Below are 130081 nucleotides of genomic sequence, written 5' to 3'. Positions count from 1 at the left end.
TCACTTGAAAATGTTGTGTAAAATAAGCCCAAACACATAAATGAAACTGGTTCAGGTAACTAATAAAGGATATCAAATATGTGGTCTTGGGGCCAAAAGCGTCCCCGAAAAACTTCCCTAACATTATCTAAATCTGTTCATTTAAGCTGCTGTTTCCACTTTCCCTAACAATAACCAACTTTTTTAATCACTAAACTTATTTCAGTTGAATTCATCAATTATTAATGAGTTATTTTGTGGGCACAGCAGGCTCCTCTCAGTCTGTTAATATCCATTCTAGCTTGAGTCAAAGAATGTAATTTGATTTTAAAGGAGTTTTAAAGATTAATTGAAATTCATAAAACTATACAAATATGCAGATTTGACAGATTTTCTGCCTTCTTTAGAAAAAGTAAAGAAAAAATCGTTATTAGAAATGACAGAAATGATTCCTCTGCATTTGACTTATCTATTTGGGGGGTGGCTGCTGGGAGCCAATGAGCCACAGTGGTAACTTATCGACATTGGGAATCAAACCTGTGTGTGTCCAAACGTGATAACCTTTAGTCCACTGTTGTGTTAAAAAGTCATATTATGCAAAAATCACTTCCTAAAGGTTTTCCAACAGTAATAATCGTCCCCATACCTGGACTGACGCCCCCGAAGTGAAGACAGAGAGGACACTCTCTCTCCCTGGCTTGTTTCAGGTTTTAAAAAGTGTGTTGCTCCAACCAGCCAATCAGAAATCAAACCCTACATAGTGTCATAGGGGGGGGTTTAGCCAATCCCAATCAAGGTAGGCCCTCCCTTTGACTGCTCCCACAATTAGGCAGCTCTGCTCTGGAACATGGCACCACAAGAGGAAGTACTTCCTCCTCTTCCCAATATGGGCATGTGTGGGCGGAGCCAGCCCAGCTCACACAGACACAGCAGATTCTGAATGCAGCTGCTATGATCCAATATTCAAATGGAGGAAAATCAAGGAAAAGCACAAAACTTTGAATACAAAGTTTTTGGACGTACGAGACCATGAGGAAGAGTTGAAAAGCTTGAGAATATGACTCCTTTTAGTCATGTGTGTGGCAAACTTAGAATGTTATGCACCCTTTAAAACTGCAGTACTATCGGAAAGCTAGATACATGATTTTGCTTATAGAAGTGGCTATGTTACATTCTTCAGTCATTGTCAATAATACGTTATACTTTGTGAATACAAGCATCTTTACTGCCTGAATATCCCATAGCTCCATTTTTTGTAGTGTTCCAGATCCTGGAATTTTTCAAGCATGAAAGCTTAATTTATACTCAATACACAAAGTATACACAAAGTATACGCAAAGAGTTTCTATAGCCATGAAGCACCTCTGCAGAGGCTTGGCGTTGCTCAACAACAGAACTTCCAGGGGTGAAGGGATGCCGTAGTAGCTACGCGTACTGAAGAGCCAGTAGTTAGTATATATTAGCTTTAAAAGTACAAAACATTGAGCAATATAATTTTTGATCTTTGGAGGGCGATAGTGAGTCAAGCATCTTTTTGCGCAATTTTCAGTATTTTGGCAGTTTGCTGTTTGTAAAAATCAAATATCCCAAAGACCCCTGTGGTTTCTTCCTGTTTTCTTAGACTTGTACCAGACTAGAAGTTGTAACAACCTACGACACCATCAAGTGGTACAAACTGGTATTACAGGTCGCACACGACTAGTTTAGCTGTGTAACTTTGGCGGACTTCTCTACACCACAAGGTAACCATTTAGGTTTAGATAAAGAGCTGGGTAATTATATTAAATAACAGTTCCGGTGATTTAAGTCCGAGAAGAATAAAAATAATTAGCAGACAAATAAAAATACTCTTGAATAGTGCCTGTTTATATTAGAGTTACAGTATGTCTTCATTTGTGTGGGAGTTCTATGTTACCATGAGTTTTTGACACATTTTGAAGAGTTCTATCTCTTCTTCAAGTCAGATTATCTGATGAAGTCTTTTTTTCTTCTCTTTCTCGGTGCACTGCCCATTGCAGTGCAGCTGGATGTTCAGTAGGTGGGAGAATGAGCGCGCAGCATCCCCCTTTTATCTCTTCCCACACCGCCGTAATTATACTGTCAGCCTTGAACGTCAGGCGAACGCAGAGGGCGACACAATAAGAACAGTGGCAGAAGGGCGTTGAGGCCTTCTCTTGGCGCCAAGCCTGTAATTTTGCATCTTAAATGATCATGTAAGCAGAGCCAAGTTGCTTCAGCAGCGGGGACCGCCGATATGACGAGGCCCCGCAATAAGCAGGTGCTCGGAGGAACAATGGCGAGCATTAGATCCCCGACAATGATTGAGTCTGTCGGCCGCGGGTTGAAAAATGGATCCGCCGCTCGCTAATACCAGTCTCATCCATCGCAGCGGGGAAGTGTGCGACAGGCTGCCTCTAAATACAATAAATGAGGCTGACGTGGGAGAAGATGGAGCTAAAATTTGAAACAAGCTGCTGTCTGAGAGTGATTATGATCTGTAGATATTCCTGCAGGCAACACACGCCACATCATTGTCTTATCTGGGCTGTCTGAAGATATTTAGGGCTGAAAAACTAGAACCAACACTGGAGCCGGGAAGAGAATGTGATCAAAGTTTGACTCCAGTGAATGGGGACGATATGAAGGATCTGTCTGACATGCACATAAAGCACCTTCATCTTCTCTTCAGTGGCGGTTTGAAGGTTACAAATCCTTCTGGAATCCTTCTGCCTTTCATAGCAAGTGAAACCAATTAGATGTGAAAGCTTTAATCTCATTACACAGTCAACTTGTTTGTTTTGAAAAACCCCAAGTATCAGCGAAACGGATGCCAACACTCACCACAAACAAACACTACAATAAGGGACAAAACCATGAAAAATAGAGACACAATTGATCAGAGAGATTTTACTAAATAACCAAAAACAAAGAAACTGTGACAGATACATTAAAATCAGCCTCAGGAAACGCCATCGTCAACTGTTGCAGCGTGAGCAAAGCAATGAGACATAAAACAATTACAAATAGACTCCAAACAACCAATAGAAGAGATGCAAAATTGCCAAAAATACAACGGTGCGATGATTTAGGACATTTTTAATGGGGATACACATCCACTCAGAAAACAGATTTACTTGGTTACTTAATACATTCATGTCCACTATTTACACAAAATTGAGTTATGTTGCAATCAACTGAAAATAACCAGATTGTCTTCGTGTTGTATGTGGTGCTGTATAAATAAAGTTGAATGGAATTGAAGAGACTCAGTTAAGGGGGAAGACTTGGCGCCACTTTGTCTTCCTCTTCCAGTGCAAAGTAATGCAGGAGCCGATGGCGTGACTCCGAGGTCACAGCCTACAAATACAACGTGGCCAACTGAGCACTGCAACGCCCAGAGTAAGCGTCTGTAAAGTCAGTCCGGAGGAGCCATTTTACCAGAAAGTAAAAGTGTTGATGGAGTACAGAACGTGACGTTTGGCCGAGTGGCGGAGGAACGGCGGGAGTGTTCATTCCCAGGTGATTTTATTGACCACAATCCCCAGAGGTTACAAAAAGAAGTATTGCATGATGAAAAAACAAACACACATTTGGTACGTTCCATTCAATTCAGCATAAAATGATTGGATGATCCCTTCTTCCTGGTTGGTGGCCACACCTGGAACCTGAACACAGGGAGCATCAAACATCTTGAAAACAAATGAACAATAACAGCATATACAAAGTAAGTATCTTCTGATCTCTGGGCCAACTATTCCTATGGCTGTAAAAAAATAATGACAATATGTTTATTTACCACGTATTAACAGAAACATGACTGACTCGAAGGCTAAAGCCTGTATTCTCTTACTATCACTGTAATCAGAGCCGGAGGACAACGGGAGGACCTGTGACAAGTGGCCACTCGTGTTGGAGTAAAGTTGATTAGGTTGAATGATCTGTAGCGTCACAAAACCTACAACAAATCATATTTAGAAAATATATCGATAGCTGCACAAAAGTCCTGCTGGAGGTTGTAGCGAATTGAGAAACACTTGTACTTCTTGATATATATTAATGTATATTAATGTATGCAAACAAGACCATTTAGAGAAGTTATTTATTTTTGTTTAGTTTTTTATCGTTGTTTACTACAGATTTAAAATCATCCCACTGTGCCGACTCACTGTGCTAACAAGAGAAAAAGATGCACTGAGACAAGATAGGAGAGATAAAACAACTAGTCTCAACTCAGACATCAAAAATAAAGCTTATTATCCCAAAACACAATGAAAAAAACAATGTGTTACGTATCGTTTCTGTGTCTTGATCCCTTGTTATAGATAGATAGATAGATAGATAGATAGATAGATAGATAGATAGATAGATAGATAGATAGATAGATAGATAGATAGATAGATAGATAGATAGATAGATAGATAGAAACACAAATTCTAGACACTGTGCCCCAATACACTCACACAAACCGACATATACACTTATAGTCTGTGTTATAAAGGAAATCTGTGGTTAAAATGGAGAGAGAAAGAGACAACTGTGAAATATTTGGCTGCTGTTGGTGAGATGATGCGATGATGATGAGGTCACAGATCTCCTCTGGCCATTCTAAACACGCAAACGAGGTCTCTGGTGCCATCTAGTGGCTCGTGGGGTGCACCAGCACACACACAGACAAAAATAAATAAATAGAAAATCCTTCCACTCACCCCCACGTTGTCACTTGAGTTTGCACTAAAATGTCACCGAAACAAAGTTTTGTCAACAAGCGCTCACCGTGAGCGTGCTCATTTGGACGCCTCTAAGCCGGGGATCATCAGAGATCACCGTGCAGCCTGGTGACCCTAATCTGACTAATGACATTAAGGCTGCTGAAACCTGCTGCAGATACACTTTTGTTGTTGTTGTTGTTGTTGCCTTCGGTAGATCGCTTGGCTCCACCGCAGTCGTCCCCTCCGGTCTTTTAAAGATATGATTCAACAAAAATCCAAGCCAGAGATGTTTGCAAAGCCCGTGAGTACACTCTGTGACCTCAGCGTTGGTACTAGTGCAACGAGCAGTTGTCGATGAGTGGAGATGTTTTCAGCCTTTCTGAGTTTCTGCTAGTTAGACGTGACAGTAAAGTAAATGCATCTTGCTGTTGGATGCTTAACATGAGAACAGCAACAAACTGAGGATTCTCTGCTGCATCTGACACGGAGTGAATGATCTGTCTCTCAATTTAGGCATTTAAAATTGAGAATTAGTTAAAATGCTGCACGATCTTTTAATCAAAAAGTGACTTTCTCCTCCAGAAGGCATTAAAAAAAAGAGTTAAACAAGTCTGTCTTAAAAAACACAGTTATATTATGGATAGATATGTAATAAATTGCCAAATTGGCCAAAATGAGACCATATTGCACAACCTAAATTAAAAAAATAAGTCTCTCCAAAAGCAAAACCTTTCACCAGACGTCTTCCAAAAGTGTTAACGCACCTTTTTTTTTTCTTATCTTCGGCCCCATTTGCCCAACGTTTCAAGTGAAACCATAATTTATTTATTTTTTCAGACAATTTTAGTGTCAAAAATGCTGAAAACGATGTAGTTAGCATGCCAGGCCACTAGTGGCTGCTGTTGGGTTTCTCCCAGTAAAAAGCACCTAGAAATGACTGCATTGTATTTGGTGCTATTGAATTGTTTGTATTTGTAAAGAAAAACCCACACAAACGTTAGAATGTCTGCCTGCATAACGATGAAACTGGATTACGATTATGGTGAGAATCATTTGATTAATAATTTATTAATGGTTATTCCGAACATGCAAAAAAGAAAAGAAGGCTCCGAGCACCGTTATCATGTAAGAGTGATGTTGTGTAAATGGTTACACACTTATTTGTGCTATAACAACAATTATAACTGAAAGTGACCATTTAAGGTTCCCTGCCTTAAAGATCAGAAGGGAAAAACGAGCTGAAACCACAATAATCCATCAATAATTGGTATAAGTCAATTTATCTTTTGGTCAAATCTGTGCCAAATTCCTAATGACACAAACCAACACTTTTTGTACGATTTTAGCTCATAACTTAAAGACACGCCAGTACTCTAACTTACTGTTGTAATACTATTGTAACTGCTGCCTTCGCTCTTTTTCTGCCCGCTGATGAAATCACTAATTTCTGTGAAATAATTCATCCGACTTTGCTGTCAAATTTCCCATTTACTGGCTCATTAGAGTCACTGGAGGCTCTTTGCAGTGGCTCTAACCTTATCTGCCACCAAGCTGACTTTCATTAAGAGTTAATTATCCGACTCCATCCTTGATTATTCTTCAGCCATTAAAATGTTGAAAAGGCCGTCGATCTGTGTCCCACAGAGCCAGATGCCGCTTGCAGCCACGCATGTTTGTTTCAATTTATTTATTTTTTTTCTCTACGATCAGCTCACAGGTACAGAATGAAAGAGAGAACTTACCTTGGCGAAGTTTAGATCTTTATCGAAGTGATAAATCAGTAATAATGAACGTGTGAATGAAGAACAGATTTCACTTTAGATTTGATCACTTCTAACTGTTCCAAGTGAAAACTGAACACTTTTCAAAATGGCTCTCAAGGTGGAGCTTTTTGGAAAATGCTATGAATTCGTCTCCGTGGAAACGGGAGACAATGCAACTTTTCTGAAACGCTGCTATGGTGCACGTGCACCATGGCTGTCGTAAAAACGAGTTCTGCACATGCTCAGTCGATGGACAATAACAACAGTGGTTGTCTCAGTGTCATGACGCCATGTTCTCCTGGCACATTTTATTTTGACAGTCCAACAATCCAACTTGGTGGTTTTATTTTGAAAGTCACTGTAATAACAATCCAACTTGAATGAATGTCTGTGTTCTCCCATTGTTAATCTTCTCTGCATGCGTGTGTGTGTGGTTTTGATTGCAAAAACAACCAACAGCATTTTCAGGGTTTCTGTCGTTTCCGAGTTAAAGGACATGATTTTCAAAACGTTGTTTTCAAAGCGCAAAGCGAAACCCCTCAATTTCCAGGAGGAGACATGAAGCCTCAGTTGATCTTTGACATAAACAGAGAATTCAGAACTGGAATCAACCGGTGACCAGGGAATATTATTGTCGTTCTGATCTCGTGCCGGAGATCAGAACTTCAGACCCTAACTATACGTAGACCTGAGACACGTTTGTAGATCCTGCCCATGATCCTGATCTTGTTTTTTGGCTTCACTGAAATATTTTGGTAAATCAGACACCATGACGGGATGTGAATTATTGTTCTGGAATTGAGCTGCATTGCAACTCATTAAAAAAAACAACCTTATAAGTACTAGTCTGCAGTTAAACAGTACTGGAATATATCTTTAAAAAAGTCTGATGTAAATAAGCCAATGCTCTGTTAGTGTGGAATACGGTGCAGCTGCACGTATGAATCATTAACTGGGCCATTGTGTGGAACCTCTGCAGCTCTTTTCCAGAAGCGAGCCGGTCCTCAAACGTGTCTTTTTAATGAGCTGATGGAAGCTTGTAAGAAAACAAAGCACCTAGAAGGGATTTTCCACTCCCACAGTTGGCCTTATTAGTGCTTTGCAAGTGAAGCATGAATAAATATTTAGTGTTCTTTATTAGAGACTATGATGAGGGTGGAGCCTTTATAGATTATGCCTTGTTTGGAAAGAATTATTAATAAATGTCTGTAGGGACACTGACTTTTGTTTGACCAGTGAGGATGTGTAGAAAAAGTGGTCAAATTCCAGGGCTGATCCAAGTGACCTGTGTCTGTTGTGTGCAGGGCGCTCTGCTGCAAGGAGAAGTGTTGACCATCCAAGTTAAAAATACCACGTTGCGTCTGAACGGTCAAAACCTCAAGCTGGCAGCTAAAAATGGCTGCAATTCAAAAACACCTGGCCTCCATCTGTCAGCCACACGCGGAAGATCGGAGGCGTCGGGTCGGCTCACGGCCTCCTCGCCGACCCAGGAGGGCACGGCGCGGCTGGACTCGTCGGAACTGGAGTCGGCGAGGCCCGAAGATCGGCCCGCCAGGCGGCCGCTGAAGCTCGCCCCGCTGGACCTGCCGGACAAAGTGTGGGAGGCCCAGAGGGAGAAACTCAAGTTCGTCCAGGAGGAGGCCAAACCTTCGACCAGCAAGCCGGACACCAGGCAGGCGAAACCACGGCTGGCGAAGGCGGCGGTGTCCCCCGAGCCACTCCGGCCGCAGCTGGACAGCAGGTCCCGCAGGCCTCAGCTGACTCGCTGCCACCACCTGGAGCAGACTGCGGACAAAACCCTGGAGGAGGTGGTGTGTCGGGGGACCTCGGCCCCTCTCTGCAGCAAGCCCGCCCCCCCTACACTCACCGCCAGAGCCAAAGCTCCGCGCGTCAGAGAGGCGGTGCACCAGAACGCCGGCATCCTCCAGCAGGAGGCCGGGAGGGGGAGGCGGCTGAGGCTGACGAGGGTGCAGCGCCTCGAAGAGGATCAGTGCAACTCAAACGCGTCAACAAGGGGATTATCTGCAGACGGAGGCAAGCTGGCCCAGGGTGGCCGGAGCACAGGGAGGGCCCAGAAGGGCCAGTCGCAAGCTGGGAAGATCAAAGAACCGGCCGTACCTGGGGATGCCAGGAAGAGCCGTCCGGACGACGGCAGTCAGCAGCCTGCAGGACTCACTCTGACCCGGCAGGCGGGTGGGAGTGGAAGTGGCGAGCGCGGAGTCGCTGGCACCAAGCCAAATGCTTGTAACCTCAGATTAAAGAGGAGAAAAGCCTTGATCACTAAGCACAACAATGCAGCCCCTCTGGAGCGTCTCCAGATGTGATTAAAATTCAACATCACATCAAACCCATGAGCTTATGAGGAATCATTGGAAAACGTAGATTACAACAAAAGTTGTGTAAGAAGTCACGGTGGTTTTAAAAGTTGTGCCATTAAAAAAAAAACGATGCTCGAAAATGAGTTATTGCAAACTTCAATGTAGGAAATCTCCAAAGGCAGCCTGGCTCTTCTAATGACACCCCCAGCAAATGAAGCCGATCTTCAAAATGTTGGAAATCATCAAGTTCTTTAATGACGGTTCACAACTTTGCCAGTTTAAAACTAAAAACTGCGGCTCGTCTCGTTTGCAGAAGCTTCTTCTCAGAGTCGGACCGCTGGGTTAGAGGAAGCAGCCCTGGAACCCAAAGCACCGAGACGACTGTAGTCAGTCCAACACCGTGAAACAACACCAATCAATCTGACAGCCCAAAGTGTGTTTGGTGTCTGAGACGAGCGACTCAAACTCTGTTTGAGGTTTTTTTTCTATTTTTTTATTACATTTTTTGAATTAATAATTAATTCCAGACAGGTATATATATATATATATATATATATATATATATATATATATATATATATATATATATATATATATATATATATATATATATATATATAAATATATACAAAATAAAAATTTCATACAAATTTTTTTAAGAATAATGCATTTATAAGAACAAGTAAAGGACTTAAATATATTTTATATATTTTCTATACATTTTTGATGGAAATACATATACACAAAATTAATAACTATGCATCCAATATACACACACCTATACAAACTACATATTCATATACACACACATACCGGTATATCTAGTCTTAACATGTTTGAAAAGGAGATGGAAGAAGTAAAAGCTATTTTATGCTGCCCCTTTTAGTTCCATCTGTTTTATGGAAGTATATAATAATGTGTACTCTGTATATATGCAACGTAAGAGATTTGTAACCCTCATGGCATGTTCTCTCCATTGCACCGCATTACGATGTGTATAAATAATGCAGCTGTCGCACTGAAAAGCATATTTTTGATGTTCTTGCGAGAAGTATTTTGAACGGTTTCTGCTTTTCTAATTAAATGATGGCAGATGTTTGCGGGTCTGAGATGCGTCGTCCCGTCGGTAAGCAGTCTGGATATTATCCAGTCAGGTAACATTAGTGGAAATAATCCGGGCTCTTATCAAAACTTGTCACTTGACTGTCTGCGCTCATTATTCCATGTCTGCTTCAATTCACGAGTGGTTTGTTTGTTCTAAACAAAATAAAGCACGGCCCCGACTTCTTTACGCCTCCTCAAAAAGTGGGTCATTTTACTGCATTAAAAAAAGTACTGTCTGAGTACTGAATACCGACTGAATGTTTATTATTCTGGGTTCAAGTGTCAGTGTAGATTTTACATGTTCTGTCTGTGCATTTGTTTGTTTTCCTCCAGGTGCTGGAATACACTCCCAGAGCAAAAATAACATACGCTGATGTCGGTATAGAATGTGAGTGTGTTGGACTGACGACCTTTCCCATAGGTCGCTCGGCTCCAGCGCCCTGCAAGCCAAACTTAGATAAACGACGTGGAAGGTGGGTGGATAGGTGGATTTATGGAACGACGGCTCATCAGAGTCACGGTTCCCGTTTGGTGTTTTTGTGTTGTTTTGAGGCCACGTTTCCACCTACTGTACCTGGGTATTTACAAAACTGTGATATTTCTCTGCGTTTCTTTCATTTAAACACACAAACGCAGATACAAGTCACCACAAACGGTGATTTCGGAAAGTTCCAGCCACAGTGGAGATTCAGAAAAACTCCGGCTGCATCTAAAAAGGGGGGGAAGACGGAGGTTTACGTCACAATATGTGAAGGAAGCATCACCGTGTTCACAGTTCGACCGCTGTGGTGAAAATGGACACAGTGAAAGCTGCTTGTTTTTTTATGTTTTTGACGTTATATTCTTAACGCCACATTTTGGTCCAAACATACGAACCGTGCATCATTATTGCTGAACAGGAGATAACCCTCGCGATTCGTGACTTTGCGTTTTATTCCAGGAATCTGATTGGCTATCGTGGCTTCACAGCGGAGAAGGTTAGTGACGTCTGCCGTGGTGAAATAACCAAAAAATTCAGAAAATGGACTACAAAAGGCGCCGTCCTAGCACTTTCCCCTGTGGCTCTAGCCGTTGATATAATCTCAAATCTCACCCGTTTTGAAGGGAAATCAGAGGAAAAGAGGCTCCAGGCTACGAGGAACTAAAGTGAAGCGGCTGCCAGGTGAATAACTAAAGCAAACTGAGAAAAATGACTGTTTGTTTTACAACGTCCACTAACATTCATAGTTGGAACATGAGTTTTAGGTTGTTTAAAGTTGTTCCAGGCAGATTATTGCTTCGGTAACTTACATGATCTGCTCCCGTTTCAGTCATCATGAGTTTCCCTGAACGCTCGGATGAGCATGTTCCTTTTCAATGTTGTCGCCGCAAGGAATTGTGGGACGACATGGTGTGGTTTCATTTGGTAAAGGAAGCATCAGTGTTTCCTCGGCTAAAGGAGGTTCTAAAGGAAACATTGAGCCTCCTTTCCTTAGCTTAGTGAGAATTCCAACGCTCCTTATCATGACCGCCACTTAAACACTTCCGGGAGTTAAGGAAAAGTGGACAGGAAAGGAGACAGGAGGGACTATTAGGACGCACTCTCTGACTCTGTCTTTCCTCTCAGGCTCCTTGACTTCCCCTCCCCGTGTCTGATTGCTGTTTCCTGCCCTGATATGTTTCGCCTGTGTAGTCTGAGTGTGTGATTGTCTTCAGCTGGTGGATCTGCTATATGCTGAGTCCCTGTGATTTCTCTGTTCCTTTTGTTCCAGGCTTTTCTCTGTGTTTCAATTTTTGGGACTTTTTGGATTTTTGCCTGGACGGCGGTGTTTTATTTGCGTCGTGCTCCATCTCCCTGTTTCCCCGCGCTTCTAGTAAAACAAGCTCCTGGAAGTTAAACGGCTCTTTCTGACTCAATGAGTCCTTCCCCCGTCAGTGATCTCTGACACCTGGTGCAACATGTGGCGTTGGACTAGCAGACAAAAGAACATAGTTCAGACTTAATCAGAAGCACGATTAGATGAGTACTAAATCTTTAACAATTGGTCTTTTTGGGCACCTAGAGTCACTGAACCTCCCCCCAAAAAAATTAAAAATGCAGAAAACTGATAATATCTCTCTTGAAGTCTTGATACTGGCAAACTACATTTCTCTTTGCTCCACCACCAAGGAGGTGGATGTCTGTTGTCTGTTGACATTGAGGCTTTTTGTCAAATCATATATAAAAACCTCCTGTAGAAACAAAAGTCACTAAATACATTGGGAGCAGAAGGTCTTAGGCCTGATACGTCAACTAGAAGTGGGCAAATCCTGACGATAACAAAATGGAATAACACCAATACCCAAAAGGCAATTTATAGTACTCCCCCACTTTGCTATGATACGACTTTCTTCACCTCGCGTTGGGCTTTGTCACTAATCCACCACCAGCCTATTTTCAACGTATTTTGGAAGAAAAGTGGCTTCTCTCTGACGTGGGAGGCTGAAAGCTGGCTGTCAGTCAGATGACAGATGGCTTTCTCCAACGCTTCACGACGCTCGCAGCCTCACGCTCGCAGCCTCACGCTCGCCCAACAAGCCGGTCACCTCTTTAGCCCCCTCGCTCCAGGCGACAGACGCTTCCTCCGACTGACACCATCACTCATAACGCTCGCATCTGCCCCGACTCGTCAGCCCACTTCCCATCCACTCCACAGCCAGGAGCCTATACATAACCAGCCCCCCGCCCCCCGTTCACTTTTCCTCGGCTACAAAGGCGCTCTAAATAGGATTGAAGGGCTAACTTGTTTGTTGTCCGTGACATTCAAATGTTGAATCGTTTTTTTCTTCTGCCTGCTTCGGCAGCTGAGCGCGGGATTCCGGCTTCGTTTTCGAGTGTTCACGGTGACAGCTGTGGGAGCACTTTGTAAAGAAAAACGTTCTGCCAACAGGAGACTTGAGAGGAGAAGCAGGACGTCTGACAGCCGTCAGAGACGAGAGCCGCTGTGATTCTCAGCGGGGCTTCGTCCTCCCGCCGGGGAGCACGGCCGCACATGATAAGGACATCACTGTACAGACAAATGTGAAACACAGCTCTTCCCCTGAAAGTCGATATCAAGTCAGAACACATGGAGAACAGCAGACTCCCAGGCCGCAGTCCTATCAGCAAGAATGAACTGGTAGAAATAACAATCAAGGCCAAAGGCAAAAGATCGGAATGGGACAGAAAATCCAATGTCAATATGAAATCTTTACCTTTTCATTTGTGCTTGAAATCAAAAATTGTAAATCCTTGAGATTATTTATAAAACATTAAAGGGATTTCATTGGTTTGAGAGAAATTTAAATACTGGATGAAATTAAGAATATTCTAAAAAAATGAGGTACAAGAAGTTATAAACAATAAAGTTTATGATATTGGCATCATAAAACGGGAGTTTACAACATGTTGGAAAAAAGTGATAAATCCCTGTATTATAAAAGCTAAAACTTTAAACAGAAAGAACAAGCTGCCTTGCATGAATCTGAATGCTCTCAGGCTTCCAGCTCGAACCATTTGTTGACTAAATATTCAAGCGGTGTGAAACACATTTTAGTTCAGGGGGTCACATGCAGCCAAGTTTCATCTTGACTGGTCAAATAGTGGAATAATAACCTTTAAATTTTAAACTTTAATGTTTTTCTTTTGTTGTGTATTGAAGGAAAAAACAGTCATTAATGTGTTCTTTAAAGTCGTCGGCTGATGGACCAGACTGGATCACAATTTAAAATATTTCAATCTTACCAGTTATTTTGAGGCGCGCCGTGAAACCAGTCTGGTCCGAGGGTCCACACGTGGTCTCCAAAACCAATCACGTCGGGGGTCACCAAATTGAAGGAAAAAACAGACATTAATGTGTTCTTTTAAATTGATGAGGAAACAAGAGTGGAATCAATCACACAGTTTTATTGATAATTACCTTCAGGCAGAATACGTGGAATAAAACGAGATCTCGGGCTCAAGCACCAGACCGTCCGGGAGGATCAGACTTCGATGATGCTGAGCGCCGAATGCCCGAAAACATTGGTTTATAAGCATTTCTTTCACCCCTCCCTGCACATATGGTGTGGATGCCACATGTTGTTTTTACCGAAACTGAACACATATCTCTTGTTCTGTCCCGAGAAGTTTTTGATATCACAATCGTACATTCTTCAGATGGTCAGGATGTCGGCTTTGACATTTGTCTCAACCTGGAGTGCAAGGCTTCACACCTTCCCGGCTTTAGGCTAGCGACTCTTGGTTCACTCCCTTCTCCAGCATGGCGTTATCTGCCTGGGAACCAAGGTCAGTGGTCTGCTATTCCAAAAACTCAACAGTTCAATTGTTCTGCCTCACACACCGGATCATCCTCCCATATATGGTCATGTTATTAACAGTTCCGAGCAGAAGTGAGACAAGCTGATTATACTGGTATGCAAACTAGTGCGTTGATAACTCATAACACCTGTTTCTTCCTTAAGTATACACAATATACGTGAGAAAAATGTCGATATTTTCAAGAAACCAAACGCTTACCACAGATAACGACTTCAATCTTAACGAAAGGCCAATTAAAAAAAAAATAAACTTCTGTTGTAAAATAGAGTGAAAATCTTCTCCTATAGCTCTATGCACTGAGTATGTTTTTTATAACATTTTCAAAAAGTTCTGTTTTCAGTGGCTCCGAGCACAGCTGTGGAAACTGACACCAAAGACACAACAAAAGTTTTCTGTTTTCACTTTTTATTATATAAACGGAGCCTAATCCTTAATTTATTACGGTCAGATTGTTTGTTCATATGTTTTAACAAACCAGATCCAGAACTGAAGAGTTGTCAAATATCAGTGAATTAAGCTTCATTGACCCAAAACTGAATTTTTTTTTTTTTTACAATGAAGTCAAAGATTTTAGTTTATAATGTGTTAAATTAGGTTGGTGTATCAAAGGGATAGTAATCCGTTAAGTACTCAAGAAAAAACATCTACATACAGAAACGTTTGACAATATAAACACTACCACAATACTTTCACCTCAGGGTTGTCAGATTTAGCTTTTAGTATCCTTAAATGTGCGGTTTAGGTCCGACACAAGAAAAACAGACGAACCCAGCTAATATATAGATCAGACTTTTCTTCACCGTAAGAGTTTTTACACGAAGCTGTGAAATTCTGTCCTGTGATCATTTCCCTAACGTAAATACAGCCTTTCTCCAGAAGTGTGCTGCTGCTTGAGGCCAACCCGACCCCGCCATCAGCCACACCCCCCACCCCCCACCCCACCACCATCAGCCCCACCGCCATCGGCCCCACAGGGTGGCTCCGCTGTGGCTCTGACAGCGGACAGTCCAGGCGGTCGCCAAGAAGCCAACTCCTTTTCTTCAACACTTCAGAAGGGCGCAGCCTGAGAGAAGAAAGCGAGAGAGAGAAAGAGAGAGAGAGAGAGAGAGAGAGAGAGAGAGAGAGAGAGAGAGAGAGAGAAAAAGAGGGACAAAAATATCCAGAAAGTTGGGCCTATAATTGGCTGCATGCTTTTTATATGTGCGAGCACAACCCTGTCGAGAAGAGAAGCCACCTCGTCCCCCCTGTGAAACCCAACACTCCCCCCCCCTCTACTTTTTTTGTTTTTTCTTCCTCCGAGTTCCCTCCCTCTCTTCATCACACAAGGTTGCTGAATCTCACCTCAGTTCACTTTGTAACACCACTGTACACTGGATTGTCATCTGCCCCTCCCGGATTGCTTCATAAACCTGCTTCTCGCCGGCCCGCAGGAGCGACTTTATTTTGGAAGGGGGGGTGGAGGATTATTGACGCCTGATAACGATGTCTCCACGGTGCTGATTGGAGGTGTGAGGGCTGGAGGCTGAGGACGAGACACCTCTGGAGAAACTGAGTGAGTGAGTGAGTGAGTGACAGGCCAGGTAAGGCAGAAGAAAAGACAATCGACAAACAACCGCTTGTTCCTTGAAACGTCTGAGATACTTAGAAAGTCTTGCAGAAACTTGTTCGGTTTTAAATTGTATGCCATTTTCCTCCTCCTTCACCCACTTGTTTATTCTTCCTCTCTTTTTCTCATCTTCTTGGGTTGCACTTGGAGAGAACAAAAAAAAAAAAGAACAGTCTGTTTTTCTCATTTTGGAGAATGATAAACGCGGAGCTTCTGTTTTCGACATCCCGGTCCCGGGTCTACCATTGGGACAGGAAGTGGAAACGGGGCCCCGGTGATACAGAGGTGCAGTCTGTAAGGAATCTGGCCTCGGGTTCGCGTGTTGACAGAGGCAAGCCAGCTTGCGTTTAGCTTTTCCTTTCGGATACTGTGTCTGCTCGTAAAAACCGCGGATTAGCCGCGGCGCAGGAGCTGGAAGCAGCCGCGCAGCACATTTAAATGCAATCAGTGATGAAAGGGAGACTAATTGGAATATGTTCGACTTGTGCAAAGTTGGGTAAAGAGGATTACGAGCATGAATTCAAATCTTGTTCGGCTGCTTTCATCGGGTGGCTGAGATGTTTCTTTTTTTGGTTGTTTTTTTTTCTTGCGCTAAAGTACTTGCTGGGTTGCATTTCTAGGATTTTAAAAGCGCACTAATTGGGGCAATTAGAGCGATTCAGAGAGCGTGCCTATTCTGCTTATTAATAGCTACAGTGAGACTAAGTCGTAGAAAACAGCCCAGTGGAGAATCAGATAGGGAAATTAGTGTCTGGAGGCGAAAGCACTTTGCTATTACCCTCAGTAAATAATGCATTCTCTATTCCACAGAGTACACAAGGGGAACCACAGTGAGAAGGCAGTTGGTTTCAAGAATTTTCCCCACTTTGTAACCTTATGAAATAGTTTCATGTTTAAACGTCTTTATTTTTGTGCTAATTGCATGAATTAATCCCGATAGTTCTCAACATAAGACTTTAAAAGCCCCCTGAAAATTGTAATTTGACGTTTTGAGCATCAATTATTACCTTTTTAGGCTTTAATCTTAAGGGTGGGACAAGAAGAGTGGGGGGGGGAATCAGTCATTAAAAACATACTTAGCTTAGCTTAGCATAATGAGCTTGACTGTTGGGATGCAGCAATACCCACATACCAATATTTATCCCCTTAAGCTCTCTTATTAGCAAATTATCTGTTGTTGGTTTATAAGGAGAAGTGTGTAACAGTGAGAATTTTGGGATTTAAAGCTTTGACTGTAGCTTGTGGATACAGACAGCCGAGGCTGGCATCACGTGCGACGATCAGCTGAGGTTTTGAACCTTTAACGCGGGCGTGGAAGCTGGATATCAACTAATGAAATCTTTTCTCTTCAAAGCATGGCAAACAGAAACAACAGGATTTAAAATAATTTAATGTTAAAATCAAATCCAAATTTTTTTTACAATATCTGTCAATACAAATGCCAAGCAGATTTGGAGAGTGAAGCATTTGTAGGATGGCTTTCTTACCAGGGAAATAGTTTTTTATCTCGCCTGTCTTAGACTGTAAATGCTTATTCACTCATATTCATGTAAACAGGTAAAACCATGCCTTGATTTCTTATAGAGTCCTCACACCTGCTAAAACAAGACTTTGTCACACTTAGAGAAGATCGCCGAATGGCGACACACATATTAGATCAGAACGTCAGATTCTCACTCACTACCCGGTGTTGTTGAAATTAAACGTCACTGTTTTCTTTATGTGCCTTTTCATATGGAGTCAAGCACAATGTCTGAACCAAGCACATAAGGGCTAACAAAACATATCTAGTATTTAAATACTTAAATATAGGGAAATAGTGTTGTAGTCAAGACCACGAAACCCGAGATTGGGTCAAGACCAAGACCAGAGCATCAGAAGACCAAGATGATCCAAATGTGGTTCCATACCGCTCTCAAGTACTACAACACTACAAATCAAACCAAATGAATGTCTTGTAGCATCCTTACATTGCCCGAATGGTTCAAACTTGGAGAAAAATATGCTTCAAAGAAAGTTTGTTATGGTCAGAGAATATCCGACAACGAAAGCCAATTAATAATTCTTATTTTAACCATCATCCCCAAACTTCTCTGCTTCAGTTACTCGTTCAGCACGTTGAGCACATACACTCCCAGTATTTAAGTAGATGTGATTTTATTCCATCTTATTCCAATGAAACATGTTAGCGATGCGCTGCACACAGTAAACATGTTTTATAGATTCCCAAGCAAGAACATGTTTCATATGATTTCCATGTAGTGATAAATTTGGCCTATGGTTAGATCGAGCTACTAAATCTACTTTTCAGTCAGTAGTGAACGGGGGACTCATTCTGAACAATAAAGTAAATGTCTTTCATAAACCTGAAATATTAGACACATAATTTGACTGTCAGTAAAGATCTCTTCAGGTCAGGACATATAATTGCTTCCCAAGTTTTGCACGACTCAAACTTTCCTGCATGGATGGATGGATGGATGGATGGATGGATGGATGGAAGGATGGATGGATGGATGGATGGATGGATGGAAGGATGGATGGATGGATGGATGGATGGATGGATGGATGGATGGATGGATGGATGGATGGATTTCCACCATGATTCACTCAAATGAAGAGAATCACCACTAGAATCATTTGGGAGACAAACTATGTTGATGTTTTCTTTGCCTTTTCAGACTGGACAGCTTGATGGTGGTAACAAGATAAACAAAACAGACCCGGGCCGAGATGGAGTTACGACTGGGCTTCAGGGTCTCCCTGGTCTTGCTAATCCTGGCCTTGACTCTTTCCAGTGAGACAGTGGAAGCGCAGAGGGCAGGTAGGAGCCATCAAATCCAACACATTAACACAATATCAGTTTGAAAGCTTGTGCGTGACTAAATCGTCCCTTCATCCTTCATCTTGCAGGGTGTAAGAATGTCCACTATGACCTGGCGTTTATTCTGGATACCTCGTCCAGCGTTGGGAAGGAGAATTTCGAGAAGATTAGGCAATGGGTGGCCAACCTGGTCGAGTCTTTTGACGTGGCGCCCGACAAGACGAGAGTGGCGGTGGTTCGGTACAGCGACAGACCCACCACGGAGTTCAACCTGGGGCGACACATGACCCTGGAGGATGTCAAGAGAGCGGCTGGTAACATACGCTACCTGGGCGGAAACACGATGACCGGGGACGCCATCAGCTACACAACCGACAACATCTTCACGGAGCGAAACGGAGCGCGGCCCACAGCCAGAGGGATTCAGAGAGTGGCCATCCTCCTCACAGATGGCCGAAGCCAGGATTACGTTCTGGAGCCCTCGAAGGCGGCTGCCAAGGCCGGCATCAGGATGTTCGCCGTGGGCATTGGCGAGGCCCTGAAGGTGGAGCTGGAGGAGATCGGCGCCGAGCCGAAGAACGCCCACGTCTTCCACGTGACGGACTTCAACGCCATCGACAAGATCAGGGGCAGGCTGAGGAGGCGGCTGTGTGAGAGTAAGTCACTCGTTGAGGCTCGCGGCCAAAACGTCGCTCGCACTACCTTTTGAAGTCCATTTAAAGAGGCTGCCTCACCCTCAACGTGCACTTAATCAAATTAGACTCTTATTTTAACCTCGAACCGCCGTGCGGAGGAAAGACCCTGACCACCAAACCCCACCCCGACCACAAGGAGCTGCACATGCTGCACAAGCTGCGCTCTGCGATCATGGCTCAGTTTGATTGAATATGAAGTGTGTGAAGGGGGCTGTTTGAAAAAAAAAGAAGAAATTTGGCTTGTAAATGACAAGTTTCCTATAACCAAGGCATATCTGTGGTGGAGCTGCTTTTGTGACTCCTCTGGTGCAGAGGCGTTTAGCGCTGGAAAGCCTGTCTTAGTCTAACCTCAGTGATTTCTTTCCACTGGTGAGCTTTGAAGAACTCCTTCAACACGAGCAAATGGCCTCAGAACGTAGAGTGACGGTCAAATAAATTAGCTGAAAACGACTTGAAAGTAACACAAAAGCTCCAACAGCTTCCATGCCGTCCGGCCGCTGAGCGCGGAGAAAAGGGGGGAGTATCTCTGCGCGTGTTTACGTGGAGAAGGCGGATGCTTTGCACGCCAACGCATGAAATTCCTGCCTAAAATTAGCCGGACAGGAAAGAAAAGGATGCCACGAGTCTTCACCACCAACATTAAATACAGAAATGGGGATGATATGATTACACGGTGCGATCAAAGATGAGCAAGCGCTCGACTCTACTTCAACCTGGCTTGTAAGTTATCAAGTCTCGCAGGGTAAAACCAGACATTCCCGTCGAAACGAAGAGTGTGCGCAGTCTCTAAAATGCCTTTACAGCTCACTGAGGGCACATCCACTCGCTGTCACACGCCTCTTGCGCTTTAAAAGAAGCGCGTGGAATCATGTTAAGGTTCCTTGAACTGCGACCTTGCTCCTTGACTCCGCAGACCTTCAATCTGCCAGCCAGCAATGCAATGCCGGCTGCGCCCCGAGGAACAAAGCTGTGCAGCCAGTGTGTAGACTTGAACTGACCGAAAGGCTAAATTTACCCTGAAAGAAAAGAAAAGAAAAATACTTCTTGTGTTTGCTTTTTCTAATCCACAAAATCTCCACGGGTGAAGCTTCCAAGTCAGCAGAACCGGCTCCCCGAGCAACGCAAGGAGTTATTTTCACCCAGGAAATTATAGCTGTGATATTTCAAGTGGGTCCGCTTCATGTTTTCACCTTTTAATCTGTAGGTTTAAAAATGGACGCTATGTGTGGTCTCACCTTGTGGCATCGCGCACTTGACCCGACGTGACCCTGGAGACCAATAACCGACACCTGGGGCAGGTTTTAAAAAATGCAGCAGTCATAATGGCGGAGGACAGGGAACGCGGGGATTAAACATTTACCGAGGTGTGCGACGCTGAAACTGCTGCCGATGCTTTGAAACCTGACGTTCATTTCCAAAGGTTTTTACGCCGCTTCCAATTTAGATCGCAGCCGGTTCCTTAAATTATAGCTTCAGGGCCACAAGTGCAGGGAGGAGCGCAGCTATTGAGCATGCTAACGCCACCTTTAAAAAAAAAAAAAAAAAGAACCATGACGCACTTCCTCTCATTCACACAAAGGCAATAACTGCTGGACACACTGGCTTCATAAGGAAAATAAACCCTAATATCTCTCTTTTATTTCATCAATATCGGCTATACCTACATTGTTATTGCTACTTTCTAAAGAAAAAACTTTAAAATGAGATCAGAACAAAACAGCTTATAAAGCTTATATAGTTTTGCTATTTATACAAAAACTGTATCTTGTGTTTAATTTATAAAGAATTTATACAGTCAATTAAAAATACTTATATCTTTTGGTTTTATGTACATTTCATTTTACTACTTTTTAGTGAATTCAAATGGTTTGATTTTGAAACTTCTTTCTAGCATTTTTAGCCATTTTAAGCACTTTAATGTCCATTATTCTCGTGCACAAACTTCAGACCTGCAGGTTGAATCCAGGCCCCCCCAAGTTATTTTATGAATCCACTTGTTCTCAAATAAAAGTTCATCTTGCAGCATCCAAGACAAAAATCGAATTCTCCAACAATGAAAAAGAAGACAGCAGAGCATGTTTCTTTGTTCACTTTTCTCACCTTCGATCCTCACGAGGCTCTAAAATTTCAAGAGATCTAAAATATTTGTTTTACTAACAATGAGATGTTCTTTCACATAATTCAACGTAGACAAGTAACGAGGCAAGCTGTGGAAAAACATATTCACCTCTTTGTTACTCTATCGTGATGAACTTTAATGCTTCATTTCCACAACATTTCAAGTGAAAACGCATCATTTTTGCATTTTCATTTCAGAAAAGTACAACAAGTAACGCAACACATTTTTGAAAATGATGGCCAATGACGCCATTGTTTTGTTATTTTAGTCATGTGACCTGTTAATCAGTATTACTAATTTGAACTGTTCAGTTAATGTCAGTAATTGTTGCACGTTTCGGAATAATTGTAGAATATCAGCCATTTTAGTGTTTTTAACTTTTTATGCGGTAATTTTTCAATATTTCGGCTTCTTTTCTAGTCATTTTAACTATTCTCACACTTTCTTTCTTCTCTGCTATATCAGTCTTACTTTGGCAAGTCAATCTTGGCTTTTTAAAAAAAAAAAAACTTCTTTATGCCTTTATATCCATGTGTTAGAAGACATTTTGAAAAAGTGATAAAAATTCATAAAAGCTTCAGGGAGCCACTGCAGAGAGTCTGAAGGTTTAACACTGATTAATATGGTCAAGAACATGGAGTCCAGCTAAGTTTAGATCCAAAGCAGAGAGAAATCAGACAGGATGTCTGTGTCTTGAATAAAAAGAAAGTATTGAAACGCCCACAAGTTAAATCAACCTCTTAGATCTTCTCATTAAGCGCGTCGGCTCGTGTCCACTGAACTCGTCCTCACAATCAACACCACGGAGGTTCAAAGCCTCCCCGACATGATGATTTTTATATCTTTTTTTTTTTCATGGTGGTGATTTAAGAAAATTGCAGGGTTTGATAATTGTCGTTTGGCACATACTTGATCTATGAGGGACGTTGGACTGTCTCACTGGGATATTTTAAGCCACGGATGATATTTAGGACTGGCAGTTGGGCTGCGGACAAATTGCTGGGCTAATATTAGACTTAATGAGTAGTTCCTCCAACAGATTGATTTAAACTGATGACAGGATCCTGATATGCTCCACTGCTTTCAATCATATTTCCCTCCTCAGTTGTAAAATGAAAGCAAGTGAACAGATCACACAGATTTGAAAAGTGGGAACTTATTTAGGGAAATACACCAACCCGCTTAATTGGATCAATTTAAACTGAAAGTAACTGTAATCTCATGAAGGTATCTTACTGAAAAGAAAAACAGCTGAAAACCAGACTATTGTTCTTTATTGTGCTTACAGCGCGATTGAGTTACATGTACGATACGGGAGTTTACCGTTATTTGCATTGTTAACTGAATGCTTGTTTTAGAATACAAACATTTTCCCAGAAACTTATGCTGATGATATTTACATTTCTGAAAAAGAAAACATTTGGCCCCGTTTACACAACGTTTCAAGTGAAATTGTTGTTTTTGCCTGTGTGTTTCAGAAAAGTTTCACATTCAGACAACTTTGTAAAAACAATGTCAGTTTACATTGAAACTGCAGAAACACTGAAAACAGTCTATGTCAGGCCATGAGTAAGTGCTGTTGTTTGTTTTTATAATGAAAACACACACAAACGAGCGCAGAGAATAATACGTCATAAATACTCTCGAAGCATTCGTATGGACAGATGAACAAAGTTGGAGGCCATTGTTGTTACCGTACAGCTACTGAGCATGTGCAGAACAACTTACTATGGCCGTGGAAAAGTTGCGTTCCCCTTGTTTCCACGGAGTCGGAGCTTTTTTCCAAAGAATTCCACCTAGAAGACACCAAAAAACACAACAAAAGTCTTGGGTTGTCACTCAAAAACATTGTCAGGTAAACAGCGCCATAAACTTTATTCAAAGATGCCTTATGATTAATCTAATCAAAGTTTGCCTCCAGTGTACGGATGGAAAATTCTGTTATATAACAAAAGTGAATCTCTATAACCAAACGAAAGGATTCATATATATTTTTTTTTTCTTAGAAGTTACTCAACATGCCTTTTTTAATGCCTGAAATCATCTGTCTTCAATAAGCAAAGGTTCAATCACTTGGATGCCTTTTCTTTATGGGCTATATTTTCAAGTGTAACCTAAAACCATAAAAAAAATGTTGTTCTGAACACTTCCATGTATATATATATATATGTGTGTGTGTGTGTGTGTGTGTGTGTGTGTGTGTGTGTGTGTGTGTGTGTGTGTGTAATAAAAAAAAAAAAATCAGATTCACAAACCTTCTTGTAATGAGTTAAACATATCTTCCCTTCAATCAGTAGTAGTACTGCACAAAAGGCAGCCTATTGCATGACATCAAAAAGTACCTAGTATTTTGTGCAAAACACAAGTTCATTTTAACAACAATATAGTATAAAATATACAAGTTAAAGTTAAAAAAGATATTAAAATGAAGACTGGTCTGGCCACCAAAAGAAATCCAGAATGTTGATTCTTTTATTGTTTCCTTAAGAATTGACCATAAACCTTCAAAATACTTTCCTTCACTGCGATAGATACAGTATGTTTGAAGGGACCGCCTCATCAGAACCCCGTCATTACTTTCTGTACGAACAGTGTAAATAAACATGTGACGGTTTAGTTAATTTAAGGCCTTAAAAACCAAATGAGGTGTTTCTTCGACGAGGGCTGGTTCAACTGAAGGGTTCCCTCAAATACCTACAAACATGTGTTCTGCTTTAGAGGCGTTCCAGGATCCGGCAGACGGGTCCTTCACAGCCTCCCCAACATTCACGACACTAAATAATCCGAACAATTTGTTTGACTTACGCAACATTGGCGTACGTATGTTCCTCACGCCAGCCAGCGTTCAAACAAACACACCCCGTGGATCATGATCCACCGGAGGAAAACACCTTGAAACAGGAGGATTGGTTTTCTAAGATTAATTACAAATAACCCTTCACGTGTGTAATTTCATAAATGAAATTAATGTGGACGTCACAATTTCTCCCAAATGCATAAAATGTCAAAATGTTTTTCTTTTAACCCAAATGACAGCTTTACGTTGCGTCTGTCATAACTACTATGACCACTAGAGGGCTCCAGTCATCTTACTATGTGTGTCTGGTGACTGTTACAGGGTCCTTTCTTTCCAACATATTTTTTTAAACTCGGCCAAAAACAAGCTAAAAACATTGACATTGAATATCAATGATCAAACCCTGAGAATAAAGCGATCGGTCCGTATGTGTTCAAATGATCATTATGCATACGACTAATTCGCTGGTGTGCTTGTCATATGATTTACTGATGATGGAGTTTAATGGGAAAAGCACTGCTGATACAGTTCATCCTTTGGGAAACATTTGATTTCTTGCTGCAGTTCTCGCCAATCCAATCATTCATTGTTAAAACATTTCCCTAAAAACTCACTGTGACGCTGGAGGAAGAGTTCGGGAATCACCCAAATGACCTTAATCACCACAATCTCTCCACAGAAAACATTGAAATCATCAACATCTGCAGTAGTTATTTAAATATTTCCACCTGGAAATAGACCAACAGACCAATGAAACAACATCTCAGGCAAAGCGTAAGTCTTTCATTCGGCCATTAAATCCACAGACGTCACAATCAAGAAGAGTTCCATGTATTTTTTACTACTAGTAGAATCATAAATAAAACTCACAACCCACAAGACTACTATCAAAACGTGACTCACATTAGGTCAACAGTTACATCTATTAAATCAAGCGGTGTCACTCGCTGCATTCTTCAGCTCTGAAGTGGGCACCTTGATCCAAATAGAAAAATACTGCGCCTGCCAATAAAAACCCAAACCTGAAGGTGTTGCCTTTCTCACTGTCATCGCCCTCACTGAAATATGCGCCTGTGGGAATATGACACTGCTGCGGGGTCTCGGGTGGTGCCCGGCCTTCCTACATGCTGCTGGGGGAACCTCAACCATCGTCACCCATTCACACACACTGGGGCTTCCCTCCTGAACGAGGTTGCCAGACCCTGCGAGAGAAACAAGCGTTAAGGCTTCTGAAAACTAGAGGGTATAGAAACGAACAATGAACCAGCCTGACTTCAAAAGGGAGTTGCTGAGCGTCGTAAGTTGTTAAAACTTTTATCTTTAAATAATATTTTCAAATCAAATTCAAGCCTCATTATTACATTTTTGCTTCCACGTCTACAATGTCTTTGAAAACAATGTCTGTTTACATGGAAACGGCAAAAACACTGAAAACAGTGTAGTTAGCATGTTGGGCCACAAGTTGGCGCTGTTGGGTGTTTCAGCAATGAAACCACAAACACATGAGCAACTACACTCTCAACTATAAAACCAAAAGGTCCCAGGAGATTATAGACTGGGAGGCATGACATCTACCGACATCTACCGACATCTACCAACATCTACTCATATCTATTGACATCGACTGACATCCACTTACATCTACCGACATCTATTGACATATACTGACATCTATTGACATCTAGTGACATCTACCGACATCTATTGACATCTCCCGACATCTATTGACAACTACTGACATGTACCGACATCTATTGACATCTACCGACATCTATTGGCATCTACAGACATCTATTGACATATACTGACATCTACCGACATCTATCGACATCTACTGACATCTACCGACATCTATTGGCATCTATAGACATCTATTGACATATACTGACATCTACCGACATCTACCGACATCTACTGACATCAACCGACATTTAGTGACATCTACAGACATCTATAGACATCTACCGACATCTACTGACATCAACCGACATCTACCGACATCTACTGACATCAACCGACATCTACCGACATCTACTGACATCCACCGACACCTATTGACATCTACCGACATCTATTGGCATCTACAGACATCTATTGACATATACTGACATCTACCGACATCTATCGACATCTACTGACATCTACCGACATCTATTGGCATCTATAGACATCTATTGACATATACTGACATCTACCGACATCTACTGACATCAACCGACATTTAGTGACATCTACTGACATCTATAGACATCTACCGACATCTACTGACATCAACCGACATCTACCGACATCTACTGACATCAACCGACATTTAGTGACATCTACAGACATCTATTGACATCTACCGACATCTATTGACAACTACTCTGACATGTACCGACATCTATTGACATATACTGACATCTACCGACATCTATTGACATATACTGACATCCACCGACACCTATTGACATCTACCGACATCTACTGACATCTACCGACATCTACTGACATCTATTGACATCTGTGTGAAGAAGACCTATTAACTGCGCCCGTAGTGCTCATGAGTATAGCAGTGTCCCAGGACAGTTGTGAATCCTCTGTCTACATGGAGCGTTTTCAAAAAGAGCCTGATTGTCTCAAAACGCCATGCAACGTTTTTGTTTTCTCCTAAGAACGTCGTCGTGTAAACGGAGCCTTAGACTCTTGTAAGAAGCACTTTAAATCCACATCAAACCTCTGTTAGCTGCACCCAACTTCCTTTATCCGGGACTTTAAACTAAAATTTCTCCCTTTGAATTCCAAAGCAGAAAGTAACTGAAGCATTTCCATTCAGGCACGTGTTGGAACCATTACAGAGACGGCACAATATCCCGATTAGAGTTAAAAATGATCAAAATGGTATGAAAATACATTTTTTCTATATTTTGCCCAGTTTGATCCTGACATTTCTCATTGAAAGGTGAGGGAAAAGAGAAGTCCGATCCAAACTCATCTCCTCATCCAAGTCTGTCTCAGCCAATTCCAGACAATAAAGTAAATTGATTGTTGTGGGAAAAACAATTCCAGAAAGGAAAACTAATTTGAAACAAACAAAAAAAAAAAACCCAAACCACATAAAACAGCTGTTAAGCCACTAATACTTCAGATTTCAGTCCACAAAATGTGGTTTGATGATCTCAGTGACAATGACAAGGTTTCCCTGAGGATGTTTGAACTTTTCTCTGCTGACTTAGCACAATCGCATATTCCATTTCCCGTGTGTCTCACTGAACTACTGTCCTTTCTCCTCAGACGTCCTGTGTCCAAACATGAAGGTCCAGCCTGACCGCTTTCAGCCCAACAGCACCAGTTATGGTCTGGAAGAGGTTCCAGGTATGTGCAAACCTGCTGCCTTGCCAACGGCGTCACGCAGCGCCGGCTATATCCGGAAACCACAAAGCTTTTAATACACTTAAGCAGACAAAATCATATGTTTTACATGCTTTGCGTTGGGCGCTTTCCCTCAAAGTTGTTCTCTCTTTCAGACGGTTTTCAGACAGGAAGTTGCCACTTTTCATGTTGACAGTCGATGAAAATGGAAAATTGCATATTGGAAGTCCAGTTATGACAGTGGTGTTCAGCGCAGCGGTATTCTCCTGCACACGTGCAACACGGCTGTAATGAATAGTTCTTCTTCACCTGCTCGGTAGATGAACAACGACAGCAAAGGAAACTCCAAGAAGCGTGGCATATGTGCGTCCTGTGTTTCGTTGTTGGTCTGCTGCGACACTGGATGCTGCTCAAGCTGCGCTTGGTTTTCGTGTTTGTGCAAAAGCTTTCGGCTTGTTTGCACCTGCGATCACAACGGCTCGAGCCTGAGGCTTGATGCTTCTCGTTAGACTGCCACCTACAGGTTTGGCATGCTCATAGTAGCTCTCAACCATATTTGAATTCATTTTGGACACGATCTGGTGTGAACAACGTTACTTTTGAAGCAACGTTTAAACGACCTGTCAACTCCTAGAACATAATTCTGAAAATGTCAGCCGATTGTTTTGTTTGAGTCTGAAGCACATTACGAATCACTTGATGGTTTTATTTCATGCATTCCAAGCTGCTGTGTTAAAAGCTTCTTACCTCTTTTTTTTTTCTTCTTCTTAACTCAGAAGTCTTGAATAGCGTTTATCCAGAAAGGTCGGATGTTGTTATAAGAGTGTCTTTTGGGGGATCTGAGTTCCTGTCTGTGTCTCCCACCCACATCCATCACTCTGAGAGAAAAAACAGATGCATTGGCACGGCTGTTCGGACTCCTGCTATGTTCAAGTTCAAGCAGAAAGAGATGTCGGCGCGATGAATCTGTGTGTTTTAGCCCCGTGGAGGGACATGTTGACTCTTTTCATGCTCGGCTGGCACGGAGAAAGCTGATATTTAGAGGAAAGCACAATGCTATGATTTTGTCCGTCACTACACAGGTGGATTGATAGGAAAAATAGATTCAAGTTGTCTCTGGGTTATAAATAACTACATTTGTTCACTGATAAATTGATCGAAATGCATCGGAAAAGTTAAAAAAAATTTACATTTGAAGTGTTTTTCCTGAAGCCAGAACGATCAAAGCTTCTTGCTTTCGCCTGTTTTACCTTAGAATAGAATAGAATAGAATGCCTTTTATTGTCACTTGTACTAGGTACAGTGACTTTATGTTCCGTGTCACCAGGGTGCCGGAGGACGGTGCGGCAGAAGGAACAGGTTTTCCGATCTATGACAGCTCGCACGCGTAGACAAACAAACACATCTCCCCTGTGGGCCATTTGGAGTTTCCACTTCATCCAACTTAAGCGTTTTGGACCGGAGGAAACCAAAGCAGCTGGAGGGAAAAACTACAGGCCAAAACATATGGAGTCTATAGAGAAAGACCCCGAAGAAGAAGTCGGTGGAAAACCTTCAAGCTCCGTAAAGTCACGGCCTCGTGAGAAATGAAGAAAGCCAGATTGGGAACAATCTTAAATGTCTGTGTGAGGTTCAACTTGTGATGGAGTCGGTTCGGTGTAATGCAATCGTGACAACTTCAAATGAACAAATGACATTTTTTGATAAATATGAGTGGGAGTTCAGTCAGTTACAGTTCCAACATGTCAAATGATCATTTCAAAAGATGTTTATCGATCAGAGATACGGTCGGTCATTTAAAAGGCCTTAGTTCAATTAAAGGAGATTATAGCTCTGCAATCAGTTTTGACCTCTGGTGGCCATAATCATAATAACAAAAACAAACGTAGCGACGCAGGATAGGGCGTGTCGAAAAGAGAAAGTCCATTTTAGTGTCTGTTCAAAAAATGTAAATTATTTTCTTGAATATTTTTATAAATTTTTTAAATATCTATAGAAGGGGTGAGCAACATGTGACTCTTCACCCCCTCTCTAGTAGCTCAAAATCATACGTCTTGTCTTTATTATATTTGCACACCATCTTTCAAAACAACTGATGTATCCTAATAAAAGAAAGTTAGAATAGCTAAAATGACCAGAATTGCTAAAAATGACTATAAAAGAAAAAGAGCCAAAATGGCTTAATTTACAAACAGCAGAAATAAGAGTCAAATACACTAAAACAACAGCAACTGCTAAAATCACTAAACTGGCTAACAAGCTAAAATTGCTAGAAACTGCAAGATTAAATAAAAATACATAAAATCACCAAAAACTGCTCAAGAAGTTAAAACGGAAGTGGCGAAACTGGATAAAATAGCTGAAAACTCTTAAAGAATGTAAAACCATTAAAATGGCTAAAGATGCTTAAGTGGCTAAACTACTTAAAATGGCTAACATAGAAAAAAATCTAGAAACTGTTTAAATAACTAAAAAAGCCAAAACAAATAAAGTTGCTGAAAGACGGGTGAACATAGCTAAAAAACGGTTCAAGTTAAAACTGCTAAAATGGCTAAAATGCATAAAATCGCAATAAAGGGTGAAATAATAAAAAAAAAAAAAAAAAGGCTAAAATACATAAAAATGCCACAAAACAACTGTCAAAGAAATGAAAACAGTCAAAATGGCTAAAAGAGTCACAATAATTAAAACCGATAAAACGGCAAAAAGACATAAACTCCCCTCCATAAAAACAAACAAACAAAAAACAAACAATGGCTATAAAAGGCAGTACAGAAGGAACAGATGCTTTAAAAAAAAAAGCTAAAACAGCTTAAAATGACATCTCTAAAATTAATAGATGTGAATCAAGATAGATTTCTTGTATATAAAAACAGTTTTATCCTTGATTTTAAGGTTGAACAAGTTTGTGGCTCCACATGAATTTCATTTGGTGGAACTAGTAAAAAACTTCCTGAACGTTGCAGACCCCTATCCTGGACAATAAGAGTCTGATAATGAAGAGGAACATTTCTATTCATCCTACGATTAAAAGTTGCTTTTTTTTTTGGAGTTGAAGTAACTTTTCAGTGTAATTTCAGCTCTGAGTTGAAGACTAGTCCTTCATGACCCGAGACGACGGCGTCACTCCGCATTATCACACCCCGGTCGCTGAGCAAGTGCTAATTATGTGGTTTTCCTCCCTGCTGCAGCAGACATCAGAACATACTGTCGATAAATCAGAGAGTCTGTCAGGCTCTCGCGAATCCTCTTTGTTTGTTATTCTTTGTTCGGCCCAAAACTCCAAAAGAGTCTCTGGGGTAAATGAAACAAGGATCGACCATAAATACAGTGCAGGCTGATTTACATCTCTTGTACATTTAGCTCCCAAAAGCCACAAATGAAACAGGCGCCCTCACCGAGCTACTCTAATCTCTTCAAACAGATTACCAATTTAGTGGATTTCAGTTTTTTCGCGGACCACCAGCAGAGCGCCAAGACGCCAGAGCCAAGGTCCGGTCGGTAAAGCGAGGGGAAACTGTCGTTGATTCCCTGGAGCTTCAGTGTCGCACGTCAGACGGTGGTGAAGGGGAAAAGACGTGTCCAAACCCCGCCGTGGGTCCCACTTAGACGGGGTTAGAATGTTATCAAACGGCGGTTTTGAGGTTTGAAGCTTCATGACAGGACAAATACGACTTGGGGGTTTCCAAGCCGCCGGTTAACTTTAGCGCGTACGTTTGTCAAGCTCGCTCCGGGGGAGAGAGTAAGACAAACGGTGTTTATCGTGGGACTGCGACAGATCCTGCTCAGAATCACACTCTCTTCTGAGGAGACGTCAAGGCCGTTCGGAACCGATTACGATTTGACAGGCAAGAGATCTGCGGTTTGTCTCAGACTCCCACTTATGAGCCGTCTTGTCGGACCCCTGGGGGGTGGGGGTGGTAGGGGAGTGGTAGGGGGGGGGGGGTTAACAAAACCTGCTCGCCGTTATCTGCAGTGCAAACGCTGCCATCGGCCTCAATCAAACGAACGCTGCCTCCTTCTCAGTCGCTGAACTCATCTGGCTCTCGCCACTAAACGTAGGCCCTTCGCTCATTTCTTTTTTTTTTTCGGTCGTCCAAAATAGTTTTATTTTTTTTTCTACTTCTTCTTCTTCTTCTTCTTCTCTGGGGTTGATTATACGCTCTCCACTGCCAGTGCAAATTACAGCCCTGCAGTCGGATGGGCCCCAGCAGTGGCCACAGAGGAGTTTGCTCAGCGACACGAGCCTGGCGACTGAAGGGAAGGAAGGCCAGTAAATCTGCGACGGCGTCCTCCAAACAGGCGAGGACAGAGTTCACCATTCCTTTTTTTTTTTTTTTTTTGTCATTCAATACAAAGAAAAAGGAAAAAAAAAAAAACCCTGGATGGCGGTACAGAGTGTAAAGCTGACCGTCTTCATCCATAAACATCAGTATCATACGTTTTAGGCATTCTAGCCTAACTGAATGTCGCAGGTTCAATCCCCTCTCTGTCCACGTGTCAAGGTGTCCTCGAGCAAGACACTGAACCCCGAACTGCTTCCCGATGGAGGGATTAGGCACCGTGCAGGGGCAGACGGCTCCACTGGTGTGTGAGTGTGTGTGAATGGGTGAATGTGACTAACGATGTAAAGCTCTTACGCCTTGGAAAAGCTTTTTATAAGTGAAATCCATTTACCCTTTTACTCATTTTAAATCTTGTTTCAAGTCTTAACTTTGGGTAATTTTAATAAGCTTTTGCTTTTTTGCTGTAAAAACGTGCATTCAAAATATAAGCGTAGGAACTAATGTTTGTTGTACTTTTGAGTCTGATTGTCACCGTTTGTTCCTTCAGCTTTCGGAGTTACGTGTAATTCTTTTTGCTTCTTTGACGTTGGTCTGAATCATTCGTCGCGGTTGTTTCGTGTATTTCCATATGGATTTTCTTTATTGTTTTGAGTATCTTTGAAGTTTTTCCCCTCTTTTCTCCGGCTGGGTACTTCTTTAAATCTTTAGCTTTTCACTTTGAGGAACTTCGGACTTCACAGTGTCTCTGTTCTGAGTTTCATTGGTGTTGGAAGACGAATTACCATTTGTTTTTTCCCTTCTTTCTTTGAAGCTTTTGTTTGGTACTTTTGCATTTGTTTGTGGTTTTTCCAACATCAACACCAGATCTAAGATGGATTACGTTGCTTTAGTATTGTCTTGTCGCTACTTGGTGGATCTTTTTTTAAAGTGTTTTAAGTCATTTGTGGCTTTTGGGAGAAGACTCTGTGGCCCCCTGCTGGTCACATTCTGCTCGAATGAAGCTTAAGAACTTCACTGTAAAACACCAGTTCCTCACATTGATTGTGATTGTGAACAAAATCATTAAAAGAAACCTTATTTGGCCCAAAACAAATGAACCCTTCTACATCTGGATTCTGTAAAGAAACAGCACCGTGTCTTGATCGGCAGAGAAATCATCAAAAAAAACAAAAAAAAAAAAACACATGGCCAACAAAAAGTGTGTTTCCCCTCAAAGCTTTTCGTGAACTCACCAACCGGCTCATACCAACCCTTGATGGTGCCGAGTGCAGAAAATAACCTGCTGTGGCTAACAGTCCATCTGAGACACTTAACCGACAGACGGAGTATCAGCGGCGGATGTCTGACGGGCCGATCCTCTCCGTTTTGCATTCTGTTATGACGGCTTTCTGTTTTTAATGTTATTTTTTGCTCTGCAGCTAATGGCGGGGGGGTGGGGTGGGGGGGGTGGGGGTGGGGGGGGGGGGGGGGGGGGGGGGGGGGTGTTCGGCCTTCTTGCCACCTGTTTCCCAGGCTGCTTTTAAAAACATCCACTCAGCTTTGGCCGGACTCTCACGTTACCACCTTAATGCCCCCGCTTTCCCCTCTGAACGATCACTGCACCCCGTGTTAATATCCCCTCCCGGAAACGTTACATTGCTGAGATGTTTTTCCCGTCTGTCGCCGCGCCGTCGGCCTCCAGGAGAGCTCCGTCCAGTCCAAGGCTACAGAACCCTCAGTTCTTTTGCTGCGTTTATAGTGCTTGCACACCCAGCTGGCATCGCCATAGCGACAGCACTTGTTTGTTGTACAAGGGAGTGTCCCGTCTAAACCGCCTAAATATGGTCTGTGGTCATACCACTTCAAGTCGCATGCTGCAGGGCAACCTACACACACACACGTGCACACATGCTCATGCTCGCACCAGTAAGTCCCCCCCCCCCCCCCCCCCCCCCCCCCCCACCCCCCCCCCCCCCCCCCCCTCTACTCTGGAAGCAAATCTAACAAATATTTAACGGCCCAACAAATGGCTTTATTGTCCAGTTGTTCAGTCACATGACGATTCTTTTTTTTTTTTTTAATCTTTCCCTGCAAAAGCCGCAAACGCAGTTGCAGCTGGGTGTGGCGGGACTGACCCAGTTAAATGTCAGCATACACGGGCCCCGTAACTGGATGACTGAGCTGAGTTTCTTTGTCTGTGAGCGCATGTGTTTCAGGTCCCTTATTGCAAACAGGGACGAGAAAACGTCGGGCGGCCGTGAGTGAAATATAAGAGGTTCAAGACAAGAGGTGTATAAACAATGTGATGGAGGAAGAGACGTAGCAGCTCCGCCAAATCATTGAAAATAGTACGACAGGCCAAGGCTGACATGTTCCGCGTCTATGTTGTGAAAATTCATCATAAAAAATGAGGCACCAACAACCAAACTGGTGTCTGTTAACATAGAACGGCCTCCATGGTACCAGAGAAACTTGTTCTGCAACGTCTCTCCACAAACATTTTCTTTTCAACAATACCTTCAAGAAGATAAGATTGTTTTGGAATCTTTAATGGCGACGGGCTCCTTGGACGCCACAGGTGGACGGCAGTCAACCATTAAGACATCCACACCCGGCGACGGAGAGACGGGGACAATGAAAGCTCAGCCATGCCTGGCACATAACAATATGTGGTTTTTTTTTGTTTTTTTTAATAATAATCCCGCTGAATGATTTCCCTGCGTTGCCCCAGGGTTCGACCTGATGGACTACTTCAATGTGCGAGACATTCTGGGGACCAGAGATGATGACGGTCAAAGTGCGTACGTTCGTCTTGGCACCATGCCCATTGTGCAGCAGACAGAGTAAGTGACGATGCAATTTCTTACAAATACTTTATTACACTTTATCATACTAGAAAAAGGAACCTTGACGATCCTGATGAGCAACAGTGATTTCCAACTTGGGCGTCTTATAAAAAAACAAATCCCACAGAAAAAAGCTTATTAAAACCAAGAGAAGACTGCCCATTAGTTTTATTTTGAAGGATCCTGTGTATGTTCTAGATATTGGCTGAACTATATTGTTTAAATCATTGATGGGAAATTGGGTCTAGAGCCTTTGTTAGGCCATATTTAACGTTTTCAAGTGAAAATCAACAGCTTTCGTTGCTTTTTGGGCAACCGTTTCCACGGCAACTGTGCTTAGAACCACTGAAGACGCAACTTTTTGGAAACGCTGCTAATACACATAAGCACCACGGCCATAGCAAACAGTACTTCTGTACAAGCCGATGGACAATAACAACAACTCCTACAAATTGTGTTGCTTGATACACTTGGGTGGTACAGTTGGGCGGAGTTATTCTGTTAATGCATTTTGGGCAACCGTCAATGTTGCCATCACCAAAGTAGACCAGGACAAAGTTGGATTCCGCAGGTTTTTATTGGCGTGTTCCAGTCGTCACATTCCTCCTTTTTGCTTGACTCCATATGTTTCATAAAGTCAGCTGCTGAATAAAAGCTACCCACCGCAATAATCCCATGAGCTCATTACATTGTTGTGGACGTTATGGAAGTGCAATGAGTTCACTGAAAAGAAAATAGATCTGCCTCGTTAAAGCCGACCGTCTCAAAAGTCTGGGTCACCGTCCCCGGATGCTCTGGTGACGATTCGAGGTGGGAGGTACCAAAACAAAAGAGGAAAATATGACAAATGGACAAGAGAGTGATTATAGTTCATGAAATGTTGAATGAAAAAGGAGGTAGTATAGTATGGTATGGCATGGTGTTGTAAATACGTATATCCTTATTTCAAAAACTATTTTCAAAAGAAAATGACGTTTATAATCAAATTAAAAGACAATATGCTTGTACCAACAATAATGTTGAGCATTGAGAAGAAGGAGAAACTGTGAGTAAATACTATATTAATTTTAGTAATACTCAGCACAACAATACTCATAACAACAAAAATAATAATGATTTTAATAATAACTCATAAATCGTAATAACAGTGTATTCGTATCTGTTCAAAAATAAATAGGGAGAAAGGAACTTTCTTTTCTAGCCCGACGCATATTCAAGGATCAGTTAACTAAAAGCACATTTACACGACAACGTTTCAAGTGAAAATCCATCGATTTTGTGCTTTATTCTCCGCTGCTGTCGATGACATTAAAGCCTGCATGGCTTTTATCTTTTTAAATTTCAAAGGGAGGTAAAGTGAAGTGATGGTGTTCTGGCCCAGCGGCTCCTGGTCCAACCTATGGCAGCTTCTTTCCACCTTTCTTACTAAACTTTTCTACAAGACAACCATCTGCTGAGATTAGTAGGCGATGATCCACATCAGAAGTGGCTCTATTCTTTTGCAGCTCTATTGCATGCCGACATCGCCATTCTGATCAAATTCAAAGAAACAAGGGGAGAAAGTCTTTGTTTGTGGTGTTTTTGTGGATTGTCTCCTGGCGGTGTTGTTCTGCTAAGGGTGAAAGAAACGGTGGGTATAAACAGAGCGGTTGGTAAGTGAAGCCTGCGTTTAATTCAGGGTTTCTACATTAATATTTAAACTGTTGTGCAGCCACTGCAACTGTGTTTATCACATCCTGGACACAGAATAAAAGTCAGTATTACCAATGTGGTTTTTTTTTCCACAGGGATGTTTTTCCTCAAGGCCTGCCTGATGAATATGCCTTTGTGACGACGTTCAAGTTCAGAAAAACCTCAAGACGTGAGGATTGGTACCTCTGGCAGGTCTTCGACAAATATGGAATCCCACAGGTGGGTCGGTCCAGTGGAAATACTAAGAATTAGATGGTTTTAAGGTCAAAATGAACTCTGCCAACGTGCTCTTTAATTTCTTCCAATGGAAGTAGTGTGACAAACAGGCAACAAAGACATTTGATTGAAGCAATTTCAAAATGAACCTTCACAATTTTCCTTTAACATTAATATTTCTGGTAATGTGATTATTTCTGTCCTGCTTTTAACCCAATCAGGTGTCCATCCGTCTGGACGGAGAGAACAAAGCAGTGGAGTACAACGCTGTCGGACTCACCAAAGACGCCGTCAGAGCTGTGTTCAAGAACGCCGAGGTCGACAACTTGTTCGACCGCAACTGGCATAAGATCGCTCTCAGCGTGGAGGCCAAGTCGGTGTCTCTGTACCTGGACTGTAAACACATCCAGACCCTGCCGATCGAGGACAGGGAGGACATCAACATCCAGGGGAAGACGGTCATCGGGAAGAGGCTCTACGACAGCGTCCCTATTGATGTGAGCGTTTTAAACCCGACCGCAGACACGGGGCGTTTTCTCGAATTTGCTTTATTATACTCACATTGCATCCGTACTTTTTTGCAGTTCGACCTCCAGAGGATGATGATTTACTGCGACTCCAAGCATGCCGAGCTTGAAACCTGCTGCGATCTCCCAACGGGACCTGTGAGTATTGTTCATCCTTCAAACACGGAGGCCACATCTTTCTAAAGACTGTGAAACTCTGTATTGTCAATGCTGCTGTGTTGTGCGGTGAGAATAATGGTTATTGACAAGTAAAACATCCGAATAGTTTAGACAACCAAAGGTGGAAGGGAAGGAAAATAGAGGCACGGAGGTTTTTGTGCGTTACGCATACGGATAAATATCGGTCCATTGAGGTTCATTTGATGGAAGGTGACAGAAACAGACCAATGGAGCGGAACCATCGAGATCAGAAATGGATGACAAATACTGAATGACCTCAAAGTGATAAGCCTTTACCTCTACCATTCTAAATAACTGGGGACCAACACTGAATAAACTCCCAAATAAGCAATTTTAATGAGATAGAGATTAAAATAGTGGAAGAGGAATAACAACTTCAGCACGTGTACACTCAAAAAAAATCAAGTATGCAGTTCGTCAGTCTACATATCAGAAATATGTTTGATTAACATGAGCATATTGAGTTTCTTGTTGTTAAATGGTTCATTCTAATACACGTTGGTCAGATCATATGAATGAATGGGATTCAATGTACCTAATAGGAATAGATGGAAATGTGTGACATGATTGAATTACATTAACTCAACAAATAATTTTTGTGTTTGTGGAAAAGACTGAAAAAGATATCTTTTCCAGTGTTACCTGATTAACTGAAGCCAAATAAAAGAAACTTAACATAAGACTATATCTCTCTCTCTCGGACATTTAGACCTCGTTTACACGTAATTTTCCAGTGAAAATGGCAAATCGTGTTTTGGGTGTCGATTTCATATTTGTGAAAACAGCTCCCAGGCTGGATGTTTTCCAGAATGCTCCAACTTCATCGTTATCAAAATGGGGGAAAGGCGACTTTTCCGAAACGCTGCTCCTGTGTATGTGCACCACGGTCATAGTAAACAGTTCATTCAGGGTAACGACGTCACTGCGTCATGTTGCATACCGGATGATGGGGAATTGAAAACATTTTGGCCTTGGTTTGACATCAGTCGGATAAAAAGTGACCACATTATGATGAAACTACATTTTTAACCTTTTTGTGAGCTGCACCTTTGACCCAGATCTCAAATTATAATGAAACCATCTTTAGATAAAAACAAATCATCCCAGAAATTTCATGCAATTCGGTTGAGTAGTTTATGCAAAAAGTTGGTCATGTACATACATGCGTACATACAAACCAATAAATAAATACATTTCGCTGGCGAAGGTAATAACAAAAATGGCGGCCTCCAGGGTATCATGACTCCCGGTCCGTATTGTCCTGCGACTTGGTAGTTTTTATTGAGATTCGCCGTTATAATAATCCAAGTTGGTCATCTGTCCATATGAATATCCGTGTGTTCAACATTGTGTTTATAGCGTATTGTTCATTTATAGAGTATTGTTCTCTACACGCATGTCTGTGTGGTTTCATTTCAAAAACAACCAACAGCACCAACCTGTGGCCTGGCCTGGTAACTACATTACGCGCAGTGTTTCTGCCATTTCCATGTAAACGGACCGACGTTTCCAAAACGTTCACACGTGAACGGACATTGTTTTCAAAACAAAAGATCCTGAACGTAGGCTGTCCACTTCTCCGCATTGTGTTCCAGTGTCCCAAGAAGGTGGTGACGGAGGCGCCCCCCGTGGCGATCCCCACCCCGACTCCCACCAGCGTGGAGCAGAAGAGAGGCCCTCAGGCCAACTGCTCGTGTCCCGCGGGAACAAAGGTGAAGCCCGGCCGCCGCTCTCGCTGTGCCTTATCCCCTCCCATTACTCCCACGGATGAGTGGCGATCGATGCTTTTCTTGAACACTTCTCAATAGGTGGATGTTTTCTTTTTCTTTTTTTCCCCTGGCAGGGGGACATCGGCGCGCCCGGTGTCGCCGGTGCTCTGGGCAAAAAGGTTGTCTTACGTTTCCTTTCAGTTCAGCTTTGTGTGTGTGACAAAAGACTCCCAGCTTCATTGTGTCGCTTTTTATTTTGTCTATTTGAACATGTGTACTTCCACAGGGTGAGACTGGTCCTAAAGGTGCAAATGGACAGCCGGGCATCAGAGGAGAGAAAGGAGAGACTGTATGGAAACGTCCAACATTCACACCTTCGTCCACACATAGAAATATAATAAGCTCACATATACTGTGTTCAAGTGACTTGACATCAGACGCAAAGCGTTTCTCTTTGAAATAATCCATCAAACAAAGACGTTGTTTGACACTGCATGCCTTCCAGCTGCTCTTGCGTCTCATCCCGCCTCGATAATAATTGATCCTTATCGATTGATTATTTGCAGGGCAAACTAGCCTCTGTCAAAGGAGACAGAGGTGAGAAGGTAAGTAAACCTGCTCCTCCTCCTCCTCCTCCTCCTCCTCCTCCTCCGCTCTGCACGTGCGATCTGCTGGAACTTCATTCTCTGTGCATGTTGGGAAAACCTTCTAATCTGCTGCGTGGGGTCTATAATCCAAAATCCCGGAAAAGTTAAGGCCTTAAAACTAAACGAAAATGCTTCATACGCATACTCGAGACATATATAAATCATATTGTTGTATAGAATGTTTGGAATAGATTAATTGCCACTTTGACATCAGCACATTAAATCAAACTTTAATGTGCCGCTTCCCTGTTTATTTCTGTTTCTTGCTTCCTGCTTGAGGCTCAGTCTTCGGCCTGCTTTGCCACAGAACGCTGCCTAAACCTGATGACCTAAGTCAACTTAAAGCGGCAGTTAAAAATGGCCACGTTGGTCATCGAGTACATATGGAGAAAGTGAAATCATCCCTCTCTGATTGCCCCTAATTGCATCCTGAACAGAACAGAACTGCAACCATCTGCCCCGTTACTGTTTTTGTTGTAGATGAAGTTTTTTTTTTTTTTTTGTCTGGTTCTTCCTCCTAATCTCTGCAGTGAAGGACATGACGTCGGTTAATGAGATATGAGGCTAAAATAATCTCCTGGGACTTGTAAAGTGGTTTCTTGAGAAGAGGGGAAGGCTTGCTGTGGTTTTTTAACCGTGTAATTTTGCCAGCCGTTACTGTTTGCTTGGACCAGCTTGCAAATCCTGTGGGATTCAATGAGCAGAAGAGGAAGACTTCAAGTGTATGAAGCAACAACACAACAGGAAGTCCTTCAGATTCAAGATTCAACAACCTTCTGTTCCCGTCAGAAGTCATCAGGAGGAGAAGCGCCTGAAATGGGAACAATCACAAGCTGCCACATTCAGACACTTTTCGTATCCATCAATTGATTTGGGGAATCAGAGCATCGGGGAAGCAGACATGGCTGCAGAGGACGGATCCTCAATGTAGGAACTTGTTAGAAACTTTTACATGAGTACAATACCAGTACCACGAGCTGCAGACGTGATTTCTATCTTCATATAGATAAAGCATAGCTCTACAATCTGAGGTCTTACCTCAACAGCCATATTGCTGTGGCGTTGCTGTGGTGTTGCTACCAACGCCGTCGACAACAACTCGTACCGTAGTTTATGTCACACGCTTGTGTTCTGTGTGTAACTCGCACGTCTCCTTGTGACTCCAATAATACGTCTCTAACAATTGGTCTTCCACCTTCATTCGTCATCACTGTGTACTTAACATGTCTTCCCCCTGACGCTACCAGGATGTCGCTCTGACAGCACGCCATCGTCGCCGGTACCGGCACCCCTCTGCATGCCCGGAGCGTCACCAAACCTTCCAACTAAAACACGACTTTTCTGTTTCCAGGGTGATAGGGGCAGCATAGGATTGCCAGGTGCTCCTGGACAGAGAGGAGAGAAGGTGTGATCCCAGAGAAGTGGAGTTCTCTCTCGCCCTCCCTTCGTCTTCTAATGATATTAATCGTACGTTTCTGATCATCCGACAGGGTCTTGGCGGGGTGCCGGGTATCGACGGCCTGCAGGGTGACAAGGGAGACCAAGTAAGAAGCAATGCAACTTCAAAACATCGACTCGGTGATGTGGAAAAATGTGCAAATGTGGATGTTCTCCTCCTCATTAGGGTGAAGCAGGACTGCCTGGTGATCCAGGGCTGCCCGGTCCAGCTGGACTCAAGGTACGCTGAGGCCGCCGTCCAGCGTTTAATCCATTCATGAGCCAGTGCACAGACTCTTGAATCCATGTCAAAGGGATTTTTAGATATATTGCAGGCAGCAAATACAGAGAACGGAAATAATAAGAGTCTTTAGTCTTTCTGGTTTTGGCGCTGCGCTCAGAGACGCGTTGGTTCTGTTAAGAGGGGCGTCTCTACATTTATTTTCTGGACAATTACCTCTCAGCCTGATATTGATTTCCTGGGGGAAGCAGGGGAAGTTTGGTCGGGTCTCCCGTTGGATGAAGCAGCAGCAGGCGAAAGAGCCAGGAAGTGGAGGGTGGGGGTGTGGGTGGAGGTGGTCAATGCTGCTGCTGCTGCTGCTGCTGGCTCGCGTTGCGCTAACAGACTCTGACAAGCCGCCGGAGCCCCGACCGGAGAGAATGATTGCCCCCTTTTGATGCAACGTGGGAAGTGTTTGGAATAACAAGCCCACCGACAAGCTTGGAGCTGCGTAAATACAGTGAGAACGGCAAAGCACCGAGACGAACACTCGTAAACACAAGATTTCTAAATGTTTGTTTCCTATAATCAACTTATTATTAACGTGAAACATAAATGAAATGAACTCAAACATTCAAATATCAGCCCAATAGCTTGTTTGCTTTTCTTCGGTTTGAGCAGCTTTGCTCATGCAACAGCGAATCTTTGAACCAAAACCTTTTATTAATACGCAAAACACAAAACAAATACGCATTTTCCCTTGAAACGTTGTCTTAATGTATAAGTTTGCTATAGAGAAAGAGTTAGAGAGATCCACCAAACTTTTTTTTTCTTCATTTACAACCTCTTTAGTTTAGTTTTATTGCACAGGGACATATATATATATATATATATATATATTTCAGTTCGTTTTTTCTTTACCATCAGTAAATGATGTTCAATGACTATTCAGTGGACTTGTGGTGTCAGCATTAGAGTATTGCTCTTGGTAATCTGTCATGTTCAATTTGGAAGAAGAGTGAGATAAGTATACTTTCAAGCCTCTTTAGAGTAGTTTGTTATCATAATATTACTTTACCAATATTTTTCACTGTAATCAAATCATAGTGATTTCTTCTTTGAAGCACTTATCAATATTAAACTTTTTTGGTGAAGCATTTCCTGGATTTGCGCAACTCCCTTGTGGTTCTGTAGCCATCAGCATCCAGCATAACATTAAGACCACCTGCCTGCTGTTATGTAGGTCCACTTTGCTACCGGAGCCGTCCTGAGCCCCCGACCTTTGGCCTCTCAGTCTTCTGACAGTGTCTGTTTATCTCTGGCACCAAATAGCAGATCACATGGATCATTTAGCTTTGGCCGGACATTGGTTTTCCCTCAGCGACCTTTTTGATAGATTCTGACCACTGCAGACAGGACACACCCATCGACAGCTGCAGTTCTGGAGACGCTCTGCCCCAGTTATTGAGCTGCCGCGGTTTGGTTTTTGTCAAACTTGCGTAAATCGTTGGGATTGATCATGTTTCCCGCTTTCAAAGCAGCAGTGACCTGACAAAATGAGAGACAATCAATGCTATTCACTTCACATTGGCCATAATGTAAATATTCACCATCTCCTCTTAGAAAAAGAAATTCACTTGCAGTCACAGACCCCGTTTATACGACAACGTTTCAAGTGAAAATGCCTTGTTTTTGCGATTTTGTTTCAGAAAATAGTAGGAAATAACCATTCACAGCAAACTGTGGCCTGGGATTGGTCCTGTTTTAACTAACCCACATCATTTCCTAAAATTATAATGGCACATTACCCACATATTAAACTTCTACATGACTCTACTCTGACGTCTGACTCTGAGCTTTGCAACAAAACAAGGCTAATTAATGACAATCGCTTCTGCTCGGGAACAAAAATTGGCTGAACCAAAGAAACAAAGACAGAAAAATGATTGTGCTTCATATGGATTTCACTATGTGGCCTTCAGTGTAAAAGCCCCTGGTTTAAAACCTCTGTCGCATCTGTAGTTGATTATCTAAACACATGAATATTATTAGTGCAGGGCGTAGATAGATAGATATATAGATAGATAGATAGATAGATAGATAGATAGATAGATAGATAGATAGATAGATAGATAGATAGATAGATAGATAGATAGATAGATAGATGGATGGATGGATGGTTGAATGGATGGATGGATAGATAGATAGATAGATAGATAGATAGATAGATAGATAGATAGATAGATAGATAGATAGATAGATAGATAGATAGATAGATAGATAGATAGATAGATAGATAGATAGATAGATAGATAGATAGATAGATAGATAGACAGATGGATGTATTTTGCATCAGAAGGTTTTTCATTAAAATTGGCTGTATGTTGAGATTGCAGTCATTTTCAGTAGTGATTGTTTCGTTTTCATAAAAAATATCGACCTTTTCATCGGGTTGTTATCGTACTATTTTACCGGTCTGGCCCTAAAAGTGATCTCTATGTGGCCTGTGAACCAAAACGCCTGCTTTACCCTGAAAAATTAATAGCAAAGTGTCGAGGCTCAAAAAAAAAAAAAAGAAAGTAAGATCAGAGGTCAAAGTTCTCCCAACCCTGTGGGGGGTCTCGCCACCAACAGCTGTCATTTATTATGTGGGGGAGGTTCAGGTTTCTTTCTTGCAGTGATTCAAGCCTGACTCAGCAGCCTCCAGTTGACCCACGGTATACCGCCGAGTCAGCAACCCCCGGCTCTCTACCGAGAATCTAATGAAATCTGTTGTTGTGTGTCACGAAGGGAATTCAAGGAGACGCGGGAAGTCCCGGTGCACCTGGACTAAAAGGTGTCACTGTAAGTATCAACCATCAATACGATCTCATACACACTCATTGTGTAGGTTAGTTTGGTTAACTATTTAATGACGATGTTGTGTTTCACCCGATAGGGTGATGGTGGGGTGAAAGGCGAAAAAGGAACATCAGGAAACGGGGTAAGTCTTTCACTTTCCACATAAACTAACCTGAAGCACGTCCGCTACGTACAAGTACTAATATTCAGCTGGAGCTGATAGTCGCCGCTGATTGACAGGTGGGAGGAACCCCTTCACTTTAACGGAGCATGTTTCCCCAGCATTGTCCTGGGATTTGACCCCAACAGAGCTTATGCCGCAAACTCTTGTTTATGGGGTTAACTCCATACAGAGAAAGAGAGGGACCCTTTCTTCTGAGAACTGAGGGGCGTTATTGCGCAAACAGATGTTGGCTTTTCCTCGATTCACTCCTCTCGCTTCCTGTCTGGAACTCGTGTGGGGGCGTCCGAGGCTACAATGCATCTCACTCAGGTCTTCTGCTGATGTCTGAAGCGAAAAACGTTATTACCTCTTTCATCAGTCTGGTGACGTCGGGCAGCAGAAGGAGGTTATTTCCAGCGGTTGTCCACTCGGGTTTCATGAAGTATCTTGATGATGACTTTGAACTTGGGGGGGGGGGACAAAAAAAAAACAAAAGAGAGACAAGAACCAACGGCTACAAGCACTTTTACAGTCCGCAGAGAAGCCGAGTCAGAGGACTTTAACAGGTGTTGTGTATGACTTTAAACATGGAGGCAGGACATGGATGAGTTGCGCAGATGGTCTGAGGATGTGGGGCAGGTTGTAGGAGCACCAGAGCTCCGTTCAGACATCCCGATGCCAGGTTCAAGAGCGGTCCCTCAGCCACTCACTCATCCTGAAGTCATTTCCTGAACTGGAAAAGTACTTTCCTCAGCAACGTGATAACCGGAGTGGACGGCTGAGAGGAGCAATTCCGATTACAACCAACCCTAAAGATTTGGTGACGGCGATGAGTTAAAGAACCAGTGTTTGACGTTAAGCGATGGGAGGGTTGTTTTATAACTTTGGAACATTCATGTTTCTCCACATTAGCAAATCCGATCTCAACATTAACAAAGGCGACTACACGTAGGGACGGATGACAGGAATGGATTAAAAGTCTCAGGAGAGTTTGGACTGCGAGTCACGACACTCCGGAGGCCGCCATGTTGTTGTTGTTGTTGTCCATTTCCTTGTGCATGTGCAGAAGAACTGTTTACTACAGTCGTGGGGCACATGCACAACGCTTCTGCCGTTTCCTAAAGTTCCACCTTGGGAGACGTTTTCAGTGGCTCCCAGCAATGTTGTGTTTAAACGGACGCTCAAAACGCGAAGTTTTCTGTCTTCACTTGAAAATACTTTTTTTAAGTAACGCGTGTCTTTAAATTTTGAGAGAAGCTGAGAGAAGACAGCGAGGTCTAAAATGAGACATTCTTATTCACCGCACACTTTAAGAAGAAACTGGTCAAAGGATGTGAACGCTCCAGACCTACGATCCAGTGTGGCGTTGAAGTCGGTTTCACACTCACGGCGACGCTTTAGCTTAAAGACAGAGAATAAAAGGTACAAGTACCTAAGACATAAAGTACAGGGATTATTTTTAACTCTTCAGTCATTACTGTTTGAGTTACTTTTTTAGTTGTAAAAAAATAATAACTGTTGGTTTAGTGCATTTTAAAAAGTGAAAAAAGACATAAATATATTTATATATTTTTTTCATATAAAGTAATATGAAATTAAAACAAATAATATCATGGAGAAAAGATTCTCACTTTTCATGTGTAAAACTTACATTTTACTCGTGAAGATTGAACTATGAAGTTTATTTCAAAATGTGAAAAGATTCTATCTAATTGGTTTTTGTTCCTGTCGTGAAGGAGCGTCAAACTCATCTTCACAGACATAAAGTTCCCCTTTTAAAGTTCTGGCTGAAACTGTAAAGTCAAATAACAATAATATAGTTTCGGAATTACCTCTGCAATGATTGTCTTTATTTGTTCGAATGCAAGAAAATGTCAACTCTCTTGATTACGACTCACATTTCAACTTTGAAAGACACATTAAATCAACATTTAACACACAATTAATTGGATTCTGTCTTGTGAATTGTTGTAGAATTTGATCTTTTTCCCCTTTTGCTGAATTTCATAAGCCTCTCTGTGTTCCGTGACATAAATCCGTATTACCTAACACGGCTTCAAAACACAGATGTGCCGTTTTAGCCTCTCTGAAGCTTGTATTTACGTTTCATCGAACATTGAACAACCCCTCTCTGGATCAGTGTTTGTCTTCCGGGACATGTCGAGATTTTCTCGTCGTTCCATTTCATCTCAGTCATCTTGTTAGGAAACCACCAAAAAGGGAAACATGGCGATTTAATTTCAGGCCTTTCTGGTCACAAAATCAACATGTATTTCAGTGGATGCAGATTATTGTCACTTCACAGAGTGTGCAAGCGTAACATTTCATTTCAAGACGATTACATGCATTTTCAAGCTTCTGCGAGACTCTAAAACTGACATGGCCGGCCGAGAGCTTGACACGCGATCCCAGTGTGCATCTGAAAGGGAAATCAGAAGTGCGGGTTGATAAAAGAAGTCATAAAGTGCATTTCACTGATTAAATGACGTTTTCAAGTGGAAATGGAAAAGTCCTGTTGCGTCTTGCGGTACCGTTTACACAACAACTGTACTGCATTTTTATGAATTTTTCTAAAACACCGACACCGTCTCCCTGGAAACGGGGGGGAAAACACAACTTTTGAAAAGGCTGCGACTGCACATGTAGTAAATAATTCATCTGCACATGGGCGAGTAGATGAATAATAACAGCAGAGTGTCATGACTCCCAGTAAATATTCTCCCGGGACTCTGCAGTTTTCATTGTGGAAGAAATCGTTTGTTCAGTTTTGACATTAGAGGACCAACAACTGATCCACAGCCTTTGCTTTAAACATTGTTCTGTTTTCTTCGTTAACTGAAACACGTGTTGAGGGATTTTGATCAAATTTGGCAGATTGACAGATAATGTACAACGTAGGAAGGTGGTTCGACTCTAAGAGAGCTCGGGATTATATTCTGGGTGCTATCTCGCTCTTCAAGTATCTTTTCTTCTCAGGCGAATTGTTTTTGAGCTCTCGTGACACAAGCTGCTGTTTCCATGTGTTTCAGGGTGAACCAGGTCTGGATGGATTTCCTGGAAAACCTGGCGTTCCTGGGAAAGATGTAAGTCTTGATTTCTTCAATCTGTTTTTATCATTTGTTCTGAACCTGTATTTCTATTTATTGTCTTTTTTTTTTTTTTTCTTTCAGGGTCTTAGAGGACTCATTGGAGCACCCGGGCCGGGTGGAATCAAAGGTGGCAAGGTAAGATCGCTGATCTCTGTTGATCTGTCAACAGAACTGCATGAGCGCACAGTAGAAGACACTAGAGCGAGACACTGCAGCGAGACACCAGAGCGAAGCACTGGAGTGAGGCACCAAAGCAAGGCAGGGAGACACTAGAGCGAGACACTAGAGCGAGACACTAGAGCGAGGCACCAGAGCAAGGCACTAGAGTGAGACACCAGAGCAAGACACTAGAGCGAGACACTAGAGCGAGACAATAGAGTGAAGCACCGGAGCGGGACATTAGAGCGAGACACTAGAGCAAGACACGAGAGCGAGACACTAGAGCGAGGCACCAGAGCGAGGCACTAGAGTGAGACACCGGCGCGAGACACTAGAGCGAGGCACTGCAGCGAGACACTAGAGCGAGGCACTGCAGCGAGACACTAGAGCGAGGCACTGCAGCGAGACACTAGAGCGAGGCACTAGAGTGAGACACCGGAGCGAGACACTAGAGTGAGACACCGGGGCGAGACACCGGAGCGAGACACTAGAGCGAGACACTAGAGCGAGACACTAGAGCAAGGCACTAGAGCGAGACAATAGAGTGAAGCACCGGAGCGGGACACTAGAGCGAGACACTAGAGCAAGACACTACAGCGAGGCACTAGAGCGAGACACTAGAGCGAGGCACCAGAGCGAGGCACTAGAGTGAGACACCGGCGCGAGACACTAGAGCGAGGCACTGCAGCGAGACACTAGAGCGAGGGACTAGAGTGAGACACTAGAGCGAGGGACTAGAGTGAGACCCCGGAGCGAGACACTAGAGCGAGACACTAGAGCGAGACACTAGAGCAAGGCACTAGAGCGAGACAATAGAGTGAAGCACCGGAGCGGGACACTAGAGCAAGGCACTAGGGCGAGGCACTAGAGCGAGGCACTAGAGCGATGCACAGGAACGGGACACTAGAGCAAAACACTAGACCAGGACACTAGAGCGAGGCGCTAGAGCGACCGAGACACTAGAGCGAGGCACTAGAGCGAGGCAGGGAGACACTAGAGCGAGGTACTGGAGCGAGGTACTGGCGCGAGGCCATCGCCTTGAGCATGAAAGAACGCAGCGATCCAATCATGTCAGAAAGGTATCATCAGTCCCCGTCTGCTCGCTCCAGACATTCCTCAGTCTCCGCCGCTCCGTCGAAGCCCGCCCACTCATTTCTCTGAGAAAATAATGCGCGCAGATCATTCTTCCGCCTGTAATTACCCACTTTGATGAGTCTCCCTGCGGCGCACGCCCAGGCCACGCCCCTCAGAACTGTCATGGCGCCCAGTCCACATCTTTCACTTTCCTTCAACCCACAATGAGCGCACACATTTTAACATGAATTATGGTCGAATCATTACCACAGTGCTCGAGGGGAAGGAGGGAGGGAGGGAGGGAGTGAGGGGGGGAGGGAGGTGGGGGGTTCATTTTGAAAGTCGTCTAATGACTGGGTGTTTTACCTTTGTTGTGTGAACTGTGTCGCAGGGCGAGCGAGGCCTTCCCGGACTACCTGGGGATGTGGTGAGTACCAGAAATACACCAGGAGACTGGAAGCATTATAGTTGAAGGAATTACAGGCTTGTGTCCTGAAGAGACTGGAGCTAACACGATGAGCAGCCTTTAAAGAAGTGATTGCTGTTCATTTCCCGTGTTTTAAACAGGATTGTTGTGATTATAGAAGCAGGTAACAATTTTATTCATGGTTCTAATTCCAGGTGCAAAAAGACGGTTTGAGGGGTGAGAAGGTGAGTAAATGTCCTCGAACTATCGTATCAGTAGGTTTATATCATACATTTGAATATTTGTGAAATCCCGACAGTAACGTTGCATTGTTTTTAGAAGGTTATGGCAGATTATTTATGTTGTGAAACTAAAAATGTACACGTTTTGCTTGTGTGTGAAAATATAACACAAAAAAAAAAACAAATACTTCACTGAATCACTGAAAACACAACTTTTTGAAAATGACTCCATCTCCGTGTAAATGGGGGAAAGTTTTATAGTTGAGTCATCCATACGAATATCTGCATATTTCATTGCAAAGACAAACAATAGCCCCCACTAGTGGCAATACATGCTATGTACATAGATCTCAGTGTTTCTGCAGTTTCCATGTAAATGGACGTCGTTTTCAAAAAGAACACCCTTCCATAGTTCATTTAAATGGAGGTTGAAAACTCAGAACTATAGATTGAACTGAAGATTCAGTTGTAATGTTTTGTGTTTGTTCCAATGCAATTCCATTAATGTCCACTATTCGCACTTAAACTTTTAAAAAGCCCTCTTAAAGGTTTGTTTTGACATTTTCTTTTTTTTATTATTCTGGAGAATTGCTCTGGTTGGCCTGAATTGTTCCATAAAAACAAAGTGTCCTTGCCTCTGCATTGCAGACCAAATAAAACAGGTATTAATTATATATTAATGTGTTTGACCTGTTTCAGGGACAAGGTGGACCTCAAGGGCCTCCAGGACCCGAAGGCCCCCCCGGGTCTCCTGTGAGTAATCTACATTTAACACTCCCTTCCACCATGTTTCCTCTTTCTTCCTGTTCGGCGTTTGTTTGTTTTCTTAACAACATCTAAATACCAAACATTTCCATGAAATGCCTAAAAGAAGCCCATTAACGAACTACTTTCTCTTCAGGGTCCTCCGGGTGTTCAAGGCCTACCTGGTGAGCCTGGAGAGTTTGGCCAGAGGGTAAGAACTTTGTTTTGATGGGAGACTGTCAGGATGAGGCTGATGTGAAAATACCATGCAATACTGAAAGACAGCAAGCCGCTGAAATCCACTATTCTTACCTTGCTGCATTGTTCAGAAAACAATCTCAGTGTTTAAATGTCTTTTTTTGGAAATTATTTATGACTGACTGTATTTAGTACATCGTGTTTCCCTCAGGCAAAGTATTGTTTGAAAAAGTTGAATTATAGGTCATTTGGATGGGCCTTCAATAAACCCAACCAAATCCTAAATACCTTTAAGTACTCTACGCATTGGGCTCCTGTACCTTTGAGTGGGGGTTAACAAGAGTCTAGAGCAGGGGAGGCCAACCGCGGCTCTTGGATCCATTAACTGAAATCAATGCCTAAATAGTTCTCGTATGAAAGTCAGAGTTCGGATTTTCTTCAGTTGTACTCAAACGCATCACTCAGGGTACTGCGCCATTACTGTAACTTCCTTCTCACTCTTCTTGTCACAGTTTAACACAAAACCTGCCTGAACGGAGTGATAACGATGGGAGCAATAAAGGAACGATAACAGAGGATTAATTAACAGACATGCTGAACTATTAGGTATAACTACACTTAAATGTAGAAATAAAGTCCCGGGAAGTAACGTCCATAATCCTCTGCGGCGTCCCCCTCCTACAGCGTTAACACATTCCACAGCGTTAACACCCTCCACCATGTTAACACACTCCGCAGTAATAGCACACTCCTCAGTGTTAACACACTCCACAGCGTTAACACCCTCCACCATGTTAACACACTCCACAGTGTTAAAACACACTCCACAGCGTTAACACACTCCACAACGTTAACACACTCCACAGCGTTAACACACTCCACAGCGTTATCACACTCCACAGTGTTGGAACACTCCACAGCTCTAACACACTCCACAGCGTTAACACACTCCTCACCGTTAACACATTCCACAGCATTAACACCCTCCACAGTGTTAAAACACACTCCACAGTGTTAAAACAGTTAACACACTCCACAGCGTTAACACACTTCTCAGCGTTAACACACTCCACAGCATTAACACACTTCTCAGCGTTAACACACTCCACAGTGTTAACACACTCCACAGCGTTAACACACTCTACACTGTTAACACACTCCACAGCGTTAACACACTTCTCAGCGTTAACACATTCCACAGCATTAACACACTCCACAGTGTTCAAACAGTTAACACACTCCACAGCGTTGGAACCCTCCACGGCGTTAACCTCCTCCACAGCATTAACACACTTCACAGCGTTAACACTCTCCACCATGTTAACACACTCCACAGCGTTAAAACACACAAGCCCCGCCTCTTTCCCATCGGTGTGAGGGAGGCAGTATGCTACCAGCTCATTTAGTCTTTGCAGCAGGAGAAACAACATTGTTCTCAATAAGCAGCCGCCAGAGTGACCAGAGTGCAGGGACCATCGGCAAACTACTCACCGCTGCAATAGCGAGGACAAATACCACAAAAAATACCTGATAACATGACTGGTATTCACTGTGTCACCAGAATAAGGAAGTTTGTTTGAAAGTCCACATGATGTGGAAAAAAAACACAAGAACAACAGTGAACGGCACAAAGTACTTCCTGGTCCTTCAGTGATACGTAATGGCGCGAGGCGTTAGTTTATACAAAACAAGTAAAATACACTAAAATATTGACTGGGAATCATGTCAAAGTATAGGGACATATAAAACTCCTAAGTCTGCATCAACCAAATGTAAACTGCAGTTAGATTTGCGCCGATGGAAGACCTCTTTACCACCTTGAACTCCTCGGCCGAGACGAGTAATCCCACTTCGCTGACGCGAGGAAGGCCGCGGCGGACGGCGTCAACAGAAGCCAAAAAGGAAAACTGTCAAACTTAATGTCACCCTTAATCCTGAACACGTCCACTGGGAGTGACAAGATGAATCTGAATAATATATAAACCCCAGGAAGTTTCCCACTGTGAGGCCCGGTCGATGGAGACTTTGAATTTTTTTGCTCTATTTTGATTTCACTCCATTTTAACCCGTCCGCTGTCTTGCAGGGAAAGAAAGGTGAAAGTGGACTTCCAGGCGTCGACGGGCTCCCCGGACCGCCGGTAAGAACAACGTCTCGCCTTTAAGTACCATGAAGAGCATCAGTGGGGGGGTTTCTGTTCTTGCACTTCAAACTAAAATGAAAGTTTTATATGAGAATATATTCCCGGGGAAAGAATACATCTGTAGAAAATAGTTATCTGAAGTCCTATTTACACAACAATGTATTGGAGTTGTCATTTTAACGGGGCCTTATTATGATAAAGAAACAAATCAAAGTGTTGCCGTCTGAGGAAAGCGTCTACCATCACAACATCAGCCTCACGTCGTCCGTTTTATTAAGAGAAACACCTCCCGGTGTCTAGTGCGCTCCGGAACACACACCCAGTATTCTTTATTCTTAAAGGTGTGCGCACGCAGTGTCACGTTTGTGTTTATAGACGCAACAGATGTGGTGGATCAGGTCCGATACTCTCCAACTGTCTTATATCGTATCTTCTAAAGCTCCCAGGAAAAAGGTTATCGTGGTTTTAACTGCCTCCACCGACGTAAAATATCCTTCTCAAGGCTGGAAAATAAATTTCTGATCAATAGTAAAAGATATGAGGTGAAGATGTTAGATAAAAGCTTAGGAATTAGAGAATGAGGAGGATTCTGGCCCCATTGTTGGATCAATTAAGAAAAAATGGGGAATATACTCGATATGATTAGTTTAGTTTTTGTTATAGTTTTTTTTTTTTTTTTTTTTCAGTTTTCCCATGTAAAGTGTGATACATTATTTTATGTAGTTAAGAGGTAAAGGGGTCCCACTGAACCCCCAAGCCTCCACACGTTCCCGTCAGCCATTATCCATAATCTTTTCCTGTGTGTTGCCGCCCCCTGGTGGACAGAAGGTTCATATTGTTCTACATAATCAGAGCGTTTTGTGGCACTAAAATGATCTGTAAGGTCAAATTCATTTAAATCAACATAAAGTGCAGTGAAGCTCATATTGGAAATGTGCAATTATATAGCTAATATATTTAATTATCCATCACAACAAGCTCATATGTTCTCATTAACATAGTAGAGCTGACGCTTAAAATAACCTTTAGTTTAATTAACCTTTTAACCGTCTGTGTTAAATGTGAACTACAAAACACGCAGTTTGCAGCTGAATTGACTTCGTTGCTCCCTCTGTAGTCTCGCGCACAGATCCAGTCCTGTGTAGTGGTCGAGGTTAAAATTAACGCTACGGTGGCTCCCTCTAGTGGTTGAACACTAGTACTGTAAAGTTAAGTGGACGGATAATGATGGGAAGCAGTCAAATTTCAAATTTAAAGGGTTATAGCTTTAAAAATGTCCAATTTGTTTATTCTTTTCAGGGTCCTCAGGGTCCGTCCGGGCCTGCAGGAGTACAGGGACACCCCGGGCCTCCTGTAAGTCGTCAAGACACTCAAATCTTTAACTATTATTCTTCTTAAACTTCTTCTTTTGACTGTTTTTATTTATTTCTTTTAATCGTCTCTGCCTCCATCAAGGGTCTCCCCGGTGAAATTGGATTTTCAGGCAAACCCGGAGAGTCGGGGAAGCCTGTGAGTCGACCTTCGGGAAGAATTAAATCATGTTTCGGTCTGTTCTCGTCACTAAATGTCCGTTTTGTCTTGAAGGGTCTTCCAGGTAAAGACGGTCTCGATGGACTCTCTGGGAACGACGGCGCCACGGTCAGTGTGACCGGCAGACTCCGTCAAAGACACTTTGGAGATGAGACAGTCTTCAGAATAATGTTTAACACCTTTAAGGATAAAAATCATGTTAATGAACGAGGAAAATCTGCAGCTAATCTCCAGTTTGCATAATTTTATTTATTTTTTTTTTTTGGCAGATTTGACCAGATTTCTGTCTTATAGTTTTAAAGATGTGGGTCACTTTTGGAAATATTATCAACTATTTAATAATGTATGATGAATAATTCAAGATTTTGTGTTTTCTGTTCTGCCTTTACTTGATTTTATGGTTAAATTTAAAAGTTCCTGTCATTCAAGGTCTATAACCTCATTTACATATATATATATATATTTATTTATTATTTTTAAACGCTTTTGAAATTTAGTAACTTAAATTTCACGATTTTTCATTTCATTAGAATTGAGTTTATTCTCAGAAATCTGAATTTGAACTGATTTAAAAAAAAATTTATTTCTAATTTACAATTTCTAAAATAATTTTGACTCTTTTTTGATTTTTTTCTTACAATTTTCTTCAGACTCTTTTTCCTACAAATTAATATTTGTCTTTTTTTTTTTTTTTTTACAATTTTCAATTTCCACCCTTTTCCTCCAAGTCTTGTTGTTTCGTTCTTCTTTTTAAACCTTCAGTTTATATTCAGAAATCAGAATTGTTACTCAGGAATGTGACTTTTCACCAGACTCTTCTTAGAATTTTGATTTGTTTCACCACGAGACTGTAAAGATGTAAAAAAAAAGTACCTTAATGAAAACATCCATTATACCCGCCTGTACCTTGAGTACCGATTGAAAACGATCATCTTGTCAGACGTCTGGGTTTTTCCATTCATGGTGTCGATTGAAACGTTGTCCTGCCTGATGCGTTGGACGGTGGTTTGGTGTCTTGTGACGTCTTCGTCCTTCTTCTCTGAAGGGTCCTCGGGGAGAACGTGGATCAGACGGTTTCCCCGGGAAGCCTGGACCCAAGGTACGGCCGCTTTCCTCAAACACACCCAACCGACGACGCAATACAGTCCACAGCATGGAGCTCGTGTGTGTGTGTGTGTGTGTGTGTGTGTGTGTGTGTGTGTGTGTGTGTGTGTGTGTGTGTGTGTGTGTGTGTTGTTGTTGAGTCTTTGTGGTTTTTTCCTCCCCCAGGGTGACGACGGCCCTCCGGGACCACGAGGACCTCCTGGAGAGAGAGTGAGTCCAGCGCTTTCTTGACTTTTCATCTCCTTCAGCAGGACGTTCAGGACGCTTCGGTCCAGAGATCAGATCTGGCAGAACAAACTGTATATATATATATATATATATATATATATATATATATATATATGTATATATACAAACAGAGAGGCTGAGCGGGTAATGTGAGACTGAAGCGGAACAGTGAGCTGATATGGAAGCAACAAATAAAGAGACAAATTAAAAAATACTAGTTGATTCAGAATTTAATCTCAAATGTCTCACTTTTTTCAGAGGTGTGATTTTTTTTTTTTTTGTTGTTGGTAGAATTTTGACACAAATTTCTTAAATTTTCAAAGACTTTCTAAGAATTTTGACTTTTCTAAAACAATTCTGTGTTTAATAATTCATTCTTTCTGACTTTGATGTTTTTTCTTAAAATGCTTTACTTTATTTATGGAATTTATCATTGTTTGAAGAAATCTTACTTTTTTTCTTAGAATTCAGCCTTTAAAAAAATATATATATATAGAATTCGGACTTTTTTTTTATTTTTTTTTTAATAAAATAGAATTCTGACTTTTAATTTTTTTTTTAAATAAAATAGAATTCTGACTTAAAAAAAAAATAGAATTCTGACTTTTTTCTTTTATTTCTGACTTTTTTCTTCTACTTTTGGCTTTTTCAGAAAATTTACAAAAAAAACCCCAAAATATTTTGGCTTTTGAAAAAAAAAAAATTATAATTTTGAGTTTTTGTAAAAATATTCTAAGTAGATTTTCTTGGGCTGTTTTGTATGAATTGTTATTTTGTCGACAGAAAAGGTTGTAAATATGTAAATGAATGAATGAACGAATGATAAAAAAAAAAAAAAAAAGAAAACCTGGACTGGATGTCTGCTTTCAGGGGGAGTCGGGTTCTGGAGGACAGCCCGGTGCAGACGGAGCCAGAGGAGACCGAGGAGTCCCGGTCAGTGGTCAGATCATTAAACTGCTGTTGACGCCACTTTCAGGCTCATTTAGGACGCCTCAGTCGCCCTCCTCGTTATTGACAGACGTCATGTGTCTGTCCTTCAGGGGGAGAGGGGGACGGCGGGCCCGCTGGGGTCGAAAGGTGAAAAGGGCGACAAGGTAAGTAACGGGGAGACTCGGGGAGAAGAGAGACGTCTCTCTGCAGACTGAACAAAGTGTCTCCTGCCACAGGGGGACGTCGGAGCCAGAGGACTGCCTGGAGCTCCGGGGAATGTAAGGAAGACCGATTGACCTCCATCAGCTACAGCCGTCTGCTCCTCCTCTTTTTCTCTTGATTCTCTTGGTTCATTCCACCTGTCGGTTGTTAAGTTTCCCTGGATTGGGACGCGTGGACACTTCCTGAGATTCTTTTGTCCTCCTCACAGGTTGCGAATGTCATCCCCGAGCCTGGAGAACCTGTGAGTTTACCTGGAAAGTTCATTGGAACTCTTTCAGTTTGTTCGATTTGCTTAAATTGTCCCATTTGTGCTTGACTTCAGGGGACGCCTGGAGCGAAGGGAGAGAAAGGAGACCAAGGAAAACCCGGAGAATTGGTGACTTTCGTATTATTTACTGCTTTTTTTTTTTTTTTAAGGCGTCCTATCATCCATTTTTCAACTCTTCCACATGATTTCATTGGTCCAGAAACCTTGTATCCAAAGCTTCTAGCTTTTCCTTGATTTTCCTCCATTTGAATATTGGATCATAGGAGCTACATTCACAATCTGCTGTGTCTGTGTGAGCTGGACTGGCTCCGCCCACACATGCCCATCTTGGGAAGAGGAGGAAGTACTTCCTCTCGTGGTGCCACGTGCCAGAGCTGAGCTGCCTGATTGTGGGAGGAGTCAAAGGGAGGGCCTACCTTGATTGTGATTGGCTAAATCCCCCGATGACACTATATAGGGTTTGATTTCTGATTGGCTGGTTGGAGCAACACACTTTTTAAAACCTGAAACAAGCCAGGGAGAGAGAGGACAGACTGTCTTCTCTTCTGGACGTTATTCCAGGTCTGGGGACGATTATTACTGTTGGAAAACTTTTAGGAAGTAAATTCTGCAGAACATGACCTCTTTTTAAACGAAACTCAAACCTGCAATACAGCCAGAAAGCCACTAGATGGCGGGAGAGATCTGAAAGTCCAGCAGGTACGAAGCACAGAGCTTCGGGTCTTCTGGGGCAGATTTCTGCTGCAGGTGACTGAAGTGGCTCCATGAAGCTTTCATCCAATTTGATGGGAATATACTTTTTATTTTTTCAGGAATCTTATCTCCTGAACAAAAAAGGGTCTGAAAATAGAAAAATTGCTTAAATTGTCCAAAATTGCTGAAAATGACTTGAAATGACTGAAAGAGTAAAAATTGCTGAAATAGCGAGAAATAATGGGGAAAAAAAAGCTCCAATCACTGCCCCAAGAAAGTGAAACGCCTCTTTCTGGATTTCACCCACTGCAAGTTTGTATGTTTTGTATATTTCAGCGTTTATCTCCATTGGACATAGAAATCACAAATGTTATCAAATATGCTCAGTTGAACCACATTTGAACGTTAAATGCAATTTATCTTTAGTTATTGTTGAATCTGTTTTAAAGTGAAAAAAAAAAGCTCATTTTGATTCAGTTTGATTGAGATATTCTGGTTATTATGACGCTGACTGACCTGATTAGAGGTGAACTTCTAGTACCATTAAATCTACTTATCAGCTCAGGAGTTTTTTTTTACCTGTGTGTGTTTTCTGCAGGGTGCCAGAGGTTTGCCCGGTGAGCAGGGTTTCAGAGGTCAAACCGGGCTCCCAGTAAGTACTCAGAGTGTTTCTGCTATAATTGTGTTCTTATTGACGTTATATTTCTATTTTCTTTTCGCTCAAAACGTCACACAATCTTTGATTTTATGACTCTCAAACCAATTTCCTCAGTACATACATGTCTGTGTAGAGTAGTACCAATGTAAGTGCGGTATATTGTATATATGTTGCTTATATATCATTTATGTCATAGTTTGTTGTGTTTTCTGTATTTTCTGTTTTAATTTCATCATGTGTTGAACTATTAACAGCCATTTATAAGGAAATAAGTAGAATTGATGGAAACACTTCATTATGTTTGAGATTTGCTTTAATTGCAAAGATAATTTTAATATCATTTAAAAGTATTAGTCTCAGCCTGACAATTTATTTCATGCTTCTGTAAATAATAGTATTTTTTCTATAATTGCTAAAGTGAGAAATTCTGAATGAAATGAGGCATAAAGAAGAATAATAATCATATTTTATCTGTCAGTTTTTAATCTATATTTTATGCAACCATTATTTTTTTTTAAATAATCAACATAAGAGACACACAATCACTCCGATTTCTTCATTATTACTCTTTTTTTACTGAAATAAATACGGTTTCTATTCAGATCTGCTCATTTCGTGTCGCTGTTGGTTTATTTTAACCTTAAACTGTGAATTTCTTACGATTGCAATTGATTTCTCCCCCATTGTTTTAGATCTAATTGCAATTTCTATCCTCACGATTTCTAGGATTTAATGAGGATAATCAATAAGAATGGTTTTCTTGTTATTTCAGGCTTAAATACTATTTATTTTAATACCTTCTATACTTCCTGCAAAATAATGTACTTTTTTCCCCCAATCTTCTCAGTTTTCTTTGTCATGACTCAATTCTTCTGTTGTCACTACTACTATTATTTCATTATTCTGCTGAATGAGTCTTATAATATTCTGATAATACTCTATTTTTAGGTTAGTTATTATACGTTCATTTGCAGCACGTTTGATTGGGTGTTTTAATTCCAGGGTCCGAAGGGCGACACCGGCCCCACCGGAGAGACGGGGCGTGTCGGAGACCCCGTAAGCGTCTTGTTTTTCACTTCCCGACAGTAAACACTGAGATTTCTATGCGTTTTAAGTCGGACACGGTCTGATGTCTCCCACAGGGCCCCCCCGGCCTGGCCGGCCCCCCAGGGGCCCGCGGACTCCCCGGCAACGTGGTGCGTCTCTGCTTCTTTAATGAGCTTCAGATCATTGATCTTCATGTGTGATTGATGCGTGTGACGCTGGTCTGCAGGGAATCCCCGGGATCATCGGGCCTCCTGGTCCGGCCGGACTCCGAGGAGAGAAGGTCAGTCTCGTTCTTCTTTTAAAAAAACGTTAAAAATAAAATAGAATTCCTACTGAAACCGCCGCCCTGAATGTCGTCCGCTATTGTTTTTTTTATGTCAGTGGTGCAGCAGCAGCCACATGTAGGAGTTTCACACACACACATGCACACACACACACACACACACACACACACACACGTATTAGTCACAATGTGGAGTTTACAGACACCGAACGGGCAGAAAAAGTGGATTTTTCTTGTCGTCTTTTTTTTTTTTTTTAAATCTGGTCTGTACTTTCAGGGTGAAACGGGGAAATCGGGACCACCGGGACCTCAAGGCCCAGCTGGAGACCCCGGTGCAATGGGCCAACCCGGACCAGCTGGGAAGGGGAAAGACGGACAGAACGTGAGACTTCATTCAGAACCGTGCAAATATTTGCTGCAAAGTACGTTTCCGTTGATCTCGTAAGAACAATCGTGGACGGTCACGGACAACGTCTTCATAACGTTTCCCCCTGAATTTGCACCAGCGGTCACACCATCGCCCTCTAAAGGCCCGTTTCAGCGATAAAAAAAACTAGAATGTAATGACTTCCTAACATAGCGACGTGTTCATCTCCAGTTATTCGTGTCAAAATATGCAGTTCTGTTGTTATAACATGAGGTTGTTTTGAAATGTGGGGTTAAGAAACACGTCGCAAATTACAGGAAATAAAGAGAAACGTGTGACTGTGTTGGTAGGTGATAGTTGATAGATTGACTTGTTTCGCACAGCTTTATCTTGTGTTTTGTGGCGAAAAAAGTAGAAAAAAACTCATTTTTATGGCTCGGAAACAGTCACAGAAGGGTGTGTGTGTGCGTGTGTGTGTGTGTGTGTGTGTGTGTGTGCGTGCGTGCGTGCGTGTGTGTGTGTGTGTGTAGGTACTTATACGAGGAAGTAACCCCCGAGTTACACGACAGCGTTCCCAGTGAAAATCCATGGTTTTTGCATTTCTCGCTTCAGAAAAGTTTTCCGTTTCCACTGCGACATTTAGGAGACGAAGTCAGTTTTACGATCGTCAAACCTAAACAAGCGGGCTTCTCGCTACTACATGTTGATTGATGATGTCAGAAGGATATAGGACGTATTTTCCTATTTGAATGGGATCGTTCATACATGTAATGGAAATCTCCTTTTCTCAGCTGGAGCGTTAAACGTTGAAGACGCATTAAAATAACCGTCCATCTGATCGGTTCACTTCGCTTGTTACTTGGCAGCCAATTAGATTAGATGAGTTCATCTGAAGAAACTCAAACTTTGAGCAGACAAACGGTGCGACGACTGTGCGTTTGTGATTCCTTTGCGAAAACAACCAGCCACCGGTGACTAAACATGAAAACCACAATTATTTTCAGCATTTCTGACGTTTACTCGTGAACGTTTATCTTTTGTGAAAACGCTGTAAACGCAAAGCTTCTCAGAAACATTTTCACGTGAACAACCTGCAGACGCAAAAAACATAAATCTGTGTTTTTGGGGTATTTTCTGACGGCCCCACTTGAGAAATTACAGAGATCTTGTATCAGCAGTTGCATTTAACAGATAGAAGTATGTTTTCCTCATCATCATCACCATCATCAGGAAGTCATTTGTCAGCTCCACACACGTTCTGCTTGTAAACGTCCCCTCGCCTGTTGAGCCGCAGCCGAGCGCCGGCAGCCGTACAGGAACGTGGAGGAAATGAGCCTGACTCCACACTTTTTTCCTCCAGCGTTGCTGCTGCCGCTCGACGCGTCTCTCTTCATCATTTTTCACCACCGACAGACATGTGGCCGACCTGCTGACGAGGCAGGCGCAAACAGGAAACACGTTTTTTTTTTTTTTTTTTTTAAAAGACATACGTATACTGCGTTGAAGGGGCACCACAGGTTCTGGCTCCCAGAGGGGTTTGAGTTACGCTGCGTCTCTTTTACAGGCCCAGGTGAAGCCCTGAGGCCTCGCGGTGCAGCTCTATGCAACGTTCCCCACAGAACCCAGCAGGTCTACGGCGGGTGAACTTTGCTTTGGCCTGAAAATAGTATAGAGAGATGCATTAAAAATGGCGCCCTGCCACAAATCTATGGTAGATTGCTCTATAGGGGATTTGAATATTCGAATTCCTCTTATTGAAGCATAAAACTGTCGCACACAAGCAGGTCTTTGGTGCGTCGACTTTGTTTGGGGTTCCGTATTGCATCTTGAAGCCGTAGATAAAAAGCTCGTTTGATTTATTTCATGTATTAGTTTATTTGGACGGGACAGTGCATATTAATGAGCAGGCCATCTCTTCACCAGGTTACTGTAAATATGCCGCATCCGTTGACCCGTGTAAAAACCATACAAGGTCACAAACACGTAGAAACAATAAAAACATATTCAAACAGAATGGTAAAACAAAGACAAAGATGATAAAATAATTCTTTCTAAAAACATACTATAAAGTGCAAATATTACTCTTATACTCTTTATACTTTTTGTTGTAGTTTATTTTTTTGGGGGGGGTAAATTATAAAGCGCATGATTGTCCTGATAATCAAAAGTTTGGTCGATCAGCCATATCTTGTACTGTTGTTTTTTTTTTAAACCGACAAAGGTGGAGCTTTCAGGGAAAACTGGAGATCCAGTATATCAGTTTGTCCAACAGTTAAGGCGTTCTGGGTAAAAGAGGATTTTCTAGAATTGAATAGCACAATCACCCTTGGTTGTTGACCTGGGATTAGTAAGACTATTTCTTTTTCATTTTTGTTAGATTTTAAATCCCCCGGGGGCGCTGGGGCCATCCCACGCAAGCTGGTGAATAATAGCAGTTCCACAGCTCTTGGCTTTATTCGGACCTATTAAAGGACGTCAGAATTTCTCCCAAAAGAAATTTTTTTTGCAAGATAGGGACTTGAATTTCAGAGAGAAAGCACTTGTAGAGAGAAGTGCTCCCGGGGCTCCTGTACATTGCACCAGTTCACAATGTTTTTGTAAAGCAACAATTTCGTCAAATCAATCCAACGCTGTAGGTGGAGGTTTCGAGGGCGACGCGAGTCAGAGGAAAGACTGTGGATCAGTGAGGTGAAGGAGGGCGGCTGTGTTCTCGGGGGTCACGAATTGAAGAACCTGCAGATGATTGGAGCTCTGAACCAGCTGAAGAGCGTTTACCTCGGCTGTGTGTTGATTTGAGTAGAGCGTCTCTCCAGGGGTCCGGCCTTGGCTGAATACACTCAGTGGTGCAGCCAGGAGGGGGTAATTCTGTTTCCTAGAGTCCATTGCCCTGCAGGTCTGAGTGATCTGTTGGTGAGAGGAAAGGTTCCACTCTAACGAACACTACCAGGTCTAGGTTGTGTTCTCTAGGTTCCTTTTTAGAGTCGAGAAGTATTTCTCTGATGAAGTTCAAAGCGCGACACTGGTACCCAAATGGCAGGTGTATGATGGGAGGAATTTGCTTGCAGTGACCACTGGGGGGCCTAAAGCCCTTGTTTGGTCTGTTTCTCAAATTCATTTCACACGTAGAAGAAAACCATAATAAGACACCTCGTGGAATCTAGAGCAGAACTGTTAAACTACCCAGTGACCACCACTGGCAGATCAGATCGACCTTTCTTTCTTTCTTTCTTTCTTTCTTTCTTTCTTTCTTTCTCTTCTTTTTTTTTTGAGTGGTGGGAATGGTACGGACTACCTGGAACCAGCAGATGGCGGTAGTGCAACTTTCACGGATGCCAACTGCCGTTGACCCAAAGTAAAGAAGCAAAAGGGGAAACAGTCATCAGGGACGGAAAAAAAAGCTGCTGATAAAGGAGAGAGGGAAACAGTCATCAGGGACGATAAGGGCGGTGGGAAACACTGTGGATAGATAGAACCAGCAGATGGTGGTAATGCAGCTTTATGAATGCAAACTGCTGTAAACTTAAGAGAAGAAGAACAAGCTTCACTGTCGTACTGACACATCAGATCTACAAGTTCTTTCTTTGTGGTAATCTGGGTGGCTGATTGTTTTGGCCACCGTGAAGCTACAGGAAACAGTTGCTCAGGTGTGAACTGGTAGGTAGCTGAAGGGTGGACTCCACCTGTGATGATCCGGTTCAGAAGGATGAATGGAGAAGAGACATTGGATTCGGTGCTGGAGGGTTTATTCAGACGAACAGTCGGAGATCTCACAGCACAATCAGACAGACACATCAAGGACACCGACACAGACTGACTCACAGACGGACTGAAAGCAAAGCTAACCCACTGAAGGACCCTTCTGCTTCTTGAGACACCTCCCCCACCCCAATGCCCTCGGCCCCGGCTCCTCAAAGTCAGACATGAACGTTTGTCTTACTTTCTACAAAGACACACAGACGCACCAGTCGGACAGGGAGCCGTCCTTAGAGAGACAACACAACCCGACAACACAAAGATTTTCCACTACACCTGGGACCTTAAGTGATTTGGAACGCCCCCCTCTCCAGAAAACCTAGAAGTTTTCAAGGAGAACCAGGTTTACCGACACTTGACCGGCAGTGAAACTTGCTTTGCCAAGGCACAACCGAAATGTTTAGACATACGAGGCAACAGCGCTAAACTCTTCAATATCTCAAACCACGTTTAAATAATTTATTTAATCAGTTGTGACCGATGGTGTTGTGTGTGATTACAGGGAGAACCAGGACCACAAGGAATCCAAGGACCCTCAGGCCCAAAGGTGAGACGTTGCAGTGGTTTTCTCCACGTCATGCACAGGTGTTCTTTTGTTGAATTTCTTTTTCTTTTTTCCTTCACACAGATGATTAAAACAATTCATTTTGGTTGAAAGCAGCAATAAAAAAAAAAAAAAAGCAATTTTCTGTGCCCACTGCTCTGTGACTGCCGCTCTCATGACCGGTCGTGAGGAGGTGGGGGGGGGGTTTCTGGATTTATGGTGTCAAGTCACTCACCCCCATCACCAATCCGTTTTCTCTTCTGAGTACCAAAATGTCAACTTTAGATGGGATTTCTTTTCTTTTTAGCGTCGTCATAGAATAAAAGTGTTATTTCTGGGATCAGCGGTCGTCGCTTAATGACTCTTAGACGAGCATTGCACCTCGACTGGTATTCTTTGACGGGCAGGATGGTGGAGTAAACTTTTTGTTCTCCCCGCTCAAGGGTCTCCCGGGGTCTCAAGGAGAACCGGGTTTACCAGGAGACAGGGGCCATGCAGGAGAAGGCAAAGTGGGACCACCGGTATGAACTTCATGGAGAGTCACACTTGTTGTTCATGCCTAATAAGAACCGGCTTATTTGACAACGTTTTGTTTACAGGGCGTTCCGGGAAAATCTGGTGAACCTGGACCTGCGGTAAGTATCTTCGACAAAGGACGGTGGTATCTTTACGTATTTGAGTTGTGAGTCTGATATGCACGTCTGGGTTTCAGGGTTTAAGAGGTCCATCAGGGGTCGCCGGTCCCCAAGGCCCGGCGGGACACAATGTAAGGACTCAAAGCATGCGCGTACTACTCAACCCTAGTTTGGGGTAATAATCATGTATAATAAATGGTGTTAAGTGTTTCATTCTTTTGGCTCCAAATGCAGGGTCTGCCTGGAAGGCCTGGAGAGAAGGGATCACAAGGGGAGCCTGTGAGTACTCATGTAGTAGCAGAGTAACCAGTACTGTGGTGGGTGTATCCACACTGGGCTCTAAATATGGTACTGTTGGTACCTCATGGTACCTGAGGACACATCAATGCCTCTTTAAGTTGGGATCTGATCTAATTATTCAGCTGATTGGGAATCGGAGAATCTTGCACGATACCGTTCTTGATCTCATCCACCCATTCGTACATGCATTCATTCACACACTCACACAGTCATTTGAGTGCTGGGCGACCATGTGGGGGGAACTCGGGGGTTTAAATGTCCACGAACACATGGACGGATGGATATTTGGGGTGGAACCACAGCCGTTCTGGAGAGCGGTGGGAAACTATAGAGATAGATAGAACCAGCAGATGGCGGTAGTGTAACTTTATGGGGGCAAACTGTCGTTAAACCCAAAAGAAGAGGAAGAAGAAGTTCTGCTTCCTAACCTCAGATGTCTGCTCACACTAACAGAACCCACAGGTTCTGATTTAAAACCATAATTTCTCCAGTTCAATCTCAGCAGGCATGAGATCGAAATCTCTTGGTCCTCGTGCGTCTCTGCTGTTTTCATGACTTCTTCGGTACTGACCCATTCACTCCTGTGTCGTCTCTCTCTTCAGGGGAAGGCAGCAGACCTCTCTGACCTCAACCTGAAGGATGTCTGCTCAGACTGCCCCGCCGGCCCACCCGGACCACCGGGTCTCCCGGGAGTTCCAGGAGATAAAGGACACACGGGGCCTCCTGGGAAAAGCGGCCAGGACGGATACCAAGTAGGACACAGTCATTACCGTCTCGCCGTTATTCAGAACAGAGTCACTTCTCCCGTAATGTGGAGTCCATCAGTGTAACCGAGCTCGTTGTTCACAAAGTGTGGTACAGTGTCTGTCTCTGGTGTGCCGGGCCTCTGTGAGGCCTGAGGTCCGGGGGTTTCGTCATCATCAGTCACGGTGGCGGTGACGGATGCTCCGGCTCCGGCGGCGTCATTAGCTCGGCCCCCTCTTGGGGCAGCAGGGAACGATTAGGACCCGGCTCTCCCTGGCTGGACAGAGACTGATGGTCCGCCGTGTCATTACAGGGCCCACCGGGACCAGCCGGACCTCAAGGGCCCCCGGGAGCCGACGGAGGGAAGGCAAGTCTGCCCTGTTTTCACTCCGGTAGACGGGAGCTAATTAGTCGCTTCTGTCAACATCGTTTTTATTTGTGCGTTTGTTTTACACGACCCGGTTCAGGTGAGAGCTGGGTCAGAAACTTCTGAGATCATATTTCAAAAGCTGGGCTGCTTTCTTTATGAACTCATCAATTTTTATTTTTTTTCCTTGTGTCAGAAACCTTTACAGTTGATTACGTCTGTCTTGAAATACGACATTTCATACAGTCTTTCTGGCCTCTTCATTTCAGGGTGTAAAAGGTGATCGTGGACCTGCTGGAGGCCCTGGAGAGAAAGGAGATAAGGTATCAATATATATATATGTACTGATAACTCAACACTTTTCAGGGAGAATTTGTCATCATATCAGGACCAATCCATTATATTTTGGAACGTTAACAACTAACAATTTCCGAATAAATCCCCAAATAACTGCAAGAAAAAAAAAAGCCCATACAAAGTGGATGAGAGAAGCCCCTCATGGAGGAGATCACAGAAGATCAGTGTCTGTTGCCATGGAGACGCTCCCTGCTCAGTGATGTAGCTTCCTGACCCACCTAGCATCAATATGAGCTAACGGCTATCACGCTAGTGATGCTAACTCGGTTCCAAAAACAAAATGTGGTGAAGTTCTGCGCTCTACCGAGTGTAGTTTTAGTTTTTAATGTTCGCGGCCGAATATTACATTTTCAGTTCAAAATTTTAAAAATGGACCTAAAATACTCCGAAGAATGAGAGAAATTAACAAACTACCTCAGAGATGCCAGTTTTAATGTCCGTATATCTGCTCACATTAACAAGCTTATCAACAAGTCCATTTAGTAAGTAGTCATGTAATACCTGTTTGTAGCACAAGGTGGTGCACTGAGTCATTTGAGAATCAAATTTTTTTGTTGTCCATCGAGATTTATATTTACTTTTGATGTTTGAAATTCTTGAAAATATGTAAGTTGATAATTATCTTCAGTTTGAAGTAATTTGTCTACTGAAAGTGCAAAATGGCATCACATGCTTAAAAGCAAGTGCAAGCTGAAGACAATTTTATATTATTTATGTAGAAGGGGTGGGTTTCGATAACTTCTCCTTCTTCCCATGCCTTTTAGGACGTGCTGTCTAATTCTATTGTTCTGCTGTAATTATCCACTGTTTGTGTTGGGAGATATTTGGTTATCTAGTGCGCACCGTGGACTGATATTGATTTTGAGCATGTCCAAAATAAAATTTGAAATGAAATCTAATTCATGCATTGTAATACCTGAATCCAGTCGCTCATACCTAACATCTGTACCTATTCCCAGTATGAAAGCACTCTAGGTTTCATATTTCTACATATACATAATGAGACGGAATTATTTTTTCACTTTTTGTGATCTCACAATTTATGATTATTGGTTGGTTAAGAAATGAAAGTCTTCCTCAGATGAATGTATATGACACCAGATTAATTTATTTTTAAAAAGAAATGTTGAAATTGAAATGAAGGGAATGCTCAGTCTCTTCCAGATTTGTAATGCCAATTTGTGCCACCAGGTGATGTAGTGAGCAAACCTGTTAATTTCTGTGCGTACTTAATCCAACAAATTTTTTTTTTAATTTGAACTAACAAAACAAACAAACGACCAATAAACTCAACAGAATGTTGCGTCGACTCGCCAGCGCTGCCAAACGCACCGAAGTGGCAAAATAGAACTTTCACAGATTGTATAAAAGACTTTTTTTTTTTTATTGCAGTTTATGCTGACATACATGACATGCATGTAATTTTAATGCGTACTTCCTGTGTGAACAGGGTCACCCTGGACCCCCCGGCCACCCGGGTCCTGCGGGATTAATGGGAACTCCGGTAAGTTTCAGGCCTGACGTTCACCTCACATGTTCCAAATATTTAAGCTTTTTGTAAATGGGGCTCATTTGTCGGAGAAAAGGTCTCACGGTGACGCGTTCTATTTCCGTCGACCTCCGCTGACACTGTCTCTTCTCTCCACAGGGTACCGACGGACAGCCCGGCTCCGCGGGTCCCCCGGGACCCCCCGGAGAAAAGGTCAGGCTGCTCCCGGAGTACTTCCCCCTCAGAAAACTTATTACCCATGTGCCATTATTGTACAAGCCTCGTCCCCTTGGCATGTAGGGCAGCCGGCCTGCGCTGTAATAGCGGCTATTAATCATTTTCTTTTGGTGTCTGTGACCTGTTTGTTTGTTTGTTTGTTCCCACCAGGGCAAAGAGGGCCTCAAAGGAATCCAGGGACCACCAGGTCTTCCCGGCTTGATAGTAAGAAATAAATGCATGAATGTACGCACACTTCCTGCTGAGGGGGTTCTGGTGAATTGGTGATAATCCATTTCCCTGTTGTGCAGGGCCAGCCTGGGAAAATGGGAAAAGATGGCAGAGCAGGTGAAACAGGAGAGACTGTAAGTAGATTAAAATCACCCAAAGAGCAATTTTCATTCAAAAAAAACACAAAACAAAACAACAACAACAACAACAAGCCTGTACTGTAGGTGAATCCGTCTTGACACTCTCACTGTTTTTCACGCAGGGCAAGCAAGGTGAACCTGGGCCCCCAGGTAACTCTGGACTCAGGGGACTTCCTGTAAGTAACACTGTCTGATAGAAATAGCTCACGCCGTGCAAATTACTGCCACTGATGTTCCACCGCTGCTTTTCTGTCGCTGCTCAGGGTTTTAAGGGCCACAGGGGAGAACCTGGACCTCCGGGATCTAAGGTCAGTCCGATCACATTTAAGAAACACAGAGTAAAGCAAAGCACTTTATTTGGCACCATTTTCCTGCCTAATGAGCTTCGAGCCTTATCGAGGAAACGCAGTGATCTTGTAATCGTGAATCTGCTCACCTGCTGCAATGACAACAGAGGGGGGGCAGGGGGGTGGTGGTGGTGGTGGTGGTGGGGTCCTCCGTGCCCCTCCTCTTCCCTGATTGTTGTCAGCTGGGCCTCATTTCTCTCTGTGTATCCAATTCAGTTTTACATAGGTAGTACCCAAAACACTTCTAATATAAAATCTATACTATCTATATAAACAAAATACCTGTAATTTTAAAATCTACAGAAATAGTAAATGCAATAAAAGTCAATATACAGTATTTTTTTCCCATTTTCAAGACACAGTGATTTGAAGTGATCCAAAGATCACTTTGGATCATTTTATTTGATTTGTTTAATCAGGCGAGTCCCATTGAGACGGCAGGATCTCTTTTCCAGACCCATTTTTCCATCCATTCCACATTCTAATATATACAGCGATACTTTCAGAAAGCCTAAACATGATAAGCTGGCGAGGAGGTGAAGCAGTAGAATAGAATCTGCCTCCATACCGTTCACTTTAAAATCACTGCATGAGTTGTACTTAACTTCACCGGCTTCATCAGGTCTTGATCCTTGCATGTTTTACTTCTTTTTGTTTCATAACCTTCGGTTTGTAATAATCTTTAGTTGAAGAGTTCCTCTTCTTTTTGAATCCTGACAAGATCAGAAGGAACTTTATTGATCAAGGAAATGAAAGCAGCTTCGGAGAGGGAACACAGCTCCGTATCCTCGCTGCAGGAAACAAGCCCGTCGCCACGCCCCGTTGTTTGGTTTGCCGCACTGCGATGGCGAGACGCTGTCTGACACCTGCACAAACCCCCCCACTCGCACACCCCTTTCCTCCTCCACACATGCCTCCGACATGAACATCCCTGGTTCTGCTGAGGAGCCAATAGCACGGCTCATTACAGAGGGCTCCGCCCCCTCAACTCCGCCAGCACGGCAGACCACTTATTGAAGAAGCCGTAATGTGTTGCCAGAGACACTGAGAGCGACTCTAATTGCTGCCGCTGCAGCCCAGGAAATTGAAAGTTGACACATACAATGAGAAGTGCAGACTTTTCCCCCTCGGCACACTGTGAGAATGTCCAATTTAATTTCGCGATTTACTCGGTTGGAGTTTGATTCTAAAGTATTCGCCGGTGAGAACACAGAGGGATGAACTCAGGCCTGAAGGTTTTTTTTTTTAATCACTTTGTTCTTGTCACACAGGGAGAAGATGGGAAGTCCGGATCACCTGGACGAGATGGCAAACCTGGAAAAGAGGTATACTTGAACTTTAGCACATTTGGATTATTTTACGTTCCCCTCCCGCAAAGAATCCAACAACTTTAAAGGTCCCATATTATACAAAATTCACTTTATACATCTTTAACAGCAAAATGTGTCCTCATAGCCTGTATGAGACTCCAGAACTGAAGAAAGTCTGTCATGTCCTTCACTTGCTCCACCGTTCAGTCTGCCCATACAGGCGATTTAGAGATTTTCCCTTCATGACATCATCTGGGGAAATAACCACTGCCTCTGGCCGAGGACAGTCCCTTTAACCCTCACACAGGTAGATGAGCTCTGCCCTCTATAATTAAATTCTCTTAGCAAATGCTACCGACATGGAGTAGGCGTGGATAGACACAACACATTAGCATTTAAAGGTACAGACACAGAAACAGCTTGTTCTCAGTAGAGCCACTAGAGGGACCTTTAGACCCGTTGAATTTCAGGACCAAAACACTTTCAATGCAATGTTGCTGACGACTATGTGCAATTGTTGACAAACTGCGTAGCATGGGACCTTTAACAGGAACTGTCCAAACTGGAAACCATACTGCCTATTTTGTGCTTTTGACTAATGAAATCAACGCTAAACCACCTTTAGAGCAAAATTTCTAAAAGCCTTTAGTAGCAATTCCCAACTCCACAGTGTGTGTTTGTTTCATTGTTCCTGTAAATGCACCACATTTTAAAATCACCTCAATCACTTTTAGGGTTTTTATAAGAATATATTTAAGTCCTTTACTTCTTCTTCTCATATACAAGTACATATAGATAGATAGATAGATAGATAGATAGATAGATAGATAGATAGATAGATAGATAGATAGATAGATAGATAGATAGATAGATAGATAGATAGATAGATAGATAGATAGATAGATAGTCTGCTAAGGGTTACCTTCGGCTAAGCACATATAGAAGAAAAGGCTAATTGAAATATATCAACATTTATATATCAAGGTGAAATAATCTCTGTCCAAACCACTTTCCAAACCCATTTTTGTTCCTGATCTAATCATATGTTGACTTTTTTTTTTTTTTTTTTTAATTCCACAAACTCCCCTTGTAGATCTGGGGGAGGTTCTTTTCTTTTCTGACCCATTTTATCTCTTTCGTGTTTCAACACGACTGATCAAATCTGGCTGATTGAACTCATGCTGGGACTATTTAAACCAACACTCCAGCTCTCTGTTTGATAAAGTAAAATACAGAAAAGACGCGACAATACCCGCTTGAGAGAGAACAAAACTGTCTTTTAACTCAGAGAAAATCCTCCAAACGAACACACGGTGTCGCTCTGCGTCACACACACACACACACACACACACACACACACACACACACACACACACACACACACACACACACACACACACACACACACACACACACACACACACACACACACACACACACACACACACACACACACACACACACACACACACACAGCAGTTGTGTGCAGGTTTCCAGCCTGTGGTCAGGTCGTGTGGCCGGAGAAGGAAGACGCTGCAGGGCAGCGAGGGCTTGTCGCTGCTTGTTAAGGCCACAGACGCTTAGGATTTTTCTTCCTCACGACAGCGAGAGAACCACGAGAGTTAAATCCAGACCGAGTAGAGCCGGTACTGTTGCTACTGACCTTTTTTAATAGGCACATATCAGGATTGTGTAGCAGCGTAAACATTAATCAACATTTTTAAATGATTCTCTATAAAATAACGTTGGAACAATCAGCCAGCGTTTTGAGATCATGTAAAACAGGGTTGTCAAACACAAGGCTGCAATCCGGCCACCGAACAACCAAACAAACCGTAAAAAATACACAGAAAACTTTTCAACAACTTCCTTAAGAGTAGCAGACAAAACACAACACTCAGCTTATTACAACGTGTATATTAAAATTGGCTTCAGTAAAAATTGTTTGTAAATATTTCCACAAAAAACAGTTTCATCAGGTCCACTCAAAGGAACACATTAAGCTCTAATCCAGTCTATTTTCACCACATTATTTCCATTCATAAGCAGATTAATCGATTATTTAGCGAGCATCTTTTGTCCGTCCACATGAGGATGGAGTCACCGTGTTTTCATTGGCTCCTTGCAGCGTTGTCATGCAAACGGACACCCTCCGCTTGAAAACGTTGCCCTAAACTTGTATTTGAGGATGTCCGTCGAATTTATTCCATGTATAAATACGCGCTTCATATATTTTCGATCTTGACAATAGTTTCTGCTGTTGCCAGGAACCAGTTGGACATTTATGAATAAAACTCCTTCCCCACCAACTGTAAGCTTCCGTGGAGCACGAGCTGTCCTGCCCTTTCACAGCCTCACGTCTCCACGCGGTGTCCAAGAAGCTGTTGTTTCCCCTTCCTGTTCGTCACGCGGAAGACTGAAAACTCTCGTGCTCGCGCTTAAATGCTGCTGCGTTTCCATTCCCGCATTTGTCTACCGCGGCGCTCGCACTCCACAAAGGTCCGTTGTTCCCGGGCTCGATCTCCGGCTGCGAGGTTTAAAAGACAATGTTGTCGCTGCAGCAGGAGACGCTGAGAAGAAGAGGAATGTATCTTACACCCACTCCTGTCGAAACGTCAAGATGGACTGCATGCTTAAAATAAATACTCAGAGTCAAAATGTTGCATCTGAAGATGAGATGATGTTTCTGGTGTGCTTGCAGGGCTTGAAGGGACCTCCTGGTCCTGATGGGTTACTGGGACCAAGAGGAGAGCCGGTAAGTCCAAACCAATCACCGATTGACTTAAAGATCTGGATATAAATCGTCACTGGCTTTGATTTCTTTTCAACCCTTATCAGCGAGTTTCTTTTGTTTGTTTGATTGGTTTGCCTTTCACAGGGTAAACCTGGTGAACCAGGACCGGCAGGGAAATCGGGTCTCCCTGGAACGCCGGTAAGTTGCCTGTTTCCACTGTACTTATTCCCGAATGTCTGTTTCTGCTTTGGCAAAATCCCAAAGGTTTAATGTTAAATCCGGCTACGCGAAGAGGATGGAGCCGCACTTGGATTTTTGCGTCGTCAGATCGATGCTTGGTTCGGCTGATGATCTGATTCGCTCAGTTCTGTTTGTGACCTCTGAAGGCCTCTTCATACTCCATAAGAACAAGACGAAAGTTCGGCAGTTCAGGTCCTGCCGAACAAAATGACGTCATTTCCTTCTTCCAGCTTCCTAGAGCCGAAGAAATTTGTTTTGGCTGTGCCAACCGCCCTGGCCGAACTATGTGGGAGCCGCACTGCCGAAACTTCTGCACTGCCGTGTGCTGCGCATGTATGTTCCAGTTCCAGTTCCAGTTCGCTCATGACTATCAGTGATATTTTAATCATATTTAGCTTGTAACATCGCTACTGTACGAGCGCCGCAGCTCGTTAAAATGTCGGAGTGCAGGCTTTTACATGATGCACCTGAACGCATCACGAACAGCTGTCAGCTCCTGTAGTTAAAACCGGACCAACATCGCGCTCGGACAAAAACTCTCTTTTATTACAGAAACAGTTCAGAGAAATGTATTTCTGAAAGCGCTGGAGGCCAAAAATAAACTGTGCAGTTGAAAAGTTTAAACGCCGCATCACAGACGTGTGGCTGCTGCGAGGGGGCGTGGCCTCCGACTTCGGCAGCTTCTTATCGGAGTATGAACAGTCCTGCCGAAAAAGCTTTTTTTTCAGTAGCTGGCTGACGTCACTGCCGAATTCTCTTCTTGTTCTTATGGGTTCAAAAAGGGAGTATGCAGGGGCCTTTAGGGTTCACCGTTCTAAGAATAATTACTGATACTTGTGAAAAAGAAAAAACCTAGTTTCCAGACTATAATTCATAATTGTCTCATACTATGTGTTTCTTGCTGGATTTATCAAGTTACAGAAGTCTGATTTCTATTTTATTTTTTTTTGTAGCCGACATGATGTATATGATCAAACATTTTGGAACATAAAACAGTTTTACATATTTCCAGGCAAGTAAGATGCTGAAAGCAAATGCAACATTTTTTAAGAATTTGCCAAAAATGGTCAGTTACCCATAAAAGGTTAAAAAGTAGAAAAGATGAATGAATATTATGTGCTTATAATTACCATATTTTCCAGATTATAAGTCATTCTTTTTTTTTTTTTTAATGATTTATGTCAACATATACCGGTACATACCATCTGAGACCACTAGATGGCAGTGCCTATTAACAGAATGTTGTTACAGTAACAGAGAAAAACCTCTGACTGCATATGACTGATAGTTCAAGCATGCTTTTGCCAAAACGAAAAAGCTACACACACAGAATTTAAATGATAAACGCTGCAGGGACAAATCCACAGATGGTTCTGGAACAGCAGCTGCTGTGTGAGAACGAGCAACACTGCAGTTACATCTGGACAAGGAGAAATAAATGTTCTTTCCCTTTTCATGACACTTTTGTTAAATGCAACTTATAATCCATATAATACGGTAATTTCCCATCTGTGACTGCGGAACAACTTGTGGCTCCTGCTGGGATGAAAATACTAGAAGTTGAAAACTGACTCGGCGTTCCACGGTCAGATTTAAACACGGAAAATAATCCAAACTTTGTGAGCGATAGCAGAGGAAGCCGCTCCTCTGTGTGGGGATGTGACTGCAGGCCAGAGCATGGAGGATTTGAGCTGCCAGACTCTGATGCTGGTTGGGAGTAAATGTTGGTGTGACCTGAGAAGGCTGATCTTTTCCCCCCCAGAGGCAGTTGTTCCCAACTGCCTCTGGACCAGTGCTGACCAGGAAACTGCCTGCAGGGGAGCAGGGGGGGGGGGGGGGGGGACAAAAAAACCTCCTAGTGCAGGGAGGGAATCGGTCTACCGGTGCAGAGAGAGCGAGATGTATAATTTGGTTTTTGACTTTCATGAGTGCATCTGCAGCCAAATGCCTGTGCCGAGTCTCTGGAGGTGAGAAAAGGTCTGAATCATCTGATGACGTAAAGACGTAAGGAACAAACGGGTTCAGATGAGGATCAGGAAGGTTTTTTTTTTTTAATTTATTTATTTTTATGTATCAGGAGAAGACTGATATTAAAAAAAACAAAAAAACATTTGGAAAAGTCAAGGTTGCCTGAAAGATGTCAGCCTGATAAACCATGATGAGAGGCTGAAGATGAACGTGTGTGGGGGTTGGGAGTAGAAGATAGCGATGGCAGAGGAGTTGGTTGAAATGTTTGTTTTGGTTCCGATCTGAGTGTGGGACAAAATGCTCCATCTTTAGGGAATAGCTCACGTCTTCAATGCACAAAGACAAAACTACGTTCTGCTGAAGTATCTGCTAAATGACTTTAAAACTTTAAGATGTCAAACATAAAGCCTGTGGCCCCAAAACTGGCCTGAAAGACTTTCCAAAATTGGCCGAACCCCCAAACCAAACCGCAAATATCTCAAACAAAACACTGAGACCCGAGTGGAGATATCGTTGATGCGCCCATGAAAGCGAAGCTACCTCGTCCAAAGCCTCAAAGCCTCAATGCGGTCAGGATTAGGGTTAGGGTTAGGGTCAGGGGGAGTTTGTAAAAACACACATTATGCTGCTGCTTTACTCAAGATGAGATTAGGCCCCAGAAATAAAATGTTAAACTGCTTTGAAAATATGAATAATATGATGATCGTATTATTAAATGACGGATTTGACGGCGTCTCCCTGATGCGCCCTGCCTTCACCTTCAGCCCCACAGAGGCCCCTGAGATTAAAAAATCCCACAGAAGTTGGGTGAATGGATGGACACGAAGACGTCTTGAGTCAGTCATGAAAAGGAAGCGCCATGGATCTGGGGTTGTAGGTTTTGAGAGAGGACAGTTAAGATCCAACTTTTTACCCGCAGAAACCGCAAAATCAGCACATTTACCTCTGAGAAGTTTCTGGCTTCAAAACATGAAGTCGTCTTCGAAAAGAGACAATTTATGAGTTAATGAGTAAGTAAATCGGGGGCGTTCAAACATAGAAATAACTGCTGGCAGTTCCTCTCTCTAGAATTTTAGTTTCAGGTACTATTTTTGGAATTCATTTGCTTAACAAGTTGTCAATTTTGGTCACCAGCAGGAGCCAGAAACTGTTTAAAGCACCACCTTGTGTTGGGACCTAAAAGTGCAATGTAGTTAAGCGCTCGCTTTAAGTATGGATTTATTTTTTTTTTTTTTTAAGTCTACTGTTGTATATCATATTTTCCAAGATCTAAGAGAAAAACTTCTGAAAAGCCTGATGGAAAACGTAACAGAAAACTTTCTTTTTTCTTTTAATGTGTAATTGCACCGCTGATCATCCTGATCAGAACCTTCACTTCTTGTTGTCACGCTTTCAGCACACGATTCTTTATTTTATTTTTTCATCTTGGCAACAGTTTCTCTACTTTTGTCCAGTCCCTCACAAGTTTCTCACACACGCTGACGGTTTATTTATTTATTTTTTTCATTTTCTTGTCTCAATTTTTACTTGAAAATCTGTTGAGTATTTTTGTCTTTTTGGTGTCATTATTGTTGCGGTGCCCTAGTAATGGTGGCTCTTCTGTGGTACTGTAGCAGCATACTGTTGTCGTACAGTGCCATCTTGTGGTGTATACTAAACATTTTGACATAAGTTGCATGACTGGCCAAACAACTGAAATAGTAGGAATTATAGTCCATAAAATACGGTGATTATATTTTCAAGCCCAATTAAAAATGAACCTTGGGCCTCCGGGCCAGTTTGGACTGAAGGTCAGCTCGTGCTGTAATCCCATTTTACACCACAAGATGTTGTTTTAAGTCGGTCTAGCACACACTAACATCTGAAATATGATATTCAAAGAAGTTGTAGATGTTTTCTAAAGCTCTACAGAGCTTGTTTGTGCCAATTTCCCATTGGTGTGACCTGTAGCTGTGCTAATCGGGTGAAAGATTTACAGAGAAATATATTAGGAATATCTCAATTTTGTTGATCAAGCAGAAAAGGAAAAGCGAATTATTGCCTTCACCACGCCAGCTCTGATAAATTCCTTCAGTCTGCGGCTGCTCTAACCAGCTTGTCTTCAGGCCCCACATGTCTCTCTTGTAAATATGAATTTTAATCTCTCCAAGCTGGCATGTCCCACCACAACATTGGTTTATGGGATGTTGTTTTTTCGTATCCAGGGCATTTCTGCATAGGGACCGCAGCTAAATGTTAATCTGGCCCGATCCTCGGCAATGAGCTTTTAGAATACAAGTACAGCCCGATGCCCACGTGTGCGCCATGTGACGGACCGCCATGTTTCTGCTGTCATTCAGGGTCTCAGGGGAGACAAAGGAGAACCTGGCAACCCGGGATTACCAGGCTTCAGCGGGCCTAAAGGCCCCGCGGTGAGTGCAACCTTTGTTTTTTGTTTTTCATATTTTGATTTGAAGATTACATGTAGCTTAAAAAAAAAAACATGAACAGCTGCCAATGTATATCTTTTTTTTTTTTTTTTTTTCTTTTAAGGGTCCGTCTGGTCCCATCGGCCCAGAAGGAAAACAGGTACAAATGTACACTGATGACTTATAATTTTATCATGTTCGTAATGTGGACTGCGAGGAGATTTGACGCTAACCTCTGTGTTTTGTAGGGAATGCCAGGCAGAATCGGCGATCGTGGAAATAAAGGAGATAAGGTGAGAGCGTTGGACGTAAATAACTCGTCATCGGTATACAACTTTATACAGGCAAAAGTGCCCGGACGGGAAATTCTATTTAAATACATCCACTTTTATATGGAATTTCCAGAGAGTTTGCAGCTATAAGAGCTTCAAGTGCCACAAGTTTTTAGAGTGTTTCTGTGGAAATGTAAGCCCATTCCTTCTCGAAACGAGACGGCCCGGTTCACAGCCTGTTCCAGTTCACACCAAAGGTGCTGGTTGGGGTTGATGGTTTGGGTTCTTTCATCGCAAATTGACCAATTTATTGCTTTGTGTGCCGGGGACAGAATAGTGCTGGAAGGTAGAAGCCAAAATGTCTCAGCATGTATTAAGTTTTATCCACCCATGGCAAAGATTCAGATTTTGTTGAATTCCGAAAAGATCCTCATAATAAGTATTACCTTTTAACATTCAACCAGACTTTTATTTATTTATTTTTTCCTATAGGAAAGTGTATTAGGAGGGCCACTTATTAAAAGAAAAATGATACGAACACTTGGGGGGGAAAAAAAAGTCGATATACAACGTCAAGATTCTTTTTTTTTATCATGCACTTTGAGAGAAAAGTCAAAATACAATGTTGAGAAAAAAGTGGAAACGTCTTCTTGTCCTTCGGAATCCTAAGTACTATATTTATATAAAATGAATAAAGCCAGTGAGGAGAGCGATGGAGCGCTGCACAGTCTCTTCAAAGCCCCAATACTGATATTTACACTGTGTTTGGGCTAAAAGAGGAGGACTTTCTTTGGTACTAACGCCGATTCTGAAGTAGAAATTCTGCAGTTCCTCAAACTGAAATTTGAATCTGTCAAAAATATCATATTGGCACACATTATGTTTGGTTGTACCATTTTTCAATTGTTATATTCTATTTTTGGAGTAGTGTAGACTAACCTGAATTCCAGAGGAATCTTCCCTCCCTGAGCTGTTTGTGTTTTGGAGTTGCGATCGAGGGTCACGTCGCTGTTGTCCTCCACTCCAGGGAGACTCAGGTACAAAAGGAGATAAAGGACAATCAGGAGAGCCAGGAATGCCCGGGAACCCGGGACCCCCTGGGAGGAAGGGCCACACGGGGATGATGGGCATGTCGGGACCACCAGGAGAAATGGGGGCGCCGGGGTCACAGGGACCTTCAGGAAACCCCGGACAGCCCGGCCCCAGGGTGAGTTCTGTCTGTGGGGTTTTAGATTTTTTGGCGGCAGCAGATGATTCAGAGGAATTGGTTATTAAGTCAGCTTCTCCTTAACGTCTGTGTGACTTCAGGGGGAGTCGGTGTCACTGGAGCAGATGAGGCGGCTCATCCAGGAGGAGCTGGCCAAACAATTAGACGGTGAGGAAGATTTTTTTTTTTATTTCCACCTTCTGTTTGGATTAATGAAGTTTCAAAATAACTTTTCTCCTTGTTTCCAGCCAAAATGGCCTACCTCATGGCCCAGATCCAGCCAGCCCATGTGAAGAGCACCGCGGGACGCCCAGGATCCCCGGGCCCGCCCGGAAAGGACGGAAGTTCCGGGCGACCCGGACCCCCCGGAGAACCCGGGATGCCTGGTCAGAACGGAGGAGAGGGACCCAGAGGACCCATGGGCCCGAAGGGTAAGACAAAGATCTAGAGGAGGCTTAATTCTGCAGTTTGTTACTTTCCTATATAACAAAACTGTGGGAGGACGTTTCTCACCATTCTCAGCTTTATCCAACTCATTAATGTATTTAAAGTTATCAAACACATGTTTCGTGATGAATAGATACAAATATTAAAAATGGAAGTATTAAATGTAAAAATCCATTATATTGTGCATTATTTTCAAGGATTTAAGTTTTTTTTTTTTTTTATTAAATTAAAATGACATACCTACTGCAGTAATTCAAAATGACTATTTGGATTTCTATTAAAGCAACAGAATGAAAAAAAACTTGATTATTATGAAAAATGTATTTTCTTTTTTTGAACCTTAATTGATCTGTTAGCCTGTCGATTTCTGTCAGTTTCTGTCAGCTTTTGGAGTCATCATGTTAACCATCCATTGCTAAAAACAAGAACAAACCAACTAGTCAGCCAGCCAGCCAACAAACCAACTAGTCAGTCAGCCAGCCAACCAACCAACCGACTAGTCAGTCAGTCAACCAGCCAACCAACCAACTAACTAGTCAGCCAGCTAACCAACCAACCAACTGGTCAGTCAGTCAGGCAGCCAATCAACCAACCAACCAACCAACTGGTCAGTCCGTCAGCCAGCCAGCCAACCAACCAACCGACTAACCAACTAACAAGTCAGTCAGTCAACCGGCCAATCAACCAACTAACTAGTCAGTCGGCCAGCCAGCGACTAATTAACCAACCAACCAACCAACCAACCAACCAACCAACCAACCAATCAATCAACCAACCAACTCGTCAGTCAGTCAGTCAGTCAGTAAGTTAGTCAGTCAGTCAGTCAGCCAGCCAGCCAACCAACCAACCAACTAGTCAGCCAGCTAGCTAGCGACCAATCAACCAACAAATCAACAAACTAGTCAGTCAGCCAACCAAGCAGCCAACCAAGCGGCCAACTAGTCAAACCACCAATCAACCAGCCAGCCAGCACACCAACTAACCAGCCATCAACCAACCAACCAACCAGCCAACTAGTCAACCCGCCAACCACCCAATCAACCAACCAGCCAGCACACCAACTAACCAACCATCAACCAACTAACCAACCAACCAGCCAACTAGTCAACCCGCCAACCACCCAATCAACCAGCCAGCGAGCACACCAACTAACCAGCCATCAACCAAAACCAATGCCAGTGTTTCCCTCTGCTCTCAGTTCTGATCAGTTTGCCGCTGTTCTTCACAATCACCGTCCTGGATCTCACAGCACGGCTCCATTCATTAACCTGACTTTCAGTTCATTCCTGCCACTCCGGTGATGTAGAGATAGTGAAATTATAATATCATCCGCTGCACTCCACCTTGTTAATGGCTGCTGCTGAAGATAGAAACCCCTTTACGATCCTGTTTCACTACTAACTCATACCCCTACTGACAGGAAGAGGAAATATGGAAATGAGAGCATTGCTGTGGTGAATTCAGCGACAGGAAAATCACACCAAGACCTTCTTTTTCTTGACTTTCCTCCAGTCTCCAGGATTAATGACGAAACAATGTGCAGAAATATGCGTGACTGTTCTTGTCTTCTCAGGCGAGAAAGGATCAACGGGTGAAAAGGGAGAGCCAGGTGTTGGAGACAGAGGAGAACAAGGCCCTTCTGGACCTATAGGTAACTACCACTCTGACAGGGTCTTTAATATTCTATACCACGTACTGTAATGTACAAGTCAACCCAGGTCTGATAAGACTTACAAAGTAGAAAGTGCAGTGAATGTATGGAATCCAATCTATAAGAAAACTCTCACAGAGGAAGGTTTTATGATAATATATTTACTCTTAATGATCTATTGGCTAAAATCAAAAATGAAAACAAATTTTTGAAAGTCTTTTCATCTCTAATCGGTCTTCTTGCTGCTCCAGGTCCAGCAGGTCTCCCCGGTTATGGTAAAGACGGGAGCCCAGGACAAGCCGGAGCCCAGGGCGAGCCGGGGAACCCCGGCCCCCACGGTCAGCCCGGCCCCCCCGGCCCCACGGGCCAGTGCGACCCCACCCAGTGCGCCTACTACGCCAGCCTAGCGCAGAGACCCCACACCAAAAATGTCAAGGGGAAATAAAGGGAAGTGGACCTGGCTGTATTTATGAACTCGGTGGCGTCGGTCTGAATCAAGAACTTCTTTTTTTTTTTTTTTTTTTCTTTTCATTTTCATTTTTGGTACCAAAGCTTCAGATGGATGCGCAGCGTGGGACTTTTTTTTTTTTTTACTAAGGGGGCAGCTAAAGAGTTTTTCTCCTCCTCACGTGCATGCTTCCTGTAAATACATATAGAGAGATTAACGAGGACCCCCCCCCCCCCCCCCCCCACACACACACCGACACACTCTCCCCCTCTATCGGGAGGGGAGACCAAGCAACCCGATAAACGGTATCGTTTCATCAGTAATTATCTCCAAAGTTCAGCCATGCGATTTCCTGCCATCCTCACATTGTCCTGCAGTCCCTGTCATCACTCACTCCGTCATACTCCTGGCAGGGATCCTCTCGATCAACAGAATTATCTCTCTTACTGTCAGTGGCAGGAAATGGTGGTGGGGGGGGGGGGGGGGGGGGGGGGGGCGTCCAATGAGCTCCTGCAGGAAGTGATGAATCGACCATACTTAGTCCTTTCTCATCTGGGTGAGCTCCAACAGGCTCCACAGTGAATGCCCACCGGTATGTAACGCTATGCTAATGCTAAGGCGCCAGCAGTGAGTTCATGTCTTTGGTCCAATTTCAGCAGTTTGTTAATTTCAAATCTGTAATTTCCTACATTTTCAGCCACCGTTGTGTTTAGTATTCAATAGTTTTTTTCAGTTTGGGTGCTGAAACCTACGCGCCGGATTTACGGGACAGGCTAGGCTGCGGCTAGCTCAGTGCTCTAAATCCATTTTTTTTTTCTCTGCATCAGGCTCTTTAAAAACACTTTTATGGGCTGAAATTAATTAGAATAGGTAAAATAGCTAATATTGGTAAAACAGCACAAAATCTTAAATTTGCTAAGATGTCACAAAAATTGCTAAACTTGATTAAATCAGTGGGCTCGATGACAAATGATAAAATCACTAAAACCAACTAAAAAGGGTAAAAACGTCTAATGTTGCTTAAATTGCAGGAAAAAAAAACGTTAGTAAAACGGTTAAACGACCTTAAACAGCATGACCCACATAAATGCAATGTTTAGCCAAACTATATGAACTGCTTCGTGTTCGCTGCTTTTCGAAATTTCAAATTTTGAAAATATTTTGCGTCCCAACGCAGAAACGACTCTTTGGGTCATGAATGTTGGAGAATCCTGGGCTAAATGCTTCGCTTGCTAACTGAAGTGGCGACACCTTCGTCAATAAAAACTAAATCAAATCTGTCATTCTTCTTTTTGAGCACATTTTCAAAGGTAATACATAAATAAATGTGGTACTTTTAATAAACTGGGAGACCTTTCTGGTTTAGTCTGAGTTGTTGAAAGTGGGACGAAATAAGCTTTTTCTTTCTCTTGGAATAAAATTGGCAGAATTGTCCTTTCTGGTAACAACCAATAAATGAATGTTTAGGATTTTAGAAGACACCTGAAGAGACATGACTCCAGAAATAGAACACAAACCTCAGACGGCAAATGAATAAAATCAGAGAAAGGGGACGTCACTGTTGCATTTGAACGTTTCAAGTTTTCTAAAGCGTCAGCTTCTCTGGTAATTGAAGCTTTTTCTTAACCTCTTTGTTGCCGTCTTCTCTGAACGCGTCGCCTCCTTTTCATTTGGGTTTATTAAGCGGAGGAGTTAGAAAACGCATCACTTTACTTTATTCGTCCAACCCTGGAAGCTCAAATATCGGAGACCTGTTTTCTTTTCTTGATGACCAAAGCCACTGATCTTGCGAAAGACGCTTTCCCTCGCGTCCGTCACGTCTTTTTGTCTTGCATTCATCAAAACATGAAGCGCTCTTACCAAAGAAAAAGGTGCAGAATCGTAGAACGGGGGATAGAAATACTTTCCCCTGTCGCTCAGGTTACATGATGGTCGGTCACTCATGAAGAATGTGAAGTTGTGACTCGGGCACCGCTCAGTCTTAAAGACGCTACGAAGGTAAAAAGGAGTTTGACTGGCATTTATGGGGTTGCTTCGGATGCAGGAGTCGTTTGAAACTTTAGTGGTTTTTACCAAACGTCTTCAGTCAACGTGGCTAACTGGCTATTTAGCTAACGCGACTTCACTTGTCAATGCCCACAGTCCTTGAGACCTTAATCGTCAATCTGTCAGATTTCTGTCTGAACTTTGGCCTGTAATCCAAGTTCACCACAACTGAGTTTCTCCTTCTGGATTATTTACATATCCTGCAGTTAGCATTAGCATTTACACCATTTTACTTGCATAGTTATACTATTTCTATGCATGATATTACCATAGCCTGTTAAATTTCTGAAATTCAGTGACCACCTGCTCGCCTAGAAAGCTAGTTTGCACATTAGCAGGCTTTTTTTTTTTTTTATTAAGAATTTTGTAGAAATATTTAGTTTTAAGCTACGACACAATAAATTCTTCCTTCAAAGTAGCTTTACGCCTGGAGAAATCCAAATTTACAATATTCTCAGAACCACAATCGGCCTTTTCTGTCTACATGTTACATCTGTTAGCTGCGCCAATATTTGCTGTCGATATCACCATTTGGTTGTGTAAATGCTTGTTGTAGTTGCGGGGCGGGAGGGAGTGTTACATTTCGCACACAGGCCAGATTTGAGTTATTTTTAAGTTATCTCGCTAAATTATTCAAGATTCGAACAAGCGTGTTTGAATGCATCTATTAGAATTTATTAACCCTTTACCCATGTTTTCCTGATAAATTGGTGCTAAATATTCTAAAATAGTAGCATATTGTAAGTATTGGAAAGACACCTGTACTGTATTGTATAATAAAGACTGGAACAAATTCATTTTATAAAAATGGCTTTTGCTTTGTTTTTGATGACCGTGATTGTCCGAGACGAATTGAACCCACATTTAAAAGACAAAGTGTATTTTAAGAGACTAAGCTCAGCTCGATCATCCATGTGAAGCCTTCTCTCGCCTGCCATTCCTCAGGTTTAATGTCTTGTGAGCGCGCCGTGGAAATGGAGCGCCAGCCTTTGGCTGAATCAGATTTTACGAAGCTTGGAGCGCACGTCTTAAAATCCATTGTCTGCGAGCCGTGATAAGATCTATTAAATCAAGGGAACGTCTGTGGGATGGCCGCTCGGTTAGCTCCTCGCCAGCCGCTCGCTCAAAGGTCATGTTTGATCTGAGAAGGTGTTTGTTCTGAGCGGACAGAGGTGGGCTGTTGACTCTCCCCATTCGTAACCAGGCAACTGTGAAATGCCCTCCTCCGGCTGCATTATATCCATAACAACCCTCATACAGGCATGTTAATGGTCCTTTATGAAAATATGTGTGTCTCCTCGTGGGTTCCCAAATCGCAGAACTAACCACACTTTTGCTGTCGAAAACGCTGAGCTGCACAGCGTTTCAGGTCCAGCTTTTTGCCATAAATGTTAGTTTTCAAGTGAAAACACAAAACTTTTGTTGTGTTTTGGGAAAGGACAACGTTGCTCGGAGTCACTGAAAACAACTTTTTTGAAAATGGCTCCCAAGATAGAATTTTTTGAAAAAACACTCTGGATACGTCTGAATTGTCCCTGCTATCTCCTTATCTATCGACTTTACCTTAACCCTATGGATGACGTCACGGGGTTAGTGAAAGTGTTAGAAGGCTTCCTAAAGGAGTTAGTGAAAGGCGATGACGGTGGTGTGGCAGTCGGACCGCACTTTCACTTAGTGACGTCATATTAATGCGACGGCGGCGCAAGTTAGTGACGTCTGCCATGGTCGGGAAAGAACTACAAGTTTCTGAAAATGGACTACAAAAAGCACATTTGGGTTTTATATGATTTTAAGTTGTTCAATGCAGATTATTGCTTTGGTAACTTACATGATCTGCTCCCTTTTCCGACATCGTGAGTTTCCGCGAACGCTCGGATGAGCGGGTCCCTTTAAATGTCGTTGCAAGGAATTGTGGGGCAGCATGAGCTCGCCTCCTTTGATAAAGGAAGCATCAGTGGTTCCTAAGCTAAAGGAGGCTCTAAAGGAAGCAACGAGCCTCCTTTCCTTTGCTTATCGAGAATTCGGACTGTCCTTATCATGGCCGCTACACAAAACACTTCTGGGGTTAAGGAAAAGTCGATAGTTAAGATGACGTAATCGCCCCCCTCTGCTCCCCCACCGCGGTCCGCAATGTCATCAAACCACAACAATGGCGGACTACAAGCTCCGGTCGAGCTGCAGAAGCTACTGATGCTAGCAGCAGGAGGAGCAGGGCCACAGACCTATAGAACTCAGAGGTACATAGAAGTCTAGAGCAAGAGTCTACTTCCTATGTGCTCCGTCTCTTCTTTTGTGTTTTTGGTGTGTTTGATGAGTCACAGCGCCCCTAAAGGCCTGGCATGTGTACTACATGCCCTGAAGCCTCGTGTTGAGCCGCGTTCATAGTGACGTGTGGACGGAACTTGTTTTGAGAACCCCGGCGAGAAAAAAGATAGTTTTGGCTCGTGTGGATGTGGCCAGAGTTTTCCTCCAGAGTGTCATGACACCTAGTACATATTCTCCTAGGACTTGGTAGTTCTATAGTATAGTCAACCGTAATAGTCACCTGTGTACTCCCATTGTCATTGATTGTAGCATATTGTTCTCTGCCCACATTACCTAAATAAGCAACAGCACCCACTGGTGGCCCAACATGAAAACTATATTGTGTTTAGCGTTTCAGCCACTTATGCACAAAAGGAACAAGTTTTCAAAACGCTGCTGTAGAAATGTTAAACTTTTCTGAAAACAAAAATGCAAAAACTCTTTTTCACCTGAAATGTTGTTGTCTTAAAGGTTTCTTCGACTTATCACACAAGAACTGAAATATTTCAAGGATTTTTTTATTTAGTTCTATAGAATTTTTAGATTTAGTCATGAAAATCAAAAATACAGTATGTTTTCCTGTTTCTTAGGTAGTAGCTATAATCATCACAATCAAAGAAAATTAAAAAAAAAAGACTTAAATGGTTGAGCTTTATCAAGAGCGAAATAACTGCCCAAACACTTAATTCTATAATAGATTTTCTCATCTGGTAAGGTAACTATTATCTTAAGGGAAGAGTCTTAATATTTAGATATCATGATGGTTGAAGTTATGCTAACATGCAGATTACATCAATGATCATTCCGTAAAAGTAAAGTTGTCTTTGTGTGTGTGTGGAGATCCCCTCTTCATGAGACAACACTTCCAAAACATACAAACTTTATTACAACAATCAAGATTCTTAAAATGACAAAGTCAAGAAAACAAATTTATGATCCGAAAATGAAGAGCACGACGTATGTCATCAAGTTGCATGTTTTGAGGATTCAGTGGACAGAGTGGTTGGTTACTTGGTTCAAGTGGATTTAAAAAGAGCGATCTTGAGTGGAAGAATGAGAGGGATGAATTGGCTGAATGCAGTTCTCATGGCGAACAGTATATTGGTATCAGACAGCTCGTGGACCTGTTGGCCCGTCGTCAGGCGCCGCTTCAGCAACGATGATTTAGCTCTCTTTCAAGATCACGTACAAGATAACAGGTCTTTACAGTTCTCTACAAAAGCGCCTCATCTCTGTTTTCCCATTTCTTCAGACAGTGGATCCAGTGGAAGCCCCCCAAGATCACCAAAGCTGGGCTCGTGGGACAAAATAGCCCCTGGAAGCTGGTCACTGGCAGGGTGAGGTCTGGACTGTGTCAAAAGGATGGACCCTCTCATTTGTGTTTGTAGCTGGGAGACTTCTTTCCGCTGACCATGTAGAGAGGAGGGTATCTGCCTATACAAGTTGACGGGTCACAAAGGCCGGGTGGTCCCGAGGGCCCCCTCGGTCCGGCTGCTCCGGGAGCGCCGGGGCTTCCTGGCTCACCTCGTTCTCCATCTTTGCCATCCTTGCCAATGCCAGGAGCGCCGTCTGCACCTGAGGAGCATTTATAAAAACTTACTAAGTGTGGTGCGGGATTTGTGTCTTTGACTCAAGTTGTGTTTACTGCGTGCAATTGACAGGAAAAATGGCTTTGCACATCAAGGATATATGGAAGGGATCAATAGAGGAAGAGTGTCGACGGGAGCAATGGGGATAATCAAACATTACTAAAGAAGAGTAGAATTAGAAGAGGAGTACGAGCGTCTGTCGTGGCACGTCCAGCATCCAATGCCTCTGGTTCTGACTGAATAAATCTCACAAATCGTTATTGTGTACCTACGTACCTCAGTAGCTACCCACCAATTTAATGTAGAGTACCACTTTTCCTTACTACCTTCCTATCTACCTGCTAACTTCTTCACAACACTTGTTAATTTACCTGGTTACTACCCTGGTTACTTACCTACCTATATCAAGGAAGGTACCAAGCTACCCAGATAATGTAAGGTACCCCACTACCTACTGACCAAACTAATCTACAGTAATTCCCTACCTATCTAATATAAGGTCCCCTTCTATCTTTCTACAGACACACCTTCATCTCAACCAACCTCCTCACCAACTTAATACCTATCTGCTTACTTAATGTAAAGTATATACCTACCTCCTTACCTACCTACCTACCTACTGACATCCTCACATCCTTTCTTATTACCTTACGTGGTGACTACCAACCTACTTACCTGCATCCCTAAAGCAAGGTACCTATCTACCTACCCAGCCACGTACCTACTGAACGACTGACCCACTTACGTACCTACTAATGTCCTTGCATCCTTTCCTACCACCTTACATGGTGACTACCCACCTACTTACCTGCATCCCTAAAGGAACCTACCTACCTAATGTAAATTACCTCCCTACATAGCCCCATCCATCCATCTTCCTTTATGGGTAATAGTCTTGTTAAAAGAAGAGCAAAATATCACAGACACATGCTCAGACATGTTCAAGAGCGTTTCCCAATGACACGCAGTGCTCTAATCATGACAAGACTGCAGCCTTACCTGGTGCACCTGGAGCTCCTGGGCTGCCTTTAATCCCCACGCCGTCCTCTCCCTTGCCTCCCTTGTCTCCCTTCTCCCCGGCTTCACCTGCAGAGCAGCAGATTAATGTAGAGATCAAATGGAGAGGCACAGTGTGGCACAGTGTGTTCTCACAGTTTTGGGTGTGTAATTGGAAGATTTAATGACTCCACAGTGACTCGGTTCCGTTTAGTGAATCATTGATTGTTTAATATCATGCAGGGGGGAATCTCTCCCTTCCACACAGTGCTCTGTTTTAGCTCTGTCTGGTGTGGAAGTATGAAGACGGTGGCTGGCTGCTTCGGATGACGGCGTTGTTTTCTCCAAAGGCCTCATTTAATATCTTTTCAGTGCAGTCGCTGTCAGTTGCTCTGGAAGCTCCACAGAACAATAAAGGAAAAGCCTGGATGCTGTCACGCTATCGCAGCACGCTGCTGCTGAAGCTCACACAGGAAGGCCGAGCCAATCAAAATGTGTTCTGAAGCTCGCTGAAATCGGCGGCTCTGGTTATCTGAGCGAAGTGTTCACAAAAGCTGCACTGACCTTTTTTACCCGGTGCGCCCGGGAGTCCAAAGAAGCCCGGATGGCCTTTGGCACCGGCCGGCCCCGGAGGTCCAGCTGTTCCCGCTGCTCCAGCGTCTCCTGGGGATCCAGGAGGCCCTGCCGGCCCAGGGGTGCCAGGAGCTCCGATGGCTGCGGGCTTCTTCAAAAGCGCTTTCATAAACTCTGTTAATTGCTCTGGATAGTCGAATAACAAAAAGACAAATCAGATGAACGTGACGCCTTCTTATCTACTCAAACAAGAGTGTTGTGTTCAGACTGAGGAAACTGCACCTTCAACGACGGCTGAGCACATCTCCCGAAGTTTCTCGTCCGCCACTTTGGGGCCCTGAGAATTCCAAAAGATCAATATTACAAAGTGACTGCTATTTGATGCTGCACAGACTTGAACACCATCCAACTTCCCTGAACGAGAACGGAAAATACAAACGGAATCTGGAAAGCTAAAATCACACAGCGCTGTGCCTCCGCCTGCCAGTGAAGTAACAATATCAAAGGTCAGTTCAGACCTGAGAGCTGGAAAGGGATTCATTAAAAAGCTATAATGTGAAGAAAAAATAAATAAAATGCTCTAATACTTGCTGTGTGTGGTTCCCTATAGAATACTGATGACTGCTCCAAAAGACCGTTGCTATCGAGGAGAAAGAACTGATCTATACTGTCTTAACAAGAGAAATATTCATATTCTGTGTTGTTGACCGATGACGCTCACACACCAAAGTTTAACAACATAATTATTGGATGGCAATCACACAAATGTAAAAAAATTTAAATAAATCAATCAAACTCTTTGGCGCAATGGACAACTGAAAAATCTACTTCCTCCAGCCAACTCATGACAAAGAGCGTAGTCAGGTCTCTTTGCTGTGGAAAAGAAAGAATGTTGACTTATTGTTGGATAAAGTGACCAAAGTTACTAAAGTTTCCTAAAAGTGATACTTCAGAATCTCAAAAGAATCTTTAGGTGGTGAAATAACGACAGACGCCTTTTGGGATACATCACCTGGGCACCATCTGACCCATCCTATCAAGTATGTACTTTTTATAGTTAAAGCTATCTGGTTTTGGATTGGTTGGAGTAACCTATTGTAAACAGTGGCATCTCTTCTTACAGGTAAACCTCGTGGGCCTTGTGGTCCTTGAATTCCCGGTTCTCCCTCCAGTCCTCGTGCTCCCATTGGCCCAGCTAAACCCTCGTGTCCCGGCTGTCCCGGTCTGCCGTCAATGCCCGCATCTCCCCTTTGGCCTTTGTCTCCTTTCTGATTGAAGAAACACAAATCATGAATTAAACTGTCTGTAAACTTGCAGTTTAGAAGTAGGAATAATAATCTGTCAGCCTGGAGATGAATACCGGTCCTTGAATTCCAGAAACACCGGGTGGGCCCTAAAACACACAGACATCAGTCAGATTCATCTTTTGAAACCACTGACACATAAAGGTGTGAAGCTGCATTCACAAATAACAAAAAGTAACTGAAGTGTGTTTAATACCTGATCTCCTTTGACTCCTGGATCTCCCGATGCACCTGTATCCCCCTGTTAAAATGGAGGGGTGAGTCTATCAGGACACCTGTGAAGGCTCATTCCCCAGATTGATTTCAAATAATTCAAGCTCTTACCTGACTTCCTTTTTCTCCCTCCGGTCCAATAGGTCCCTGCACAACACATAAACAACGCATCAAAACACTTCTCATCAGAGTGAAATAGTCAAATGAAAACCAGTAGAACTCCAGGGTTTGTCTCACCTGATCGCCTTTGTGTCCAGTATGTCCCTTAAGTCCTTTGGGACCCGTGTGACCCTTATCGCCTTTGTCACCCTGGAAACACATTCATTATGTTCTTCACAGCTGAGAGAGTGACACTAACGAACAACATTCCTTTGCTGGACCAACTGAAGCATAAACCTTTTCTGAAGGCTGAAGTCAAACTAAAGCATTAAGATTTCCCTCGATAGTTCTCCTCCATAGAACAAAAAGAGAATACTCATAAAGAAACAAAGGATTCGTTCCGTTCAACTTTGGTCAAACAGTCAAATAGTCTCACCTGGTTTCCTTGTGGCCCTTCAGGTCCCACTGGGCCTTGTTTTCCTGTTTCTCCCTGTGGAATTGAAATTGTGTTCGACTCATCAGTAACTTTTCAATCGCTTTTTAAAAAAAGAACAAAGAAAAACATGAAGTCATGGTTGAATTACGAACTCACAGTCGCTCCCTTAACTCCTTGTTTCCCATCTTCTCCATCGTTTCCAGGCTCGCCCTACATGGAAACCAACAAGTCTGGCTGGGAATATGACTAGAACAATATCCTTCACAGCAAAAGGTAACCAGATGAGTAGAACTAGAGTGTGCAAGGTGGTGTTGAGGAGGGGTCTCACGGTTTTTCCAGGAAGTCCCACGGGCCCGACGGGTCCCTCGGCGCCAGTTTCACCCTATATCCTCGGCAGAAACGGCACAGAGTTACTCTGAATCCCCTCTCCGCGGTTCTGCCAGAGGAATCTGCTGCAATAACATTCTGGAATATGCTGAGAGGACATGGCTCATTAGGCAGGAGACTCTTCCAATTACCTTATCACCGGGGGGTCCTGCTACTCCCTGCTTGCCTGGAAGGCCCTGAGAGTAATAACATACACAGTGAAAATAAATCAAGAGCGATCGTGACTTTGCTTTATGTCCTGCTCTGTGTAAAGAAGAAAGACTTCTATTTCCAGTAAAGGTTCCAAATGTGCACCAACTCATCATGACATCGTAACGAACTGCTTGACACCGTTTAGATCCTACTGACTGAACCCTTTTCCAATAATGTCCACTTTGCATGACATTTCAAGTGAAATTGAATTTTTTTTTTTAACAGTTTTGACACCAAAAGTTTCCTGTTTTCTCTTGAAAACGTTGACATGTCACATGGTCTCCTCGTCTGAACCACTTCTAGAGGGCCAAAGCTTAACGTTCTGGCGGCAGGAAACCCCGAGGAGGTAAAGTCGGTCTGCAGGGACCGGTGAGATGGACCGTATCTCTCAAATCAACGGTGGCACCAACAGATTCCCATCAGAGGATTGATGAGCGTGATTATCCGCATAATGTCAAAGAAAATGAGACCCATTACTCCGACGTCCAGTTGTGCTTGTAGGAAACGTCCAGCGGAGGACAACAATCTGACGGCTCAGATTTGTCTTTTACAGCAATCTATCCAGCAGCAGCACGGCTTCTCACTAATGATCTATTGTTGGCTCACGGTACCTCCTTGTTCTGGCTATTTACAGCATCCGTGCAGAAGGATACTTTCTCATCGTGACTAACTGACCCTTCGGCCGGCGTTGGAGTCGCCCACAGTTTTCTGTTTTCCACTCGTCATCTTCCTGATTAAAAACCCATGAATTCTTCTGACAAACAGGTGTCCCGTTTCTTCGGACGTTCTTTTTAATTCGTTCACGGAGACGAATGTGTTTCAGCACGTTAATTAATGTGTTAATTCAGAATTTTGTCTGCTGAGAAAAACTTCAGGACGCGCAGTTAAAGTCACTTTAATACTTGGAACGGCAGCCTTATCTCACACTTAAATATAGAAACATATCAAAATACTCTCTTTCTTCCAATGCCTCAGCTCTAAATGACTTTTTTTTTTTTGCAATTCAAGCCACATATGTAGCTTATAACTTCACAGATTGTGGCTTAGTTAATTGACTTTCCCCTGGTTCACCCTGGTTGTTTGACTGTATGCGGCCGTGAAGTCTCCTTACCCAAGACTTATTAATGTAAACAAGGAGTTCCACTTACAGGAATACCCACAATCCCCCGGACACCGACGGCTCCAGGAGTACCAGGTTCGCCCTGTTGACGATACGCACAGTTAATATCAAGAAGCATCGTGACGATGTAAAGAGGAGCTACGTTTTAATGACCTTTGAAGAACTGTAGATTGAAAATAAGATAAAACAACTGAAGGAGAGGGGCCAGAACGTTTTTGGGGAAAACGTTGCTAACATTGGCGTTCATGAGCTACTGTGGTAACGAGAAAAAGGAATACTGAGTCATAGGGTAAAGAAGGTAAATTATACATCAAGCATTTCATTTTAGATATGTATAGTTAAGCGTTTGATTTTATTTTTCTTACATAATTAATAATCCAAGTATTTGTAGTCATTTCAATTAATGACTGGGGTAATTATTCTCAAACTACCTATGAAACCAAATAATATTTTTTAAAATGGGGTCTCAGGCCACAAATTATGAGAATGGGTGCCGCCTATGGCCCCATGGGCCTCCACTCTGGTTTTTAACGATGGTGGTCGTTTCTTCTAAAAGGCAGAATCAACGAATTATCGGATTTTATCCGTCACAAGTTTAGAAAACTCAAGATACTGTCGCTCTAAAGGTAGAAGGTCACACAGGTTCTAATGATGACTTGTTCTGCCTGTAATTGAACAAAACCTTCAAATCAGAACAAAATTCAGGTTATGTTTTCACTGGCATGAAGCCAGTTCGGGTCAACGTTGTCAACATTTTCATAATAGGGTTAATAGGGGGTTAATCTGGGTTTTTATCTTTGGGAAAGTTCATGGGCGTCACATGTAATAATTTCAAAAATCAGCACTTGATGCTGCAATGGAGAACAAAATGAGCCACACGGTGGCTGGAATCATTAGTAAAACATGCATTTCTTTAAGTTTTACTCATCGGTGTCATTCCTGTTATTGATTAAAAAAAATGTTGGTTTTTTTTTATTCGTATAAATTTCACCGTATGCAATTAAAAACTTGATTGTGTGGATGTTAGAGGTCACCTTGGCGCCGTCCGTACCAGGAAGCCCGTCCAAACCATCTGAGCCGGGTTCTCCCTGTAAAGCGACGGCACACAATGAACGGTGGATCATCAAGCCTTCGTTTCAAAGGAACGCCTGGCCAAGACAGCAGCAGCAAAAAATGCTTGTAAAAGGAACCAACGATAGAAAAAAAAAAAAAAAAGGATGAAATGAAAAGAAAAGATCCAAATATTGGGGGAAAGATTTTTTTTTTAATAGAAAACACAGGCCGGAAAATAAAAATTGACAATAATAAAGAAAAAAAATCTGAAACAAGAAAAAACCGATAATACACTGGTGAATAAAGTAAAAATATTTTTTAAAATTTTATACAAAATAAAGGAGAGAAAAATCCAATAAAACAATGTGCCAGAAAAACACAAAATATCCTAAAACAATGAGAATACTCACAACTTCTCCATTCTCTCCTTGAGGACCCTTTTCTCCTTGAGGTCCCAGGCCTCCCTGATCGACAACAAGGAAATCTCAGAACTTTTTCTTTTAATCTGTAATTTTTCAATTTATCGTGAGGTGAAATGTGACACCTACGTCATCACCCTTAGGTCCTGTTAAACCCTGGCGGCCTCGGATTCCCTCCACGCCCTGAGAGAAGAGTGTCAGTTAGCTGCTTCAGGCTCGCGTCAGAAAGAGTCTCAAAAAAACCGCGGTTCCACCGCACTTCCTGTGGGACGGAACGGGTCGTTCACGTGGTCTTAAGTGGTAATCAAACTACTCACAGGAGCTCCGGGTGGGCCCGTGGGTCCGGGGACGCCGTTGAAACCAGGGGGACCCTGTGGACACGACCCAAGTCAGTAATTTCATAAAATCCCAGTCCTGCAAAGATCAACTCAGCGAACACATACTCGATCTCCCTTCTCTCCAGCGCTGCCAGGGAAGCCAATAGGCCCTCGTTGTCCCTAAAAGAACAAAAAAACAAAAAAAAACAACAGACATTGTGAAGCCACAAACTTCTAACTCCACCCTGAGAGGTCATTCAGTTTTCTCACATCATCTCCCATGCGACCCGGTGGCCCCTGAGGGCCCGCCTCTCCAGCTTCTCCCTGTAAACGGAGCAAAGGATAAATTGCATTGTGACAACCGAGCAAATCAAGTTGTGGCATTAACAGGATGCATTCACATTGTTCATGTGCATTCGCAGTTTGTTAAAAACTGAGGAAGGGCAGTGTTCAGCGCTGACGCACCTTGTCCCCATCAACTCCGTCCTTTCCAGGGTCACCTGCCACGCCTTTGTATCCCTGCAGGAAAAATATGAATTAATGCATTAAAATGAACAGAAAACACAGTATACATTAATGAGCCACAGGAAATTAAAGTAATGAGCTGCTTGTGAATAAACGAATATATATTATTTATTTCTATCAAACAAGTGTCAGTGAAAATGTCTTTGCCAGTTACAGCTTGAAAACAATAAACTTTGTTAGGAGTTTTAGGACGTCAAGTGAATGAAGTGTGCATCCTCATTTGCAAAACTTTACAAAATAATTGAGAGACGGTGTAAATAATTCCCTCCAGACCGCTGCCACATTGTGATCACAACATGCATAAAGAAAGTAGTCGTCTGCATAAAGTGCGATACAGACACCCAGCTGAATTTCCAGATATTGTCTCAATATTCTCATTTCCTTCGAGAATATAGGATGTCAAGTGTTTGCCCCAGATTGTGCAAAACACTCGGAGGAGTATAAGCGAATCGATTATTTGCTAACTTTATTATTAAAAGATGTTTTTGGTGTTTTACCACCTCTTAAGTCTTGAATCTCTTCTGTTGCTGTTTTCCTACAGCTTTCACTTTGGGGGAGATCGTTTCTCTTATTGCGATCCCTTTATGTAATCCCATTAAATTTGTACTTATTTACCGTTTGATTACTTTGTGGTAAAACGTGTTAAACATCCAAACAAACTCAAACAAGCAAAGAAACAATTCCGTTTCCAGCCAATCGTTACTAAAGCCAATCATAACAATCATAACTAAAACAAACAAAGCTTTATGAAATCTAACATGCTTTATTCAGGTTAGGGGGTTAACACAAACATCAATCCACTTTGGACGGACTGTTTTTAATTGAATGAACTTGAAAATTCTCATTCAACTTGATTTAAGCTCACATGTTGTGTTTCACTGAACTGAACTGAACGGCTGAATGAGTGATCAAATGAATGGCCGGACCAACAAACAAACAAACAAACTAATGAACGAGCCAATGGAAAACCTAACAAACTAAAGGACTGACCAACCGACTAACTAACTAACTAACTAACAGGCTGCATGAACATTTTGGAGTATCTGCTTAAACACTTTTCAGAAATGCATATAAGAAAATGGTGCGTATATCCATAAATAAAGGTAATGCATTGCATTTCAGCTCATCAAGGATTTTGATTGGAGGCTATTTTTGGGGAAAAGTTCAAGGAGTTTGAAGGTTTTGATGAAAAATGATGGAGCCAAGCCAATTATTGTTTATCAATATTCTTCAGAAACCAGATAAGCCCTGTTTGTCGATCCTCCCAGCTCTGATCCCTGCAGAGCGCCCCCACCCCCACCCCCACCCGCACCACCTCCACACATCTTCTTCCTCACAATATTGTAGCATCAGTCTTGCCGGTCAAGAATAAATCTAATCCCAGTTTGCTTCGTCTTGATGTTCAAAACTGTCTGAACAAGACTCACCTTCATCCCTGGAAGCCCGGCCAAACCCTGGGGTCCAGCGGGGCAGGCGGCCGGACACTGTGAACACACACACACACACACACACACACACACACACACACACACACACACACACACACACACACACACACACACACACACACACACACACACACACACACACACACACACACACACACACACACACACACACAGAGTCACTCGACCTCCCTGTGATTCAGTCGGATCCTAAATGCACCGTCACCACACCGATCTGCTCATGCATCCAGAAAAACCATTTGGCAGCGTTTAAGACCATAAAACACTCACAGCTTCCCCACTTCCCTCGCTGCCGGCGCCGGGCGGTCCCTAAAACACAGCAGAGCGACATCTAAAACCATCCCGAGGGGCTTTAGATGTTCACATGAATCCACCACAGAGACGCGTGAGAGTGTGAAAAGAGACTGAAACATTATTGCGAAGAGGAGAAACGTGCAAGAGGTCACATGAAGAGGATTCAGTTTCATGAAGGTGATGAAGGTGCACCTGTAGGGCCTGTGGTTAACATGCAGCAGGTGGTTCGGTCAGTGTGGCTGGCGCTATGGGAATAATTCATGGTAAAAACTGCTTTGCACTTCAATAATTTCTAAATATGTGTGTTTAATTCAAAATACTTTAAACTGCTATTAATGTTGAAACTAGAAGCCAAATCTAATAAAGCAGTTGTTTCACGAATGAAACTTGTTGACAGTATTGGTTTTAACATTTGAAATACTGTGATATGTCATTAAAGGTAAAGTGAATAGGTTAAACTCATAAAACTGGGTTTGTTTGACATACATTATGCGTTGAATACACATGATCAATAACATTCAAAAACTGGCGTGCCACATTCACGCGATTTTTTCAGAAACTTCTAATAATATTTATGATCACATTTTATTCCCAAATTCACTTTTCTTTTTTTTTTAAGGTTTTGAAGAGTCTGGTCTGAATCATTCAACATTGCTTCTCTAATTGAATTCCCTGCGATGAAGTTTATTTTGCAAAGAAACAAAACATTTTGAGATGAATGAATGACATGCAGCAATGTGTGCAGGCGTCCACCGAGCAAGAAACCATAGATTAGTACATGCAAAGGTAAGTTCTGATTTCCTGTGGCCGTATTCACGAAGCCTCCTGAGGCGAAAGTAGCTCTTAGTGACGTCACTCTTAAAATAAATCTTAGAATTCCTCCCATTTTACGTTTTTTTTTTTTTTTTTAAATTTTCCCTTACTAAGATAAAAGTCATTCATCTTAAACCCTAATTGAGCTTTTAATGTGGAAAACCCTTAAAAGGAGTGAGAGAACTTTTAAGAAGCCTAAGAGTTTCTTAAACAGACACGACGGCGGAAAAACAAAGAGAAAAGAAAGACGTTCTCTGTTTGTTTAACGACACTTTAATGACACGCCACCGGCTCGATCGTGGAGGAATAATGTTTGTGGTCGACCTCATCAAGGACTGAAGGCACCGCTCTTCTGTCCAGTTGGGCTTTCTAGTTCTTTTCACTTTGGTATCCATTGTATTTGTTGTTTTCATCATTCTGCCAAATCAAATCTGTTTTTGTAAAGAGCTCCACCAATCACAGGAACTGGTGACCGCTGCGTCGCGTCCGCCATTAATATCAAATACATTAAGTGGTAAAAATAACCAGCAAGAAAAGATAAGAATAATCAAATCAATACGATAATCGGCAATAGTTCAATAATTTTTAAGCGGTGTACTTATTCTGAGTTTCATCACCCTGACTTAAAATAATTTTCATGATTACACATTTTTAATCCAGTTTAAGATATTTGATCGTTTCATTTAACTCTCCGTTCATTACCAGGAGCACAGAGGCTTTTTTTCCGGTTTCCTCTCTCTAACAACCAATCGCAGCTTTCAGCAGACTGCCTCACACATAGCAACGGGGTCGACCACACCTCCTCACCAAAATAAAAGTTTCTGTCAACTCCTTATTCAGAGCTGCGGATCGAAACTTCCTGAATCACTTTTAAGATAAGAATTCCTTCGCAGGAATGTTTAGGTTCAGTCAGGAGCTCCGAGAGACTCTGAGACGCTTCATGAATACGAGCACTGGAGGTTAGGTTTGGTTCTTACCACCGGCCCCGGTGGTCCAGGAGGACCAGGAAGTCCTGCAGTTCCCGGGGAGCCTCTGGGTCCCGGCGCACCCTGCAATCCGATTCACGAGGGAGAAAATATCCGTCACACTCCACATGAACGGATATTGAGACTTGAGACTTTTTAACATCCTTTTCTGAACTGTAAATCCGATGTGCGCTACTGTTTTTAAAATATCGCTGCTTTAAAAGAAGGCACAAATCAAGAGTATATAGACTTTTACGAAATCTGACAACCGTAATGGATTTTATGGAAGATCTCGCAGTGCTGCAAAGGAAAGATGAAAAATAGCAAAGGGACATAATTGATCACAAAGATGTGAAATGAGAAGTGACTGAATACGGTCAAAAGAAATGTACTTTACTTCGGTTTGGATGCAAAAAAGTTTGGTTAAATTTGATTTGACTTTGTCCAAGGATGATTCCATAAAGGGTTTGAAATCGATTGGGTCAAAGGTCAAGGTCACAAAACGGTCAAAAACCTATTTTCATCATAACGTCAAACCAACACCAAAATGTTCATCCTCTGGTATGCCCCATGATGCAGTGACATCATTACCCTGGTTAATGGTTGGGGTCAAAGGTCGGGAGGGTTCACATGGAAATTTAAAATGTGAGTCAAACAGTGAAAACATGAATTATTTCAAATGACAGTGGTGTGAAATAACCTTTGTAATCTATTGGTTTCCATGGTGACAAATGTGGTGTTGGTGGAGGTCTGCGCTCTACCGAGTGCCCGTTCTAGTCTATGAGGTGTTCGATCTGTGGAATTTATCTCCTATTCGACTATAAATCTTTTTTTAACTAAACGTGTTCTGACCTCAGGTCCGATGTTTCCCTCGTCTCCTGGAATTCCTGGTTTCCCGGGAGGTCCCTGTCAGACACATCAGATAACAAATGACCTTGAAAGTTCAGCATTATTACATTTGTACGAGAGGAAAAAACAAAACAAAACTGCAACAACCACATACAGCAGGTCCTTCGCTTGTCGGGCCCTGAGGAAATACAACAGAAAAATAATTAGCGCGTATATGTCAAATATTGGCATCGCTGCTGTTACGATTCTACTCACAGGAGGACCTGGAGCTCCAGGAAAGCCAGGAAGTCCCTGCAAATAGAAGAGATTTTGTAATATTTTTTGTGTTTATGGATTTTAAAAGAAGTGTTGTCCAAGTTGTTCAAAACAAATCATTAATTAAGAAAAAGTAACTATTTATTATGTTTTATTAGCTTGTCTAAAGAGAGGTTCCATAGTAGCAGTGACGCTTCATGTTACAAAAAATGTTTTTGGAGGAAGATGCTCTGAAATCTGGATGTTAGGACTTCGTGAAGGAAACAGAACTGTGAAAAATAATCTGAATAAAAGAGGCTGAGATAAATTACGAACATGAAGGCCCCACGACAGTGGAGTCAAGCGACTATGGAAAACTTTGATTGCGGATTTGGTGACCGTTTCCATGACAACGGCCACTGAAACGCAACTTTTTGAGTCTTCTGTCCATATGAACGTCCGTGTTCCCGCCATTGTTAAAGCTTATATTAGAGTATTTCTCTCTGCATGTGTGGCTCCATTCCATGTTGACTCCATCATTTTCTGCATTTAATTTACACAGAATCGTTTTCAAAGCATTTCCATGTAATCGCGACACCTTTCTGAAATGGCAACATGCTTTTACTTTACGTTGCCACGTAACCGGCGCCTCACTTTAACTTGACTGTACTAATGTGGCGTGGGTTACTTCATGTTACATGTTTTACAACATGTTAAAAGCACCTAGAATTGGCAGTGTTGTATGTGGTGTGATATAAATCAAGTAGAATTGAATTGAAATGAATGAATGTGATGTAAACGTCTACTCACTCTCTCTCCTACCGGCCCCCGGGGCCCCATTAGACCTGGAGAACCCTGCAGGTAACGAGCACATAGTCAGAACACAACGTCACACTCTACATTACACAGTCCATGCACACTCGCCGATGTGATTCATTTTGAAACCAAAAACTTTAAAAAAAAAAATAAAAATTTCGCAAATCCACTCATATTTTTGTATTTTGTGAGAAATGTGTGTAAAATGTGTCGGATGATGATTCCTACAGAAGATCCTGGAAGGCCGGGCAGGCCTCTCTGTCCAGGAAGGCCGACCTCTCCCTGCTCCCCTTTGCTGCCCTGAGAAACAGACACAAAGGGGGGGGGGGAGAAGAAGCTTTATCTTCTTTCCTGGATCTCAATGTCTCGATGTGCTGTTGCTAAGAAACGGTGGAGGCAGAAGCTGGTCAACATTGATTCAATGAAAGGTGGACTGCTCTTGATGTTCCTGAGTTCCGCCCCGAGACAAGCTTGTATGAGGCCACGCTGATAACGGATGGACCGGACGGGGAAGCAGCCACGGCAAATGACGTGGCCAGCCCAGTCTGGACTCTGCTTCGGTCTGCGGTGGTCGTTACACACTTTGACATGGTTTATTCATCCGTGTAAATACATTTAGTAGAGCTATTCATCCATCCATGACTAGATAAAAGTAGCAGGAAGAAGAGCAATCAGAGATTTCTGACCAAATATAAACATGGACACAGGTGAACGACACATAATCCCCATCCAGATCAACTGCCTTTATTCGTTTCTTTAGTTTGGTGATCACATGATTTTATTTCATAATGTGAAAGAATAGAAAAGACAGTATATTGCAAAATGAAGAAAATTTTAACAGTTACGTTGATCCGGATCACCACCAAAGTCTAATGGGTTCAAGGACTCAACACAATATTGTTTTGCATTTTGTGATCAGAGGAGTGGAGGCTCAGCTTACAGCTGCCTAACTTCAAATTTTCCTTCAACTCTGTTCAGTTCCATTTTTATCTGTGTCCCTGTAGGCCAAGTAGTGTTGCAGCTACATATAAAAGATAAAGAAAGTATACATACCAGGCATACAAAAACACATATGGCATACTTCATTTAAAAATCCAAGAGGGAGAACACAGTATCCTGAAATAGCAGCAGTACTAGCAACGAAATAGAATCGTAAAATAAAGAAAGATAGTTCGACTACAACAAGCTATGAGCTATAAAAAAAATTGGTAAAGTACTATCAGTGTATCTGGTTCCTATGTGTGAAGCCACAAAATGAAATTAGGTACAACTCGTCCTACACTGTCCCGAATTCACAAGGGAAGTGGCTAAAGGGACTGTTGTCAGGGTGACATGAGCCTTTCTGGTTATAAACAGTGTAAAACAACTTGAGGCAACATCAATGGTGAAAAGTTGACCATCTATCATAAGTTCCAATTCAGCAGTGTTGATTATGAACTCACTGAAATGATTCAAATCACTTCTCACAATGACCGGCGAAACCCTGCCTCCCCTCCCTCATGGCTTTTACCAAAACTTTAAAGAGCACGAGCTTCAATGTGTCGCGGACATGGCATTCGTCTGTCTTATCTGATTTCTTTCCCTTTCGCTTGACGAAACCAAAAACAACATAACTCGACGAAGACGACTAAAAATATTAATGAATAAAATCATTCAAGCAAGTGGCAAAACACCAGGCTGCAGGTCGAGCAAAGCCCTGAAGTTTTTCCCATTAATAATACTAATACTAATTAATAATGACAGAGTATCAGGAGGTGACGAATTTCCTGCAGGTACTTTTTCTTTCTTAGTCTTTCATAAAATGTACCAGAATGTACTCTCCCTGGGAGGTTCACAGCAGACACAGAGCTATGGGTTTGTGAAGAAGAGTCAATTCTGGAAATGTTCGAATTTGATGTCAAGTTATACAGTGTTAGACAAGTCTGGTTTAGGACTGCGCAACTGCTGGAACAAAGACACAGAGTGAATCATTTCCCAGAGGTATCATCCGACAAACAAAGAAATGCAAAGACAGAGCGAGGGAGTGTGGAGGGGGTAAATCAACAGCCCGCAGGTATTTTGACTGGGAATAGCATTGCCTTTAATACTTACAGGAGTGCCTGGACTGCCGGGAGACCCTGGAAGACCCTGGAGAGACAGAAAAAGGAGAAACTGTCAACGCAAGCAGAGGACTTCTCGGTCTCTGGGGATTACAGTCCTGTACATCAGGAAACAAAAGGAATGGATTGTCATGTGTAGAAGTGAGAGAAATCCTGTTGGTTATAGAATCATGGCAGAAATATTTAGGAACATTTCTTCTGTTATTGCACCTAAAAGGGCTCATAAAAAGTGTGTTGCTCCAAGCAGCCAATCAGAAATCAAACCCTATGTAGTGTCATCGGGGGTTTAGCCAATTCCCAATCAAGGTAGGCCCTCCCTTTGACTCCTCCCACAATTAGGCAGCTCTGCTCTGGCACATGGCACCACAAGAGGAAGTACTTCCTCCTCCTCCCAAGATAGCCATGTGTGGGCGGAGCCAGTCCTGCTCACACAGACACAGCAGATTCTGAATGTAGCTCCTATGATCCAATATTCAAATGGAGGAAAACTTTGAATACAAGGTTTCTGGACCAACAAGACCATGAGGAAGAGTTGAACAGCTGGATATTATGACGCCTTTAAAGTTTGACAATTTGTAGTCAGAACAAAGACCTGGTTGTGGTTTTTCCTCGGTCTCTCCATGTGTTCTGGTTTTCTTATTTGTTTTTCATGTCATGTTTATGTTGCATAATCTTAGTTGTCCAGGTAGGAATTTCCTCAAATCAACTGAAGCAAGTCAACTGGTGTTGGAAGAAGTTTCACTCATTATTTGAGTGGCTTCCTCCAGAAAGAAATTTCAAGGATCACGGAGCTGCTGTACCTGCTGGCATGTTAGTATAAAGGGTTTGAGCACTGAATACAATAAAATCCAAATAAAATTTGGGCAATCATTTGAATTTATTACTTGTTATAATGTAAAGCCTCCACAGGCCTTGTTTAGATCCAACGTACTTCACTGGCAACACAACAGATCCTAACTGTTTCCAGCTGTCACTCCCGCACCATTATAATGCACCAAACCTGTAATCTAACATATGTTTGGATTTTATTTTATTATGTGATGATTGAGGGGAACTAATCAATCCCTGTTTTCAATATACTTAATCTAGAATTTGACCCACTGGGGGTTGAGCAACTTGTATGGTAAGGATGTAAGGAGTGTTTTTACATCAGCTACACGGCTGTTTTTGAGCAGAAATTGGTGATATTGACTCGAATATACTTACGTCTCTTCCATCTCTGCCATTTTCTCCAGGGGCCCCTCTGGGGCCTTCTGGCCCAGGAGTTCCTGGGGGGCCTTGGACCGACTTGTCAGGCTGAGGGCAGATAAACAAATATCAAACAGGACATAACCCAATTAAGTCAGGATTACTCGAAAATAATTTAAAAGAATGGATCTTGAATTCAAATTCTCAAAATAAGTAATTTAAGAGATTATAAAATTATGTATTTGCTTTGTAAAAGGCCCCAATATTCTAGGTATTTCACCTGTAATTGACAATATTTCTGTTTCAGCATGACAAAAAGCAAATTTGGGGAATTTTCTTTTCACTATATCTTCTCCATGTGAAAAACAGGATTTCAACTTTTCAGTGTGGAGTTTTTGATTAAGATGATGCAGTAGTTGTTTTTTGTATTACCTTAAGCTTCAAACAATAAAAAAAATTTCCCAGTTGATAAAAGGTACAATCAATATACTATCTCCAGCACAGGAGCGTCCCTGTTACACATTCCACAGCTGAAATATAACAAGCTAATCAAATTTTCATTGTAAATCAGTAGAAAATCTATATAACTTTATGGATGCACCTATATCAATACCGGTATTGGGTATCGGGTAAAACTTTGCATACCGGTGAAAGATCCCGAATACAACCCGGTGAGTTTTATGTGACGTCACCAGCAGGTACGTGAGAGAAGATGAACCATGTCACCGGTATGGAGGTTCGGTATACAGTCTGGAGTAGGAATAGATAGACGCTACGCACTGTCCTACGTCTTCTGTCGACCAGCCTTTAGCATCGACACAGAGACCGCAGAGGAGGTTCGTGGCAAGACATATCGTTTGTGAACGGAACATGAATTAAGTACTTGTATCGACAAGTAGCTTCAGGTTAGTACTCGTAATCGTTTCAAAAAAGTGTTATCGGTGCATCCATAAATTTTACAGATGTAATGGCATCTGTCATTAATTTCATTAAAAACCTAATTCTAACAGCGACATAGGATTCTGCAGCGATCTTTTTAAACTGGCTACATTTTTACTCATTTGGATCAAAAAGGAGAGTTTTGGATGGATTGTCTGCTGTCAGTGCTCAATGTTAGACAATCTCTCGCATCATTTGATTAAAATCAATTACTGTAAAATACTTCTTATGTATGTTTTTTTGGCAGGTTATTGTTGAGATTTTAATCAGTTTTTTTCGTTTTAGACTTCAACATCGTTAGCAGTGTTACGATCAAACTCGCGGAGCTGCAAATACATTCATGATTTGTCTCAGCTTCACATTGACTTTCTACTTATTCTGGGTTTTATTTGTTTTGTAGAAATGATTGAATCTGGTAGCAGCAAAAAAAAAAATAAAAAATACAAACCCACCTAATAGGAACAAGCAATGAGGCAATTAGGCAACCGAAGCAATTGAAATAGATTATTGGCTTTGAATGAAAAAGCAAAAAAAGAAAGAAAGGTAAGAGTAGAAAAGGATAAATACCTCAGCATTGGCATACATCTGAAGAAGCAAGAGAAATCAGATAAAAGGGAGAGTTAGTGATAGTAGTCACACCACCCCTCACCAAAAAGTGCCAGCAGAAGCGCACCAGTGTCATCATCACAGTCGTGAGTAATATCATGCTGTCATTGAAGTTTACAGCCCCACACACACTGGAGTCGCACTCCCACCATGTTAGCCTGGAATCGAATAGAGTGCACCCGGCCAGGAAATGCTTCTGTCTGCAGGGGGGGGGCAATCATTTCCATTCTCATACAAGTGATTTAATGAAAACTCTCCTTCTCCCTCTTTAATCCTAATTCAATGCACTTTTTTTTTTATTTTGTTTGTTGTTTTTTAAAGTAGAGAAGGAGACGTGAGACAGCAGAGTGACACTGCCATTGTGCACGAGTGTTTCTCAGAGGCTGACAGCTCATTAAATGTACCACAGCGGCACAGAAATAAAAGATATTATTCACTCGTGGATGTCGTACACTTTTGCAAAGCCCGGCAAGTGATGTATTTCATTACAGGATGAAGGAGGGACCCATCAGCGTGACGGAGAAATTAAATATCCTGTGCTATTTGCGGTGATACTGCAGGAAAATTAAGTAAAATCATCTATTCAAGGTCAAATGTAGTCTCTGATTTCAGATTCTCGTGCTCAATGTGATGATTTGTCTACAAACACTTCGATGGGGAAAATGTTGGCAAAAGCATTAAAAAAAGCATGTGGTTCTGAGTTTACATATAAACTCAATGGTTCCAGCAGGAAGCTCAGTCGTTCATCAAGGCCATGTTTATATGACACAACGTTTTTCAAAATAAAGCCTGCTTAGACCCTCAGAACACTGAAAACGATGCAGTTCGCTTGCTAGACCACAAGTTGGCACTGTTGGTCCTTTTTTAAATGAAACTACACACACACACACATGCATACAGAGAACATTAACAATGACACAGAGACAATATACTATAAAAACAAAAAAATGGCGAATACACAGACATTCCTATGGACAGACGACCAAGTTGTTTTGCTATTCCCTGTGCTTGTGAGCTATAAAAACTACCAAGTCCAAGGAGGACTTAGAGTCATGACACCGTTGTCCATCTACACTTGCAGAAGAACTAGTTACTACTGCCATTCGTAGGAGCATTTCAGAGAAGCTGCATACACCCCATTTATATGGAAACGCAATTTTTTTAAAAGCACTCTGACTCTCCATGTAAACAGATGAAAACGCAACTTTTCTGAAACGTTTAATCTGAGTCGCCTGTAATGAGGATTCCAAGTTGGTCGCCTGTCCATACAAATGTCTGTATTCGCCATTGTTCATGTTCTCTGTGTGTTTTCAACCCAGCACCGACTAGTGGCACAACCTGAAAACTGCATCATTTTCATCGTTTCTGCTGTTTCGGGGTAAATTTTAAAAAGGTTGCTGCGTAAACTCAGAACTTTTCTGAAACGAAAAGTGCAAAGTTGAGGCATTTTCACTTGTTTTCATTTGAAAACACGCTTGAAATTAAATAAATACGTATGACATGTTAGTAAAGTCTCGTGTTTTCTGTCGGGAGGCAGTTATCTATTCTTGTGGATGTAAAATATGGCTTAATATTTTAAATATAATCAGAAAGAGCTCGATCGAAAACATTGAAATTGACTTGTTCACAAACTGGAATGCTAACGCTCGTTTTTTCCAAGAAGTGATGCGAGTTTGAAATTCCAAATTACTCTATAGCCAGAATTAAATGTTTGTAAATTTCATCTGGAGCTGTGGAAGCGTATTTGATTAATATGGGTCAAACCATGTAAAACTGAAATTTTCCAACTAAGGATAGGGATTTTCTTATGTATACTGTCCTGCACATGGCAAGATATTATAATGTGTTACTGTTCTAATTAGTACTTCTCACCTTATTATGGATTATCTATCTCTTAGTCAACGTTGCAATGCTGGAAATTTCCCATAGAGGGATCAATAAAGTCTGCTAGACGCCTTCATTGATTTTTAATTCCCCCATTGACTAATTTTCTTCTGGTTCATTCAGTGCCGCAACTTCACAGTTTATTTGTTCCCATGTGCGGCAACGCTGCTCGTGTTGTTTTCATCTTGCAGGAGCGATCGACTGGCACGCTCAACCTCAAGTAGCATTTGTCTTCTGTTGTGAATTTAAATGCAACCACAAACCCCGCTGGCACCGCGCTCCGCTATGCAGGTCGGCTTCCTGATCTCACTCTTTTAATGGGATCACACTTCCTCTGTTCTCGTCCAACTTGAACAGCGAGCTGATTTAGGGTTTGTGTTTTGGGCAAGGCTTTCAATGAGATCATATCTGTCCAAGCAGCTCTGCCTCCAAGATATGTTTGTGCAAATAAGTACCCCAAATTAAAAAAAACAAACAAACAAAACAAAAAAAACATGAATAAATAAGAAGAAGCAAAGGAAAGTTGTCAAATCGTCCAACTTGAACTGCAACCTATTAAAGCTGACTCTGCTGTTTCGGCCTCCGCTGCATGCTGGGAGCTCCGGCAACCTGAATTAAAAAAAATGAAATAAAAAAAATAAACCACAGCAGGTCCAAACCCTCGTTAATGTACCTCGGTGGCGGGCAGCTCGTTGCAGCTCTCCCGCTGGGCTCTCTTCGGGTCGCAGTGGATCAGCATCCACTGGAGCTCGAACTGGAAGGAGACATTCACGTTAGCGAGCGAACAAAACTGGGCTTATGTGTCGCGTGTGACGGGGAGAATGGGGCGTCTAAAGGGTTCGTCGTGGTGCAGTCACATCTTTGTACTTCAGAATCGCTGCCCTCTATTCGGGTTGTTGAGCTCCATTTTCCCACCAGCGCAATTTTCCCGAGGGGATTAAGTTCTTTTCCTTTTCCCCTCCCGCTGGAGCCCAGCTGAGCAGCTTTGCTGTGACAGCAGCACTTTAGAATTATAGCAAAGCTCAGCACTCACATAAACCTGAACATGTTCTGTACGCCCATTTCCCCCTCCACGTGATTAAAGGCAGCAGGCTCACCACTACGGAGGCGTCGGGATCGGCGTCCAGCCGGCCGATGAGCGTGTCGCCCTCGGTGTTGATGGGGCCTTTGCCCTTGATGGGTTTCTGATCGACGGGCTGGCAGTCCACGTACAGGGTGACCTGCTCGCGCTCCACGCCGATCATCACCTTGTGCCACTTGGTGTTGAAGAGCACCGAGAGGCCGGGGAAGGTGACGGTCTGCAGGTTCCCGTCGGCGCCCATCAGGAAGTACTCCAGAGCCTGCTGGTCGCCATTGAGCCGCAGGCCGGCCTGCTTGTAGCCGTCCTCGTCCACGATCTGCCAGACGTTCCACACCTTGTTCACGCTGCTCTTGATCATGCGGAACGTGACCATGAAGGAGTACTCGTCTGGGAAGCCACGAGGAAAGTTCAGCCTGAGGAGGGGCAGGACGGAATACAGCGTCTGTTGATTATTACGGCCTTTTAAACCGTACCATTCAATGGTACTTTTATGTTGTTTTACATGATCCATCATTTTCACATATGCACTTCAAAATAGAGAGAAACCTTTAAAAATTAAAAAAAAATGCCTTCCAGAATGCAGCAATATTTAAATATACTCGGTTCTCCATCTCAGTGAAAATGGGAAAAGGGCAGTTTTTCTGAATCACTGGGTATTAAACATGCACACGATGGTCATAGTAAAGAGTGGCGGAACCAAGAGGTGATTTTTCTTCCTACTCGCTCTTTTAAATTTAACAGCATTTCCCCAACAAAGTGTATATTTACTACCTTTCACTACTCCATCATCTGGATTACACGCAGAGACACATTTCCTACAGTCACTAAGTGGAAGATTTACATCGTACTCTTGTTTTGCATCTGCATGCATGTGTGGGTGGTTGTTAACAAAACATAGCAATCTTTAGTATTGCTGGTGTTTCTGTTGTCTGAACGCGGAACTTTTCTTGAAATGCAAAAACAATCACGTTTACAGCCCATTGTTGCAGTGTAAACAAAGTCGTAAGAGTTAAGTGTATTGCCCAAAGACATTTTGACGCATGGAGACTGCGAGGTGTGGGAGCAAACCTCAGAATTAGAGCAGCGTGCGATGGCTGATGGTTGATGATTTCATTTTCTCAACTTTTGAGAAGAAATTATGAACAGTGTCACTCAGATTATGTCTCTAACCAGATGGTAAAAACCAAGACATATTAAGATGCTTGGAAACTCAATGCAAATTATACCTGTAATTTAAGAAACTATTAGGGGACAAGGCAACACTTCACCAATGCAGAGTCGGGACTGGTTAACACTCTTGCCGCTATTGTGGAGTTTGCATGTTCTCGTTATGCATGATTGGGTTTCCTCACTGTTCCTCCCACAGTCCAGAAACACAAGCTTGAGGTCAACTGGTGACCATAAATTGCCTTTGTGCGCGAATGTGAGAGTGATCTTTGTGTCCGCCCTGTGACGGACTGGTCCATTCGCCCATAGCGAGCTGGGATCCACTGCAGTGCCTCGTGTCCATGAACTGAATGGAGTGATATAGGAGATGGTTGGACACATAATCCCAGAATAGGGCGCCTCAATCGCATCTCAAAAACAAAGGTTAAGGTCGAAAGGTTCACTCAGAAAGGTTCTCTGGGCAGGACTTAAATGAAAAATCATCCTCAGCTGGGAATCACAACATGCAGCAACTAAAAAAAAAAAAAACTATTACGAAAACTACTTTGCCTTCAATGTCATGGAGAAGAAACCATACATAAACGAAAGAGAGCGAAATACTGCAGTTTTTCCTGTGTTCATACACATTTAAGATGGCCTTAAAGGTGAACAATTAAAGTGTACTTCTTTAGTCTGAACTGCTTTATTTCAAATTCTCTTTTTGGAATCACTTTCATCTCACAATCACAAATCATTTTCTAGGTTAAAGAGTAGAGCTAATGATGCTAATAGATATTTAGGGCCAAATATCAGTCTTATTCAGTATTCAAACAATAAAACACAGAAAAAAGAGTCGCTACTAAAAAAAAACAGTCCAAAACTTCGGGAAACAGTCGCTAAAAGTCAAGCAAGAATTTCAAGTATTTAAAACTTTATTTGTCATTTATAGTTTAAACTCGACTGAATGTCGACTTTGTTGTATTTTCCATTAAGTACCGAGTCTGTATGATTCATGCATCACTGGGCTTGGAACATTAGAGTCTTTTCATTCATCTGGGACTTGATGTCTAATGTCAAAGCTAATTTATGATCACAAAATAAGCACCACTCAGCAAAACTCTCATCAAATCAAGCAGGAGACGGGGATAAAAAAATAACTTGTGAGCCTTGTCATCATCGTCTTCTTGAGATTCAGACTGAAGGGATGTGCCTCCGTGAAAGACGGGGCTTTAAAAGGCGTGCCGTTATATCACAAACGAGAGTCAGAAAGCATAAATCAGTTTCAACATGCAGCCCCGCTCTGCATCTGTTTTTAATGAGACAGATTCTCACTAGGTGGTGGACGGACGCTGCAGCCGGACTTTTACCGTCTTGTAAAAGGATCAAGGTGCGCCAATAAATAAAGTAGCTTCCTGTAACGCCAGTAAAAACATAGGAGGACCTCTCTCCTCTGCCTCAGGTGACAGTGACTCAAGTATGTGTTGCATTTGCCCCGCAGAAAGGAAAAGAAGAAGCGGGGGGGGGTGACTTCAAAGTGCGGGCAGAGCCACTGGGCTGGTGGAGGGGGGGAATGAACACGTATTTACATTCAGTGTGACAGGCCGGTCGCAGGGTGCCAGCCGCTTACATAACGCCCTCCGAGGGAAGCCGAGCCTGCAGGAGAAGATGAGCCAAAACCAAGAGGAGCAGGCACAGTGTGGAACACCGGGAGACGACTTTGGTTATGTAAGGTCAGCACACTGCACACTGAGGCTGGACGCTCACTGCAGAACTCTCTGGATGGCGAGTCTTTAGCAAAATCAATTCAGGGCTGAAAGTGTCATTTAATGGTCAGCGTGCTCTCCTCTGAGGTACCGAGGATCGGGTAATTCACCAGAAATTCACCAGGAAAAGACCAAAAAGGGGAGGGAAGGACGGAAATCTTTGAAGTTCGTTTTGGGAGTTCGGAGAAAACGCAAAACAAACAAAATGGGAAATGCGAACGAAGCATATCGAGAGAACGACACGTTATAAACACTAACAATGGCGAGGACAATCGTATCGGTGGACGACGAACGGATTGTTAATACGGCGACTCTCAAGTATAAAACTACCAAGTCCCAGAGGAAATATGTATAAGTACGTCATGGTGGTGGGCCCGTTTAACTTTTTCATTTAAAAACTCATAAAGCCTATGTCATAGGGGAATGGTGTTCGTTTCTACTGATTTAAAAAGTCACAAAACCTTTTGAGAATAGTCCTCGAAACACCTTTTAACACCAGCAACGAGTAAAATATCCAACATTTCAGCGAGTGGTCGGGGAAAAGTGAGAGACATAGTCTTCATTAAAGGTAAAATACGGAATAAAGTCAAATAAAAGCAATAATAAGAAACTTTAATGGAGCAATGCGTATTGTTAAATGAAGGTAAATCATGAGTATAAAACAGTCAAAAAGAGCAGCTGTGGTCGGGCTTCCCTACGGGGGCCGCACCTTATTGTGGCCGCCGGGCGCCCGAGTGCATTAATCCCTCCTGGTTTGTGCTGCTTAATTACAAAGTAGGAAAAATCTTCACAGGAAACCTGTGCTGTTGTCAGCACATGTTGTTTTATGTTTATTCTAAACCTTTTAAGGGGCCCCTGCCGCGACAATAAATCATTACCAAAATGCACACGGAGACTTCACTTTTCTCTTCAAATGAGGTCCTGCTATTTCACCCCCCCCCCCACCAAAAAAAAGGAAAAACACACAAATACTTCTACTCTGTGTCTATGGGATGCCAAATCGGTCCAGGCATGTTCTTCCTCTACCAATTATACGCTGCAAACATCTGCGCTGGACCTGTAATAATGCAACACCTGCACGGCGGAAAACACTCTACATTTGTGTGTGTGTGTGTGTGTGTGTGTGTGTGTGTGTTTGTGTGTGTGTGTGTGCGTGTGCGTGTGTGTTTTATTTAATCTGTTTTGCCTTGAAAAGAGCCCTCTACTGTACTTACATGGTTGGAATTTGGAAGTTGGCCTCCTTGTCGAGGCGGTAAGCCACCTGGAGGGGAGTGGAGCCGTCCACCTTCCTCACGCCTTTCAGGGGGATCACGTCCAGCTGGAACTGGGTGATCAGATCGAAACCTGGAGGGAGAGGAAAACCGCGTATTGCGTGCGGAAATTCGGTTAAATGATCCCCACCGGATCATCTCTACCTCTCAGTAGGACGTGAAACGGAATCTCTGCTGATTGGGACGACCAACAGCAGGTTGACGGGGGTTTTTATGGGTTTGCTTACTTTTAGGGAAATATAACGATGACATTTTAAGTAATGTCACGGTGGTCAAATAAACAAAACACAAAACTACTTTTGAAATCACTATGACATACACAGTGGATGTTACAGCGATGACACAGAAGAACGCCGTTGCTATTTGCTGAGTCAACTCAACTGACAGTTTATTCATAAAGCAGATTTGTCGGTGAGCTTGAAGAAAGTTTGAAATCTAAATCTGTTTTCACATCCGACACCTGAAAACAGATATTTGTATACAATCAGTAAAAGCAGATGTATGACCAGATTGGGATTAGTTTGATAATGTAGATTAGTAATGAATATTAATGTAAATATGTCTAAAAAACAAATTAATGGAAGAAAAGTCAAGAAAAACATATTTTTCTAAACCATTTCTGTTTTGTTTTTTTATTTTATTATCCTTTCATTAACTTCACTTAAATAGCTCCACCCGCGAATCCAAAAATCGCCAACAGTTGAAACCGTTTCTTTCGTGCTTTTCTTTCCTCACACCCGGAGTAACAAACATTTGCCGAAGCAGAAAAACAAAAACAGCGGTGACTTGATGAAACCGCCGCGCAGAGCGCGCACAGATGTGCTGATGGAGCGAACACACTCCGGCAATTAACAATCTTGCTGAGTTCGACTTGAAATTCTGTAAAACTCACGCGGAACGTTTTATTTGCCTTGTTTGAAACCCATAAGGTGTCTCCCGGCGCTCTGCAGCCCACCCTGTGCAACTAATTAACCCCCCCACCCCCACCCCCACCCCCACCTTTCCTATCACTCTATTAATGACTTTTCAAGGCTTAAGACTTGTGGGTTTTTAACTTTCACTTTTCAGTGAACCACGAGTGTCCCAGAGAGGCTTTTACCTGGAAGGTCATCTTGTCCGCTTCTCATGGGCGGGCAGACGGTGTCGCCGTCCAGTCGGTTCAGATCCAGCTCTGGCGAGACGGAAACACAAAAAAACAGTCGTTCTCTGCCGAGGTTTGACACAAACGCAATATGTTACTGGTCAGCTCTCATGCAGACGGCGTCCCCCCCGCGGAGACAGCTCCCAGGGAAAACGCAAGGTCTTTAATGTCAGAGTGGATTAATGTCACAATGCGGCCCCGGTGCATTTTTAATGCGACGCCCTCTTTTGCTGTGTTCCTACATCGCCGAGCATGAACACAAACTCCTGGACGTGGTGTCGGGGATTCATAATGCAGAGCTCTAGGCGATAAATGGGTCGCGTCCCTCGCGCCTTTCAACCTTTCGCACTTTAAAACAATCTCGCCGTACTTGTGGTTCAGTTTGTCACAACAGACTGAGATCAGGATCAAAACCACCGGCAGTGGAATTAGAATTCAAGTTGAGCCACATCTGTCAAGATTCTTTCCGCTCTCAGAGCTTTGGTTTATGCTTTCGTGATACACGGGCACCCGGCGTCCCACAGGGAGCTATTGTGGGACCACTAACAAAAACTCAATAAGTACATTTCAAAAGAAATAGTGGTCTGAAGAGTTGTGCAAACAATATGATTTGAAAATCGGAGCGTCATCGGCTGTCTAAATCACTTGAATGGTACAAAATTAAAGCAGGTCTGACTTTGAACAAAATCTGGAAAATTGTTTAATTCATTTCAAATGATCACAAACTACAATCTTGAAATGGTTTAAATGGTTTTTCAAATGTTGAAAATAACTGAAATGAGCAGATATAAATAAATAAACTGGCGTGTTTAAATAAACCGATCAGCCATAACATAATGTTACCTGTTACTGTTCCACACTCAAACGCTGAGTTTTCCAAATGTCTACAACCCCTTAGTCTAAAAGAGACATTTTGTCATATAATCAATGTATTCTGGATCCTCCAAATAACTTCATCATTTCAAAACAACTCATAGTTTTATTTAGAGTTTTTGCTTTACTTATTAATACTGTATCTTTTGCTTGTGACATTTTATAATCACAGTTTGCAATGGTCGTCACTTTATTATATTTTTAGCTGTTTTAGCTTACTCAGCTGTTTTGTAAATTTTTAAAAACTCTTTTATTGGACCTGTCAATTTGTCTTACAACAGTGTTTGCAATTTTAACTGTTTGACGTTTTTAGGCTTGACTGTTTCCTACTTTTACTTGTTTCTTGCAATTGCTTTTTTTTTCCCTTTTCAACTTTTTCTAATCGTTTAAGATTGTTTTGGGTTGTTTTTAGCCATTTTCAGATATTTGTATTTGTTCACTGACTTTGAAATTTTACCCTTTTAAACATTTCATTAACTCTTTTTATCGACTTCATACACCTTTGTTGTTTTATGTCCTTCAGACATTTTAGCTGCTTTAACTGTATATGAATATTTTTGACGTTATGACTATTTTGCCTTTTTTGTAAGATTTAAAAATTTTTTTTTTTCCATTTTGGCTATTTGTTCATTTTTGCCATTGGCAGCTGTTTTATCTGTTTTAGGCCATTTTAACAATCTTTAACATTTTAGCCATTTTAAAGGTTTTGTATCTCTATATTATATATCTAAAGCTTTTCATCACAGTTTTGGCTTTTTTTAAATATTTTTAGTCCTCTTTATTGAGGAAGTAAGAGTTCTAGTCTGGTATGCGAACAAACCAAATAATTAGATAAAAATGTTTATTCGTATATAATTTTGGTGAAAGCTTTAGTGCGCCACTACAAAGGCGCTAAAGATGAAGCGTCTGGCTCTAGAACCACGGGCTGCAGACCCGGTACTCTGATACCTTTCAATCTGAAACACCATGACTTTCTCCAGAAATTTGAGCGTTTCCAATCTTATGGCTGAACAGTGGACGCAAGTCTTTTTCATATCAGACATCAACCCATTCAATGAATATCCCCCAAAAGGACGCACAGTGGGATTGGGGGTGGACTTCTGTACACGTATCTCACTTCTGTCATGTGACTTTTAATTTGTAAACTCTGTGACTAACCCCATGCGAGGTCATACCTGTCTATACCATTCTATTGACAAAATCTTGAGGTTTGATTAAAGAAGTGCCTGGAAAACACTGCAAATTGCAACTTGTCGCTTTCTGGGTCATTTCAGTAGAGGGCGCTATACCGAGGTCCCAGATGTTGATGAAGGACAAGCCACTGAAGGTCTGGTAAACAGTGTGTGAAACGGTGGGGATGATGGGGACGGCCAGAGGGGCTCCCCGCCATTAACCTGAGTCAGCTTATTAACGGGGAGCAGCGCGAACCCAAAACATCTGGAAGCCGTTCCAGCGTCCCACGTAAACTGCTGAGAGAGAAGAGATAAAGTGGTGAGACGGTATTTATAATCCCACATTCACCGCCGCGAAACACTTATCTGACTGTGCATATGTGGGCCTCAAGTTGTTAAAGTTGCCGCCTGCCGCGGCATTACGCCTCAGAAAGCCAGTCGTTAGCGCAGTGAGCTGGGGATGAACCTCGGTTAAGTCACGTGGAGAGGCATGTGTGCGCCCGACGGTGGTCGGGCGCGTTTTCGCGAAAGCGCCGCACCTGCTGCATGTGGCGCCCCCGCTTTGTTTGTCCATGTTGGATCCCCCCCCCCCCATCCCCCTTCTCCCCACCCAAAAAAAAAAAAAAAAAAAAACTGGGTTTGTTGTGATTATCTCTGAGGGGCAGTTTAATCTGATTTAATCCCACGACGGAGAGCGGCGCGGCGCGCCTGCTATTTCCGTCCTCCTCCTTTAATAAAGGGAACGAGCCAGCAGCAGTCAGCCGACATTAATGCTCTTTGTGTTTACAAGACAAACATCCACGGGGAGGGCGGCGTCGGCGCGGCGTGGCTTGGCGGTGCATTGTGCGGCCCTCTGATTGTGCCTTGACTTACGTCCAAGCGTCGGGGTGAGGAGGACGAACAGCAGAGCCACGCAGGCGGGGGGGCAGGCTGACATCGGCGCACGGCAGGGCGGCTTTCTGTTGGAGAATGTTGGAGAAAGTCAGTATCCAGCCATGCCTCTCATTCTCTTCGACAAGTTTCTTTGTGTCTCAATCAATATAACACAGCGGGGATGACATTTTACACCTAGCAGGCGACCTTGGGGTCTTCCTTGTTGATTGAAAGGCAAGAAAGCGTTGACACTGCCGCTTCCAGAAAACAACAGTCACTGCATCTAGAATATAAAAAACCAAAAAATGGCAAAAATTCTCAAAGAAAAACGCCAAACTTTAGAATCAGATATGAACATTTTACTGCACTAGACTGGATTTTTTTTTTAATTGTATATATTTGTATAGCAGGTGATTCAACATATATCAAGAAGCTGCCTATATTTTAATATTTAAAGATACATACTGTCTGTGACCACTAGATGTCACTGTGCGGCAACAGAATGCAGCTACAGCGTCACCAAAGATTTGTATGCATTTTTTGATGGATGTGACTTGTCGTCCAGTAAATATGGTAAATTAGTAGTCATTTTTCAAAATAAAAAAATAACAACAGCAATACTAAATCTATTAAAGCATTCGCTACCAGCTCTCCACTCTTTTCTATGGCTAACAAAGCTGCTATTTTGTTTTAGATCCTCAAAATATACTGTTTTTACTTGAATCTGTGAATATAGTAAGTTACAGTAATACTATCAGGTTGTTTTCTGATTTAAAGAAATGATCTATCTATCTATCTATCTATCTATCTAGCTAGCTAGCTAGCTAGCTAGCTAGCTAGCTAGCTATAGATATAGATATGAATATATAAACCAAGACAAAACAAACAGTATCGCAGGATATTCTTAAGCTTCCTTGAATATCTGGAGATAACTTGGCCAGCTTCACGCGAGCATTCAGATCTAACACACATCAAATAAACCAATGCTACGCTTCTTCAGCCCAATATTTAGAAATAAGAGTCCAACTGCGAAATTGAGAACAACCTGAGTCACTGAGAACAGGCGTCAACGGAGAGAAACTTAATTCCAAAACTTAATTCTTCATTGGTGAAGGTTTTTATTGAACGGGCAATCCATACACCAAAAACCTGCATTTTGGAAAAAGTTTTCACAATTTCTTGTAATTTTTTTTAAAAATAGAATTCTGCTAATTCTGAAACTGGCTGAGATAGTAAATCAATTTGAAAAACCGTCTTTTGGTTGGAAAATGCAAAACATCCCATGTCTCATTCAACCCGCCAACCAACAATGGAGGATCATACAGTTGTGCTACAAAAGCTAATGAACTTTTCACATTATCATGCAATCGATAATGTTGTTGGTTCATGATCCAGTGTGACACAAACCAAAAGTCCTAGTCTCTCCAATTTCTCCATTATAAGGACTCTCCATTCTTGCCCTTCTTGTTTCTGCCTTTCTCTTCTTCGGTGGTGGTTACAGCACCGCTTCAGGCCTGGTTTATATACTACAGAGCTTTCAGTGGATTTGTGTGGACAGACACATTCCTTGGCGTGATTTAGTTTGATAACTAAAACATATGTTTGTTTGTTTTTTTAATCGAGGATACCACTAAGGAAATAAGCTTTGGTTTGAAAATGGCGGCAATACATCAAGCTTAAAAGCTTTCTAAATGGCCTGTTGGTGCGTTTAGTGATTAATGTGTATCTGTCGTCACTAATTTCAAACTTTTCTTTCTTCTGGTTTGGAACAAGCCAATCAAGGTCGTGCTAACTTTCTTATCAGCATATGAAATCATTATTCCTGTGGGTCTCTATAGCATCAGCCAGTTTCCAGAAGAGTAAATGTAAGGCTTTCAACGTCTTTAAACATCATTACTTGTTAGGAAATAATCTGAAAACTAATTGTTTCACAACCATCTATAACCATGGCGTCAAACATAAGGCCTGTGGGCTGAAACTGGTCCACAAGAGGCTCTAATCCGACCAAATTTAGACGCAAATGGTACAAATTTATAAGAAGGCACAGATTAAAAAAAAAAAGAGTACTGAACACGGAACAACGCTGAGACCTGAGTTGAGATATCGGCATGAAAGTGAGCCTTAAAGCCATGTCGTCAGTGTGAGCTCGTCAAAACATTCATAAAACAACACATATAGCAAGTTTTCCTTTTTGCTATTTCACTGTATTATACCCCAGAAAAATCATTAAAAGCTGTTTTATGTGGCGATTGTGGCAACGTTCGGTCACAATTGTTTGATTTTGTGGAAAATATAGATCTTTTCCATCATGTATTTACTCTGTGCCACAACAAATAAAATCTATAAAGTTTAAATTCAAAGGCGACAATCCAACTATTTTACCGGTCCAATCCACTCCAGGTGAAGTTGGGCTGCATGGGGCCCTTCAACTGAAATGATTTTGACATCCCTGTTTCATAAACTTGCTTTTGTAGAAGGATGGTTAAGTAACGTGTGTGGTGAAGGTGACCGCAGACTGGGAAAGCTCCCTACAAAATGAATCATCAGATAGTTGGATGAGTCATCTTCTGGAAGGTTGTCGCTCCACACACAAAGCATTCGGCTGTTTCACATCCACACAATAAACTGTGACAAAGCCTGTCAGGTTGAAAACAGCGTGGGTTGTATTCCTTCAGCGCCTCATTGAACAAAACTGTCTTTCCCCGCAGTTTTTCAGTCCGACTACACTTTGACCGCGTTCACATGTGTTGCCACAACTTCCTGTGTGTGTGTGTGTGTGTGTGTGTGTGTGTGTGTGTGTGTGTGTGTGTGTGTGTGTGTGTGAGTGATCTGAGTTGTGACAGCTCTACACAGCAATCCATCAGCAACATGACCGACAGCGACGGTACGGACTATTTTCCAAAAAGGCGGAGGTTGTGGCTCTTCAATCGAAGGGACCGGTGAGGCAGGGGGAGTTCTCCAGTGTGAGAACTGTGAGCAGTGTGTGTGTGTGTGTGTGTGTGTGTGTGTGTGTGTGTACCGTTGGAGGACTAATGGCTGAGTCAGCAAAGTCTGTTAAGAGGAGGTGCCCGTCTCTAAAGTTATGCCCTTCACGTTAAAAGAGCATCTTCAGAGGCCCGCTGGGATTGGCTGTCTGCTCTCAGCCTCCAATTCATCCCTGAGTCGGACTCCAAACACTCTGACAGTAATGAAATGTGATGCAAGGGAAGCTTTCAGAAAAATGACTGCATGGTAATTTCAGATAATCGGACATTTTGTTAGGGACTCAGCAGAGATCTATTTGAAATAGTTAGATTAATCGAGTCCGAGCTCCTATTTTGTCACGATCCCAAACAAGACGCTCATTAAAAAGCATTGAGCGATCAGGCAGAGAAACATTAACAATAATTAGAACTCGGGCTCTCATATGGTCTAACGACCAACTGGGATTGTTATTCAGGTGATCAATGACTATTAAACTACCAAGTCCCAGGAGAATATTGATTGGGAGTCAGGACACGCTGCAGGCGGCCATGTTTTTTTATTGTCCATTTGCTCACGCATGCGCAGTAACAGCGTCTTCAAATCGTTGCATTTTCCTCCATTTTCATGGCGAGGGAGTTGCGGCGTTTTCAAAAAGTGGCATTTTCCACTGTTTGTGCCCAAAGAAAAAATATTTATTTACCAATCGACCAACAATAAATACTGGCCTCAAACTGGTATATGAAGAGATGCTGGCTGTTAATTTTTTAATCAACTCATCGATTCATTGAATTCATAAATGGGAATAAACAATGGTCACTCTGGTTATTTTCAGTTTTTAAGTAACTGGAAAAAGTCATAGCTTCTCATTACTTAGAGATGTGGCAATGGTGTCCAACGTAATGTAAAAATGAGAGATGAAGACTGATTGCTGGAAAAAGTCGCTGCCCAATATTGATCAAGAGGCCTTGAGGCCTCATTTTCAGTTTGGTAAATCCTCCAACTTGACACTCGATATCCAAGTAAACAGCTCATTTGTTCGCGACGGCACAGTAAGAGCTTCATATCTTTTTGTGTTCCATTGCATCAAAGGATTCTGATGACATCTTTATATCGGTTGATTAAAATAGGTTTTGTCTCAAGAATTCAATAAGTGTGAACATTACAAGTACCAAATGGAAAAAAAGATAACGAGCTGAAACCTTTTGTAAGATATTTCACTATTATGTCATTGATCTGACTATGTGGCCACCGAATGCATCTTCAACTTGTTGGTATGAAGTGAAATCATTTATTTTAAATGTCTGATAAAAAAAAAGAAGAAAAGGTCTAATCAGAGTCTGTCAGTTCCACTAAAATGAAGTCAGGCATCAAACCTTTTTCCAGAAACAGAACAGTTTGTTCTGGTACTGCCTTGAGCTTTGATCACAGTTCCAGGACAAGGTCAGCCGGCCCGGGCAAACGGTTGAATAAAAAGAACTGAATGACAAGATGTTTTACATTGGGGCGACAGACACTGTTTGGTTTTAATGTACTCGAGGATTCATTGCCGATTAGATCTTCATAAAATATACAGTTCAGCGAATGACTCTGCCTAACGGATGACCGTATCCGTCTACGGGCTCGAGGACGTCCGTCTGTTGCGGAGTGGATGCGTTTAAACATCTAAACTCTCATTCCCTCCGCATTGTGATCCAGTTGTTTTAAAACAGTGATGTGGACAATATCACCATCCGTCTCTTGGAAAGTGAATGAGTTCAGAAATCTCAGGGGCTTAAGAAAAATTGGTTCAAGGCAGGAAGCTCTGATTGAAATCTCTATTTATTTTTTATTTTTTTCTTTGAAGGTCTTCTCACCTAAGCAGTCAATAAGCCTGTATTGGGTGTCCGACTATATTTAGCCAGTTTCTATAGATCCACAACCACTGTGATGAAAAGAGTGGGAAGGGAGAAACAAAAATCAATAACCTTGCTTCATATGGTTCTGTTCAGGTTATATCAAGTCTTAAAGGCAACAAAAAAAAAAAAAAAGTCTTTTCTTCTCAGCTTTCAGACGTCGTGGCTATTAATAATTGCATGGAAGGTCCTTGAAGACTGACAGCAGTGCTGATGGATAACGTCAGGAGCAACCGCTATGTTATTACTGTCATGAAACTTGAACCGTTATTACATTTACTGTAAGCATCAGTGTAAAATGTGCCTTTGGTGAGAATACGTGGTCTGTGGTTGCATTGCTTACTTTTGGTTGTTTTCTGCGGTTCACAAGGTGTTTCTGTTCAATTCGCCATTTTAGTTATTGTAGATTTTCAAGTAATCGTAGCTGATTTTGCTATTTTAAAACCTTTAGACATGTTTAGGAGCAATTCAATCTGTTTTTGGCTGTTTTTATATTTTATGTTAAACTAGTTAAGCCATTTTAGCATTTTATTTTGTTGTTTTCGTTAAATTAGCTGTTTTGTTTGTTTTCTGTTTCTGTTCGGGCTATTTCAGTTATTCCTGTAGTTTTAGGCAACGTTTTTACGTGAAACGGGATATTCTTTGTGGATTGAAAGTGAAAACACAACTCTTTCAAAAATACAAAAGAAACACTCCGACTCTTACCGTCAAAACGGGCCAAAAACACAACATTTTTTGAAACGCTCCTTCTGCGCATTCGCACCTTGCCCAATAACCTTGCTTCATATGGTTCTGTTCAGGTTATATCAAGTCTTAAAGGCAACAAAAAAAAAAAAAAGTCTTTTCTTCTCAGCTTTCAGACGTCGTGGCTATTAATAATTGCATGGAAGGTCCTTGAAGACTGATGGATAACGTCAGAAGCAACTCCTATGTTATTACTGACATGAAACATGAACCGTTATTACATTTACTGTAAGCATCAGTGTAAAATGTGCCTTTGGTGAGAATACGTGGTCTGTGGTTGCATTGCTGTATTTAACCTGCCAGAGTTCAAAAGGGAAAGACTGTGAACTCAACATCAGAAGGTTAAAAAAAAATTAAAAAGAAAAAAAAAAATCCCCCATATACTCCTTCGGTGTTATAAATCAGAGAGACGAATTAGGTAATGACATGCCACCGTCTTTGATTCCCGACATCCATCAACATTTGATTGGACTTCCCCCTCGCTCGCCGCCACCCATGTCGTGATGTCACTTCGGCGCTCCCAGAATGCTGCAGTGCCGGCCAACAACTCCTGGCACCACCTCCTTGCTCGCCCATCTGTCTTAATGACGCCCTGAATGGGATCAACTTGCCAATGATCACGAGCGGACAAGGACCGGAATCTAACCACGCCGGAGTCGAGATATGAAGTCTGAGTGGAAACGGTGAAGGACGGAAGCTTAAGAGGCTTCAGTCTGTGGCGATTGAGAGATTTACAGGCTGCGTGTGCAAGAGTGGGTCACATTTAATGACTTGTTTAATCTATCCTCAGATGGATGTTAGTGCTCAACCAAGGGAAAAGTAAATGTTTCTCTAAATGAGGGTTATAAATAGGTCAGGTTAAGAGAGAGAGAGGAAAAAAAAAAAAAACAAGATAGGAAAAGGTCCAAGAAAAGGGCTTGGGATGAATTAAACCCAAGGCGGCACATTTACCTCTTGGAACCAGAGCTGGTGAAGGCCATGTCTGGCTCTCTTCCTTTTGAGGTGGGAGGTCAGCGGCGAGGCGCTCGGTCGGCGAGGCGAGGTTCAGGAGCAGAAGGAGCCGCGGACGTCAGATTTCCCTCCCTGAAGTCAGTCCCTACCTGCGCATGTTTGAGGACCGACTGAGGAGCAGCGCTGAGGGGACGCTCAAGCATTTCCCGGGGAAACACATAAAAAGTTTGTTCAATGGGCTCCCATTGGCCAGGGCTTCCTCTGGGGGAGGAGGCGGACAGATTTTTATTGCCGACACTTAAAAAAGATGCAAGAAGCCCATAGGCCTCGGTGTGAACACCTCCGCCTGCTTCTTCTTCTTTCTTTTTTTTTAACGGTGCCTCCTAATGACATGTGGCCGCTGTATGTAATTCTCCTCATAATTATCGTCAGGATCGGGAAGAAGCATGCAGCCGGTGATGAAATGTGGATTTCATAACCACGTGGGCTCATCAGGGTACCTGCAAAATGCCTGTTAGCCCCGCCGTGTTGACAAGGAGAAAACCGTGTCATTACCTGGAAGGGCCCTGGGCAGACACGCTGCTTATGTATCCTGCACGTTATGTAAATGATCTCTGGCTCTTTTGATCTGCTGCTTTAGGAGATTTCAGGTCGCAATCCCAGCAACGTTTGGGCCTGGAGTGACTCTCTCTGGCTCAGCACAGACGTGCTGACATTTTCTCAGGTACGACTTTCCTCAGATCCTCCCCAGAGGAAGAAAAAAAAAAAAAAAAAAAAAAAGATATGTCGTCTCCAGCAGAGCTGCTTTGAAGTGACGGGAGCCACTTTGCCCGGGTGGGACGAGTCTCTCTGAAGCGAATGTCCCTTTTTGTGTCTGCAAAGCAGGATTGTGCCACATCCGCTGTGACGGAAAGGTGAAGCCATTCCGCCGTCCCAAATCCAGAGACGGTTGGGAGGTTGTGTAAAATGCAAATATGAGAGAAATACCTCCTGTTTCATTAAAAACAGAACAAAACTAGAGCTACACTCGGTAGAGCGCAGACCTTCGCCAATGCCACATTTGTCTGCGGAAATGAGTTAGCATCGCTAGCATATTAGCCGTTAGCTTATATCGATGCTAACTGGCTGGGTCACTGTGAGAAACACTGAGCAGGGAGCGTCTCCATGGCAACAGACGCTAATCTCCTCCATAAGGTGCCTCTCATCTACTTTGTATGAGAATTTTTTGGGGGGGGCATTTTTCTGGGATTTATTCGTAAACTGTTAGCCGTTACGTCCCAAAATCTAATCGATTGGTCCTTATATGATGAAAAATCATCCCTGAAAATTTCCTGCAATTCAGGTGAGTAGTTTTTGCGAAAAGTTGGTAAAGTACATACATACAAACCAATAAATAAATACACACAGATGAAAACATAACCTTCTAGGCACAACTTACATTGGCGAAGATGACTGATATCTGGCCGATCCTGTCTTTTGCATTTTCATTTCTGAAAAAGCTTCATGTTTACATGACAACATTTTGACCGACAGAAACGGCACAAACACAGAAAACGATGTAGTTCTCCAGTAAGGCCACTAGTGAGTGCTGTCTGTTTTTTTTGCCATGAAATCACACACACGTGTGCTGTAAACAATGCGCTGTAAATGTCAACAATGGCAAGTACAGACATTCGTATGGTCAGACGACCAAGTAAGACTGCGATTCTGGTGACTGAGTAGTTTTATTTTGACAGTCACCGTAATAACAAACCAACTTTGTCACCTGTCAATACAAATATCTGTGTTCTCACCATTGTTGATGATTATAGCATATTGTTGTGTGGCTGTATTATAAAAACAAACAACAACACCTAGTGGCCATATAAGAAAACTACATGAAGCTTTTCTGTAACAAAACCAAAAATTGTTTTTCACTTGAGACGTTATCCTGTAATCGGGGTCTAAATCTACAATTGACAACATTGGAAGCTGCGAAGCCTCCAGCACTTCCTGTGTCTCCCCAAGAGGCTCCTAAAACACAACCTGATAGCACGCAAGGATCGCAAAAGATTTTACAGGAAAATACAAACCAAGTGATATTTTGAATACCTTATAATAATTCTTGGCTGACGTGTTGTCTTTATAGTATTTTCAGAATGCAGTTTTGCACTCTTACATCCTGTTCGGTTCAGAATGGGCCCACTTTGACATTTGATAGCGATAAAGTTACTCTAGATATAAATACTTCACCTTGTAATTTCATAAAAATTCCTCAAGTTAGTAAAAAATACACGCCAAAAATGAAAAATTCAAGAAAATACTGGCACTGCAATATTTTGTACGGGTAATTTTTGTACCTGTTGTTGTTGAGCAATTATGCATTAAATCGAAGAAAATGAAGAAAATATGACATTGACCTTTCATGTTTTCTCTTGCGAAGTGTTATTTTGTGTTAACAGATGTTTTTCTTCAGAAACAAGTGTTATAAAGTCTATTAAAGAAATAAAATTAATCAGTCTCCCTGCCCTTAAGAAGTCTTATTAAGTTTTAATTCTTCAATTTTTAAAGTCGAACTGGAAATTCACATTTTAAATTGATGTGAGAAGATATTTTTGACTCTGGCCAAAACGTGATCTGGATCTGTAAGGGTTAAATTAAATCAAATAAAAGCGGAGGCAAGAAAGTAATAACTTATTCCAGTGGCATAATATGTGTCACAACCACAATATATGTTTGTATGAGAGTCTGTTTTCTTTTTGTATTTCCTTTGTGTTCACTCTTATTGATCCTGGCAAGGGCCTGTCCTCTTCTATGGTATTATATAGGTGATCAATAATCTCAAAGACAGCTGATACTCTGCAGTTTACTACAACCAACAACATAAAGGTCAAGGATAAACTCATGGCTGCTGTATCATGTTCGCATGAATTGATTGTTGGCCAGTCGGAGCTGTATGGAGAACACGATACCGCGGGAGGATCATGTGTCTGGATAATTGAGAGCTCCTGCTTTTCAGTGAGCGGCGGCGGCGGCGGCGCAGGGGAGGGAGGGAGAGAGAAAACAGCTTGTGATTAATCATCCACGAGGTCGACCGCATGACCAGCCAGACTTGTGACCTGGGCTCCCGTCGGTCGCCGCCCTGCAGGCAGGCGACGACACAACTTGGTAACAAGAGGCGCTTCACGAAGAATGTCTGCCAGCTTTCTGAGAAAACACATGCTCATTCCACTTTTTCTAAAAGAAAAAAAAAAAAAAGGAAATAAAATGCCTGGAACTACAAAACATGTTTTAAAATGAGGATTAAAAAGTTCCTGATATTGTATTTATAGTAGAATATTTACAAAACTGTATCTTCAGTGGCAATTACTAATGTTTCATTACTAAAAACTATCATTAAGACATTTCATTACACTTTAAGTTGATTTAGCTTTTCTTTGACCTTTTTTTAGGGATTTAATTTTTTGGGTCATTTTGGTTGTTTTCAGCGGTTCACAAGGTGTTTCTGTTCAATTCGCCATTTTAGTTATTGTAGACTTTGAAGTAATTGTAGCTGATTTTGCTATTTTAAAACTTTTAGACATGTTTAGGAGCAATTCTATCTGTTTTTGGCTGTTTTTATATTTTATGTTAAACTAGTTAAGCCATTTTAGCATTTTATTTTGTTGTTTTAGTTAAATTAGCTGTTTTGTTTGTTTTCTGTTTGGGCTGTTTGAGTTATTCCTGTTGTTTTAGGCAACGTTTTTATGTGAAACGGGATATTCTTTGTTGATTGAAAGTGAAAACGCAACTCTTTCAAAAATACAAAAAAAAATACTCCGACTCTTACCGTCAAAACGGGCAAAAACACAACTTTTTTGAAACGCTCCTTCTGCGCATTCACACCCTGCCCAGAGTTATTAGTTATTGCGCCAGTGGATGGACAACAGCAGCCACCGTTGTTAACAATCATAGAGTATTGTGTGCATGTGTGTGTGGTTTCATTACAAAAACAAACAACAGCACCCCCAAATGTCCCTACATGACAACTACACCGTTTTCAGCATTTCAGCCATATCTTTGGACATTATTTTCAAAATGTTGCTCTATAAATGCAAAACGTTCTTGAAACAAAAATGTATAGTGATGATTTAGTTGTGTTAGCCAGTGTGACTTTTAATTTCAAGCATTTGCGGTATTTTTGCTTTGTGTTTTCAAGTGTTTTTAGCCATTTTGTCGAGTTTAACTGCTTCAAGCTATTTTACCTTTTTAAGTTGGTTGTAGAATTTCGTTCTTTGCTATTTTAACTCAGCATATATTACATAGAATTCTCTGAAAGCTTCAAAGAGCCATGACAATGGGGCTACAAAGCAACATGTTAAATTGCTCTGTGTGGCATTTTTTAATTTGCATAAAAAGAAAGCAGTACAACCTTCTTCAGACATCGTTGGTAACGGAACATATTTGTAACCTGCATCAGGAGTCTCAAAGAACTTTTATGGAACGGTATTCATAGAGTAACTTCTGCAAAGTGCAGTTTTACAAAGTGCTTTAACAAGAAAGTAACCACAAACAAATTTACATTTATAATGAAATTATCGGAGTGGCTTGAGGGAATATTAAAAACAGGTATTTAAACGCCGCCAGCAGTTAAAAGGAACTTCTTAAAAGTGAGATTTTTGAAGGAAGTTGTGGAGTCAGAGTTTCACCTTCACAAGGTTGTTCTAAAGAAATAAAACAGGATTTGGCGACAACATGTTGTCATATAATTTATGTTTTACTAATTATACTGAATCTCTGTTGTTCCCCTTCTTTCCCCCACAGTTTTAGTTCCAGATCAGCTCTCACTTTGTCACATTTCTTATAAATTAGGAAACGTCCTCCATCAACACGTCCAACTCCCAGGTAACACAATCATCCTGTATACCGGTTTCAGCGGATCGTCCTTCTGCAAACACAATCCACTGTAACCCTCTTTTGAATACTCATGTTGTACATATTGTTTTTTAGTGTTGTGGTCAAGAAGACCAAACCCAAGACCGAATCAAGACCAAGACCAGAGTGTCCCAAGGCCGAGACTTTAAGGGTCAAGCCCTTGGAAAGGTGGTTTTAAGAGCAGTCTTGAGACCAAAACCAGTGTTCGTAATTGAGCTCTTGTTAAATATGAGCAAACTGACAGCAAAATCTTTTTCCCTGAGTCTGCGATTATTCCCATTTCACACAGGATCTTTGAGAATCAGGCACAAAGTCTGATATTGGAGTGTGTGAAAATGGGTGTCCTTGCTGCGTAACCTCTCTGAAATTAATGCCAGGTTCTTTAGTCCCAGACTATATGGTCATCTGGGTTCTGGCAGCCGGCTGAATTAAAAAAAAAAAGAAAAAGAAAAGGAAAGAAAGAAACGAAGAGGGAAAAAAAAAAAATCAATAGCACTTCCCTCTTAATCAAGAGTGCTGGAGCTTATGGCAGAAAGCCATGAGAGAAAAGCAGCAATTGACTTTGGGTTTTTAAGCATAAGGTGAAACTCTTGAACGCAGGAAAAAACACAAAAAAAAAAAACAGCCGTTAACTTAGTCAATCAGAGGCACAGAAGAAGAACAAACCAGAATGAGGGAACGGAATCGTCCGACTGCCCACAACAGATAAGAACAGTTACCAAACCAGCAGCTTATGTGTCACAGACATTTTTATTCATTTGTTACATAATCGCTCCACTTTTATCTCTAAAGTGATTTGTCCAGTGAGGAGTTCTTTAACCAGGACAGATGGCATTTTAATTGCACTACCTGACTGCCAGGGAACAAATGGAACGGCGGTTACTTTGTGGGTTTATTGTGTGCTTGATAATAATAATTAAAAAAATAATAATAATAACAATGCCTTCAGAAATAGTCACTGCTGCATTCTTCAGATTATCTAAATGAAGTGGAAAGATTATATTTACTCGGGACGGTACATCAGGTCCTACCACCAGGGTAAGGTGCTCATTGTCAGAAGGATCCGCATCACAGTGTTAAAACGTACGTAATATTTAGATCAGATCCCGTTGCACCGGTTTGAGGAGCGAGTTCAAATGTTTGAACCACATTTGAATGTTCCATTGATCTCATGGATGTACGTCACTGCATTAGAAGTCCCTTGTGTAGGATTTTTACAGTTTTGTGGGAACATTGACAAACAAAACACTGCTTTAATGTTTACATATATTGGCTTAAATCTTACTTGAGTTTGTCCATGACATCGCAATATTGTTTTTTTTTTTAATAAGTGATGATATATTCAATCCCAGTATCATTGAAACGTGGCGACAGTCACGTCAGGAACATGTTTATTTGTCATTGTTGCTATTTCAGTTAGGAATATGTTGAACGTTGACCATTTTTAAGCTAAAGCTCATAAAATATTAAAGATTTTGGTGAGTTTTAGACAATTTACTGTGGTTTTATAAATTCACGTTAAAATGGATAGGGTGGTGTTTATCTAATCTGTCTGTTGGAAAGTTAAAAAAAACAAAAAAAAAAACAACAAAGTCACCTTGTAGGTCTCGGCTTCCAGTTTAAAAAAAAAAACTAAAAGATTTTTTTTTTTTTTATGGTTAGTTTTCAAGGGACAAGAACAAGCTAAGGTACCGCACCCAGTGAAGGTTTTAAAAGAAGTTTGAACCGATGGATGGATGGATGGATGATACATATGAATGTACACACATTTTTTCACTGTCTTCACAACACCTGTATCGAGGTAACCTATAAGGTTAATGTGGAAGATCCATGCTTTCTTCTTTATATCTTGTTATACAAAAATGGAGGAAAAAATACAATTAGATGTAAATAATAGAGAATCCAAAATTTTGGTGTGATTCTCTCTCTGTGTATGCATGTCTCAAACGTCATTTCTTTTCTTTTAGTCATTTTTTGGTCTCTGTGTACATATTACATCCAATTATCTACTGTCACGTTTTCCCATTTATATACAGATTTTATTTTATTTTTTTTATTTTCTCTTATTTTAAAC

At 42.3% G+C, this 130081-nt stretch overlaps 2 protein-coding genes across 3 annotated transcripts; one reads left to right on the top strand and one right to left on the bottom strand.

Moving 5' to 3' along the window:
- Positions 1-15507: 15507 nt before the first annotated feature.
- On the top strand, positions 15508-81557 carry col22a1 (collagen, type XXII, alpha 1). 2 transcript variants are annotated; one of them, XM_080484793.1, is made up of 60 exons: positions 15508-15771; positions 18479-18621; positions 18711-19277; positions 27506-27586; positions 34580-34691; positions 36482-36605; positions 36824-37099; positions 37187-37267; positions 38905-39021; positions 41156-41209; positions 41290-41343; positions 44113-44166; positions 44261-44305; positions 47356-47409; positions 47497-47550; positions 49040-49075; positions 49270-49299; positions 49996-50049; positions 50198-50251; positions 52323-52376; positions 53679-53732; positions 53835-53888; positions 53964-54017; positions 54955-55008; positions 55179-55223; positions 56112-56174; positions 56282-56335; positions 56408-56449; positions 56602-56634; positions 56716-56769; positions 57953-58006; positions 59015-59068; positions 59155-59208; positions 59286-59339; positions 59620-59724; positions 63965-64009; positions 64450-64527; positions 64606-64641; positions 64719-64772; positions 64876-64920; positions 65544-65693; positions 65999-66052; positions 66322-66375; positions 67860-67913; positions 68058-68111; positions 68286-68339; positions 68426-68479; positions 68608-68661; positions 68749-68793; positions 70104-70157; positions 72844-72897; positions 73021-73074; positions 77424-77495; positions 77617-77652; positions 77741-77785; positions 78792-78971; positions 79073-79139; positions 79220-79402; positions 80992-81069; positions 81321-81557. In XM_080484793.1, exons 2-60 carry the CDS (start codon positions 18531-18533, stop codon positions 81512-81514), a joined length of 4668 nt encoding a protein of 1555 aa, XP_080340919.1. In that variant the 5' UTR covers positions 15508-15771; positions 18479-18530; the 3' UTR covers positions 81515-81557. The 2 variants fall into 2 exon arrangements, with proteins under 2 accessions (XP_080340919.1, XP_080340920.1); XM_080484794.1 differs by having other exon boundaries at positions 15536-15743.
- A 4817-nt stretch (positions 81558-86374) lies between these two features.
- On the bottom strand, positions 86375-123307 carry col9a1c (collagen, type IX, alpha 1c). Its single transcript, XM_080485389.1, has 37 exons — positions 123115-123307; positions 116564-116649; positions 113604-113675; positions 112448-112577; positions 108341-108737; positions 107917-107997; positions 103833-103922; positions 102619-102654; positions 100756-100827; positions 100522-100566; positions 99733-99768; positions 99632-99655; positions 99481-99534; positions 98641-98712; positions 96827-96865; positions 96518-96574; positions 95031-95084; positions 94836-94889; positions 94692-94745; positions 94566-94619; positions 94378-94431; positions 94240-94293; positions 93811-93864; positions 92805-92858; positions 91596-91640; positions 91406-91459; positions 91234-91287; positions 91078-91131; positions 90780-90851; positions 90654-90689; positions 90526-90570; positions 90386-90418; positions 90147-90293; positions 89308-89362; positions 89017-89211; positions 88456-88542; positions 86375-87442 (listed from the first exon to the last, which is right to left on the bottom strand). The coding sequence occupies exons 1-37, from the start codon at positions 123141-123143 to the stop codon at positions 87240-87242; spliced, it is 2832 nt and encodes a 943-aa protein (XP_080341515.1). The 5' UTR covers positions 123144-123307; the 3' UTR covers positions 86375-87239.
- Between the last annotated feature and the right edge of the window lie 6774 nt (positions 123308-130081).

This window comes from Lipophrys pholis, assembly GCF_963383615.2.
Source record: "Lipophrys pholis genome assembly, chromosome: 17".
NCBI classification, from domain to species: Eukaryota; Metazoa; Chordata; class Actinopteri; order Blenniiformes; family Blenniidae; genus Lipophrys; species Lipophrys pholis.
Note: the sequence above shows the minus strand (reverse complement) of the source record. Positions and strands in the feature narration are given on the sequence as shown.

Bases quoted from the DNA above. Each gene is read 5' to 3' on its own strand.
- col22a1 (XM_080484793.1), top strand. From the start codon at position 18,531: ATGGAGTTACGACTGGGCTTCAGGGTCTCCCTGGTCTTGCTAATCCTG. The intron at 53,889-53,963 runs GTGAGTCGACCT...TTTGTCTTGAAG, and splicing joins CCGGAGAGTCGGGGAAGCCT to GGTCTTCCAGGTAAAGACGG. The intron at 67,914-68,057 runs GTAAGTTTCAGG...TTCTCTCCACAG, and splicing joins CGGGATTAATGGGAACTCCG to GGTACCGACGGACAGCCCGG.
- col9a1c (XM_080485389.1), bottom strand. From the start codon at position 123,143: ATGGCCTTCACCAGCTCTGGTTCCAAGAG. The intron at 94,432-94,565 runs GTGAGTAGTTTG...CTCTTCTCTCAG, and splicing joins CGGGCCCACCCGGAGCTCCT to GGCGTGGAGGGAATCCGAGG. The intron at 90,419-90,525 runs GTATTAAACACA...TGTGTGTTTTAG, and splicing joins CAGGAGTCAAAGGAGATCAG to GGCCCACCCGGTGTTTCTGG.